At 42.8% G+C, this 144,179-nt stretch overlaps 2 protein-coding genes and 1 non-coding gene across 3 annotated transcripts; 1 reads left to right on the forward strand and 2 right to left on the reverse strand.

The window, feature by feature from the left end:
* The first annotated feature begins 1,096 nt into the window (after positions 1–1,096).
* SNX3 (sorting nexin 3) lies at positions 1,097–50,871 on the forward strand. Its single transcript, XM_047101883.1, has 4 exons — positions 1,097–1,531; positions 39,220–39,315; positions 48,588–48,712; positions 50,109–50,871. Exons 1-4 carry the CDS (start codon positions 1,370–1,372, stop codon positions 50,212–50,214), a joined length of 489 nt encoding a protein of 162 aa, XP_046957839.1. The 5' UTR covers positions 1,097–1,369; the 3' UTR covers positions 50,215–50,871.
* LOC124500716 (U6 spliceosomal RNA) lies at positions 6,277–6,383 on the reverse strand. Its single transcript, XR_006959647.1, has one exon. It is a non-coding gene; the product is annotated as a U6 spliceosomal RNA (small nuclear RNA).
* Positions 50,872–72,530: 21,659 nt separating the features above from the next.
* On the reverse strand, positions 72,531–92,904 carry NR2E1 (nuclear receptor subfamily 2 group E member 1). The gene is made up of 9 exons (XM_047102528.1): positions 92,880–92,904; positions 88,051–88,196; positions 84,510–84,597; positions 82,677–82,912; positions 81,202–81,348; positions 78,972–79,068; positions 78,435–78,584; positions 78,076–78,181; positions 72,531–74,190 (listed from the first exon to the last, which is right to left on the reverse strand). The coding sequence occupies exons 1-9, from the start codon at positions 92,902–92,904 to the stop codon at positions 74,028–74,030; spliced, it is 1,158 nt and encodes a 385-aa protein (XP_046958484.1). The 3' UTR covers positions 72,531–74,027.
* Positions 92,905–144,179: the final 51,275 nt, after the last annotated feature.

Here is a 144,179-nt window from a genome sequence, read left to right on the forward strand (position 1 = left end):
AAACTTGATGAATTCAGAGAATTTCCAGTCTTATTTGCCCTTAGCTCTCTAGCATGTACAACTGAAAAACACCTACTAGACCTTCAACAAACAAGTGTTGAATCAACAAATGTTGAGTTTTCTGGATAATAGTCTATATCATGTTAAAGTAATTTCTTTATTCCAACTGCTCCTAGTGTCATTAGGTTGCCAATGATCTGGGCAATTTTTCAACTTAAGGGACAGATCCAATTATTTAAAGTGAATGAGGTTTCTGAAACTCAACATACTTTTAAAAATGTAGATACAATTGCAGAGCTATGACATAAACAGAGACAACTCTCTAGGTAGATTTTTATCCTTCTACCTCAATGTTCCAAATCTGCATTTGCTAGAGATGAACTACCATCTACTTGTTTTAGCTTTTTTTTTTTTTCATTTCTTATAAAGGCTTATCTGAGTTTCATTTCAAATATTGTAAAAATACGTTTTTGTTTTGTCTTGAACTTACTGGAACTTTAGGGAAATGAGGGAAGAAAGTTGCAGGTCACCCAAAATAGGTCATGAAAGGCAGATTTCAGCCTACTTACTACGTTATTTTGTTTTAGACAGCCGACCAGTCCCCAAATGGTGTGACCTTAGTGCTGTGATCTGCCAAGGTCTTTTGTCTGTATTCCACTCTACTACTTTATCTCCCTCCGTTTATCAATCCATACACGTGTATGGTCAAACTGTCAAGTTGATATCAAAATCATGACGTGAGGCACTTGTTAATGGTTGCCTAGAAAGGCATTTTCAGTGGTTCACGGTGAGACGTTTGGTAGGCTGCGACAGTTTTGTTTCGAATGCGGGCACACCCTCCAAAACTCGCCGTTTAACTTTTGTCCCCGCAGCAAGGCCGCGAAGACCATTTCCGTTGTTCCTCCCAACGCTCCAAGCCCAAGCTGCTTGCAGAAAGACAGGAAGCGCCCACCCCCGAGCCCCTAGGTCTCGCAGCACCTCGGCCGCAGCCAGGCGGCGACGCGCCCTCCCGGTGCATTATGGGCGCTGTAGTCTGGCCGGAACCTGCTCGCGACCAGAAGTCCCGTGACTGTCGCCGCTCCCCCGCCGTCTAGCCTGCAGTCCCCCTCCGCGGCCTCAGCTGGGCTTTCCGAGCCCAGGTCGCGGCGTCCCGGAGAGTCAGCAGTTTTTCCCCTGGGCATAAGAGGCGGAAGCCGAAAGGACGCAGGGAGGGGCTTCGCGCGCTGGGTGAACGCCCGTCCTACGTGCTCGTTCGCTTCGCGACCGCTGTGCGCGAGCCCGGTGTCCCCGCGGCGGGCAGCAGCGGCGGCGTCGGTGGAACTCGGAGGGGGCGGAGGGAGTCCGCGGCGGCGGCGGCTGCAGCAGCGAAATGGCGGAGACCGTGGCGGACACCCGGCGGCTGATCACCAAGCCCCAGAACCTTAATGATGCCTACGGGCCGCCCAGCAACTTCCTCGAGATCGATGTGAGCAACCCGCAGACGGTGGGGGTCGGCCGGGGCCGCTTCACCACCTACGAAATCAGGGTCAAGGTGAGGCCGTCTTTTCCCCTTCCAGGGAGACCCCCTCCCGCCCTCCGTGGTCGTCCCCAGCCAACCCACTAGCGAACCCCCTCTGGTGGCTACAGCTGCCCCGGCCAGGAGCCCTGGGCTGACTCGGTCGGGCAGCCTTGTCCACGGGCGGGGTCTTGGGCCAGGGCCCTTTTTCATGTAGGGTTTGGAAGGGGGCTGCGGAGTGAGCTGAGCCCAGCACTGGCCCTGGGAGAAGGTGCTCGAAGAAGAGGGCGTGGGTTGAGCGCCGCTTGCCCCTCAAGCAGCTGATCTGGGAATGACATTTGAGTTGGAAAGGTGTAGATCTTTCGAGAACGCTGTACTTCATCCGGAGGGGAGCTACATGTGATTGAAAGGGGGTTTGCGCAAAGTTGAAGTTTTCCCAGTTTTCTTTTCCCGGAGACTTTTTCCAGAGGTGGCCAAGCTGGTTATTCCAGGCCCTTCCTGAGCTACCAAAGTAATCTAGGTTGTACACTTTTCTGAACAGAATCTAGTGGCAGCTCACAAAAGCCTGACGAATTTGGTAGGGCTGAGCCTGGCGAGAACGGAGAATTGACCTTAGCATTCTGGGCCACAGTCGTGCTAAAGGCTGAGGTGTGGCAAGTGTTGTCTACTTCCCAATCCAAAATTACAACTGCCTTAAGAAAGCCTATTCATTTAGGGATCTTGCTCTCTTAATTTCGAGATTTGCACTTCACTGAATGAAGGAATCAGCTGAAGTAGAAACACACTTATAATTTCATAGCTAGTATTTGATGGCAGTAAGTAATTCAGATGATTTGAAAGATGCTAATTGAGAATAGTGCTTCACTTTCACTGTAGTTCACAATTAAAGAACTTGCTCGTGTATGGAAGTATCTTTAAAAATTAATTACATAAAACGAATCTAGCTGTTAAAAACGACAACAAACTGTTTTACTAAAAATTAAGTATAATAAGAATTTCACTTCAGAGTAATTGAAATTTACATAACAAGTTACTATAAATAAATTGAGTAATTTCTCATTAACTTGTGCACTTTCGGCGTGTGTGGTTAAAAAAAAAAACCAAAACCTGTAATCTACCATCTTAACGCTCATTAAGTATACAGTTCAGTAGCGTTAAGTATATTCATATTGTGACACTTATGTACATAAAAATGATTTATCATGTATTGCTATGAAAATGTTAATGATCAAACTTTAAGATATGAAACTAATAGTTTAATGTTATAAGCCACCCTTGTGTCCCTTTGGATGTGTAAAATGTGGACCCTAAGCAGTCTTATTATAGTGAAATTGCAAACTCCAGGCTCCAGTATACTTAGCGAAGTACTTTACCACATAAGCCTAGTGAAAAAGGCCTTCCTTCCTTTCTTTTTTTTTTTTTTTTTTTAAACTTTGGGTATGATTTTGGATACATGACAGATTGTTCACTAAGAAGAACTTCCTCTTATATCCTTATTTACCACCATGTTTTCCTTTCCTGTGCTAAAACAGAACTTGGTATTCCTGTTTCTAAACTTCCATAGCTTGTACTTCCTGTCATGCAACTGAAGCAAAATCTCCTGCCTACACTTCCTCCATTTAATAACTTTGTGTTTATGTTGCTGAGTGCAGGGTATTAAATACACTCTAGTATAGCTTAATTATTTAAAAAAAATACATCTGATACTTTACTGAATAGCTGATGTGGCACTTAAAATATAGTGTTCATTTGTATTTTTGAGACTAATTTTTTTTAATATTGGTTAATGAGTTATGGAATTAATAAAGTATACACCCACATCGGTTTTTTGGGGTGGGGAATGATGTTTATAGTCATAAATGCAAGTATCCTCTAAAAAACTGTGGGTTTCTAATGCTTATGAAATGCCACTGGAGTTTTTCTTAATATATAATGTGTTAGCTTGAAACTTAGGATACCATATAGTAAAGACAATAGGTTTTAAGGAGCATGTGATTTTTGAGAGTAATTACAATCTTGTGTTAAGGGAGAATGGCCAGTGAGATGAATAGGTAAATCATTTTGTAATTTTATTTATTACTGCCTTTCTAAAATGTTGCTGCTGTCCCTAGCCCCTACTGCCTGCATTTTGCTGTTGAATTGCCATGTGGAGTTTGGGCCCTTAAACTATCTTCTAGTTACTCTCTAATTCTGGTCTTGAGAAAAATGTTCAATTTTATAGGCTCTGATTGAAATTACTCTAATTTACAGAGTAATTTTATCTAGATGGTGGCACTTTAGAATGCAAGTTTCCCAATCTCCATTTATCTTTTGGTTTAAGGGTAGTGTTTAAGACTATTAGGATCACTTGATTAGTATCTCTGGGCTTTTGAAAATAATTGGTACATTGTTAATGTTTTTAAAAATTGTTCTAATGGGTAGGTACAGCAGAGAGCACCATAAATGATGAAAGGTTTAGGAAAGCTCAGGGTCTAGAATTATTTTGTCATATTAAAGAGAAGTCTAAAGGGGAAATTCAGTCACTGTTTATGAAGTTTGTACTATAATGTAACCTTAATTTTCTGGGGATTTTGAATTAGTTAAGATCTTCTGTTGTAACTAGAGACAGTTGTCTCAAACAGGAATGAAGTTAAGGATCTTTCTTGAGCCCTGAGTTCAAAGAATAGATTTATCATTTATTAGCAGAATAAGGTACACAATCTAAGTTCCACTTCCCCTCTGTAAAATAGGTATGCTAACAATAGCACCTACATTGTAAGACTAAATGAGATAACGCACATAGAAGTCTCTTGAGCATTGACTGATAATACTAAGTGTTAAAAAGTTACCTTTTTCTAAATGTGGGTATCTTCTAATTTAAAAGGCAGTTATCAATTAACTACATTTTCTGTATTACTGTGCAGTTGAATTAACTAAAATTGTTAGATTTTCTTGGCATGGAAGTATACTTTCATTGAGGCAAGCGTGGCATAGAAGAAGCTGTCTTGTTTAGTATTTAACCAAGTAGCTTGTTTGTTTTAAATTTTTATTTTTTGTGTGATTCCATGTAGAAAGTTGTGATGCCATTTGGAAGGTGGTAAATTGCATATTAAGCCCAAAAATATTGAGTAGAGTATTTCATATTTTAAGGTACCACATTTCCTATGATGATACTAGTATTTTTTCCAGTTTTATTGAGGTATAATTGCTATGTAATGTTCATGTTTAAGGTGTTCAACAGAATGATTTGCTATATCTATATATTATGAAATAATTACTGCAGTAAGTTTAGCTAACATTTAACTCCTCATGTAATTCATATAGTTACAGAAGTAGCCTTTTAAAATTGAGGCTTATTAAAATAAAAAGCTGAATAGTAAAGTTTGATAAACATTTTGACAAGAAAGATGGTCAGTAAAAGTATCATCTTGATAGTGTTTGCCATTCTAAACCTGTATTGGTGATTTTTCTCTAGGTGAGTCCACTCTTTTTTTTTTTTTTTTTAAAGATTCTTTATTGATTTTTATTTGTTTTTTGAGAGAGAGAGACAGAGAACAAACCGGGGAGGGGCAGAGAGAGAGAGAGGGAGACATAGAATCTGAAGCAGGCTCCAGGCTCTGAGCTGTCAGCACAGAGCCTGACGCGGGGCTCAAACTCACAAACTGTGAGATCATGAACTGAGCCGAAGTCAGAGGCTTAACTGACTGAGCCACCCAGGCACCCTGAGTCCTCTCATTTTAAATTGGGAGTTATTAATATCCAGGTTGGAAGCTGAGAAATAAATTAATTCTTAGACTTGTTTTTAGGATTTATATGAATGTATCATTAAAGGGCCAAAGTAATATTTTAAAGAATCAAGGTATTTTAGTGCCAAAGGACATCTGCAGTATCTATGCAGCTTTCTCAGTTGGCCATGAGATGTCTTTGCTGCTGGCTAAGGTTGACATCCAGTATCTCCGTTAAGGAAGGGCATGTGGGGGCACCTGGGTGGCTCAGTCGGTTGAGCGTCCGACTTCAGCTCAGGTCATAATCTCACAGTCTGTGAGTTCAAGCCCTGCATTGGGCTCTGTGTTGCCAGCTCAGAGCCTGGAGCCTGCTTCGGATTCTGTGTCTCCTTCTCTGCCCCATCCCCCCTTTCAAAAATAAATAAACATTAAAAAATTAAAAAAAAAAAAAAGGAAGGGTATATAACTAGCTTTGAAGATTCTGTTCTTACTTAGTCCATCCCTTAAGTTGGGAAGAGGGAGTGGCCTTGCTATATTGGGTTATTAGGGACTGTTCTATCTGTATTGTTCATTTTAGTACATCAGGGGCCCAAGGCACAGAAGGTTATCTCTTACCCAAAGTAAATTATCTAACTAGTATTAGAGCCAGGGTTAGATTTGAAGTATTCTGGTTCTGGTTCAGAACTGCTTCACAGCCACAGTTCATTTAATTCAAAACAGTACATTAAAACCTTTGTTATCAACAGCCTACTGTTGGAGCATCCTCAGGTGTCTGAACCTTTTGAAGGAAATCCCATAGTTGGCACTATGCGGTAATCCACAGTAGGTCGGATGCACGCAGGAGAGAACAACTGCAAAGAGCTTGCTATTAAATTTTGTGCTCTGATGAGATGACCTGAAGAGAAAGTGTTGTTGACTGGCTAATGATGTTATAAAAGAGATTTTTTTTCCTGTGTGTGTTGAAGCTGAAGAAGAGATTTATAACTTGAGTACTTATTCTGTTCAAGGCATTGTGCATTTATATATACGTGCCATATATATATATGTATATATATGTATGTATATATATATATATATATAAATATGGAATGCTTCACGAATTTGCATGTCATCCTTGTGCAGGGGCTGTGCTAATCTTCTCTGTATCATTCCAATTTTAGTATGTGTGCTGCTGAAGCGAGCACTGTTAAATCTATATAATGTGATCTTTGAGGTAACTAAAGAGAACAAATAATAATCCTGTTTTGCAGATGTAAAAGCTGGGGTCCCTGTTGATCCTTTCTTGTCCCTCCCTCATTCTTACTTTTTGTTCCAGTCCTACTGAACTACTTGTATCTCCTGAAGAAGCTGAATTCTCTTTTATCTAGGCCTCTTGTATCTATACACTTCTTCTGCTGTTAAAAATAGTCTTTCTGGGGTGTCCAACTGGCTTGGTTGATGAAGCATGTGACTCTTGACCTTGGGGTTGTAGGTTTGAGCACCGCGTTAGGTGTGGAGATTACTTAAAAAAATAAAATCTTAAAAAAACAAAACAAAACAGTCTTTTCTTTAGTGGCCTCATTTGGCTACTATTACTTGTCCTGTAGGGCTTAGCCTTACTGTCACCTTTTAGAGATTTTGTTCATCCTTAGAATTTAGACTGGACTTCCTTCTTGTGTGCGCTTGTAGCCCTATTGGGATTACGTTGTTTGCTGGTCTGTGATTTCCTTTAGTTCCTGTATCTTCCAGTATAAGCTCCTAGAGGACAGGGACTGTCATTATCACCCTTACTCAACACCTGGCACTGCGCTTGGTGCATAGTGACATTATGAATAAGTGAAATTTAGGAAGGTTAAGTAACTTGCCCAAAGTCATGGGTATTAAATGGCAGAACTTGGATTTGAATCTAGATTCTTCTGACCTTCAGAGCCTGTAGTGAACATTCACCTGGAGCTTTGGACACTGTTGAGATTCTCATTTCATTAGGTAGGGGTGGGATATGGAAAGTGGGAGTTTAAAAAGCACCCCAGCAAGAGCACTTAACTGGTACACAGCAAGGCTTGTTCCTGGTTGCACCATGCTCTCTGTCTCTGAGAAGTATGAGAAAAATATATGGAACCACAGTGATTGGTAGCCATGATGGGATTTAAAAAGGCAAATTCTAAATAAATAGAAATAAACAAATCAACAACTAACCAAAACAAAACAGTGCATCCTGACAGAGATCCGAGAGCAGAGAGGAAAACCAATGACATTTGCCAAAGATAGAAAACTGTTTTTGGAGGGGAGGCAATTTAGATAGTAGCTGAAAGCATAGCAACTTGTACAGCTTAGCTTTTTGGGAAGAAGGGGAGGATTTTACTGTATTCGGCCAAGACAGATCTCTTCCCCCTTGCACCACCCTTGTCTATATCACTGTGTAATAATCATGGAGGTAAGCTGGGAGTTCAGAAAATGCAAAATATATATCCATATAAGAAATTACTATATTTTATTAGTATTGCCGTTCTGTCTTTAAAGTGGAACAATCTAAAAGCACTTAACCTTTAGCTATCTTGGTGATTCTTTGTTCATAGAGATTTTCCCTCTCTTCACCATCATAATCATGCTTACCAAAAAACAAAAAAGAAAAATGCTGAACTGTTGTTTTTAGATACTTTGATGTTGTACCATATTGTGTTGCTTTTATATAAGCAGACCCAGCAATTTTTTGAATATCAGATAAGAAAGATGGTGTCCAAGAAAAGCAATACTATAATCTTGGTACAGCTGTTTACTGATTTATTAGTTAGATGACTTGAGGCTTTCAACCAAAGTTTTACTTCCTTAAGGAAATACTTAATTTAGAGCCTAGGAATTTTGACATGATGGTAAAGTGGGACATTTGATGTAGCTTTTGCAAGAAAGGTTGTATCAGGATACAGTTTGGGCCGTTCTCATGGAGACTTCAACAGTAGTTTATTTTTTTACATGAGAGGTCTCAAGGGCAGTCCTGGGCTGGTACATGACTTGACTGTCTGCTTCCAGCATCACATCCATCTTCTAGCCAAGGGAAGGCATGTTCCTGCCCAATGCCCTTTCCCACAAAGGAAGCTGGGAAATTTAGTCTATCTGGGCAGCCTTGTGAAGATAGGGAGAACACTGTACTTTGCTTTGCCACAGTAGCAAATAAGTGATTGGGATTAGTTCCTGTAGGGTGTGGCTTTAGCAACATTCTGATCATCTTTCTTCGTTCTTTCCTTTTTTTTTTTTTTTTTTGTCTGTGCCTGATACTTCAGAGTTTAGAGAGAGTTCATTTGATTTGTAAGAAATAAAATTGATTTCTCATTAGTTTTGACAGTCTTCAATGTGAATGAGTTCTGATCTCTTCCTGAGAATTAATTTTGATGAGTTGAGAAAGGAGACAAACATGAAGATATGGCATATCTGATACAGGGGTGTACCACGGGATTGGGGTTGGATTAGAGATACTGAAAATAGATGATTAACCTTTTTTTTCTTTTCTTTAATGGCTGTATAAAACTATGTAGGCAGTTAGGACTAGCACTTTAACTGATGGTATTGAATGAGTATATAATTTGAGCCACAAATATAAATACGATCAGTATCTCTTATCAGAGAATCATAGGAAGACTTAAAATAATTTTTATAAAATTACTTTGTGTCTCATAATATCAGAATGGGCACTTTCTAATTCTTTGCTCTTTAGACTTTGATTTTATCACTGATAAAAGCATCTACGTTTGCTTGGCTTTCCTTAAATTATTCCCACACCTGCCACCTATAGATTGCTTGCTGTTTTTCCCCATTCCTGCCTTGTGGGATGTTTGTCTATTCCATAGTAAGAAACAACGTTTTGGGGCACCAGGGTGGCTTAGTCAGTTAAGTGTCCTACTTTGGCTCAGGTCATGGTCTCATGGTTCACAAGTTCAAGCCCCGCATTGGGCTCTATGCTGACAGTTCAGAGCCTGGAGCCTGCTTCGGATTCTGTGTCTCCCTCTCTCTCTCTGCCCTTCCCCTGCTTATGCTCTGTCTCTCTTTCTCTCAAAAATAAATAAACATTTTTAAAAACCCAATATTTTGACAAGTGCAGTCTACTTAAATTTACAAATGCAATGACTTAAGATATGTAAACTCATTATAAAGTCACAAATATTTCATAGTTTAACTAAAGAGGGGCACCTGGCTAGCTCAGTTGGTAGAGCATGCAACTCTTGATCTCAGGGTCGTGAGTTTGAGCCTTATGTTGGGCTTAGGATCTACTTAAAAAAAAAAAAAAGTTGGTTACCTTACTTAAATAGGCTGTAGAGAATTATTTTTCCAAACTGAATAGAAAATTACCAAAAGACGAAGTCACTTTAGCTGTTCAGGTATAGGTCAAGATTAATACCACTAAACGACCAGTGCAGTTTTGTTTTTTTTATTTTAAACTGAGTATAAGAGAAAGGAACCACATAGTCCACTATCCTTGTGATCTTACGCCTTCTCATATGAAGGCACTAACTTCTAAAACTAGACAAATGTAAAATTATGAGTACTATATGGTGAATACTGTAGGTTATTGGCTTTTGGTTACAATTTAACTCAGAAAAGGTGTCATGCTTATTGTTAGGCCTCTGACCCTCCATAATTCCAAGCAAGGTCTTGGAAGCAATAATATCTTCCATTTACTGCACACATTAGGAGAAAAATACTTTGACTTTAGCAACTTGTGATTCCAGGTCTCAAAGTCTAAAATATATTTAAGTATTTCGGGCGATAAATGTATAACTACACAATTTCTTCTGATGTTACATTTTTTTTGTTTTCTTCTGATGTTACATTTTTTTTGTTTGTTTGTTTCTTGGTTTCTATTTTGAAAAGAAACCTGCATGTTAACTTCAGGCATTTATTTATAATGAGCGGGAATAATTTGTTCTTTTAAAAAATCCAGATCCATTTGTGACAGGATAGATTTTAAAAATCCAACTTAGAAGACTATGAAGTAAGGGCAGCTGGCTGACTCAGTCAGTAAATCATGCAACTCTTGATCTCAGTGTTGTGAGTTCGAGCACCATGCTGGGTATAGATATTACTTAAAAAAAATTTTTTTAAATAAATAAAAGGCTATGAAGTAAAAAAATACATGTATCAAATATGTAAGGCACCCAGAGCTGCTATATGAAGAAAGTTCAAGAATGTCAAAGCTAAGGAAGCATTGTAGAAGAATTCTAATTATATAAAATCTGGTAAAACATTCATAAAAGTGAGAAAGGCTTTATAGGTTGGAGTAGGCCATCAGTTATGAATAAAAGTTCAGTGGATTATTTAGAAGGAATATGTTCTTCGATTTGCTTTTCACTAGAATTTTGGATATGCCTTTGTCTAAAACTGTTCTAACATAGTAGCCATTAGCCATGTAGGGCTGTTTAAATCAAAGTGTTAGATTCAAACTTCCAGACATCTATTTGTCCAGTTTCCCTGGAATGAAAGTTGACTTGTTGTTAGTTCATTATAAGTGATAATTGGCCTTGAATATACAGGATGGTTCATATATAAAGGAACCAGTATATATATAGGGCTGCTTCTCCTGAATTTCTTTAACCTTTTTGCCCCTTTTCACTGTGTTTGTAGTCATTGGTCCCTCCATAGTCTGTTCACTGTTCCCCTGTGCCAAACTCCAAGCATGCACTGATTTCAAACACCCTGTTCTCTGCTGATTAAGGTAGACAAAATTGGGGGCTCATCTGTCTCTTGGTTTTGGCTCAGGTCATGTCCCAGGGTCATGGGATCAAGCCTTGCATTTGGCTCCATGCTAACAGTGCAGAGCCTGCCTGGGATTCTGTCTCTTTCCCTATCTCTCTCCCCCTCCCCTTCTCGCTCACGTGTGCATGATGTTTTCTCTCTCTCAAAACAAACACATTTTTTAAAGATGTATGAAAAAAATCTCTAATGCTTTAAGAAAAAAAGGAGGAGGGCACCTGGGTGGCTTAGTTAAGTGTCTGACTTCAGCTCAGGTCATGATCTCATGGTTCATGAGATGCTAACTGACTGAGCCACACAGGTGCCCCAAAAGAGAAAATTTCTTAATCCAGCCAAAGGTTACAGACTTTTCTTTGTAGGATAATGGTTTTATATTAGGAAATTGAGCACACATCTATAAATTGTAGTTAGACTATAGCTTAATATAGCTTAACCGAAAGAACTGGGATGAGAGTAAATGGTGCCATTCAGAATGCATAGAATTTCCCTTTTCTTCAGTCCTGTACAGGTAGATGTAAAATCTGTGTGGTTCAGACAGATTTCAGTTGTATTTGCTTTCAGGTCTGTAGAGAGCCCCAAGGCCTTCCCAGGATATTTACATTAGGGCCCCTGAAGTAATTTCCTATTCTGCAATGAAGTTGGGTCTCTTACAGGCCTTGCTGTGGCCAGTGAAGAGGAAATGCTTCCCAAAATCCCTTCCTGCCCCACTTCCTCAAGGGTTTTTTATGAGGGCCTCAGAAAAAGTCTGTTAGATTAAAACATTTTGAAGTCTTTATGACTAAATTCTCATGTAGGCAAACTAAAAGCAACTCACCAGTGGATATTACGTCCAGATTTTAAAGCACTTTCGTAAATCAGTGTTGTTCCGCACTATACACTTTAATACCTTCTTTTCTTAAATACCTGAAGTTGGTGAGGAGTCCGCGTTGGCTGCAAAGGATTGAACAAGCTGTGAAACAAAAACAGCTTCAGATGTAGATTCATTGAAATGTCCTAGAGAACTTCCATTTTTATAACTTCCTAACTTAAATTCTTGGTTGTTGTTATAAAGATTGTTTGAATTGTTGCAACACTTTCTTTTAAATTAAAAAAACATTTTTTTTAACGTTTATTTTTGAGAGACAGAGCATGAACAGGGGAGAGGCAGAGAGAGAGAGAGAGGGAGACACAGATCCGAAGCAGGTTGCAGACTCTGAGCTGTCAGCACAGAGCCCAATGTGGGGCCTGAACTCACAGACTGCGAGAACATGACCTGAGCCGAAGTTGGATGCTCAACTGACTGAGATACCCAGGGACCCCTCTTTCGCAATTTTTTAAAAAATTTACATCCAAGTTAGTTAGCATATAGTGCAACAGTGATTTCAGGAGTAGATTCCTTAATGCCCCTTACCCATTTAGCCCACCCACCCCCACAACCCCTCCAGTAACCCTCTGTTTGTTCTCCATATTTAAGAGTCTCTTATGTTTTGTCCCCCTCCCTGTTTTTATATTATTTTTGCTTCCCTTCCCTTATGTTCATCTGTTTTGTATCTTAAAGTCCTCATATGAACGAAGTCATATGATATTTGTCTTTCTCTGACTAATTTCGCTTAACATCATACCCTCTAGTTCTATCCGCATAGTTGCAAATGGCAAGATTTCATTCTTTTTGATTGCCGAGTAATACTCCATTATATATATATATACCACATCTTCTTTATCCATTCATCCATCGATGGACATTTGGGCTCTTTCCATACTTTGGCTGTTGTTGATAGTGCTGCTATAAACATTGGGGTGCATGTGCGCCTTTCAAACAGCATACCTATATCCCTTGAATAAATACCTAGTAGTGCAATTGCTGGGTCGTAGGGTAGTTCTATTTTTAATTTTTTGAGGAACGTTCACACTGTTTTCCAGAGTGGCTGCACCAGCTTGCATTCCCACCAGCAGTGCAAAAGAGTTCCTCTTTCTCTGCATCGTTGCCAGCATCTGTTGTTGCCTGAGTTGTTAATGTTAGCCATTCTGACAGGTGTGAGGTGGTATCTTGTTGTGGTTTTGATTTGTATTTCCTGGATGATGAATGATGTTGAGCATTTTTTCATGTGTCGTTTGGCCATCTGAATATCTTCTTTGCCCATTTCTTCACTGGATTATCTGTTTTTTGGGTGTTGAGTTTGATAAGTTCTCTATAGATTTTGGATACTAACCCTTTATCTGATACGTCATTTGAAAATATCTTCTCCCATTCTGTCTGTTGCCTTTTAGTTTTGCTGATTGTTTCCTTCACTGTGCAGAAGCTTTTTATTTTGATGAGGTTCGAATAGTTCATTTTTGCTTTGGTTTCCCTTGTGTCCAGAGACGTGTTGAGTAAGAAGTTGCTGCAGCGAAGATCAAAGAGATTTTTGCCTGCTTTCTCCTCGAGTATTTTGATGGCTTCCTGTCTTACATTTAGGTCTTTCACCCGTTTTGAGTTTATTTTTGTGTGTGGTGTAAGAAAGTGGTCCAGGTTCATTCTTCTGCATGTCACTGTCCAGTTTTCCCAGCACCACTTGCCGAAAGACTGTCTTTATTCCATTGGATATTCTTTCCTGCTTTGTCAAAGATTCGTTGACCATATGTTTGTGGGTCCATTTCTGGGTTCTCTATTCTGTTCCATTGATCTGGATGTCTGCTTTTGTGCCACTCTTTGGCAATTTTTGATGGCTTGTGGTTCTCATTAGCATTTGTTCTGTATTCACCTGACTTGATTGAGAGAGCACAGTTTATCAGTATCGTGGTTTCAGAGACATCTTGGCAGTTTTTTGCTATCGGTATTGTCAGAAATTCTATATTCTGTGTCAGAATGTGCCGAGAAATTTTATTCTCTTAATTTATATATGCTGTTATTACTATTAATCCCTACACTTGCCCTGATACTACATTTTGTTGTTCTCATTCTCCATCAGTCCCTGTGTAGGGCTCCATACCCCTACCTCACTAACAGTCCTTATTTCTTGTTGGGTTTTGGCTGATTTCATTCTCAGGGAAGCTAGACTTCTCTCCCAGTTGGTCTAAGCATCTGAGGCTATCTTTCCCTACCCAGTGATGGTAGAAAAGAACTGGAAACAGACTTGAGTATTATATGTGTGGGGAGGAGGTCGGGCGGGGGAGGTTGTAGCAGAGGAGCAAAACTGTTGCATACCTGCATAGCATGGACTTCCTTTTTAAAAAAAAAATTTTTGTAAAGTTTATTTTTAGTTATTTTGAGAGGGAGAGGGAGGGGCAGAGAGAGAGGGAGACAGAATCCAAGCAGAATCCACCCTGTCAATGCAGAGCCTGATGCGGGGCTCAAACCCATGAACAGTGAGATCATGACTTGAGCTGAAACCAGGAGCTGGATGCTTAACTGACTGAGCTACCCAGATGCCCCAGCATTTTTTTTTTAAGTTTTTTTTTTTTTTTTTTTTTTTAAGTAATCCTAGTGCCCAGTGTGGGTCTTGAACTCATGATCCTGAGATCAAGAGTTGTGTGCATCTCCAACTGAGCCAGTCAGGCACCCCTATAGCATAGACTTCCATTTTTTTAGAATTGCCACTGTTTTTGTTCTTTGGGGGATAGTGTTTATCTAAGAACACTTAAATTATGAATGTGAATTCATATCCCAGTTTGCCCAGCCTGTTGAGTGCCCTTGGGCAATTAACCCCTCTGAACCTGTTTTCCATCCTAAAGATGACAGTGTTAGTATGTTCCTTAGAGTTACATGAGAATTAAATGATATGTGTTATGGACTTTAAACACTGTCTCATTAGGGTGCCTAGGTGGCTGGGTAGGTTGAGCATCCAACTCTTGATTTTGGCTCAGGTAAGATCCCAGGTCAGGCTTTGAGCTGGGTGTGAAGCCTGCTTAAGATTCTCTATCCCCTCCATCTCCCCACCCCCACCCCCCACCTCTTTCCCCAACTCGTGCACTTTCTCTTTCTCTCTCTCTCTCTCAGATAAAAAATAAATAAAAATACTGTCTTATTTAATATTAACTGTTATTATTATTACTATTATTATTACTATTATTATTGAGTTGGCTCTAGCTTTCTATTGCACTATCAGAAAAGAGAAGGGGGTATCTGGCTGGCTCAGTCAATAGAGCATGTGACTCATGATATCGGGGGTTGTTAGTTTGAGCCCCAGGTTAGGGCAGAGTTTACTTTAAAAAAAAAAAAAGTACCGATTTCAGTAAATGGTTTTCTGACATACAGCACCAAATCTGCATTTTCTCCCAAAACTCTTCAGAATCTCTTATATTATTATAGAGTATATTATTTTAAACATGGCAGTGGATAGGGGCACCTGGGTGACTCAGTCGGTTAAGCATCTGACTTTGGCTCAGGTCATGATCTTGTGGTTCGTGGGTTCGAGCCCCGTGTTGGGCTCTGTACTGACAGCTCAGAGCCTGGAGCCTGCTTCGGATTCTGTGTCTCCCTCTTTCTCTGCTCCTCCCCTGTTTATACTCTGTCTCTCTCTCTCTCGCTCAAAAATAAACATTAAAAAAAAAATTTGAAACATGGCAGTGGATGGTAGTGATGGTTGCACAACAATGTTAATGTACTTAATGCTTCAGAATTCTGAGGGGCACCTGGGTGGCTCAGTCGGTTAAGCAGCCGACTTTGGCTCAGGTCATGATCTCGCGGTCCGTGAGTTCAAGCCCCGCGTCGGGCTCTGTGCTGACAGCTCAGAGCCTGGAGCCTGTTTCGGATTCTGTGTCTCCCTCTGACCCTCCCCCGTTCATGCTCTGTCTCTCTCTGTCTCAAAAATAAATAAACGTTAAAAAAAAAAAAATTCTGTATACTTAAAAATGTATATTCTGTAACATAAAATGTGTGTTTTATCATTATAAAAAAACATGGAAACAGAAATAATGGAGGAGGGATAATTGTTTAAGTTTATATGGTAGTCTTTTCTTTCAGATTACCAAAGCAGGGGAGGAAAGCAGTTCTTCATGACCCTTTAACAAGAATCTTGGTCCTTATTCATTTATCTTACCTGTTATTAATTTAGTTATTTTACCTGTTATTAATATAGTCACTCCAGCTTTCTTACGATTTTTGTAGGCAATATTATTTTCCAACCTTTCACTTTTAACCCATTTCTGTTTTTGAATGTTAAATGTGTCTCTTGTAGACAGTTTATAATGGGATCTTAGTTTTTAAAACTTTTTTTTTTAATGTTTATTTCTGAGACAGAGAGAAACAGAGCATGAGAGGGGGAGGGGCAGAGAGAGAGGGAGACACAGAATCTGAAGCAGGCTCCAGGCTCTGAGCTGTCAGCACAGAGCCCAACGCGGGGCTCGAACTCACAAACCGTGAGATCATGACCTGAGCCGAAGTCAGACGCTTAACCAACTGAGCCACCCAGGCGCCCCGGGATCTTAGTTTTTAATCCAGGCTGAAAATATGTTTTTTGATTGAAGTGTTTAATCATTTTATGTTTAGTGAAATTACTGGTGTGATGGGTTTATTTCTGACATTTGATACTTTCTTCTTTTTTTCAGGTTTTTAGTTTAATTCCAGTTAGTTAACATACAACATTTATATTAGTTTCAGGTATGCAGTACTGTGATTCAGCAATCCCATATATCACCTGGTGCTCATCACAAGTGCACTCCTTAATACTTACTTTCTATGTCGCATTTTTGTTTTTCTATTCCTCCTTTATTGCTTTTTTGTTAAATAGATATTTTCTAGGTTTTAATTCCTAAGACCCTTTAAAATTCTTTTTAAAATTATTAGTGTTTGATCTAGGAATTACAGTGACTTAGCTTTTCACAGTGTAATTCAGATTAATGCTAACTTAATTCCAGTAAAATATAGTAACTTTGTTCCAATATACCTCTAGTTCATCCCCTTTCCTTTGTTCTATTATGTCATGTGTATTATATCTTTATATGTTATGGGGGCAACAATACAGGTTTATAATTGTTTCATGCAGTTTTCTTTTTAATCATCTAAGAGAAGAAACGAGAAAAGCACATTTATACATTTACCTGTGTAATTACCTTTACTGCTGCTCTTTATTTCTTCATGTGGACCCAAGTAACATCTGTTATCATTTCTTTTGAGCCTAAAGGGCTTTGTTCAGTATTTCTTGTAAGGCAGATCTACTTAACTTTCAATCCTTGTTCATCTGGGAATGTCTTATTTCATCTTTATTTTTGGAGGATAGTTTTGTTGGATGTATTAGTTTTCTATTACTGCATTAAAAATTATCATAAATGTAGCACCTCAGAATATTACCTTGCCTGTTTCTGTAAGTCAGAAATCTGGGCATGGCTTAGCTGGGCCCTTTGCTCAGATCTTAACAAGGCCTACAGTCAGAGTGTTGTTCAGGATTGTGGTCTCCTGTAAGGCCTGGGATTCCTTCTAGGCTCACATGGTTGTTGGGAGAATTCATTTTCTTGTAGCTGTAGAACTTACAGTGGCCTTCCTCTTCAAGGCCAACAGGAAAAATTTTCTTGATTTCAGGGGAACTGAAACCCTCTTTTAAGGGGCTCACCTGATTAAGTCAGGTGCACCCAAACATTTTTTGATGAACTCAAAGTCAAACTGGTTAGGGACTTTAATTTCATCTACAAAAGCCCTTCACCTTTGCCACAAAATGTAACCTAATCATGGAAGTGACCTCCATCATATTCATAGGCCTCACCTATACACATATGGGAGGTGTATACAGCAGGGGTTCCCATATCACATTTCTAACACTGAATATAGATTTCTTTGTTGTTTTTCTTTTAGCTTTCTGAATTGAATATTCCACTGCTTTTTGGTTTCCATTGTTTAAGGGGAGAAGTCATCTGTTAATCTTACTGTGTGTCTCCCTATATATGATGAGTTGTTCTTCTTTGCCATTTTCAAGATTTTCTGGTTTTTGGCTTTTAACAGTTTGACCATGATGGGTACGTGTGGATCTCTTTATGTTTCTCCTACTTGGAATTCATGGAACTGCACGGATGTGTAGATTAAAGATTTTAGTCACATTTGGGAAGTCTTTGGCCATTCTTTATTGTTTTTTCTCTTACTGTGAGACTCCCATTACATGTGTGTTGGTTCCTATGATGGCGTCTCACAGGTCTTTGAGGCTGTTTGTTCTGTTTTCTTCCTGTTTTTTAGAATGAACAATTTTTATTGATCTGTCATTTACTGATTTCTTTTGTCTGCCAGCTCAAATCTGTTGAGCTCATCCAGTGAATTTTTAATTTTAGTTACTACACTTTTCAACTCCATCAATTCCAATGTGAGTCTTCCTTATAATCTCTTTGTTGAGATGCTCTATTCATTGAATCACTGTCATCATTATTTCCTCGAATTCTATAAGCATAGTTTCTTTTAGTTGTTTGGACATATTTATTGTGTTAGCTGTTTTGAAATCCTTGTCAGCTAAGTCCATGAGCAGGGTAGGGGCAGAGAGGGAGAGAGGGAATCCCAAACAGGCTCCACACTGTCAGCACAGAGCCCAATGCAAGGCTCAGTCCCATGAACCGTGAGATCATGACCTGAGCCCAAATCAGGAGTCAGATGCTCAACCGACTGAGCCACACAGGTGTCCCAAGATAGTTTCTGTTGAAAACAATTCTGTTTTTTCCCTGTATATGGAATACACTTTCCTGTTTCTTGGCATGTTTCATAATATTTTTTTGTTAAGCTGATCATTTTAGATAATAGAGACTCATGAGTTATGTCACCTCTCGCCCCTCTCCAGTTGGGAGAGGGTCTGTTACTGTATCTTTATTTTTTTAAGGACCTGCCTGCATGAAGTCTGGAGTATGCTGTTGCTAATATCTCTGATTTTTTTCCCCACAATTTTTGTTTGTTTTTTAAGCCTGGTTTCCTAGAGGTCACCCTTGGATCAGTATAACCTAATGGTCAGCCAGTGACTTGGTCAGAGGTTGTGCATAAACACCTAGAGCCATGAAAGCTTCTGCCCTTTGACAGTGAATTTGTATGTAGGTTGGGGAATGAATTCGTATGTAGGTTGAGGAATGAATTCAAAGCATAGGCCGTTTACAAGTTCTAACTTTTAGTTTGTGCCAAGTCTTCTCATGTCCATGGCTCTTCTGTATCTGTGAAAGACCTCACAGCCAGAGATCTGTAGATAAGTAGGGTCCTTGCCATCTTTTCTGAGTCTGCATGCAGCTTTGTGCAAGGACACAGCCTTTCAGACCACCAGGGATAAGGGGGAACTTAATTAAGGCCCATCATGGTTGTGCCATTCTTAGGACATCTCTGCTAAGCTTCCATCAAGTCTGCTGATTTGTTTCTTGTCCTAGTCAACCTTGGAATTGTCCAAAGTCAATCTTTGGCTGCTGCAATATTGGCCTTCCCTTTGTTTGCCACCAAGATCCCTATTGTTCTCAACAATATGCCCTGCATCTGGAACTTTTCTGCATTCTTATTTTAATCAAGTCACTCCCCTCTGGCAGTGATGGTGCTGGTTTAACCCCACTGGTAAAACTACCACAGATGGAGCTGTTAAAACAGCACAGACTTCACTGTTCTTACCTGAGGTTCACTATTTTTTCTTGAATAAGTGTTTTTCAATTTGTTACAGGTCTTTAGTCAGTTTTCAGAATCCTGATAGGGTTGTCTTTGACATGTTTGTCTAGGTTTTTTGTTTTTTGTTTTTGTTTTTTCTTTTGAGAGAGAGCAGGGGGGAGAGGGCAGAGAGAGAGAATCCCAAGCAGGATCTGTGCTGTAGCACAGAGCCTTACATAGGGCTCAAACTCACAAACCGTGAGATCATGACCTGAGCTGAAACCCAAGAGTCAGGTGCTTAACCTACTGAGTCACCCAAGTGTCCCTAGGTTTTTTTGTTTTTTGTTTTGTATCTAATGTTTATTTGTTTATTTAGAGAGAGGGGGAGGGAGGGACGGAAGGAGAATCCCAAGCAGGCTGCACGCTGTCATTGCAGAGCCAACGTGGAGCTTGATCTCACAGACCATGAGATCATGACCTGAGCCTAAATCAAGAGTCGGATAGATGCTCAACTGACTGAGCCAGCCAGGCACCCCAACACGTTCATCTAGTTTTTATCACTGATTTTTTGTAGAGGGGGAGGCTTTGCTTATTAGCTTTTTACTCCACCATTCCAGCAGCTCTACCCTTACCTTTTTTTTTTAATTTTTTTTTTTTAACATTTATTTTTGAGAGGCAGAAGGAGACAGAGTATGAGTGGGGCAGGGGAAGAGAGAGAGAGAGAGAGAGACAGACAGACAGACAGACAGAATCCAAAGCAAGCTCCAGGCTCTGAGCTGTCAGCACAGAGCCCAATGTGGGGCTCAAACTCATGAACCATGAGGTCATGACCTGAGCCGAAGTTGGCGCTTAACTGACTGAACCACCCAGGTGACCCTACCCTTACCTTTTTAAAATTTTTTATTAAAAAAATTTTTTTAATGTTTACTTTTTTTTTAATTTTTGAGAGAGAGAGAGAGAGAGAGAGAGAGAGAGAGAGACATGGAGCATGAGTTGGGGAGGGGCAGAGAGAAAAGGAGACACAGAATTCAAAGCAGGCTCCATGTTGTCAGCACAAACCATGAAATCATGACCTGAGCTGAAGTCAGATGCTTAACCAACTGAGCCATCCAGGCACCCCCACCCTTACCTTTTTACATTATACTTTTCTTTGAGATTTCATATTTTTAAGAGATCTTACTAATATTATTATGCTTTTAATGTTAACTTATGTGTGCTCAGAAGCACTTTTTGTGCAGTGTTCAAGTGTTTTTAAAGGCTTCTTGATCAAGTATTACTTAGTTTCTTGCACATAGTAGTTGTTTAGGTACTTATTAGATGCTTAGTGGAGTTTTTAAAGTTTTATTTATTTAACATCTGGTTTGGGTTAGGTACTATAAGTGTGCCTTAAGAGCATGTACTTTGAACTTGAACATGAATTCCCTCTCTCTCTGCCTATTTGTATGCATGTGACCCTAAGCAAATTACCTCACTCCACATTTTGAGTTTCTTCAGCCATAAAATGAGACTTCAGAGGATTAAATGTGACATATGGCATGACATTTGCCCTACACTGGGTAGCCAATAAGTGATAATGTGTGAAGTAATAGTAGTTCCTCTTTAATTATTGAGGTAAATGGCAGTATCTTCATTTTAAAGATGATGCAACTCAGATTTAGAGAAGGAAAGTAACTTGACATGGTCATACTGTTTATGAGTTCCAGAGGAGAACTTGAGCCCAGGTCTGTTTGAGTAATTTATCTGTTTCTTACTGCTTCCAGAAATCAGAAATGGTATCACAAATTTATGATTAGCTCCTACTATGCTAAGTTTAGAAATGTACAAAGGAAACATTGAATGAATATATACACTCACATATATTTGATTGCATTCCCTCCCCCCCCCCATAATGTAGCATGTCAGAAACTTCCACTGAAAGTGGAATAACAATAGTTTAAACCTAAGATACAACCGTACTCACTAGAACCTTGAATATCCTGGTGAGTGGAAAAAGCAGGGACTTTAAACTCTTCATCTACAGAATTGAACATCTAAACTTGAAGTTTTTTCATACATAATGATGTACACATAAAAGTATACCTAGAAAATATTTTTATTAGCTTTGAAAGGTTGTGTATACATGTCTTTTCATAATAATGTACTCCCCAAACTGTGTACTGTCTTACAGAAGCTTGCCCCATGGTATCCTACTATTCTTAATTTCTCTGTCCTTACCCTTACCTGTCCTTGTCTGTATAAAGTCTGCTAAATCAGGGACCATGTCCATGTACTTAGTGTTCATGGTAGATTCTCAATTAATGCCTTTTATTCTGTATTGTTTTTAGCACTCCAGGTAACATTAGTGGCTTATGAGACTTCATAATTAATACTTATAGATGTTATGACTTAAAATGTATCATTTGCCATACTTCCAAGTAGGGTTTGGGAGCTAGAAGTGAAGGATCTGGAATGATTTCCTTTCCTTACAAACTTCACAATTCAGAGGAGACAGCAGGGAAAGGAAAGTATGAGGAGAAAAGAAGCTATACTGGGCCGCCTGGATGGCTCAGTCGGTTATACATCCAACTTTGGGCCAGGTCATGATCTCGCAGTCTGTGAATTCGAGCCCCACGTCAGGCTCTGTGCTGACAGCTCGGAGCCTGGAGCCTGCTTCAGATTCTGTCTCCCTCTCACTCTACCCTTCCCCTGCCATGCTCTGTCTCTCTCTCTCTCTCAAAAATAAATAAGCATTAAAAAAAATTTTTTTTTTTTAAAAGAGGCTAGACCAGGTACTCAGAAATGAACTTAAATTATGAGGGACAAAACCAGAATACCCTGCTCTCCAGCCCCCCACCCCGCTGCCAACACTGAGTATACCTAACAGTTAAAGAGAGTATGCTGACAAGAAAATTTTTTGAATTATACGGACTTAATAATGTATTGAAATCTTTGATGACAAGTTACAACTCCTCTTGTGACCTGTGCTCTTTCCAGTAGTTTATTATGAGGGTTCTTGAGAGAGTTATGTACTGTTTCTAATAAAAGGGTTTTGTGTTAGTGATTTGAGTACCTTCGGGTTATTAGAACAATAATCACTCTTTGTGGGGCTTTATGAAACGAATAAAGTATTGTAATGACACTGCTGTCAGTCTCTACATTTAAAGCATGCCATGTATATAGTATTTAATATCATTGTCTAGTTGCTCTTATTATAGCTAATCACTCTCCCAAGAAGAGAAAGGAGTCTATTAATATAGGTATCACTCATGTCTTAGAGAATTAAGACTCATTAAATATGCTTTTTCATGTTTTCATGTTACAGGTAATATTTCATTCTTTGAAGAAACACCTCAGCTTCTTTCTTTTATAATGTAGGTGGCAAATTATTTCATACTATCTATTCTTAGAAGTTTATCAGGTTAGTGCAGAGAAAGCAATTTAGTCTTAAATTACAACTTTTGTTTTGGGACCTTGCTTTTGTTTAGAGTAGGAAATCTTCAGTTCCATCAACTTCTTAAGTTACAGAGGAACACTTCCTTAACCGAATATTCCATAATCAATTAACTATTTTAGCTTTTCTGGGAACCTCAGCTGCTCAGAACATAGTTAAGAGCTAATAAGGAAGCAAAAAAGTTAGCAGCAAGGAGTTAATTAGGTACCGTATTTTTATAAGTGAAATACTGCCCTCTCAATATGCTTCTTCTTTAGCATAATTCTGCCAAAGTCAGATTACTGATTCAGTTATCTGTTACTGTGTAACAGACAACCCCAAAAGTTGGTGGCTTAAAACAACTAACATTCACTTTATCACATTTCTGCAGTTTGGTTAGGTCTTAGAAGGAACATCTTATCTCTGTTTTCCTTGATATCTGCTGGAGCAGCTTGACTGGGGCTGGAGGATTTATTTCCAAGATGATTCAGTCATATGGCTAGCTGGCAAGTTGGTGCTGGCTACCGACTGGGAGTTCAGCTGGGGCTATTGATCAGGTCCTGAGTTTCCTCCATGTGGATGACTAGACGTTTTTTTTTTTTTTTATGTTTCTTTGTTTTTGAGAGAGAAACAGAGTATGAGTGGGGGAGGGGCAGAGAGAGAGGGAGACACAGAATCCAAAGCAGGCTCCAGCTCTGAGCTGTCAGCACAGAGCCTGATGCAGAACTCGAACCCATGAACCATGAGATCATGACCTGATCCAAAGTTGGACACTTAACCGACTGAGCTACCCAGGCACCCCTGGATAACTAGACTTCTAACAGAATAGTGGTGTCTGGGTTCCAAGAGAGAATGTCTTTATGAACAGATGTTCCAAGAAGACAAGCCCCATTCACAAATACTTGCTAATATACCATTCATCAAAGGCGTTCACATGGCCAAGTCAATATAGGAGATGATACAGAAAGCTACTGGGAGGCATGATTTTTTGCAGGCAACGAAAGTAATAGCCTACTACAGTTATGTACCTCCTCAATCTACAGCATAGTATAACCTCTTTGGAGGATATTTTGAAGCCTTAACATTTACAGCCTTTGGCTCAGTAATTTCACCTTTAGGACTTTGTCCTAAGGAAAGTATATAAACTCCCTGGATCTGTATCAAGGCTTCATCTAGCTCTCATCCATAGCATTTTGCCAAGGGTGAGATAGCTGGTTAATGCAGGAGTTGGGATTAAAACCAGATTGTCTGGTTCCAGAGCTGCATACTTAATTACTGTATTATACCACCTCTTGTATAAGTAATGTATATATAATCATGTTAGTGATACCAATTGAGAAGCTCATAACATAGTTAATAAAAATAGAAGTTGTACACATAAAAGTCTGAAAGGATATATATCAAAATGAAATCTCTACAAAGGAATGTGTATTACTGTTCTAATTTTTTAATTGTATTGGAAAGTTTTTGTTTGTTTATTTTGAGAGAGAGAAAGAAAGAGCGTGTGCATGCAGGGGAGGGGCAGAGGGAGAAGGAGAGACAGCCTGCATATGGGGCTCAATCTCCGGAACTATGAGATTGTGACCTGAGCCAAAATCAACCTGAGCTTAATTGACTGAACCACTAAGGTGCCCCTAATTTTAAGGATACTTTTTATGAGCCTGCTATGCAAACTTAATGTGTTCTTCATATGTATGTGGTGGGTTTTTTTTTTTTAAGATTAAAAAATTTTTATTTATTTTATTTCATTATTTTTTTAGTGTTTGTTTGTTTATTTTGAGAGAGAGGGGAGAGTGAATTCCAAGCAGGCTCTGCACTGTCATCATGAGCCTGATACGGAGCTCAAACCCATGAACCATGAGATCATGTCCTGAGCCAAAACCAAGAGTGGGACATTTAACTGACTGAGCCACCCAGGCACCCCTTATTTTATTTTTTAAGTTTATTTATTTTGAGAAAGAAAGTGCAAGTGGGGGAGGGGCAGAGAAAGAGAGGGAGAGAGAATCCCAAGCAGGCTCTGCACTGTCAGTGCATGGCCCAATGTGGGGCTCAAACCCACCAACGATGAGATTGTGACCTGAGCTGAAGTCAGATACTTAACCAATTGAGCCACCCAGGCGCCCCAAAATTTTTTATTTTTAATCTCTACACCCAATTTGGGACTCAAACTCACAACCCCAAGATCAAGAGTTGTATGCTGCACTGACTGAGCCAGGCAGGCACCTCTTTATTTTATTTCTACTCTACCTCTTTAAATCCTCCCCACCCTCTGATTTCATGCTGTATCTCTTGAGATCTTTTTTTTTTTAAAGGTTTTTTTTTTTAATTGTTTTTTTTTTTTTATTAATGTTTATTTATTTTTGAGACAGAGAGAGACAGAGCATGAATGGGGGAGGGTCAGAGAGAGGGAGACACAGAATCCGAAGCAGACTCCAGGCTCTGAGCTGTCAGCACAGAGCCCGACTCGGGGCTCAAACTCACGGACTGTGAGATCATGACCTGAGCCGAAGTTGGACACTTAACCGACTGAGCCACCCAGGCGCCCCTCTTGAGATCTTTTTTAGATCCCTGTAGTCCATATGTGCCTGATAGTACATAAATAGAAGTTTAGAATACACTTAATGAATAGTTTCTTAACTAATATTCTTTCATTGGTTTCCACATTAAAGTTTTCTTAACAGTGACTTTGCATCCCATTTCCACTTACCCTCCTAAGGATTAGTTCCAAATCACTGTCCTTGAGGAGGTAAAATATTGTTGCCCATAATTGTCCTGGCTAAACTCACTTGGTGGTCTTACAGATTCCTTAGCTCCCCTACCCTGTTTCACAGTTAGTAGGTATAGGACAGTGGTTCTAGAGCAGTGATTCTCGACCCTGGCTGCACCTTAGAATTACCTAAAAATACTGATGTTTAGGTTCCACCTCAAACTAATTTGAATGAAATTCTGTAGGTGGTAGCACTGGGGATGTGTGTGGGGGGGTTGTGTGGGAGTGGGTGGGTGTTTAAAACTCCTGAGACAGTTCTAACCATGAAGCATGTTGGGAAGATACAGAAAATAATTTTGCACTTTTAAAATTGTTCAAAAAAGCTCGTAAGCTATTAATAGGCAGTTTTCTTTCAGGAGAAGCCTATATAAGCTTATGTAAATGTTCATAAACTATTACAAACAAATTTTTCTTTACAGTAGAATTATTACTGCTCGGTTTCCTTAAAGGTTGCTCATTGGAAACCTTGCATGAGCTCATAAAATGAGTCTTGTTGCCGATTCACAAATGAAGACTATGGACGAAGTAGGAAAAGTATATGGAATTACTTGATTTATGCATTAAAACAGTCTAGATAATTTCTTCTCTACTGTTTTGGAAATTATGCCGTAAAGGATACTTCTTTCGTGTTGTGCACCTGAAACTAATATCATATTGTATGTCAACTATACTTCAGTTTTTTTAAAAAAGGATACTGCTTTTAAAATAATGGGAAATTGTATCACTAGAAGGCCATGTCCTTATTTTTTTTATTTTTTTTAAAGAAAGAAACTAAACTAAATACCTTGGCTTAGTGACAATCTACATTTCAAAGGTTCTCTGGACTAAAAGCTTATTCTTCACTTAAATGACTTCTCCCCAGCCATATTTAGAGTTCATCTAGGTTATAAACCATATCTCCAGTTATTCATGCTGTTCCAGATTGGGTAAAACAAGTATCAAAAGTACTGAAGGGCGAGGTAATAGCTTAAGCACTTCTCAGCTTATCCTTTATCTCTAGATGTAGATATTTGGAGAAATGCAGCCGTTTAATGAGAACTCGAGTGAGGCATCCATTTACATCTCTTAGGATTGGTTAAATAGAGTATGGTCTATTGAGTATACTTTTGATGTTGTTGCCAGTCTCTTTTTTTCAAATGTACACGTGACACTATCTGAAGAAATACTAGAAACACCTAGTAAACATTTTTCTAATATCTATTGTTAAGCTATATTCAGGTGATCACATTTTGAGGCTCGGTTTTCTGTTTGGCTACCAGTGATAATCAGGTTACATATAGGATATCTATGAGCTGCTGACTTTAATAGGTCAGCCTATGTAAATGTGTAAGACCCAGCTTTTTGGAGACCAGTGTGACTGTTTCCTCTGCTTACATGTGAAGGGAGCACTTATTTTAGAGCTCTATACTGTGGTTTCAAAAATCTGTTCTTCAGTATATAATGTCTGTTTCGATTCCTGATGATTTTACTCTGTGTGATTAGTAATATCTTCTGGGAAATGGCTGGTTTCTCTTTTATACAAATGGCAGGGTTTTTAACTGTTTATATTTGTGTATAGTTGACACAGTGTTATATTAGTTTTGGGTGTACAGCACAGTGATTTAAAATGTCTACAGGTTGTCCTATGCTCACCACTAAATAGCAGTTTTAGAGTCCAGGCATACAGACATTTCATGACGTTTCATCCTTTTGGAGTTTTGTTTCTAGTATATTATTAGAACAAATAAAAACCAACTAAATAATACTGAATAGTTTTCTTTAAGCCTTTACTCATTCTTTTCAAGTTTTCTAAATATCCCAGGTATCTGATATAATTAGCCCATCACCTTTTCACATGCTCTGCAAAATATATTCTCTTGCAAATGAAAAGGCAAGATAGACAGAAGCTTGAGAATTGCCCTGAATTTCTCCTAAAACAAGTACAGATATCCATGGCTTCGTTTAGACTATAAATCCTCTTCTTAATCTATTTACTAAATCAAATTGTGAACATAATATACTTACAGATCTGTATGTTGACACTATATTTGGCAGAGAGTAGGACTTTCATGAAGTAAGCCAGCCTCCTCATCGTTAAAGTCAGGCAGATAACTTCACCTGAAAGTGTAAATTTCTCCAAGAAGCAGAATGCATTTTGTGCTCTGACGGTTCTGTAAGTTTAAGTTTAGGTGGATAAATTCCAAATGGCACTAAATTTTATTATGAGGGCCAAGTGCAAAAATAAGAAAAAACTTAGTATAAAAAGGAAAAAAGGTAATTTTACATTGGAGAAATCTGGCTGACTTAACCTTCATCAAGTGAGCCAATAATAGGACAAACTGACATCATGTCCCTTCTGATGTGATGATGCACTGAGAAACCTTCGACATTCCTGCCGTTAGGAACATTGCTGCCAGAAATGCAGGACATGAAACTGGTCATGAGGAAACAGACAAACTCAAATGTATAAAGTATCTCAAATATCTGGCCTGCACTGTGTAAAATTGTCAATGTCTTGAGTGACAAAAAAGTCAGGAAGGCTGTTCTAAGTTGAAAGACTAAAGAGATAACAAGACAGAACTTGATTCTTTTTTTTTCCCCCCTAAAATATTTATTCTTTGTATGGTTTCCCAAGTAGTAAAAAAATTATCTGGGCTAGTTTAACTTCTAAACCATCTATTTTGATATACTTTCACATTATTACCCCCAGTTTATATAGGTGAGCAAATTGAAAAACAGGTTAACTTGCCCAAGTCATACAGCTAAATGATAGTGCTGGAATTTGAACCTAGACAGAGCCTGAGCTCTTAACCACAGTTGTAATGTAGAATATTATAAAGTGTATGCTTTCATATTGAATGAATGAATCTCTGAGATTTGAAGGTAAGAATGACAAAGAGTAGGGTTAATGACTTTAATTTTCTTTGACTATAGAAGGAATAGTATGACTGCCTGTCAAAAGTTTTATAAAACAAGGTATTAAAAATAATCTTAAATTTCACTAAAATGTCATTTATTTGAAGCATTGAATGCTTTTCTTTTATATTTTCCCTTTTTCTGTTCTGTATTTCATTTGTTTCCACTTATTATTTCCTTCCTTGTTTTTTATTTAGTTTGTTCTTCTAGTTACCTAAGGTGGAAGTTTATTCATTTGAGATATTTCATCTTTTTTATTTTTTATTTTATTTTATTTTTTAAGGTTTATTTTTGAGACAGAGAGAGACAGAGCATGAATGGGGGAGGGTCAGAGAGAGGGAGACACAGAATCTGAAGTAGGCTCCAGGCTGTCAGCACAGAGCCGACGCGGGGCTGGAACTCAAACTGCGAGATCATGCCCTGAGCCAAAGTTGGTCACCCAATCAACTGAGCCACCCAGGCCCCCCTTGTCTTTTTTAATGTGGACATTTACAGCTGTAAATTCCATCTCAGCACTGTGTAGCTGCTTGTTGTATGATCTTTTGAACCAGTCACACGTGTTATAGTTTCTAAGCTTGTGTATTAATCATCTGGGGAACTTTTTTAAAGGCCTCTTTCCGCTAGAAACTGAAGAGGGGGAAGGCCTCTTTCCCCTAGAAACTGAAGAGGGGGAAGGCCTCTTTCCCCTAGAAACTGAAGAGGGGGAAGGCCTCTTTCCCCTAGAAACTGATATAATGGCTCTGAGGTAGTCCTCAAGACTGGTTGTTTGGTTTGGTTTGGTTTTTAGAGACTACCCAGATTACTACCATTTGAGAACGTATTGAGCTATACGTATACCTCAATGTTGTTTGTTCACTTTTCTCTACTTGTGTTATATTTCCATTTAAGAAATTGTTTTAAGCTGGGCACCTGGGTGGCTCAGTCGGTTAAGCATCTGACTTCAGCTCAGGTCATGATCTCACGGTTCATGAGTTTGAGCCCCGTGTCAGGCTCTGTGCTGACAGCTTAGTGCCTGGAGCCTGCTTCAGATTCTGCGTCTCCCCCTCTCTCTGCTCCTCTCCTGCTCATGGTCTGTGTCTCTCTTTCTCTCAAAAATGAATAAACGTTTAAAAAAAAATTTTTTTTTAAAGAAATTGTTTTAAGCTGCCTACGTAGTTCTGAAGCATAACTGGGTTGAAGAATCACTGATGTCTTTGATTTTGGTAGTAGTGGTAGGATATAGAGTAGAAATTTTGGATTTTTTTTCTCTTTTTAACATTGTGTCCCATTTTTAGATGTGTATTTTAAAGTTCCTTTCAGTGCCAGATGTGAACATTTCTTGTCGTCTCAGCTTTTGCCTCCCTTGATAATACAGGTAATTTATTTTATAGTTTTCCAAAGAAATGTTATTAAGTACTGGTGACAAATTTACTAGTATTTGGGTTATAATGATTAAAAAGGCATATTTTGGAATGGTGAATAAAATAGTTTTTATAGACTTTGTGAATTCCAGGCACCAACCTACTTATTTTCGAGAGGCAAATAAATGTAATTCTTTGCCTTTTAAATGTTAGTTTGGGCCATAGCCCTGACATAGCTTTAAGTGATTGTTGACATTGTGTTTCTTATATAGATCCTATGGGAATAGTTGATGGAAATGTTCGTAGGAGTCTGTGTCTTTCCTTCAGATGTATAGTGACACCTGATTTGTTCAGCTTTCATAATTCCATGAATGTAATTGAGAAGACCAGGCCTATTCAAACTTGCCTTCAGTTCTTACTAATGATACATACTTCCCAAATAGATGAAGACTATGACTTAGTTTATTGTTCTTGCCTGATAGTGGACTTAAGTTTTACTTGTCTCAATCTTGCCTGTCTCTGGTCACTGTTCCTACTAATAAAATACTGTTATTTTATACAAATGGCTGAGTTTGACACTTTTACTTATTAGGTAAAGTAACAGCTAGGCAGTAAATAGTGGCTTCTAGTTTATGCTCAGTGTGAGTTTAGATCACCTTCTAAAATTAGGGAGAAAATATGAATGTCAGGGTTACAGAATACTAAATGTTGCCTTTTAAAAGATTCAGAAGTTTTAGTCATCTTAAGTAAGTTAACCATATTTAAGTCTAATTTACATTTAATTTCAGAATTCATTTTATTTCTCTCGGGGTAAGTCTAAAGCATTTTAAATGAAATCCAAAGTAAAATTTATAAGGAACTTTTGCTATAATTTGCCTCCATAGTTTGGCTTTTGTCCATATTCTACAAGCAGATAAACCCTAGAAATAGCTAGAATCAACTTTTTTATTTTTAAGGTACAGTTGATGTATTATATTAGTTTCAGGTGTACAGCATAATGATTCCATATTTATGTACACTGTGAAGTGATCATAGGAAGCCTAGTTACCATCTCTCACCATACATAGTTAAAAATTTTCTTGTGATGAGAGAACCAGCTTTTCTTCATGCTGCCTCATGCACAACATGTAGCTAATCTGTCCAGTTCTGTGGCTTCAACTTTTGTGGTAACTTCTCTGTCCTATTTTTCTGTGTCAAAGTTATTTTCCTGTTGGGAGATGTTTATTAACTCCTGGTTCTAACAGATACATACTTCCGCCAGATACTCAGGGTACAGTTTAACCTTTTCAGTTTTCCCATGATCTGTGCACTTTAGACTACTCTGCATGTAGTTCACACTGTTTTCACCATTCTCCACAGTCTTCCTATAGTATGGCTTACTCCGTGTGTTAAAAGAAAACTGGCCAAATCAATTGTCAATTCCTTTATTATTATAGGAATATTATTATAATATTATTATATAGTATATATATACTTTACATATTTAATATATATAATATATATTATATATAAAAATACCATTATGATAAAAATGGTATCATACTGTATATACTGTTCTGAAAGTTCTTTTATAAGATTTTATTTTTTTATGTAATCTCTGCCCCCAACATGGGGGTTGAACTCCTGACACTGAGATCCAGAGTCGCATGCTCAAAAAAAAAAAAAAAAAAAAAAAGAGTAGTATACTCTACTGACCGAGCCAGCCAGTCTCCCCTGTTCTGAAACTTATACTTAATATGTCTCAGGCAGGCTTTCCCATCAGTCTGGCTAAATTGTAGTTTGTAAAAGCTGTATAATATTTCATTTTATGTTTGTAACAGTTTTACTAGGTTTTGTTTGTTTTACTGTTACATGAACATGCTTAAGTAAATTTCTATATGCCAATATCTTTTTGTATATGTGGAAATATTTGTAGGATTAATTCCTAGTGGGATTGTTGGCTTAAAACATATATGCATTTAAAAGAGTGATAGATGTCACCAAAATGCCTTTCTTAAAGATTGTACAGTTTTGGGGCGCCTGGGTGGCGCAGTCGGTTAAGCATCCGACTTCAGCCAGGTCACGATCTCGCGGTCCGGGAGTTCGAGCCCCGCGTCGGGCTCTGGGCTGATGGCTCAGAGCCTGGAGCCTGTTTCCGATTCTGTGTCTCCCTCTCTCTCTGCCCCTCCCCCGTTCATGCTCTGTCTCTCTCTGTCCCAAAAATAAATAAACGTTGAAAAAAAAAAATTAAAAAAAAAAAAAAAGATTGTACAGTTTTTACTACCATCAGCAGATTTTTCAAGTGTCTCTGTCTCTCCCCATACCTCCACTAGGTATTAAAATGTAATACCTGGCTGTCTGATGAGTGAAAATGGGATCTTACTGTTTTAACTAGCATTTCTTGTGTGAGTGAAGTTGAACATTATTGCCATGAGTCTTTCTGTGTTCTGCTGGTTTTATTCATCTTTATCCTTTACTGTCTCTAAGTTCTTTACATTTTAATAAAGCTATCCTTTTGTTTTATGTTGCAAATATTTCTTACAGTTTGTTCTTGGTCTTTCCGCTTTGTTTTTGTTTATGGTGTATGTTATTTTTAACCATGTAGATTTAAACTTTTTAACCTCCCTGTTATAGTATAAGCTTCATAAGGGCTGGGGCTCCATCTCAGTCATCTTTATATTCCCCACCTTACCTAGCACTAGCCCTATTATAGATGTTCCCAAACTGTAATTATAGCTTGAATCTTCCTAAACCTGTAGGGAAAAAAGTAATCATCCTAACCCTTCCCTGTTTAAAACACCAAACTGGAACATTTTATGAGTGTTAAATAAGTTGAAAGTGACCAATGAAGTGTTTGTAATTAACAGTGGCTTAAAGAAAACACCTCACTTTTTCATTTTTATTTTGATCAAATTGAGTTGAAAAATAGTGTTGATCAAGAGGAAGTTAACAAGCAAACTTGCCACTCCAAATGTAATGTGTAAATATTAAGAATTACATGATGCAGGGAGCCTGGGTGGCTCAGTTGGGTGTCCGGCTCTTGATTTCAGTTTGGCTCATGATCCCAGAGTCATGGGATCGAGCCCCACGTTGGGCTCCACACCTAGCGTGGAGACTGCTTAAAATTCTCTTTCTCCCTCAGCCCCTCTTCCCTGCCCACTGTGTGCGCTCTCACTCTCTCAAAATAAAAAATTAAATTTAAAATTAAAATTCCCTTAAAAAAAACCAAATTGCATAATGTGACTTGATCAAAACTCTAAAGCAGTTCTCATATAAAGAGAAATCCTACCCAGCTGAGGAAACTGAATAAAAGAATTTTAAAATATATAATCTATCAAACTATTAGCTAATCATAGAAAGGAATGGACTTTTTCTCCATTCTCCCACTCCTCTTCTATTAAAGTGAATCAGATATAGTCATGATTGTGTCAAAAGTTCAAAAGGGAAAATGGAAGGTAAAATGAGCTGAATTGGCACTCTTCCCTCAACATTGTACCTGTAAGCTTGATATGTTGTTTCAGAGATTAACTTTATGGACTTCCGTACCCAGAAGTATGAAAATTCTTAGGGAACTCTTTCACAAGCTTGATCTTAACATATTGAATAAAGAGAGCAGCTAATCCCTTTTGTAAAGTAATTTGAGAGGAGGGAATTCAAAATGTAAAATCTCACCTGCAGAAAACACTCAATTCTATAAAAGCCTTTCTATCTTTAGACACTTACAAAGACTTAATATTTTAATGCGGAAGGGTGAGCTTGGTTAAAAAGCCAATGGGTGAAATTAGAGAGAAATAATCCAGTGCTTTCTTTCTGGGAATTATCATCCTGCTCCCCAGGGGACCTAATTTTATTCCCTGTGGGGAATGAGAATACCCTTCTGTATAGCAAGCCAGCATCTCTAAATATAAGCTTGACTTTAGTATAATAAGAGTCTTGTTAGGTGCAATTTTGCTCTTAGTCATTAATACAATGAACAAATGTTGTGGTTACCTGGGAAAGAAAATTCAAGTGCTTTTAAACCTCCTGTGAGATTTGGTTTCATGCCTGAAACCTATCCAGTGTTCTGCCCAATAGCATCTGTAGAGGATTCCAAGCTATAAGGTATACAACATAGAGAAGCTAATACACTTTGGAAAAAATTGAGAATACTACAAAATGGGTTTAAGGTCCTGAATAAAAAGCTTTTCTTTTGCTGAATGACAATAACTTATCAGTGGCATTAAGCTTAACAGATGATTGAAATTTTCTTTTAAGAGTGAGTTTTACATAATGGATGATGTCCCTATATACAATGTATTTCTTCTGGTGACACTTTATTCTTTTCAACTGTAAAACATTTTGCTGTTCTATAAGTACAGAGACTGAATTAAAGACAAAATGTAATCTAAGAGTATATAGGGTTGTTTTTTTTTTTTTTATTTTGAGACACAGAAAGCACAGAAAGCACACGTGGGGGAGGGGCAGAGAGAGAGAATCCCAAACAGGCTCCACACTGCCAGCAGGGATCCTGGAGCGGGGCTTGAACCCACAAACTGTGAGTTCATGAGCTGAACCAAAGTCAGATGCTTAACCAACTGAGTCAACCAGGTGCCCCCTAAGAGTGTATAGTCTTAAATAGCATATTCAGTATGGTATGGCATTAATTGTTTTAGATCATTTTTGTCCCTTATAAACGTTGTGATATTATATGCATTTTAAGTTCTATTCTTGATAATAAAGTCATGGTGACATACTGCTTCTGCTAATAGTCCTTAATCATAAGCCATTCTAAATTGGGTTTGGTAGTATATTTTCTCTCTTTATAGGATCAGTATAAGATAATAGAAATCTTTCTTGTTACTTTAAGTTTAGAGGTTGTCATAAGTGGTCCTTGCTATCTTGTAAAGAACAGTCTCCATTCCGATATAACCGCAAAGTACTGGGTATTATATTTTCAATTCTTAAACTTGCTGTCAGCCTGTAAAGCTGTGGATCTATGAACCTGATCTAATGTATGTAACTCATAATTTCACACTAGTAGTAAGAGTGCAGACATTGCACTCTTTCCCTACTAGTTTCTGGCATTCTTTTTGAAGACCATTAAGAATAATCTTTTAGGGGCGCCTGGGTGGCGCAGTCGGTTAAGCGTCCGACTTCAGCCAGGTCACGATCTCGCGGTCCGGGAGTTCGAGCCCCGCGTCGGGCTCTGGGCTGATGGCTCAGAGCCTGGAGCCTGTTTCCGATTCTGTGTCTCCCTCTCTCTCTGCCCCTCCCCCGTTCATGCTCTGTCTCTCTCTGTCCCAAAAATAAATAAACGTTGAAAAAAAAAATTAAAAAAAAAAAAGAATAATCTTTTATTAGAGGTCACAACTAACACTGCAGAAATACAAACAATAATAAGGGAATATTATGAGCAGTTATAAGACAATAAATTGGGCAATCTGGAAGAAATGGACAAATTCCTAGAAACATATAAACTACCCACACTGAAACAGGAAGAAATAGAAAACTTGAACAGACCCATAACCAGTAAAGAAATCGAATTAGTAATCAAAAATCTCCCAAAACACAAGAGTCCAGGGCTAGATAGCTTTCCAGGGGAATTCTACCAAACATTTAAAGAAGAGTTGACACCTATTCTATTGAAGCTGTTCCAAAAAATAGAAATGGAAGGAAAACTTCCAGTCTCATTCTATGGGGCCAGCATTACCTTGATTCCAAAACCAAAGACCCCACTGAAAAGGAGAACTATAGACCAACTTCCCTGATGAACATGGATGCAAAAATTCACAAGATACTAGCCAACCAGATCCAACAATACATTAAAAGAATTATTTACCATGATCAAGTGGGATTTATGCCTGGGATGCAGGGCTGGTTCAATATTGACAAATCAATAAATGTGATACATCACATTAATAAAAGAAAAGACAGTGGGTGTCTGGTTGCTCAGTCAGTTAAGTGTCCGACTTCAGCTCAGGTCATGCATGATCTCACTGCTCACAATTTTGAGCCCTGCATTGGGCTCTGTGCTGACAGCTCAGAACCTGGAGCCTGGTTTGGATTCTGTGTCTGCCTCTCTGTCTCTCTCTCTCTGCCCCTCCCCTGCTTGCGCTCTGTCTCTGTCTCTCAAAAATAAAAACAACATTAAAAAAATGAACAAAACAAAGGACAAGAACCACATGATCCTCTCAATAGATGTAGAGAAAGCATTTGACAAAATACAGAATCCTTTCTTGATAAAAGCCCTAAAGAAAGTAGGGATAGAAGGATCATACCTCAAGACCATAAAAGCCATATACAAAAGACCCACTGTTAATGTCATCCTCAATGGGGAAAAACTGAGAGCTTTCCCCCTAAGATCAGGAACGGGGCAGAGATGTCCACTCTTCACCACTGTTATTCAACATAGTACTGGAAGTCCAGCCTCAGCAATCAGATAACACAAATAAAAGTCATCCATATCGGCAAGGAGGGTGTCAAACTTTCACTCTTTGTTGATGACATGATACTCTATATGGAAAACCCAAAAAATTTCACCAAAAACTGCTAGAACTGATCCATGAATTTAGCAAAGTCACAGGATATAAAAGCGCACAGAAATCAGTTGCATTTCTATATGCCAATAATGAAGCAGCAGAAAGAGAAATCAAGGAATTGATCCCATTTACAGTTGCACCAAAAATCATAAAATACCTAGGAATAAACCTAATCAAAGAGGTGAAAAATCTATACACTGGAAAACTACAGAAAGCTTATGAAAAAATTGAAGACATAAAAAAATGGAAAAATATTCCATGTTCATGGACTGGAGGAACAAATACTGTTCAAGTGTCAGTGCTACCCAAAGCAATCTACATATTCAGTACGATCCCTATCAAAATAACACCAGCATTCTTCACAGAGCTAGAACAAACAATCCTAAAATTTGTATGAAACCAGAAAAGACCTCAAATAATCAAAGCAATACCGAGAAAGAAAACCAAAGCTGGAGGCTTCATAATTCTGGACTTGAAGCTGTATTACAAAACTGCGATCCTCAAGACATTATGGTACTTGCACAAAAACAGACCCTTAGATCAGTGGGACAGAATAGAGAATCCAGAAATGGACCTGCAAACGTATGGCCAATGAATTTTTGACAAAGCAGGAAAGAATATCCAATGGAATAAAGAGTCTCTTTAGCAAATGGTGTTGGGGAAAGTGAACAGCGACATGCAGAAGAATGAATCTGGACCACTTTCTTACAGCATACACAAAAATAAATTCAAAATGGATGAAAGACTTAAACGTAAGACAGGAAGTCATCAAAATCCTGGAGGAGAAAGCAGGCAAATACCTCTGACCTCAGCCACAGCAACTTCTTACTCAACATGTCTCCAGAGGCAAGGGAAAAAAACAAAGCAAAAATGAACTGTTGGGACCTCGTCAAGATACAAACTTCTGCATGGCAAAGGAAACAATCAGCAAAACTAAAAGGCAACCTACAGAATGGGAGAAAATATTTGCAAATGACATATCACATTAAGGGTTAGTATCCAAAATCTGTAAAAAAAAACTTATCAAACTCAAACCCAAAATCCAATCCAGTGAAAAATGGGCAGAAGACATGAATAGACACTTTCCCAAAGAAGACATCCAGATGGCTAACAGACACATGAAAAAAATGGTCAACATCATTCGTCATCAGGGAAATACAAATGAAAACCACAATGAGAGACCACTTCACACCTGACAGAATGGCTAACATTAACAACTCAGGCAACAATAGATATTGGCAAAGATGTGGAAAAAGAGGAACATTTTTGCACTGTTGGTGGGAATGCAAACTGGTGCAGTCACTCTGGAAAACAGTATGGAGGTTCCTCAAAAAATTAGAACTACCCTATGACCCAGCAATTGCACTACTAGGTATTTATCCAAAGGATACAGGTATGTTGTTTTCAAGGGGCACATGCACCCCAATGTTTATATCAGTGCTATCGATAACGGCCAATGTATGGAAAGAGCCCAAATATCCATCAACAGATGAATAGATAAAGAAGATGTGGTATATATAAACACAATGGAGTATTACTTGGCCATCAAAAAGAATGACGTCTTGAGGCACCTAGTAGCTCAGTTGGCTAAGCATCCAACTTCAGTTCACGTCAGGATCTCACGGTTCATGGGTTTGGGCCCCACATTGGGCTCTGCACTGACAACTTGGAACCTGGAGCCTGCTTCAGATTCTCTCTGTCTCTTTCTTTATCAGAAATAAACATTAAAAAAAAAAATTAGTCTTGCCATTTGCAATAACATGGATGGAACTAGAGTGTATTATGTTAAGTGAAATTAGAGAAAGACAAATATATGACTTCACTCATGTAGAATTTAAGACACAAAACAGATGAACATAAGGGAAGGGAAGCAAAAATAATATAAAAACAGGGAGGGGGATAAAACATAAGAGACTCTTAAATATAGAGAACAAACAGAAGGTTGCTGGAGGGATTATGGGTGGAGGGATGGGCTAAATGGGCAAGGAGTATTAAGGAGGATACTTGTTGGGATGATAACTGGGTGTTACATGTAGGGGATGAATCACTGGATTCTACTCCTGAAATCATTATTGCACTATATGCTAACTGGGATGTAAATTTTTATATATATATATGTGTGTATATATATATATATATACATATATATACACATGTATGTATGTGTATATATATGTATATATACGTATGTGTGTATATATATGTAAATTCATATATATAATTATATATAATAAAGAATAATCCTTTATTTCTTTTATTGTGAAGCATCTAATCTAGTCATAATAACAAAATATTTTTTATTCCATTTCAAAGTAGTTAAGGTCTCTTTCCCCTGTGAGCATTGTATAGTAAGGTACTATCTAAACCAGCTCACAGCAGTCGGAGCTAGCTTTATTCTCACTCCTGTTCAGTTGACATTTGTACAGCTCACTGAAATAGAAAAAAAAATGGACTATATTTATGTAGCTGACCTCAGGCAGAATGATATCCTAAAGCATATGTACAGACATGCATTTTAAAGGTTGTACTCTAGGGGTGCCAGGGTGGCTTAGTTGGTTTGAGTGTCCCACTCTTGATTTCAGCTCAAGTCATGATTCCAGGGTCGTGGGATCAAGCCCCATATCGGGCTCCGTGCTGAGTGCTTGGAACCTGCTTGAGATTCTCTTTCCCTCTCTCTAAAAATTAAAAATAAATAAATTGTACTGTAGTGTAAATGATACACGTTTTTAACATTTAGTGAAGTTTTATTTTGTTAGAGGTAAAAATGTCATCTTGATAACTTCATGATTTTCTTAAGATAACCAGGCTTGCCATATTATCAATTTGACAAACAGATCCCCCAGCCTCCTTATTTTGAAGTCCCTGTCCCATGCTTCAACTTAGGAATGATTTTTTTTTTTAAATTTCAGACAAATCTGCCTATTTTCAAGCTGAAGGAATCTACTGTTAGAAGAAGATACAGTGACTTTGAGTGGCTGCGAAGTGAATTAGAAAGAGAGAGCAAGGTAAGAATTATCTGTAATAGGACTTTAAAGCAAAACACTCTGACTTTTAATGTTTAAGAACCTTTCAGAAAACTTACCTAGAATGAAGGAGGTAAAAGCATATATGATTTCTTCATTTCAAGGAGTTCTATTTTATCTTATGGGAGATAGAGGAAGTCTAATTTTTGCTCAGAACTCTTTCTTGTTTACTTAAAGGCCCAGTTGAGGTCTTTACTAAGTCATAGTTGAGTAACACTTACTTCTTAGAATTTTTTGCTATTACTTCCTTCCTTTCCCTCATCTTCCTATTCAGTCTTGCCCTCCCACACACTCCTTGCCAAGTTTGTCTTCCTTAATACATCTCATGTATCAGTGGATTTCCAGGGTTTTTTTACTGACTCATAATAAATATTTTATTTCATCATCACACATGTATATATAACAAAAATTTTCAAAAACCAGTACTTACCTTACTCTGTGATATGTCCTTTCTTCAGCTTAGCTTTTTAAATGATGGTCATGGTCTCATAGGTTGCTACATGCGGTTTTTTTTCAAGTTTATTTATTTATTTTGAGAGAGAGCAGGGGAGGGACAGAAAGAGAAGGAGAGAGAGAATCCTAAACAGGCTCTGCACTGTCACCGATGCAGGGCTCAAACTTATGAACTGTCAAATCATGACCTGAACTGAAATCAAGAGTCAGACGCTTAACTGACTGAGCCACTCAGGCGCCCAACTACATGCAATTTTAAAACTGTTATATACCTTGATAAGAATCATCTCCTCTTAAAAGAAAATTTGGTGACTCTTTGGCTGCAAAAAAAATCAGCAAGGCAAGGTCTCCTATTAGTCCCTTATTTCAGCCCTATGTCAGAAGAACATCAACAACATAGAGTTCTGGAAGGGCATGGTGTGCTCAGAATGATGAAAAGTTACTTTGTGACTAGAGTATAATAGGAAACAAGTTGATATGGTAGGAGCCCTGAAGTAGGGTCGCTTCTACTCATTTCTCAAGTGTGATAGGTTGAAGCGGAAGCAAAACTTCCTTAACCAGACCTGTGGCTGGATAGAGAACAATATACACAAATCATAGCATTCCATCAAAATTTAAAGGAAAAACAACTTTACTCAACAGACTATCAAAGTATAGGGGCACCTGGGTGGCTCGGTCGGTTGTCTGACTCTTAATTTCGGCTCAGGTCATGATCTCACAATTCATGGCTTTGAGCCCTGCATGGGGGCTCTGCGCTGACAGTGCGGAGCCTGCTTGGAATTCTCTCTCTCCACCTCCCCTGCTCATTCTTGCTCTCTCTCTTTCAAAATAAATAAATAAAATTAAAAAAAAAAAAGACTATCAAAGTATAAAATGTTTATAAGTAAAAAAGAAATGTAAGACCATGTAAAGAAAATTTCAAAACTTAGAAATACTACATTCTTGTTTTGGAATATTCACTTTTTTTTTTAACTTGTTTTATTTTTTATTTTTTTAACTTTACATCCAAATTAGCATATAGTGCAACAATGATTTCAGGAGTAGATTCCTTAGTGCCCCTTATCCATTTAGCCCATCCCCCCTCCCGTAACTCTCAGTTTGTTCTCCATATTTATGAGTCTCTTCTGTTTTGTCCCCCTCCCTGTTTTTATATTATTTTTGTTTCCCTTTCCTTATGTTCATCTGTTTTGTATCTTAAAGTCCTCATATGAGTGATGTCATATGATTTTTGTCTTTCTCTGACTAATTTTCACTTAGCATAATACCCTCCCGTTCCATCCATGTAAGTTGCAAATGGCAAGATTTCATTCTTTTTGATTGCCGAGTAATACTCCATTGTATATACATACCACATCTTCTTTATCCATTCATCCATCGATGGACATTTGGGCTCTTTCCATACTTTGGCTATTGTTGATAGTGCTGCTATAAACATGGGGGTGCATGTGTCCCTTCGAAACAGCACACTTGTATCCCTTGGATAAATGCCTAGTAGTGCAATTGCTGGGTCGTAGGGTAGTTCTATTTTTAGTTTCTTGAGGAACCTCCATCCTGTTTTCCAGAGTGGCTGCACCAGCTTGCATTTCCATGGAATATTCACTTTTTTTAAACTTGTTTTATTTTTACTCTGTAAACATTTACTCTGTAAACATTTGAGAGCTAATTCTTTATGTTCTATGAGTTATAGATCTGTGAGTAAATTAAGTTCCAACTTCTATGATGTTTACATTCAATTGGGAAAGTTGGGGTTGTGGTGAAGGAAAAGCAGAAAAAATAGTAAGATATATAGTATGTCTGATAGGAATATGTTCTAAAAAAACCAAAAACTATAGGAAGCAAGGAATTCCAGGAGAGTACTCTTTTATAGAGTAGTCAAAGGAAGCCCTCACTTAGAGGTGACATTTTAGCAGTAAACCTGATCAAAGTAAAGCATTACCTCCTAACTTACTTATGAATTCATAAAATTCTAACAGAAATCTTAATGTTTTTTTAATGAACTTGCAGATTTATATCTGAGCTTTACAATCCAAGAAAGCTCAAGAAGAGTCAGAAATTATTTTCAGCATTTACTAATAAGCATATGCAGACATCAGAGTTTATCTTAAGCTATAGTAATTAAAATAGTTTGCTATTGCTTTAGGAATAGGCAAATAGATTAGTTGAATGTAGTAGAACTTAGAATGAATGTATAGATCTTAGCAGCTGACTTACGTGTTTATTAGAAATTTAGTTCAGAACAAAAATAACATTGTCATTCAGTAGGGAAAAGAATTTATATTCAGTAAATGGAGTTGAAACATTTGGCTGTCTAGGAATAAAAATTTATAACTGTGTATAAATTACATGGTTTTAAGCTCTAAATGTACAAACCAAGTTAGAAAAGTTATGGGTAACAAAGAAGAAATGTTTTATGACCATAGGGAAGACGTGTCCTTTTTCCCCAGCTTTAAAATTGAGATATAATTGAGGTGCCTGGTGGCTCAGTCGGTTAAGCATCTGACTTGAGCGCAGGTCATGGTCTCACATCACAGTTCATGAATTCAAGCCCCACGCTGGGCTCTGTGCTGACAGCTCGGAGCTTGGAGCCTGGTTTGGATTCTGTGTCTCTCTGTCTCTCTCTGCCCCTCCCCTGCTCGCACCCTCTCTCTATCTCTCTCTCTCTCAAAAGTAAACACTAAAAAAAATTTTTTTTTAAATAATAAAATTAGGATATAATTGACAGATAACATTATGTAAGTTTAAGGCATACAGTATAATGATTTGTTATATGTATATATTGTGAAATGATGAACTCAATAAGCTTAGTTCCTATACCGTCACTTCACATAGTTACTTTTTTTTTCCGTGGTGGTGGTGGTAAGAACATTTCAGATATGCTTCTCTTGGCAATTTTTAAATATATGATACATTATTGTTAACTATACTCCCCATGCTCTACTTTAGATCCCCAGAACTTACTCATCCTATAACTGGAAGTTTGTACCTTTTGACCAGCATGTTACCATTTCTCCCACCTGCCAATCCCTGGCAACCACTAGTCTCTGCTACTCTCTGTTGCTATGAGTTTGATTTATTTTAGATTCCACCTATAAGTGAGATCATACAGTATTTGTCTTTCTCTGACTTACGGGAAGAAGTGTCTTGATGGGCTTTGGGCTTTGCTTAACATAGTGCATGGCATGTTGGAGTGTTTAATAAACATTTGGTGAATGTTTATAGCACTTTTTGAAAAAATAACAGCTTTATTGACATATAATTCACATGCCATACAATTCACCCATTTAAAGTGTAAAATTCAGGGGCCCCTGGGTGGCTCAGTTGGTTAAGAATCTGACTCTTGATTTCAGCTTAGGTCTTGATCTCATTGTTTGTGAGATCGAGCCCTAAGTCGGGCTCTGTGCTGACAGCACGGAGCCTGCTTGGGATTTCCTCTCTCCTCTCTCTCTGTGCCTCCCCCTGCTCACACACACATTCTCTCTCTCAAAATAAATAAATAAAAATAAACTTTGAAGAGTAAAATTCAGTGGTTCTTGATATATTCATAAAGTTGTGCAACAATCACTAGTCAGTTTTAGAACATCTTAATTACTCCATAAAAGAAATCCCATACCTATTAATAGTCGCTACCAATTTCTCCCCCAGCCCCTCCTCACCCAACCCTATACAGCCATTAATCTACTTTCTCTATGGATTTGCTTGTTCTGGACATTTCATATAAATAGCATAGAATATTTAGCCTTCTGTGTCTGGCTTCTTTCACTGAGTGTGTTTTCAACATTAAACACTACTTCTTTTTTTCTTTTTTTTTTTAATTTTTTTCTTAATGTTTTTATTTATTTTTGAGACAGAGAGAGACAGAGCATGAGCAGGGGAGGGGCAGAGAGAGAGGGAGACACAAAATCCGAAGCAGGCTCCAGGCTCTGAGCCATCAGCACAGAGCCCGATGCGGGGCTCGAACTCACAGACTGTGAGATCATGACCTGAGCCGAAGTCGGACGCTCAACCGACTGAGCCACCCAGGGGCCCCACTAGTTCTTTTTTTCTTAACTCATTTCTTTTCATTGCCCAATAATAGTATTCTGTTGTGTGGATATAACACATTTATTAATCAGTTTGCAGACATTCGGTTGTTTCTACTTTTTGACTATTATAGATAATGCTGCTGTGAACATTTGTTTACAGGTTTTTGTTTGGACATATATTTTCATTTATCTTGAGTATATACCTAGAAGTGGATTTACTGGGTCCTGTGACAACTCTCTTTAATTTTGAGGAACTCCCAGACTGTTTACCAAAGCAGCTGAACCATTTTACATTCCCACCAACAATGTGCGAGAGTTCCCGTGTACTCCACATCCTCACCAACACATAACTATTATGTCTTCTTTATTATAGCTGTCCTAGTATGTGTGAAGTTGGAATATCATTATGGTTTGAATTTTCATTTTCCCAGTGGCTGATGATGTTGATCATCTTTCCATGTATTTATCAGATATATATATATTTATTTATTTATATTTATATTTATATTTATTATCAGTTATATATATATTTTTTTCAGATCCTTTGCCCATTTAATCGAGTGTTTTGTCTTTATTATTGAGTTGTACCTAGAATATACAAAAAACTCTTAAAAGTCTTACAAGATAGTTGATTTGCCAAAATCTCTTTATCTGTGAATTGTTTCCACTTATTACTGTCCTTTGAAGCACAATACTTCAGTTTTAACAATAGACCAGTTAAATTTCTGAGGGATTTAACCTATGTGAAAGTTGTATTTTTATTATAGTATTGCTAAGAACAATTAATCAAGTTATTTTAAGTACCTTTTTTTTTTAATTTTTAAATTTTTTTTTAGTTTTTATTTTTGAGAGAGGGAGACAGAGTGTGAGTGGGGGAGGAGCAGAGAGAGATGCAGACACAGAATCCAAAGCAGGCTCCAGGCTCTGAGCTGTCAGCACAGAGCCCAACACGGGGCTTAAACTTACGAACTGTGAGACCATGGCCCAAGCCGAAGTCGGATGCTTAACTGAGTGAGCCACCCAGGAGCCCCTGTTTATAAGTATTTTTAATTAAATAAGATCTGTTATATGAGGCTAGGAAGTAGATGATATTTATTGTGTTTACTGGTCATTTATAGTGATATCTTTTTAGCTTTTATTTTAGTATGCTTTCACTATATTATGCTGGCCAAGTATTTTCCTGTCTACTTCTAACCCCACGTGTACACACGTATCTTTGGATTAATGATGATTAGATTGGTATAAGAATTCTATCAGACTTCAAGCTGTATTACAAATCTGTAATCATTAAGACAATATGGTACTGGCACAAACACAGACACTCAAATCAATGGGACAGAATAGAGAACCCAGAAATGAACCCACAAATATATGGCCAACTAATCTTTGACAGAGCAGGAAAGAATATCCAATGGAATAAAGACAGTCTCTTCAGCAAATGGTTTTGGGAAAACTGGACTGTGACATGCAGAAAAATGAACCCGGACCACTTTCTTACACCATACATAAAAATAAACTCAAAATGGTTGAAAGACCTAAATGTAAGACAGGAAGCCATCAAAATCCTCAAGGAGAAAGCAGGCAAAAACTTTTTTGACCTTGGCAGCAACAGCTTCTTACTCAACACGTCTCTGAAGGCAAGGGAGACCAAAGCAAAAATGAACTACTGGGACCTCATCAAAATAAAAAGCTTCTGCACAGCAAAGGAAATAATCAGCAAAACTAAAAGGCAACTGATGGAATGGGAGAAGTATCAGATAAAGGGTTAGTATCCAAAATCTGTAGAGAATGTATCAAACTCAACACCCAAAAAACAGATAATCTAGTGAAGAAATGGGCAAAAGACATGAATAGACACCTCTCCCAAGAAGACATCCAGATGGCCAACACATGAAAAAATGCTCAACATCACTCATCATCAGGGAAATACAAATCAAAACCACAATGAGATACCACCTCACACCTGTCAGAATGGCTAACATTAACAACTCAGGCAACAACAGATGTTGGCGAGGATGCGGAAAAAGAGGATCTCTTTTGCACTGCTGGTGGGAATGCAAACTGGTGCAGCCACTCTGGAAAACAGGATGGAGGTTCCTCAAAAAATTAAAAATAGAACTACCCTATGACCCAGCAATGGCACTACTAGGTATTTATCCAAGGGATACAGGTATGCTGTTTTGAAGGGGCACATGCACCCCAATGTTTATAGCAGCACTACTGACAATAGACAAGGTATGGGAAGAGCCCAAATGTCCATCAATGGATGAATGGATAAAGAAGAAGTGGTATATATACAATGGAGTATTACTCGGCAATCAAAAAGAATGCAATCTTGCCATCTGCAACTACATGGATGGAACTAGAGGGTATTGTGCTAAGCAAAATTAGAGAAAGACAAATATCATATGACTTTACTCATATGAGGACTTTAAGAACATAAGGGAAGGGAAACAAAAATAATAAAAAACAGGGAGGGGGACAAAACATAAGAGACTCTTAAATGTGGAGCATTGCTGGAGGGGATGGGGGGGTGGGCTAAATGGGTAAGGGGCATTAAGGAATCTACTCCTGAAATCATTGTTGCACCATATGCTGACTTGGATATAATTTTAAAAAGTAAATAAATTATTAATGAAAAATTAAAAAATAAAAAAAATTAAAAAATTCTAACTAGATCTTTCCAGACTTGTTCAGCAAAACTAATTTGATGTTGAAGAGGATCTTTGGACTCTTAGCTGGGCAAGCCACTCAAGATTTTTGTAGATCATTAAATCCTGTTACCTACAACCTCACCATCCATTTCAGTGACTGTTTTGAATATTAGGAAGAATATATCTCTGCAGATAATACATACTGATCTTAAATTTCATGCTGAATTATGTCCTGAATCAATGGTAGTCATTTGTTTAGTGCATTGGTTCTAGATTCTTTTTTTAATAGTAGTTTCATAGATACAGATGTTTTCCCCTGTCCTTCAGAAAAGCCATTCTGCTGGAGCTCTGTTAATGGTCATGATGTGTTTCTCAGTTGTAAGGTCTCTGCAGGTTTTAACACTCTACTTCACAAATATCAATGTAGGGAGAGAGATTCAAGAATACTGAGGCAGAGTTACAGAGACAAATCTCTAGATGTGTTAATCATTGGTCCTGGAGAGAAGACTACATTTAGGAAGGAATCATGAATTTTATGTTGGGTATTTGGTTTTGTGTTTCTTTTTTGCTGTCATTTTGTTCTTTGCTATTCTTTATGAAGTTGTGTTGCTCTTTCCCTTTTTTTACCCAGCTGGGTTATTGTTTTAGGATAGAAACTGCATCAGGGGTTTAAAATTTTTCCTCTTTTAGGGTATGTACAATTACTTCTGTTTACTATTTATATTTCTTCTTGTTTGATTTGTCACTTACACCTTCTCTCTGTTTTGGTGTAAGATATGGATCCCGCTAAGCGGTTAGTCATTTAACAGATATTTGAGTGTCTGTTGTGTTGTGTGCCCAACTTTTCTTTAAATAACCATAGGAAGCCTGAGACAGGATCCTTGATTTGAAGGCATTAGTAGGATAAGCCTGTTTTATCCCCCAGGAGACATTTGACAGGGTCTGGAGACTGTTTTTATTGTCACTACTGGGTGCTACCCAGTCTAGTGGGTAGAGGCCTGGGATGCTGTTAAACATTCTGCAGTGCACCAAGAAACTCCTTCCCCTACTCTCCCCCCCCCCCACAAAGAATAATGTGACTCAAAATGTTAATAGTGCCATGGGCGAGAAACCCTAACTAACCTGTGAAGTAAGTATCTAGGTGCTATTTAACTCGAATATTTGAGCTCTAGATAATTCCTAGAAGAGATCAGTATAAGTTGACCCTAGAGGATAGTTAGACTTTGAAGGGGAAAAATAGGATATTGCTATGTAGGAAGAAAGAAATGACAGGTCTTTGGGGAAAGATGGAGTAGTAGATTTGGGAGAATGTTGACATGTTTCTTAACATAGAAAAAGGAAGTGTGGGGCACCTGAGCAGCTTAGTCGGTTAAGCATCCAACTCTTGATTTCAGCTCAGGTAATGATCTCATGCTTCAGGAGATGGAGCCCTGCGTCAGGCTCTTTGCTGACAGTGTGGAGCCTGCTTGGGATTCTCTCTCTCTGTCCTGTCTTTCTCTCTGTCCCTCCCCCTGCTTGCATGTGTGCTGTCTCTCTCTCTCAAGTAAACATTAAAAAAAAAAAAAAATGGAAGCATGGTGACAGAATTGTCGACTTTTTTATCATCACCTCAAACACAAGTAGGAAAGACTGTATGAAGATGGTATGAGGTGGAGGAAATAGACCACAGCCCATGCTGGAGAGAATGTTGTTAATATTTTATTTCTTCATTAATTGAAAGTTGATTTTGATCTCTGTAGTTTTTCATTGTAATAAAGCATGGTCTTCCCTGAGTGGCATCAAAACCGGAGGCATCGTAGGCTTCATTTCAGCGTTGCTTGAATGCTCTTTTTGTATACTTATGCTTCAATAAGTTCAGGAAAACCTTAAGCTATGGGCCATGCCATTAAGGAGCATTGATCTAATGGGCTATTTATTGTCTACCTTTGGTTATCTTGCCTCCAAAACATTGACTGTTTTTTAGTGTGGTTTTTTTTTTCAATGTGTTCTTTACTGATTTTTTTATTTAAACTAGTTGAACAGTGGAATAGCTGTCACAGTGAACATATACTTTGTCTTCATGTTGTGCTCTATAAATTTTCACAACCCAGTCAACATCTTCAAGAACTTTCCTATGTTTTTTTAGGTTGTAGTTCCCCCGCTCCCTGGAAAAGCATTTTTGCGTCAGCTTCCTTTCAGAGGAGATGATGGAATATTTGATGATAATTTTATTGAAGAAAGGAAGCAAGGGCTGGAGCAGTTTATAAACAAGTAAGTACTTTCTGTACCTCAAGAGGTATAAGAGCGAATAGTGTTCTGAGACAACTTTAAGCAAATACTCAAAATTTAGATATTAAGCTAAACTGTAGTATTGCTTTTCTTTTTTGGCCATTTCCTAACTAACATTTTGTATCATTTAAATAAACTAAAAGTATATAACAAGTTGAATATCATGTGATAAATATTAACACACTTGAGTGATTAAAATGAGTATCTTTGTGTTGACCTAAGTTTTGTATTTGTTTTTCTTGGTTAATTTATGCAAATTACATTTAAAATTGCAGCATTTAGAAAATAGTTTTACTTATGATTCTTTCTCATTTAAGGTATGTTCTAGCATGAACAATAAAACTTGCGGTACACTTGCAATCATTTTGTTTGATTGCAAATGGAGGTATTATCAGCATGTCTTGTGTAAAGGTGCACATTCAAAATTTTCACAGCAAAATGTTTCTTTCCAAAATGTAAGAAGACTTTCAATTGTTTATCTTTTACTTTAGGAACTCTTAAACCAAAATTTCTAGCTTTTAATTTTATTCTTAATTTGAAATATAGCCATTTTTAAAAGCCAAAGTAACAGAGCTAATGTCAGGAAGGGGCTTGCTATAAATTGTGCATTGGCCTTAAATTTGATCAAATGAAGTCAAATGCTGAAGAATATAGTTGTACGAGGTTACATACTAACCAACAACTTCAATTGTTAGTAATTTGAAGATCTGTGAGTGGTAAACAGGAGGGAAAGTTGTACAAAGCCTTTAACTTTTAGTTTAGCACATAGCCTTCATTGTCTTTTATGAACATGCTTTCCTTTTGGAGAAGGTAGTGTTAGCTGAGGTACTTTTGAATTCAGAAATAGAAGTCTGGTTACCCATTTTGATCTTGTGTTTAGTCTGCAATGGGAACCTTTAAAGCAGGCCAAAAAAAGGAAAAAGAAGAAAAACCTGGACACACTTGTGCCTCTTTCTTAGTGTTTTGGGCTTTTATTGAACTTCAGTGTATTTTTTTTTTTCAAATTCAGTATATTTCTAATTTTGATCCTATATCTTTTCCTTCTTTAAAATGGGTTCTTAGAATTAATGACATGTTTCACTTTTAACATTAAAATTCATTTAGGTTTTTTGTGAATGTACAAACTGCTATATAAAGAAGTTTATTGGGTACATGTGCCAGAAGCAGTGCAAATACAGTGATTAAATGTTTTCTAAATGACCCTTGTGAACCAAAGGAAATTTCCCATTAGTTGATAGAGCATAGCCTAATGGGCAGTCCAGAATAACACTTATTATTGCTAAATCATACATGCTTTTTAACTATAGAATATGTGTGTGTGACTCCTGACCCCACTTTTATAAAGTATTGGGACTAAATTTGTAATTTTTATTCCTAGGGTCGCTGGTCATCCTCTGGCACAGAATGAACGTTGTCTTCACATGTTTTTACAGGACGAAATTATAGATAAAAGCTATACTCCATCTAAAATAAGACATGCCTGAAATTTGGTGAGAAGGGGCAAAAAAAAAAAAAAAAACCTCCTGTGACTATTAATGATTCGTATGCACCAGTGAAGACGTTCTATCTAACTTTTAGCATGCTGCACAGAAACTGGTATAACATGCCTTCAGTATACTAACATTCATATGCTCAGTTCTGTTTTGTTTTGTTTTGGCAGTTGACAAGAAGTTAATTTGCTTTAGTGAAAATCCCTTGTTCCAGCCTTTCTCGCTCTTCCTTGCTGTTTTAATGTGGTACACGCTATAACCCCACAAACCTGTTACTCCAGTATGATCTGCAGTGTCCTAACTAAAGTTACTGACTTGGTCTTATCTGCACAGTTTTTGTGTCCTGTTTGCTTCTTGAATCTGATTAACTAGAATATTTCTCTTACCCCTTTTTAATATGTGATGTCACTTGTCCTAATTTATGTGTAGAAGCACTACACATTGGTTTCCAGTCCCCTACGTGTGAGATACACACTTGTGTGCAGAAAGTATCTCCCTTCAGGCTTGTAATACCCTTCACATGGAAGATCAATGAGGGAAATCTTTATATTCTGTATAAAAACAAAATCCAATTTATATACTAAAATCATTTGTCTAAAAATTTAAGTTGTTTTCAAATAAAAATAAAAATGCATTTCTGATATGCACTGATTGTGTTGCCTCCAGCTTCTTTTTTTCCCCCTTTACGGCTGTCCTACTTAACTCACTTGTTGAGAGGGATTATTTACTAATTATATACTTCTCATTCCTGTAACTCCATTCCTCTTAAACAGGGGTGATATCAAATATGCTACCACCCTTTGAATTGGGGTATTTTCTTTTATACAACAAAAAAAGTGATGTACTAAAAGAAGCATTCCTTAAAGCTTACTGAGTTGTTATGAAGCACTTTGTGTATTTGAAAAATGCTTTGTAATCTCAAGTCATTCTTAAAAGGCCTTTTAAGATAAGTCAACACTGTGCCTCCTGTTCTTCAGAGGAATTTTTTTCCTAGTTCATCTAAGTGACTTGTTTAAACAAACTTAGCAAGGGTATAATAACGCTTTTCTTGATCAGCAGATTCACGCTTTCTCTTTAATTTGGCTTGGGATGGTGGCACACTTTATCCTCTTTAATCAAGGGAAAAGGGCACAGCGTTCTAGCCCGACTTGTGTAAGTGATAAGAAACCAGAAAATGCATGACTCCTTGCTGTCTAACTTGTGTTGTAGCCAGACCTTTGCAGCCAGAATGTGGTCTCTGATTTGAATTTGAACATCTGGTGGTTTGGGAGGGTCCCATTGTGACCTAGAGTTAAACCACGAGGTAAGGAAGGTTCGCCTTCCCACTCCAGTGGTGTCTCCTCTAGAGACAGGTCAGTTCATTTGAGAGGACCAGCTTTGGTCTTAGCCAGACTAGGATGTCCACCTAGCAGACTGGAAGTCCTAGGAATTAGAGCAGCCCTGTTAGACCTTTTGTTGCTTAAATAATATTTCACAATTCCATAAACTGGACATTTCTGTTACTATAAATTAAGAAGGTACAAAGCTAAACAACATGTGAACTTTATTTCAGGGAGCTAGAGAAGTAAACTCAAAAGGCTGTCGGTTTTTGGTATGCAGAACAGAGTCATGGTAGCTCTGAATCAGTTCCTCTCAAGCAGTGTTTCTCAAGGAGAGATGAGTTTGCCCCCAGGGCAATTTGGCAATATCTCGAGACATTTTTGGTTGTCAGAACTGGGGAATGCTATTGGAATCTAGTGGGCAGAAGTTAGACATGCTGTTAAACCTCCCACAGCGCACAGGACTGCCTCCTACAACAGAAAAACCTCAGTAGTGTGGACGTTTCTGCTCACTGGAATTCTTTTGATTTTGATCGTTTATAGACAAAGGAATAATGTGGCTTAGGATGGGTTGTACTGGCCTGCTTTTTTTTTTTTTATGTTTATTTGTTTTTGAGAGAGAGAGTGCAAGTGGGGGAGGGGCATAGAGAGGGGGAGACACAGAATCCAGAGCAGGCTCCAGGCTCCAAGCTGTCGGCACAGAGCCTGATGCGGGACTTGAACTCACAAATGGTGAGATCCTGACTTGAGCCGAAATTGGACACTTAACTGACTGAGCCACCCAGGTGCCCCTGGCCTGCTTACTTTTAACCTCTACAATTGCATTAGGGTAGGTATAATCCTTAGAAATTTGAAGATTTGGGGGCGCTCTATAGCTCAGTCAGTTAAGCGTCTGACTTTGGCTCAGGTTATGATCTCAAGGTTCATGAATTCAAGCTCCACGTCGGGCTCTGTGCTGACAGCTTGGAGCCTGGAGCCTGCTTAGTATTCTGTCTCCCTCTCTATCTGCCCCTCCCCCACTCACACTCACTCTCTCTTTCTCAAAAATAAACATTAATTAAAGTTTTTTGTTTTTGTTTTTTAAAGAAAGTTGAAGGTTTTGGGGCACCTGGGTGGCTCAATCAGCTAAGCATCCAACTTTGGCTCAAGACATGTTTTCACAGTTTGTGAATTTGAGCCCCACTTCGAACTTGCTGTTGTCAGCACATGGCCTGCTTCAGATCCTCTGATCCCCTTTCTCTCTGCCCCTCTCCCACTCTCCCTCAAAAACAAACAAACAAAAAAAAAGTTGAAAGTTTCAAGTTAGGTGAAATGTTGCTTATTTCAGGTGATATGTTTTTGCCTAATGTGGGCAGGCACTTCTCACTGTTGTTTCTTAGAGAATTAAAACCATGGTCCATTTTAAAAGGACACCTTTAATCCTGTGAAGTAAAATGTAGTTGCAATTAACTCTAACCATATAGGAGGTTCTGGAAGCCCATAAGGGTCTCCTAAAAGTAGAAGTTAATTTGGCAGTAAGTTCTGTTACAAGAGCCTCAGGCTGTGTCCTCTCAGTAAGTCATTGCCTTATCTTGGCTGTTAGTTGTAAAAGGTGAGCATCAGTGGTACCTTTAGTAACTTAGAGTTTTTGAGGACTAAGTGTAAACTCCACAGAACAACAGTATCTGGGACATATAAAGACTTAATTATTTGATGGCAGTGATAGTGATCAATACATTAGTAGTAGCAGCAAATGGCACCATTAAATCCATGGCAGTTCATAGATAGGTTTATCTGGTATTTGGCTTCCTTGGAGGTTCTGCCATCATGACCCTTGGTTGTGATGATGACCTCTGAAGGGAGGATGTGGGGTGGGGGGTGGTGAGGGGCACATCTTTTTATTACATCCTGTGGCTTTCAAGCTCAGCCCTCTTGTTATGGTCACCTCTAGATTAAAAGTCCTTGTCCTGGGGCACCTGGCTGACTCAGTCGGTAGAGCATGTGACTCTAGATATCAGGGTTAGGAGTTTGAGCCCCATGTTGGGGGTAGAGGTTACTTAAAAATAAAATCTTTAAAAAAAAAAAAAGTCCTCGTCCTGTTGTTTCAGCTTGCTTTGTCTATTTTGGTTAGTGGAGTGAGGATAAGTACAGCCAATCAAGGAGGAGGCTGCTGGCCTCCAGGCCTTCACAGTTAAAATTTGACATGTGGCTGGACTGATAGCATAACACTGCCTGGCATACAGGTTAACTGCTCAGTGAGTACCAGCTGTGATTATTTCAGTGTGCAAGTGTTTGGACTGGAAATGAGCTAGAAACTGCTTTAGGAGGATGGAGTGTAAGTCTTCGTCAACACTTTGTGATCTCTGTCACAGAACCCTATGAAGTAAGTGATATTCTCCCTTATAGATGAGAAGACTGAGGCCCTGCAAGCTTAAGTGACATGCTCACAGTTACCCAGGATGTGATGGCTCTGGATGTAGGTTGTACGGATGTCTGACTCTCAAAGCCATGCATGAGCACAGTTCCTTCTTTTGGACAGGGCCTGTGACTTGGTAACCAGCCCTTACCTGGTGCGCAATAAATTTAGCGAATGAAGAGTGAATTTTTGATAACATTTCCTGTGTCCTCTAGGCTGAACATGAATGAATGAATGGATCAGTTTTGTTTGTTTTTTTTAGTTAGAGTAAGTGTGGGTAAAAAAAGCACTTTTGGACATGAATAGCTCACTGATCAGAGGTATCTTATTTTTCTACACTTAGCTGTATACCACAATTACTCCCTAAGACTGAGTCCAAGAATTTTTTTTAAAGCTTCCTAGATAATTCTGCAACAGCTAGGTTTGGACATTTAGCCAGAAGGCCCTTTTCCTAGGATTTGGTCAGATTTGATCTTAACCTAGCTACTTAAGTCATTACAAAACGAAGTCAGGAAATCAAGAGAAAGACAAATATATGATTTCACTCATGTGGAGTGTAAAAAGCAAAACAAGCAAAGGGGGAAAAAGAAAGGCAAACCAAGAAACAGACTCTTAACTGTAGAGAACAAACTGATAGTTACCAGAGGGGAGGTGGGTGGGGGAATGGGTTAAATAGGTGATGGGGATTAAGGAGGGAATTTGTGATGAGCAGTGGGTGTTTTTTGGAACTGTGGGATGACTGTATTGTATACCTAAAACTAGTGTTACACTGTATGTTAGCTAACTGGAATTTATCTTTTTTTTTTTTTTAATTTTAATGTTTATATTTCAGAAAGAAACAGTGGTGGGGGGAGGGGCAGAGAGAGAGGGAGACACAGAATCTGAAGCAGGCTCCAGTCTCTGAGATGTCAGGACAGAACCCAAAGGCGGCTCAAACTTGTAAGCAGTGAGATCCATGACCTGAGCCAAAGTCCTACACTTAACCGACTGAGCCACCCAGGTGGCCCCTCTTTATTTTTTAATGTGGGGCTCCACACCCAACCTGGGGCTTGAATTCACAACCCTGAAATTCAGAGTCACAAGCTCTACTGACTAAGCCAACCAGGAGCCCCTAACTAACTGGAATTTAAATAAAAACTTAAAAAAAATGAAAAGGAAAAAAGAGTAAGGACTTCTCAGATCTTGAGAAGTTACTTTTGCAAATCTCGATTTACAATAAGTGAAATTTGCATTATTCCAACCTTGCTAAGAAAAGAAGACCTTGATTCAGAGATGACAATGATTCATTTAAAAGCACAAAAGGGGGGCACCTGGGTTGCTCAGTCGGTTGAGCATCCAACTTCGGCTCAGGTCATGATCCCACAGTTCGTGAGTTCGAGGGCTCTGTGCTAACAGCTGGGGGCCTGGAGCCTGCTTCAGATTCTGTGTCTCCCTCTCCCTCTGCTCCTCCCCTGCTCACACGCTGTCTCTCTCTCAAAAATAAATAAAAATTAAAAGCACAAAAGGAAGTTTAGAGGACACTGGGTAACATCTCACCAGATGATTTGTACTGTTAGAATGTTAGAATGAAGGCCATAAATGGAAGGGATCCAATAAAGTCAAACAGCAGCACTAGACGTTTCACATGTACAAAATATGAACATAGGCAAGAGGTTAACCATGGCCTCTTTTCTCAAGAAACTCAGTCTTGTTTCGACATCATCATGAAAAGACTCAGCTAGCATAGCCAGAGAAAGGTACAGCAAGAAGGGACACGGGAGTTCAAATGGAGGGAAGGGAATGGCTGTTCAGAATAAAGGGGACTTCCAGTTTTGGCTCTGACATGTACAGAGCTTAAAAGTTGGCACTCTTGTCCTTAACAACAAATAAAAGCTGGACAAACTGAAAATCCGTGTCTTTTCCTGGACCCACCCATCAGAGAATTGAGATTGCAGGGCAAACAAACCATCACCCCAAAGTCTGGAGAGAGGGGCTCATCGAGAATTGATAGTCAAAATCTTTTCCTGCAACAGAAAGTGCTGGAGCCATAAACTGGTAGGAACGCTTACACAGTAATAATGGATTGCCAGAGGTTGAGTGTGGTCTAGCCTGAGAGTAAGAAATTCCTGGAGACTGCAGTGTTAGAGGAACTGCGTATGTTCTTGGGCTTTTTACCCCCAGATACCCACAGTGAAGATCAAGGGAGATCCCCATATGGCTCTGGCAGGGAGAGATGAGTAATCATTGTGAAATACACCCAGAACCTTCTTTATTACAAAGGCCCACTCTCCAGGGTAAAAGACTTTGCCAGAGCCCTATCCCAGTTGGGGGAAGGGCATTCTTCTCACACCAGCCCCTTCAGCCTTGCTTTCTCACCTAAGAGGAAAAATATATACAGTCAACAAGGGTCAAGACCTCAAGGAAACAGACTGGGAATGCTGTAGCCAGAGAAGGGAGGAAGGGGCAGAGGGGCAAGGCTATACCACTGCAGAAATACTTGTAGAGGTCACAGGCCCACCAAAACACAGAGATTTGATCTGGACATAATAGAATGCACACAAACCCCCTTCTTTACCCCCATACCCGCAGGGCCCCAGTAGAGTCACAGTGGATTCCAGCTGAAAGATGCAAGACAGGGGCACATGGGTGGCTCAGGCGGTTACGCGTCTGACTCTTGGTTTCGGCCTAGGTCATGATCTCACGGTTCATGAGTTTGAGCCCTATGTCAGGCTCTGGGCAGACAGCACAGATCCTGCTTGGGATTCTCTCTCTCTTCCTCTCTCTCTGCCCCTCCCCTTCTCTTTCTCCCTCTCTAAGTAAACTTCAAAAAAATTTTTTTAAAAAAGATTCAAGACAGACTGCAGAGGAGTAATGAGGGGAACCCAAAGTTAAGAGACAAAAGCAGACACTAGAGGAATTTGAATCCTGTGGCACTGTAACTACAGCAAACACTGAACACATTCACTCCCTAGCCAGATTACCATAAATCTTCATAGACGCCTATTTACCTCACTTTCTGTTACCCAATACAAAATGGTCTGGCTTTCAACAAAAAATTACAAGGCATGCCAAAAGGCAAGAAGAAGTCTGAAGAGAGAAAGCAGTCGTCACAACCAGAGTCAGGAAGGACACAGATTTTGGAGTTATCAAGCAAGGAATTTAAAATCACCGTGATTAATGTTAAAGGTTTTAATAGGAAAAGACAACATGTAAGAACACAAGGGTAATATAATCAGAGAAATGGAAATTAAGAATCAAAAGGAACTGCTAGAAATCGAAGTCACTGTAATAGAAATGAAGAACACCTTCCATGAGCTCCTTAGTAGGTTTAACAGTTTAGGAGGCATCCGCGAATCTGACAATAGAAAGTTCTCAAATTGGGGCATCTGGGTAGCTCAGTCAGTTGAGCATCCAACTCTTTTGACTAAGGTCATGATCTCACAGTTGGGGGATTGAGCCCCTCATTGGGCTCCATGCTGAGTGTGGAGCCTGCTTGAGATTCTCTCTCTCACCCTCTCCCTCTCCCCTGCTTGTGTGCACTCTCTCTAAAATTAAAAAGAAAAGAAACCTCTCAAACAAATGCAAAGAAAAAACTAAAAAACCACCAGCAGAACTTGCAAAAACCGTGGGATACTTTCATAAGGTGTAACTGGAATGCCAGAAGGGAAAGAGAATGGAGCAAAAGAAATGCCGAAATAATCATGGCTGAGAATCTTCCAAAAATTAGAGACACTGAACCACAGGTCCGGGAAGCTGAGAGGATAGATATCATGTGGGACAAATTCAAAACAAAACAACATGTAGGCATATCATTTTCTAACTGCAGAAAATGAAAGACCAACAGAATATCTTGAGAGAAGCCAGAGTGAAAGAGTAAAGGGATCAAGAATCTCAGGCTCTTCCGACTGAACCAGCAAGGAGCCCCTGACTTGACAGTTTTTAAATGCTTTTTATCAGTAATCTTGAGGCCAGAGGTGGTGATATTGTTTAATCTAGAGTCTGAATCTGGATGGGGAAAAAAGTTGCATCTTTATACTTCATATTCTCTCACTGGAATTTAGGATTTCTTCCATTATGAAAGTAAGAGCAAACCATAGTAGTGGTATAAGCAGAACTTGTGATTGTCACCAATTTTAAAATGCAAGTATGGGGGCGCCTGGGTGGCTCAGTTGGTTAAGCATCTGACTCTTGATCTCTGCTCAGGTCATGATTTCGCAGTTCATGGGTTCAACAACCCCACATTGGGCTCTGTGTTCATGGTGTGGAGCCTGCTTGGGATTCTGTCTTTCCTTCTCTCTGCCCCTCACCTGCTTGTGCTTTCTCTCTCAAAATAAATAAACTTTAAAAAGATGCAAGTATGAATGTCATATTTGTTGTTGCAGATCTTGAAGTACACTGATCACTACTTTATTATTTTTTTTAATGTTTATTTATTTTTGAGAGAGACAGAGAAACAGAGCATGAGTGGGGGAGGGGCAGAGGGAAAGGGAGCCACAGAATCCAAAGCAGGCTCCAGGCTCTGAGCTGTCAGCACAGAACCCGACACGGGGCTCAAACTCACAAGCCACGAGATCGTGACCTGAGCCAAAGTCGGACGCTCAACTGGCTGAGCCACCCAGGCGCCCCACTGATCACTACTTTAAAATGATTGTCAGGGGCGCCTGGGTGGCGCAGTCGGTTGAGCGTCCGACTTCGGCCAGGTCACGATCTCGCGGTCCGTGAGTTCGAGCCCCGCGTCAGGCTCTGGGCTGATGGCTCAGAGCCTGGAGCCTGTTTCCGATTCTGTGTCTCCCTCTCTCTCTGCCCCTCCCCCGTTCATGCTCTGTCTCTCTCTGTCCCACAAATAAATAAACGTTGAAAAAAAAAATTTTTTTTAAAAATAAAATGATTGTCGTTATTAGACCTACCGTGGACTCTTATTTAACGTGTTAAAGAAAGGCCTGTGTATTATTTTAACACAAGTTTTAAAAAACACTTTAAGTGTATTCAACAAACTGGCTTTCTTTGGAGTCATGTGTGTTTCATCTTATACTTTTATAAACATCTGAGTCAGGATCTTTGGTACAAAAAGGGTTAGGAGCCCATGATATAACAGATTCTGAAGCCTCCTGTCACAGAGTAAGATCTGAACGTGGCCCAACACTGGAAGACAACCAGCCTCCTATCTGTTGGGTTCTTCAGTTTCAGCCTGGGCTTTTCCCATGTATTATCTCATTTAATTCTCAAAACAGCCTATTGGGTGGGTATTCTCATTTTACTAAGAGAAGAACTGAGACAGTATAAGTTGTTTGCCTAAGGTCACACAGTCAGTAAAAAGTGAAACTGGGATACAAACCCAGGTCTTTCTAATTATGGAACCTGTGCCTGTGCGATGCTGACCCCAATGTGCACTGTACGGGCTGCTGGCAGGCCAGGCCCACGCTGAACATCTGCCATGATAGCCTATGCCTCCAGACTCTGGTGTGCCAGGGCCTGTGGCCTCCTGGGCATCGATGCTCCTAGCGCTCATACAGTTGCCTTGATACCCGTGTTGTTATCAGAGAGGCCTATGCAAACAGAGACTCATCTGGATCTAAAGGAAAGTTAAACATTTAGGAAAACTTGGTTATAAAACTGGAATGTCCATCCATGCTTGGTACATATAAACACTGCAGCTTTGTCCTTACTTAGTGTTCTGGGTACATTTCCTTTCCTTTCTAGCTAGATTATACTTTAATCCAGTTGTTTTCATGTTCAGTAAATCCAAACCATGTTTAACCGGTTTATTCACTGGAGAATCTCTGAGGTGAAGAAAGTTTTGTCCTTTCAAGTGAACTGGGGATTTGCTGTCTTCTTTCTGTAAAGGGATTTTCCTGAACCTGTAATCTGAACATTTTGACCTGTGGGGTTTTTCTTCCCCCCGCTATGAGCAAATTTGTGAGGCTTGACCCTTTGTGTGCTGTGGAGCCGAGACAATGCCCTTCTGTGAACGTCTTCTCCTGAGGACAGTGGTAATTGACGTCAGGAATGTTAATCATTGGGCTGCCCCTCTTCACAGTCTGGCTGCGCCCGGCTGGCCACTGCGGCCACCCCCCACTTGCCTGGGCTGCGTGCCTCAGAATGGACCCACCGTTCCGTGACAGCATTCTGCAGACGTTTGCTCATGAGCATTTCGGGAGCTGGCAGTCAGATAAGACTGAGGTGAACTGGTCTCGCAGACAAGTCTGTGAGGGTGAAACGGCAGGTGCTCATACATATACCTTGCCCGCTGGGAGGAGGAACTGTTGGCACAACTTCCAGGGAAGGCAATTTGGCAATAACAAAACTAGAAGCCCAACAATTCGCTTTGAGGACTGTATCTCACAGACACACTTTTGGTTTTGAGAAAGGATATTTATACGATATGGATACTTTCTCTGATTATTAGTTGAGTATCTCTGAAAGATTATGTAAGAAACAGGTAACACTGGTCCCCTGGCTGGGGAGGAACCCAGTCCCCTGACTGGGTGGCCCAAGGACAGAGGTGAGAGGACAACATGTCACTGTGTGCTCCAAAACAAAACACTTTTTATTTTGAAATAATTGAGAGGCGCCTGGGTGGCTCAGTCAGTTGAGCATCCAACTCTCGATTCAGCTCAGGTCATGATCTCAGGGTTGTGGGACTGAGCCCCTCGTGGGGCTCCGCGCTGAGCATGGAGCCTGCTTAAGATTCTCTCTGTCCCTCTGCCCCTCTTCCCCAGTTCATGCACTCCCTCTCTCCCTCCCTACATCCCTCTCTTAAGTTAATTAATTAATTAATTAATTCTACAGAAAAGCTATAAAAATAATACAAGAGTTCCCATGTGGGGCGCCTGGGTGGCTCAGTCGGTTAAGTGTCCGACTTCAGCTCAGGTCACGATCTCACATTCCGTGAGTTCGAGCCCCGCGTCGGGCTCTGGGCTGATGGCTCAGAGCCTGGAGCCTGCTTCCGGTTCTGTGTCTCCCTCTATCTCTGCCCCTCCCCCGTTCATGCTCTGTCTCTCTCTGTCTCAAAATAAATAAACGTTAAAAAAAAAAGAGTTCCCATGTACCCCCTCACCCAGTTGACATCTCATATGACCAGGGTATTTTTCGCAACACTAAGAAACCAGCACTGGGGGGCACCTGGGTGGCTCAGTCGGTTGCGCGTCTGGCTTTGACTCAGGTCATGATTTCCCAGTTCATGAATTTGAGCACCACATCGGGCTCTCCACTCTCAGCACAGAGCCCTTCGGATCCTCTAGCCCCCTCTCTCTCTGCCCCTCCCCTGCTCATATTCTCTCTCCCTCAGACATAAATAAACATAAAAAATAAATAAATTAAATAAATAGACTTATAGAGTCTAGGATGTTAGAGCTGTAAGGAATCTCAGAAGCAATCCAACCCAAGCCTCTTATTTTTCAGACACGGAGAGGGACTTGTCCAGAGCCCTCCCCTAACAGCAGCCCAGAGTCCAGACCAAAAGCCAAAAGGTGGGGGCCAAGGAATAGGAGAAAGAGGATAAGCTTCAAAGTCAACCAGACTTGGGTTCAAATCTCAGCTCTGTGTCCTCGGGCTAGGTGGTAAATTTTTTGTCTGGATTCTTTCACTCAACATGTTTTAAGATTCAGCTATGTTGTTGCATGTATCAGTAATTTGTTTTAAAGACCAAACAAACAATAGTTCTTTGAGGAAGTAGTCATGATTTCTAAGAATTTGTTGAGAAAAGAAAGTGTTCTTTCATCCCTGATCTCTACTTGTACAGAAATGTGACACCACTGACCAAACTCTCTTCCCTTCCTGGAAACACGCACATGGAATCGCCAGGCCCCTGTACCGCCCAAGGGGAAGCAGTGGGAAGGGAAACTGAGAGATGAAAGCCTTCATTCCCCTGGGAGAGGGAGTGAGAAGAAAAGTAATTTCCCAACAGAGGCACTGAGTAGATACATTCCGCAGTAAGCAGCAGGGAATTGGTCTTTTGTATGGACTGCAAAATTCAGTTTGGGAAGCTGGGGAGAGTCTGAGCTCTGGGTCAGCGCCACTGCCTGACCTTGAACATGTCACTGACCTGCCTGGGCCTCCGTGTGAAGTGACGGGGTGCACAGCCCATCTCTAAATCCTGTTGGGTTCTTGCTGTCATTTCTCTTTGCCACTCACTCACACCTCTCACAGATCTGCCTCTTCGGCTTCCACGCCCTTGTTTTCCCTGTAGGCATTAATGAGACACCATGGATGGGTAGATTTTCCCTGAACTTGCTTAGCAATTCCCAAGAAGGCAGGTACCTCCTTATACCTGCCAGAGTGCACGTACCTACCTCCACAGACCCTCCAGGACCCTAGGGGACCCCACAGCCAGAACTAAGGCAGACTGTGCTCCAGCCTTGGAAATTTTATTTTTTTAATGTGTATTTATTTACTTTGAAAGAGAGGGATGGAGAGAGAGAGAGAATCCCAAGGAGGCTCCGTGCTGCCAGCACAGAGCCCAAGGCAGGGCTCGATCCCCAAACCATGAGATCATGACCTGGGCAGAAATCAAGAGTCAGATGCTCAACCAACTGAGCCACCCAGGTGCCCCCCAGCTTTGGAAATTTTAAATAAATTTGTTAACTGTAAAAACAAATATAAATAATGAAAAAACTACCAACACAGATATAAATACAAGAAATATGTCAAGCTATTAAAAATAATAAAACCACCTCGTGGCGCCTGGGTGGCTCAGTTGGTTGAGTGTCCGACTTCAGCTCAAGTCATGATCGCAAGCTTGTGGGTTCGAGCCCAACACCAGGCTCTGTGGAGACAGCTTGGAGCCTGGACCCTGTTCTGAGTTCTGTGTCTCCCTCTCTCTCTGCCCCTTCCCTGATCCCACTCTGTCTCTCTCTCTCGAAAATAAATAAACATTAAAATAATAACAAAACCACCTGATCAATTGTTTAGGAAGTAGATAAAAAATAACTTACCCAAATCCCACTATTTTTGCCTATGCAAATTTTCATACACTAATACCTCCATACAATTTTGCAGATACAACAATTAATGTGGAGGGTATACTAAATGTATTTGTGTTACCTTCTAATATTGGAGATTTTTATTATTTCCATTATTATAAATAATAGTATGGTAAGCACCTCTGTGCATAAAACTCTTGCTATGTGGGGCACCTCAGTGGCTTAGTCAGTTAAGCATCCAACTTTAGCTCGGGTCATGATCTCACAGTTTGTGGGTTCAAGCCTCGCATTGGGTTCTGTGCTGACATCTCAGAGCCTGAAGCCTGCTTCGGATTCTGTGTCTCCCTCTCTCTCTGCCCCTCCCCTGCACATGCTGTCTCTCAAAAATAAACGTTAAAAAAAATTTTTATTTTTAACTCTTGCTATGTTTTAGGGGGTTTTTTGAGCTAGAGCTCCAGAAATACATCTTAAGATATGAATGAATATCTTTGGCTTGTGATACAAGTTGCTAGGTTGTTTTCACAAGAGTTATGTACTAATTCACTGATATAAGCCTTTTGTAAAAATGCCTAATTCACTGTGGCAACTTTTCCTTTGGGGAAGGGGCCTCGTTGTCGGTGTATTCTTTCAGCAGGCAGGAAGCTGGCGTTCTAACTCCTCTGCTGGCTTGCTCTCTGGAAGAGAATACTATTCCCAGGCCTTAGCCAGCTATTTGGGCAATACAGCCTGCTGACCTTATCCTGTCTGGTGTTGACTGCTGACGTTCCTCAACTGTCATTGAGGCAGTGGTACAGAGTAGGCTGGACTGCTACCATTTTCTTTCTTCAGCAGTGTCTGAGTTTTACTTGCAGGTGAGGTGAATTAAAAAATAATAATAAGGTGAAGTGCTTTGGGACAGTGCAATATAAAGGAATCCATGAACAGACATCACAGACATCACAGCATCATTATGCTGAAGAGTTTGGTGGAAAACACAGGAGTCAATAATTCCTAAAGGGATTCAAGGTGACCACAGAGGTGTACTGACTGCTATTAGAGAAAGTCCCTAAGCCCCTCATGTTTTGGTCTTGACACCTGTCAAATGGATCAATGGAACCTATCTCCTCAGTATAATTAATTGACTCCATACACTCTACAGTAACACATCTCTTTATATTCAACAAATGCTGACTGCTTTCAAAGTACATCGGGGACCTGGGTGTCACAGTCTAGCAGGGACTGAAGGTGTGTCGGTACATAACAATTCAAGGCTGAAATCAGTGCCTAAAGATATCTACACCCTCCAGAATCAGATTCCAATCTTGTTTCAAACATACCTACCATCAGCCGCTACCAACATATCCTCAACCTCTGAAGCTTCAACCTAAATATGACACTCAAACAGGCATTTGCACATGCTGTTCCAGCTAAACTGCTGAACCCAACTGGTCAGAACCTGGTTCACCCCTGCTCATCATTCAAAAGTCAGCATAACTGCCACCAGCTCGGCGAAGGCTTACTGCGTGTCCCAGGGTAGAGGTAAGATTCTTCTGCTCTCATGTCCCCTTAGCAAAGTGTCCCTGTCTCCATTTATGATGGCCCTCATCACTGCACTGTAATTTGTGTAACAGTCTCCCTTGCTAAACTGTGAATGAGCTTCTTGAAGGCTTTATCATTCCTCTCTGTGTCCTGACCGTGGAGCTCAGTCCCAGTACACAGAGGGCCTTTGGTGAGCCTTACCAGGTGAAGAAATGAGTGAATTATGAATATCGTAACCCATGGCGTTATGGCATCTCATTCCCTTACCCCAGTCAAAATTCTTATTTTGGATTATGGTGCTGGAAAGCCAGAATTGGACAAGAGTTTGCATATCTCTCTATTTTCACCCATTTCACAGTTCAAATGATTCACCAGCTCCTTAGAGTTGATGGAGGAGGATTCAAATGAAACTCTCACTATAATTTGGGGCACCTGGGTGGTTCAGTAGGTTCAGCATCCAACTCTTGATTTCGGCTCAGGTCATGATCTCATGGTTCGGGAGTTTGAGCCCTGAGTCAGGTTCAAACTAAACATGGAGCCTGCTTAAGATTCTCTCTCCCTCTCCCTCTCCCTCTGCCCCTCCCCTGCGCTCTCTCTCTCTCTCTCTCAATAAATAAAATAACTCCCCTACAATTCAAATTGCAGAAATATGCAATTTCTTTAGTTTTTCTACAATTCAACTGGTCTTCACAAATACACATCTACTGTTTAGAGATAAACATTAACGTTGCATCTTATCCTGTGAGGGTGATTTAAATAGCCCTTTACGTAGTTTTCAGTCTCCCAGAGAGTGACCCCTTGTCCGTGCTTTTCTCCCCAAAAAAGTGCCCCCATATAATGGGGACTAGTGGCACAGAAGTGTGCTCCTAGCTGTAGGAAGAGCTGAGGTCCTCAGGCACAGCGCTCCCGGCCCACTGGACTCTGGAAACGTCTCTGCTGAGGGGCTGTCCACCAGTAGGTATTTGCACTGAGTATTGCAGCAGCTGTTAAGTTGTGGTCTGGGCTCCAGGTTTGGTCCGAGCCTGTGGCAGTCCCTGGGCAACAGGGCTCCACTTTAGCTCTTGTGACTCCTAGACCTCTGCCAAATTCTCCAGACAGTTGTCGACTGTCTGTTGGAATCCAGGAATCCACACCTACCCTCTGCTGACCAGTCTGTCACATTGCCCGTCGGTGGCCAGCCCCTAGTTCTTGAGTCAGCTTCCACATAACAAGAGAATGGAGAGAAACGGAAACCTTAGGACCTCACTTTTCTTTCCCCATGTTGTAGCCACGTTGCTATGGCTCACCCCAAGAGTATTGTGGAAGCAGCCTCAGAGTACTGTGGGTCACCAGAATCCAGGTTTAGAAGCAGAAAGCTCCTTCCCTGGAAGTTATCCTAACTTCCCCATGCCCCTCCCCCACACCGGGGGAAAGGTCCGGAAGTTGGGGAGCGCCTGGGTAGCTCAGTCCCTTGAGGGTCCAACTTCAGCTCAGGTCATTACCTTATGGTTCACGAATTCCAGCTCCGCATCAAGTTCGCTGCTGTCAGCGTCAAGCCCAGCCGGTTCAGGATCCTCTGTCCCCGTGTCTGCCTCGCCCCCGCGTTTGTGAGCAAGCTCGGGGCACACGCATGCGCATACTTGCTCTCGCGCGCGCACCCGCACGCGCTCTCTCGCGCGCTCAAAAATAAAGATTTTTTTAAAAAAAAAGTTTGAGGCCCCTGAGTGCCTCAGTCGGACTGAAGTTTGGACTTCAGCTCAGGTCGTCATCTCCGTGTTCATGAGTCCGAGCCCCGCATCGGGCTCTGTGCTGACAGCTCAGAGCCTGGAGCCTGCTTCGGATTCTTTGTCTCCCTCTCCCTCTGCCCCTCCCTGGTTCATGCTGTCTCTCTCTGTCTCTCAAAAATAAGTAAGTGTAAAAAAAAAAAAAAAAAGTCTGGAAGTTGGGACACAGACATGAGCCTTGTTTCCTCCACTTGACCCTGTTTTTCCTTCTTCCCATCATACTCAAGAAGTAGGAAGGAAGGAGCTTTTCTTTTACTTCCTCCCTTTACTTCGACCATCAAGCAGCACACTTCTTGGCTGCACTGTCATAGGCCAAAGCAGAATTTTCTCTTCACTACAGAACTCTGTGAACTCTAGGCTCCCACTTTGAAAAGGCAGAGAATGAAGTATTTGGAAAACTCAAAATAATAGCCTGGCTTGTAATGTTACGTTATTGTTTAAACCTATTTTTCAGATCAGAGGCAGGATCTTCATCCTCCTCCCCTTTCATTCCCTTTTATAGCAAATCCCAGTATTTCTCGCAGCCAAATGGATGGACATTTCAGCCACACAAAGGCAAGGGCAAAATGTTCAGAAAGGGATGCAAACAATATATTAAATCATTTTCAAAATGCTTCAAATATACAGGTACATGCATAAGAACCAGAAAAAATAGGCAAACATGGAAATAGTTGTGTTAAGGAGGTGGAATTATAGATGATTTTTCCCCTCCAGATTTTCCCATTTTTATCTAATAAAAGAAAGTCACTTTTAATGTTGTAATAATGTTTTATTTAAAATAAAAATAACTCCCCTATCACCTCTGGTCCACGAGTCACCCACCATGTATATATGAGATAATCCATTAGGCACTGTGTGTTCTAGAAACTGAATGAGCTAAGTCAACCCTCCCAGGAGGGGGAACTCAGCTACTGTCCCAAGGCCATTGTGTTCGCAAGCTCCCTGCACACAGGAGGAAGCCTGGAGGTACTCTGGGCTGGGGAAGGAAGCACAGGGTGTGCACTGCTCCAGGCTTAGCTGTTGTTTATGGGTTTCTGAAGTATCTCTGAACAACGGGATTGGGGAGGAGTGTTACTCCCTTAGGACTGACAGCCTGGACCCCCCTTCTGAACTGCAGATAATCTGGACCCACTGCCCCTTCCTGACAAGACTCTGAGTTGCCCAGTGTCTAAAGAATCCGTTGCTCTTTCCTATTCCCAAGTTCTGCAGAGTTTGGGGTGGGCAAGGGGTGGCCTGAAGTGCAGTTGCCAAGAACTGGTTTCCTCCTTTTGACATTTAGGGCTGCTGAAGCTGGGAGCTCGCTGGCCCCTGAGGAAGGAGGCCACAAAGGGCTTGCGGACTAAGTACAAGGGGGCACAGCCCCTCCCTGCGCACCAGGCCCTCCCCTCCTTCAGCCTCCCCACAGCCCCTGGATGCTCTGCTCCGAATCACAGGCCGCTGCCAATTACAAAAGGACTCTTAACTCTGTTTCGCAGCCCCTTGATTGATAGCACTGGTGAGTGAAATTATAAGCCTTAATGATCACATTAATTTCTGGGGAAAGGGAAGCGGTCAGAAGAGGTTCTCAATCACAAGCGCCACAATCAGCTGGGTGAGTTCAATGACAGGCCAGAGCAGAGAAAGAGGGGAAAGAATTAACTTTTTTAAAGGTCATCAGTGAGTAGTGGGAGAGTAACCAGACATGAGAGATGAGGGGCACAGAGGATCCTGGAGCCAGAACGTGAGCCCCCTTCCCAGGGCTCCTGACCAAAGGCTGGCATCAGTGCTTCTCATCCTTGGCCTTACACTGGAATCCTCGGGAAGCCTTCAAAGGCTGATGCCTGGGCCTGCCTCAGAGATTCTGCTACAGTTGCACTTGGAATGCAGCTTGGGCACTGACAGCTGTGAGAGCTGCCCATGTGATTCTAGGAGCAGCCAAGGTTGAGAACGACTTGTCTAAATGAAAGGGTTTGGGGGCAAGTAGTCAGGATTGAGCACATTTGGAAATCCACTTAATCTGATCGGTTCTTGCCACCAAGGAGAATTTCTTCTGCTGCTCTCTTGGCCCCACGTGAAGACAAGAGTGAGAGTAAGAAGGGAAATTAGGCATCACTGCACCCAGTGCTCCTTTGTTCAGATGAAAACACTGAGGTACACTGAGGTTATCTGACTCGCCCAAGATCACATTGTCCATCCTGGAACCCCAGCCTCTTCATCCTAGCCAGTGCCCCTTCCACAAGGCTCATCGCTGGGCCAGTGCAAAGAAGATGCCCTAGGAGGGCGTCTGAGTGGCTCAGTTGGTAAAGTGGTGGACTCTTGGTTTCAGCTCAGGTCATGATCTCATGGATTGTGGGATCCGGCCCCACGTCAGGCTCTGCACTGACAGCGTGGAACCTGCTTGGGATTCTCTCTCCCCTTCTCTCTCTGCCCCTCCCCTGCTCATGCGTGCACATACTCTTTCTCTCTCAAAATCAATAAATAAACTTAAAAACAAGAAAAAGAAGATGCTCTGAATAACACTCGATGGGGCAGGAGCTGGGGGCTGTTCTCCAGCCTTCACGGTGGAGAAGCCGAGGCCTCTGCAGGCCCTTGCTCAGTGGCCGGGACATACTAATTGACGGATACTATAGATTACAGGGCCAAGACGGATAAGGACACCTGGCTCCCCCGAGGATGAAACCTAGGACCTTGGCTTCCTCAAAGCACTCACCCTACTCACAGTTTCCCAACAGAGCACTGCAACATTGGGGTATGTCAGGAAGCTCCCTGGGCTATGTGGCAACATCCTGGTTACCCCATTGGAGAGTCTGCCCTCTGCACATTGCTGAGGAACCCCACTCAGAGGCGGCCGAAAGCTCTGATGACCCTCCCTAATGGTCTCTATACAGGTCAGGGATAATCAGAGCAAAAAGCCACTTCACATTCCAAAAGAGGATTCACAAATTTAAAAAGATGATTTTAAAATACAGATGACATAAAATAAACCATTAGTCATTCATGGTAAAGGCACTGGAGTTAATCAAACTGAGTTATTGTTCAATTTCCCCAAGTGATTATAAAAAATGTTCTTGTAAAATGAGTGGCTTGAGATTCTTAGAACAGCATTTCAGCAGCAGAAAGTGTTTGCCAAGCTGCTTCTACATAATCATATATCAAAAAACAAAAACAAAAACGTTGTCATTTATCTACTTTCTCTCAACCTTCCTCGTGACATGGGTGTGCTCAGAAGTCTGCAGAAGGGGCCCAGACTGGAAAAACTGGGGGAGTCAAGCTCTACCATGGGTACAGGGTGAGATCTACTTCACGAGCCCAGTAAGCAGAGGCATATTCATAATAGAAACACAGGCATTCTCTGTATTTTTCTAACAGCTTCTGAAGTGTTCATCAAGCCTGTGTCTGATTAAGTACTTTTAAATTCTGAGCAATGAAATGGGCCCTCTCAGACCCTCTTGGCAGAAGTGCAAATTGATACGACCCTTTTGGAGAGCCATTTGGTTGTATGTATCAAAATTAAAAATGCATATAATCTTTGACTCAGAAATGCCACTTCTAAGAATTTATCCTACAGAAATACCCCCACATTCATGGAAGTGTACATAGAAAGATGGTTCTTTGCAGTCTAATTTATTACAGTGAAAAACTGTGAGTAACTCAAAGTCCACCAGTAAGGAATTAGTTGAATAAACTGTAGTTAATCCATAAAATGGAATACTAGGCAGATGTTTAAAAAAAAAAATGAAGTAGAGCCATATGTACCACCGGAAGGGACAGCCATACACACAAAAATAATCTACAGAAAAAATAGAGGGTTTCCATTTTTATTTAATTTTTTTAATGTTTATTTTTGAGAGACAGAGAGAGAGAGAGAGAGAGAGAGACAAGAGTGTGAGCAGTAGAGGGTAAGAGAGAGAGAGACACACACACAGAATCTGAAGCAGGCTCCAGGCTCTGCGCTGTCAGCCCAGAGCCTAATGTGGGGCTTGAACTCATGAACCGTGAGATCATGACATGAGTCGAAGTCAGACACTCAACTGACTGAGCCACCCAGGTGCCCCTCGGGTTTCCATTTTTATTTAATTTTTTTAATGTTTATTTTTGAGAGAGAGAGAGAGAGAGAGACAAGAGTGTGAGCAGTGAGACACAGAATCTGAAGCAGGCTCCAGGCTCTGAGCTGTCAGCCCAGAGCCCGATGTGGGGCTTGAACTCATGAACCGTGAGATCATGACATGAGTCGAAGTCAGACACTCAACTGACTGAGCCACCCAGGTGCCCCTAGGGTTTCCATTTTTATAAGGATTAAGGACAGCAACCACAGTGCCCACCTCTGGTCAAGGGGTTCAGTTCTTGGGCTCCTAAATTGGACTAAAAATCCCTAAACTATAAGTGAAATATTTTGGGGTCCTTAATTCAGTTGGTAAGTTAACCTCCTGTTCTTTCTCTTCCCCAGTATCAAAGGACAACTACAAATGATTCAAACACAAATGTAAGACCCCCTCACCTAATTGTCACAACATGTAAATAATACTTTTGAAAAGCAGCCCTCCCCGATTGAGAAAAACCATTTGTTAAAGGAGCACGGAGGATTGGTTTTGGGCTGCAGTAATCACTTGCCTAGGTCCATCTTCTCTTGTTTGTATATTCAAATTGCATATATTGGAATGGTAGGACTTAAATCTGTATATTCAGAGACTACCGTGTCACATCCCCCACAACTCTGCCGCCAACACCAGCCATGGAGGATATCTGCCTTAAAATCCATGCAAGCACTGAGGTTCTTAAAGTACCCAAACTGCATCCAGTAGAGATCCTAAAGTCCCCGAAGAGAGCGCTCTGAGGTTTTTAATTCTGGGCTTTTTCAAATCTTGAAAGCCAGCTTTGATTCTTGCCTATAATGGTGGAGATGCCCAAAACAAAGGCGGTGGGAATCCCAGTGGGAATCTATTCTGTGGCATGTCCCAGGAAACTTACTCCTTTTTAACTTCACTAAGAATGTTTTCAGTGGATTAAGATAGATTATATGATTGTGACAGATTTTATTGTAGGTCAGCGATACCCTTCCGTCCCCCTCCTCCACAAGAGGAGTATACATCCCTGCCCACAGGAAGTTGGGTTTGGCCACATGTGTCTGGCTTGGGCCAGTGGAAAGCGAAAGAATGTGACATGAGCAGCAGCTTCAGACGCGTCTGCGTGGTTTGATTCCGCATCTTGCACTTCTGCACTCTGCCATGCGAAGAAGCTGCTTCGGGCAAGCAGCTAGTCCAGAATGAGGAAACACTGGAGCACACTTGAACCCAAACTCCAGCCTAGAACCAGGCCCGGCCGAGCCCCCAGGGACAGGCAGCCTCCCGTGAGCAAGAAATACAAGTCTGCTATCATAAGGCTATTTGCTATTTAGTATTATTGAAGCAAAACTTGACTAATACATGGATGGATAGCCTCAGAGCCATTGCTCAGCTTTACCAGATCTTGTTATTGATCTCAGATTTGTTTCTGATTCGCTTTTGTCTTATGAAACAAGCCACTTCAGAAACATTTTCGAATCTTTTTGGTGCCTTTCACTAATCTCATACATTCCCAAAGGTAACCACTATTGTGCAGTTCGTGTGTATCCTACTCGTGTTTGTTTTAAATATTTGTGATATATTTATATACCCATAAACATAATCTGGTATTGTTCTGTAGGTTGTAAAACTTTACATAAACACTCAGCTGTATGTATGTTTTGTGATTCACTTTCCACCCACCCCCACACTGCATTTCACAACACGTACCCATGTCGAATACATTGGCTCTAGTCTATTCACTTTAACGAGGGTAATACTGTATACACCCGTGGACATTTTCATTGTCAAACATGAACAGTGTTGCAAGGAACATTCCTGCACTCATCTTTGAGTACCTTGCTTTTCTTTAATGCAACTTCTCCTCTCTGTGGACTCAGCAGAGGAGTGCATGCCTGACTGAACTTCCACACGTGCAATCCCTAAGGTCGACTTAGCCAAGATTTGCTAGTACCTCTCCTCCAGACTGTTGCTGGAGCTGCTGCCTAGAAGGAACCCAAAGTGCCCATGGCCTTGGGCACCTGGGATTTCCACCCCTGGCCTCTGGTGGTGCGGCCAGTGCCCTGAGATTTGCTGGGAACATCTGAACGCACTTTCTACTGCTCCTTCCACATCTTACTCACCAATGTAGATCGTCACACTTTATCTTTTTGATCACTAAATGATTTCAAGCTCCTGGTCAGGACTGAAATGTTGGCAAGAGAGAGGAGCGAGTGAATGAAGACTCTGCTAATCGGCCTCTTTCTTCTTCACACAGCAATTTTCCTAACAGATGCAATTACATTTGAGAGCTTCAGAGAACAGAATCTTATGTTTTATTTCTTTATTCATCATTTTACAAATGGGATTCACTGTAAAAAGGAAATTGCCTTTGTGGTTCGGTTCTTCAGGCTGGAGTGCTCTGAGCTTCAGTTTTTACACCAGCTGCTGCTGCCACCTTTTCTCTGGTGGGTGAGAACCAGCCAGGGAGGGAGGCTAAGAAATCAGGTAGAGTTCCTTTAAATCCAATATATTTTTATTCTTTGTAAATACAATGAGTACAACCTTTTAACTTCACAAATCAGTTAATTCACTTTGTACAAGAAAAGTTTTACTCATCCTATGATAGTCCAAGTGCTGAATATTTTTCCTCAGTGCTAGTACCTAATAAATCAAAATGTGAAAAGTACAGCAGCTATTTTAAAATGTTTGTTTCTACATTTCCATAAGTATAGACTCATACCAAAGGAGCAGCTTATAGTGTAGGACGGTGTGTGTGTGTGTGTGTGTGTGTGTGTGTGTGCATGTATGCGTGCATGCGCATTCAAGGCTTTACTAGAAACCGGTTTTCTGAAAGGCATTGAAGAGTCTCAGGCTGTTAGCAACGGATCGATCAAGAAAGCTTTTAGCCTCCATCTCCTTGGGGTTCCTTCTGGCATCATGTCTCTGTTCATTTACTCTCTGGTGCGACTGACTGAAACACGAGTTCGGACCCCCATTGCCTTTGGTCGCAGCACTTTGTTAACGGGACAGCAATCTGCCTCATCATCCATCTCCACTTTATTTGGTTTGGCTGTTTTAATTCATCCTCCCTCAATTTGCATTCTTTTAGTAAAGCTCTTCTATTTTTGAGATGTTATCCAACCTGAAGTCTTGGTGAGAGTCTCCTTTTCGTCCACCAATTCCTTTGACAAGGTTGCCTGGCCTATGGTATCAAAGAGAAGTGGGGGGGTGGGGGGGAGAGGGGAAGAAGGGGAAGGAGGGGAAGCAGAAGGAGAAAAACAAAAGAAAGACAAAGGAAAGAAAAAAGATAGAGAAAAGCAAGTCTCACGGCATAAGCTACCTTTCATTCACTAACTCGGTTCTGAAGGCCACTTCATGATGTATTACGATAGAAGAAAAACTTTTGATAAAACTTTTGATTTAAGACCTAACCATTATTTTTAAAATAATTTCTCCAACATAAAATAGTTCTGAAGGCTGCTGTCTGATGTTATATACAGAACTATATTTGGTTACCCAACATTATCTGCTAAAAAGGAAAAGAAAGTTCTACCGATGTTTCAGCTTTTGAGAGTTCAGCCTGATCTTCCAGGTAAGAAGCAGAATGGCATGGCCTGTGGCAACCTCCCTACTATAGCCCCCCTTCCCAGGGAGCGGCTCTGCTCAGGTGGTCCTGTGACAACCCCTTTCCTTCCCAGGCTGCCCTACCCTGGCCGAGGCAGCAGGTCAAAGCGACTGGAACTGTTTTGTGTCAATTGGCATTTTTTTTTTCCTGAAGGCTACACATTCCCAGGTTTATGCTTCCTGAAGGGTTTGTTAGTTGAGGCTTATTCTCCGTGGGTAGAAGTTCATCAGATACTGTCCCATCCTGAAAAGTGGGGACTCAGAGCTTAGATGTCACTGGATTTGTACATATCTGAAAGCAGTCTTGTAATTGGCACGTTGCCGATGGTTTTTTTGAAAAACACTTCTTCTATCGTTGACGGACTAATAGAACGTAAAGCTGGCAAAAGCAACAGGAGTTTCCCAAAGCGACAGGGTTGAGTGGGATATCTGGAATAGGAGAAGCCATGACAGCAAGGTAAGAGCAACGACTCATGGGAATTCGCATCTCATACGTGAACGCACACCATCTTCAGCATAATTTCCTGATTGGGCCTCTTTAATACCACACTCTCCCTGCGACAGAGACCTACGCAGGTGCTACTGGCCCTGTTGTGTGGGTTGAATACTTGAGGCATGAAGAACATAAATGATGCTGCCAAAATCACTGTCTTTACATTAGCAAAGGGGTTGCATTTCATTTGGAGAACAGGTAACTTTAAGAAATACAGTTACTGGGGTGCCCAGGTGGCTCAATCGGTTAAGCCTCCGACTTTGGCTCAGGTCACGATCTCACTGTTCGTGAGTTCGAGCCCCGCGTCGGGCTCTGTGCTGACAGCTCGGAGCTCGGAGCCTGGAGCCTGCTTCAGATTCTGTGTCTCCCTCTCCCCCTGCCCCTCCCCCACTCGGCTCTGTCTTTCTCTCAAAAATAAATAAACATTTAAAAAAATGTTTTAAAGAAATATAGTGCTAAGTGTAGGTCAAATAATACACTAAAGGTTGCCAGTGTCGAAAATAACCATGGTGTTGATGATAAAAGTAGTGATAACACTCACATTTTCTGATTCTCAAGACTCCCTCATCAGGCTAGTTCCCTCAAATAAAATGGTTTCCTTCTCGAAGCAATTCTCCAAATTATTATTCAGGCATTATACTTAGTCACTCTCAGGAATAATTCCATCCTTATTACACTGCAAATTAAAGACTAAGTTCTGTTGGGTGGCAGTGCCACCCAACTTTCATGTCAATGAAATTGGCATATAATTAAAGATGTGAGAAATTGCTTAACAATTTCCTCTCTTGATGTCCAACATGCGTCTGTGCTCAGATGTGCAAGTTCGATTTTCTGCTGCCTTTAGATGCCTGTAAGCCACTTCCTCACTGTAGCCCTGATATTTCTTCAGTCAATTGTTTGGAATCAGGCATCCACATACTTTACAGGGAGGTCTCCCTCCACTACAACAAATCACCTGGAGGACTGAGCTCCAGGGACACCTGTCTGTACCCAAGCTGGGTCTAACCCCTGGCCACAAGGTGCTAGAAACTGACAGATATCAAAATTCCTTTATAGGAGCTAGGTAGCTGAACACTGCATTTAACTGACCAATCACTCCAACCTGCAAATAGAATCCAGGGGAGAAATTGTCATGGCTGTCTGTTAGCTTTGGGTACCCAGGAGTCCCTCTCTTCCACCTGATTCGAGGCTGATCATTCTTTCTGAGCCTCTGAGGACCCCAATTGGCTCCTTCACTGCCCACCTTCATAATCACCCAGGGACAAGGACCACCAGACCACATTTAATAATGTGGTATGGAAATGGTGGAGCTTAGCTACATTTTTTAAAATACCCTAATCCCATCACTTATTCTCCTTGCTCAAAATATCTTCTATGTTTCCTGGAAAGTAATCCCCAAGACCCCCATCTCCCTTCCCCCTTGGTCATTTACTCTCTTCAACAGCTCCCAGGGTCAGGCCGAGCAGCAAGAACCCTGCATTGCGTACGCAGGGGCTGCCTAGACAAGCCTCCGCCATGTCTGCAGCACTCACCCAACATGCTGGAAGTTTCCTACAGTGAGGAACCACTGTGGGAAATAGTAACTTTCAGAAAGGATAGATTTGGGGGAATCCATAGACCATTAACTCTTGATTTTCTGCAAGTAGAAAATCCACTCACCTACTTACCCACTCCTTTCATTTCCTACTTAGGAAAGGACTGGATAGTCAACAAGAATTAATTGTCTGTTAGATGTCGAGTACTGTACTACCTAGAAACAATAACAATGTGTGTGTTTGTGTGTGTGTGTGAGAGAGAGAGAGAGAGAGAGACAGACAGACAGACAGACAGGCAGAGACATTGAGAGAGTCTGACTAATCAACATTAATTTTTAGAATATAGGGGCACCTGCGTGGCTCAGTCAGTTAAGTGTTTGACTCTTGATTTCGGCTCAGGTCATGATCTCATGGTTTGTGAGATCGAGCCCCACGTTGGGCTCTGTGCTGACAGCACAGAGCCTGCTTGGGATTCTCTGTCTCTCTCTCTCTGTCTCTCTCTCTGTCTCTCTCTCTCTCTCTCTGTCCCTCCCCACTCTCAAAATAAATAAACATTTAATGAACAAAATTCCATGTCAAAGCAGTTGTGTTCTTTCAATCAATAATTTCCTTGTTTTGAGGCTGGGGTAGAAGTAATATACTTGTCATTTTCCTAAAATAGACTTCTGTTAATTTGTGGTTTAGCTCTCTCAGGTCACCCTAGGAGAAGCTTCTGGTGCACCAGGCCCTCTCAGGCTCCCCTTCCTCTTTGCTGGCACCTCCCATGGCACCTCTACCAGTCCCTCTACTGGCTGTCCCTGCAGCCCTTCTCCCCTGCTGAAGTCCTGCCATTCAAGGACCAGCTCACATGTCATCTCCTCCATCACCCAGCCTTTCCAGACTTTCCTCAGCAACTAGAACTCATCCCTCCCACTCCACACTTTGCTTTTTCTCTCTTCTCTGTCCTCAATTGAATGAATACTTCTGCCTACTTCACGCAATGATAAGGGAAAGTGTCTTTTTCTTTCTAGTGTCCCACAATACTCACCAGGAGCCCCTCACGTAGCAGAGTACTCAGCAAATGCTTGACTGAATCAGTAAGTGGATATCACATTCTTTTCAGTGTAATGTTCTTTATGCCTCAATGACTATAGATGTCAGAGGTCAGATATGACATACAAGTTTGTTTTTAGTGGGGCGGGGGGGTAGTGCCCAAATTATGTACTGTTCCATTTTATAATTTTGAACAAATATTAAGTGCTTACTATACATTCTGAAATTTAACATGGATTTAAATGTTTAAAACCATGGCACTTTAATTTGAAAGACATATACACATGTACTATCACTCAGCACAGGTTCACTGATATTCCATGGACAAGGAATGGTTTTATTCATTAGTTTTCAAAAGAGGATTTATAATAGAAATAAGCAGATCACAGCAGAAGTGGTATCACCCCCAGTGAATACAGGTAACTTGGTATTTCGCCAACCCCTTAGGTGAGAGAGACATTAACTGCCTCTACCCTCTCAATGTAGTTACTCCTAACAGAGAGTCTATGGGTGATGTTGAGATGATCAAGACAGGTTTGCATGGGCTTCCTTTCAAGGTCAATTGAAGAATAAACAACAGTAGCAACTCTTTTCTAACCTTAGATCTACCACAGTCCTAACTTAAGAAGCTAGCAGGATTCCACCAACTCTTTAAAAGCCTTTTTTTTTTTCATCTTAAAATGGAATCAGAAAGTCTATAACTCTTGGTGGACTTGTCCATTGGTGCCAGGAGGAGTACTGCTGGAGCTCCAGTGGCTGAGAGGTCCTACAACTAGCCAAGAATATTCTCTGCCAGTGGGCCCTGCTTGGCCAGAAGTTGCTATGACTCAACAGAACTCAGTGGATACCAGTCATCAAAGCCAAACAGCAATCATGATGGGGCTAAAGATGGCCTCTCAAGGATGATGTGACCACTCTCTAATATATCAACTAATATACCACTTTGGCCTTCATTTTTGACCTTTCCCATATCAGGGTCCATTCACACAAATGTGTTCAAATGTTTTGATGGATCAACTTGTTCAGCCAGGACAGCCATAAGGGGTCTGGCAATGCTTTCATCTGGATGACCTAATCTTATCTGCTTCTCTCACCCATCCTGTGCAATAGGTGAGGACACAGATTCTAGCTAAATTAACTGGCTGGCAACAGGATAATTAGTCACAGGGTCTGTACTGGCTTATTACTGCCTGCTCACACATTCACAATGGAAGCAATTTTCTTAAGTGCACGTTCAAGGCAAACAAGAGTCACCTGGTATGGATGTAGCTGTTGAGGGTTAGCTGAGCCTCATCTTGAAGGGCTGCGATGGCAGCAGCATTCCGGAAACTTCTCAGTTCAGAACCACTGTGTGTAGGAACTAGAAATGAAGACCAGGAAACTGTGATAAGCGACACAGGAAATGCAGACGGGAAAGCAGCTCTCTGGACATGGATGGCTAGCAGGAGAACAGTAGGGTCCCCACTGTCGAGAATGGGGCCAGCCTAAAAGTATCAGCTCCCTTAAAAACCATCACCTCTTTTTGCAATGATCAGTCTGGACTTTGAGATGGCAGAATTAGGGAGGTGGCAAAACTGTGGAAGGAGAAGAGACAGGGGTTGGGGTCTGCCTACCAGCTTTGAAAGTGACGATGCATTTTAGACAGGCAAATTCGGTAGCATCTAACCGGAGTTGTCTAAACCGAGCCACCACCTCTTGTAAAGCTTGTATTTCAGATATGATCTTGTTCAGCTTCTGGGAATCTGTGTTGTCACCATTCATGCCTAGAATAGAAATATGGAATAAATGCTCTAATATGAAGGCATTTTCATGATTTAATATTGATTTTTGACAGAATTCTGCATATCAATATCTATTCAATTGTCACTCTAAGATATCTGATTCCGTGTAAACTGGCTATATTGTATGAAAGTTAATATAAAATCTTCTCTTGGATGATAACAAACACAGTAATTTGCATTTAAATAACAATGCAAGCAGTCATGAATACAACAAAACAACATTATTTGCATTTAAATATAGATTTATAAATGACAGGTATACTCTATTGTTCAGCAGGAATTTGTTATTCTTTACATGTTGTTCTTTTTTCAGTAATGTATTTTTATGGTAATTTCTACAACAAAGTCATTAAATTGTGCAATTCTTACCAGATACAGCCAGTAGAGTGTTAGCATCAACCGGAATGGCCCATTGTGCTATTCCTAGAACAAACAGTTCTCTCCAAGCATCTTCCAAAAGCATCAGCTGTCATACAATAGATGTATAATATAATATAGTGTGTAATTTATAAATTTATAAACAATTTCAATATGTAAATTTCCATTATTTTAAAAAGTGTTTTAAATGCCTGTCTTGGTAATTTTTCCCCTGAATATTCTAGCTTTCTTTTCTTTTCCATATTTTCTTTTTTGAAAAGGTGCCTATAGATAAGCACATGCATCTGAGAGTCAGCCATTCCAATTCCCCAAACTTTGCTTCCTCTGGAAAGGGGTTTACCCTTCATTTCCTTGCATCCATTCATTCCTGACCACCTAGAAACTTCTCCAGAGACCCAGGCTCTATGAAATGCCACCAGCAGCTCAGCAGGTGATCCCTTTCATATAAAATACTGATATTATCAGGGTCGAGGATTACAGACGAAGCGTGCAGATCTGGGCCCCCATCTTCCTACAAGGTTGGGGGGCTGGGCAGGGAGCAAGGAGAAATCACTAATTCCCAAGAGGCATGCAGGGAAATCAGGGTGTAATTATGTTAATCGGGTTTTGCTGAGTTTACCTCATCTCACTGCCTGATTTTTCTGAGACTCATAAGTGGACAGCATCAAGGTGCTTGTCATTTTCATTCTAAGAAAATGTGCTACTGAATATTTAAAATGAAAATCTGGCTCCTTTTCCAAATTAATATACTGGATTCCACTCCATTGCAGTTTGCTTGTTGTTGAAGGGTTTCCACTGAAGGGCTAAGTGGCAGACAGTAAGTAAATTTTGTTTGTATTAAAGAGTATACAGATACCTGTTTTGAGAAAAAATAGCCAGTGTGCACACATGCACGTGCACACACACGTGCACACACACACACACACACACACACACACACAAACACACATACACACACACAGCAAATGGTTAGAGTCAGCCAGTAAACCTGGTCAAAGATAGAACCTAACCATTTTGAAAAAATCTGTTTTTGAAAAATCTCTCAAAAACCAGCCAATTCTGGATGATTTATGTGAAGGGATTTCCTTTTGAGAGCTAAGAGCTGAATTGTGAAGGCTTGTAACCAAAATCACAATAAGACCAAAGGTTTAATTTTGAAAATGCTTTATTTTTAGTTTTATTGCATTAAGTACAGAAAATAATACTTTAAAAATGCAAGGTAAACAATATCTAATTCTGACCATGTCTGAAAGTCCAGGCTATGGAAAAAAAGAACATCCCATGCTAGAAGATTAAATGTTTTGAGCACATTGCTAGGTCTGTCTGTAGGAAGGATGCTTCATATTAAAGGGCACTATCATGATTTAATTAGGTATAAAATGAATTAAATAAATAAACCATTTGCTTTTAAAACTACTTATTAGCTTTTGGGAAGTTTGTCATTAATTTCCATGAATGTCTGGGTAACAGCCAATGGTTATTATGAACACTTCATTTTCTTTTTTCCCCTCAAGATTAGAAAAATTCCAGCAGAAGCTATTTCTGATATTCTTAACAACAAAATTTCTGGCTTTTGTTACAATGTAATTTTTAGCAGCACATACTCTTTCTCCCTCTGAATGTCATTTACAACTGCAGAATTATGCACAATGCCCATGTGTTTACAAAACCTCTAAAAGTACTTAAAGAATCAAGGGAGATCCTAGCCTAGAGTATGCAGTGTACCCTTTAACTGTACATGCTGATAAATTAGTGGTCAAGGCTGTATCACAATGGAAAATATAAAGCTCTGGGACATAAAATACTAAGACTAGCCCTGAAAATATTACAGGGGAATACTCTCATCATCTATTTCTCTCAGGTCCAATATTCTTAAGAAACATCGTTTTATTAGCAGTTTTAAATATCATTAAGATTTCAAAAATTTGTGATTCAATTAAACAGAGAGAGAGGGAGAGAGATGTTCTTCTATATTTGTTTTTCATAGCCCAGATCTAACTTTCCTGAAATAACATAATTGCATCTCTTAGTAAGGGTTCCATAGCTAGATATTTTGAACCCACAGTAGGAAGCTAGTAAAAATCATTTTCCCATTGCTGCTAGGAAAGGATGGCTGGCCTTCGTGATTTATCCAGATAACCTCCAGTTTCATAAGGCTGATGACTGTTGTTTTTTACCCACCCCCCCCTTCCCCGAGAGCTCAGTACCCTCTTGGTCATACCTGGTCCTGCAAAGATAGCGTGGAGAAAGCTGGTACACTCTTAGCCCACTTGATGCTCATAAACAGAAGCCTGGCAGCTGATTCACACACTGACTCTGTGGCCACTTCATACAGATACATTGGGGTCCCATTCACTTCATGGGGGTACTAAGCAGGGAAGAAAGAGAAACACCAGGGAGTGAGGAAACCACAGCTTTGCAAGAAGAGCCAATCTTTTAATTTTCTAATTAGAACAGGGAAGGAGACAGGAATTTGGGTGTTCTGCTGAAACATGCAGTTGCCATTGGTAGATAAAAAACAAACATCTGTATCTATAGACTTTGAGAAATAACCACTGGGAAAGGCCCATTTCCAGTCTTTGGGGGCCCATTCCTTCCAGAGGGGCATCTGGTTTTTCTGTCCCCTGTGGCAAGTTTTCCTCAGGCTGAGCAAAGTGCCGGGCCTGTCTCCCAATTTAGACAAGAGCTGCTTGCATTTGTGTAAATAAAAATAGATGTGAAAAAAGTATAAATTAATAGGCATCCCAAACACAAATATGCATATGAGTATTTTTAGAAAGGATTAGTATATTATGGAAATATTTCAATTAGACATCTTAATCATTTACAGAGCATTCCCATTCATAACTGACAACATATTCATAACACTACTTTCCCAAGCTTATTATACACATCAAGGGTAAGAAAGCAATATTAAATATTGTGCTTGTGTGTGTGCCCAGGTGTTTGGCTTCCTTGCAGAGTGGGGCTGCAGCTGGCCCTCCCCTTCTCGGCCTGGAGTGGGTGCTTTGGGTAGGTACCAGCTGGAAGCCTGGAAGGCAGTCCCTAGGTGGCAGCCTTTTGAAATGGTTCAGGCTGTGGCCCTGCTAAGTAGAGACTCAGTCGTGATATAAATACATGCATCTCAGAAAAGAGGGAAGGGAGAGTGGAAACTGAAGCCAGATTCCTCAAACTGTCCTAACAGGGTGAGCTCCACACATTGTTGTTGCATTAGGGACCCACAGCTTTGCCCAAGGAAACAGATCCCTGAGATCTGCAACTCAGGGACTCTTTTCTACCAGCTGTAGCCAACTCCTTTTTGCTAGAAACAGAAGTGCTCTTCTGGTCTCCAGAAATACCTAGGTTGTTCAGCCAGGGCTCCACACCAAGGGCTTTTTTTTTTTTTTTTTAACAGGTGCAGGTTCCTGGGCCCCACCACAAATTTGCAGAAACAGACTCTATGGGGAATGGGCCAGGGAGTCCACATTTGCAGCCATCTCAGAGAGTGACTTTACTGCCCACTAAAATTTGAGCACTCCTGGCTGAACAGGGAAAAGTAGGGAGGGGGCCTACAGCTCCCTGCAGAGCCTGACTCGGCACCCGCACCGTGGCCAGGTCTGTCTTTTGCTTGACCCCTCCCCGCTCAGAAGAGATGGGCAGGCCCTTCTCCTCCCTCAGCTAGGCACCAGACTTCCCGAGTCCAGCAGGGACACGAACCTTGGGCGTGGGCTGAGCCAGACTCACGAGAGTCTGCCGCTCCGGGGTGGCGGACACGGCGGCCAGCTCCAAGCCATGCGGCTCCAGCTGCGTGACTGCGGTGAAGAAGGCTGGCGCGGGCAGCGCTGCGGAGGGGAAGTGCGCAGCCGCCCCGTTCTCTTCCTTATGTCCACGGAAGTAGAGAGCCACCTGCTTGCGAATGGTGGACGTCCGAGGCCCCCGCTCGTGCTGCACCGCTGCAGAGACAGACAGATGGACGAATGCCCAGGGATCAAAGACTGGACAACACTTAGCCGCTGCCGCTCTCCCGGGCCAAATGCCCCATCTGGGCAGGCAAGGTCACTAGAGAGGTGAAGAGAGGGAGGGAGAGGGAATGTGTGCGCGGAGGACGCTCTGACAATGTCTTACACTGGAGGCATTAGAGAGCTGAGGCTGAGAAGAAGAGCCGGGCCCCAAGTGTCTGATAAAGGCCACGCCTCAAGCAAGACTAGGTGTGCTCTCTGTGGGTTCAGGACTCTTTCCCACCCAGGGTGGTCGCAGGGAAACCAGAAACCTTCTGGGCAGGAGTAGTTAGATACCCTTGTATGCGACAAAAGGGAGAGGGAGCATTGCACCCAGCCAGGCACAGCGTCCCTGCACACTTTTCCTGCTCCCCCACCTCCACCCCCGCCGAAATGGCTTTTGGCCTCCTAGGGCGTCAGGAGAAAAAGACCCGAGCCCGGGGCACACTGTGGGATGGAAAGAGGGAGCGCCCGTCTTGGAGTGTGCTGGAGGAAGGCAAGGGAGATGTGACAATTACCGCCAACAGTTTAAACAAACAAATTAATTCAGGGCAATCTTCCGTTCGCAGAGCTTGACAACTTGTCAATACACAAGTTCAACAGGTTGGACGCTCCCTCCTGCTTCCTGTGCCGCGGAGGAAGGATCACTCCCCAGTGGGCGCTGTGCCTCCTGGTGCTGCCACCCAGCCCGGCCTGTCGCCAAGGCAAAGTCCTCTCAGCATCCTATCCTGAGACCCCATTCCTCCCTTTCGGCCAGGAACCCCCCCCCCCCCGCCCCCGCAACCCAGGCCAGGCCTGGGGCGCCCTCGCCAGGACACCACCGGACACGCACTTGGACTAAGCTCTGCGCAAGAAGCATCTTACTGCCTAGTTCTTGCTGCACGCGTTTAAGAGCCTTCTGGGAGTTGGGTGTCAGAGGCACCCCCAGGCATCACCCTGCCTCTCCAGCCTCTCTTTGTAAAACCGAGAAAAGGCCCAGAAAAAGCCCAGATCGCCACAATGGCCATCCTGATTTTGGAATCTTGAATTAGCAAACAAGGGCTTGAAATTCCGAGTGCTTACGTCTCTGCCCTCCCTCCTCCGACACAGTGCCCCAGTCCCCACGATCTCCACCCTCGAAGGCTATCCAGACTGCGAGATTCTGCGGGAGACTAACAGGCTTAGAAGTGGCCACAAAAGAGCTGCAAAGAGAGGCTAGAAGAGGTATTAGGATGTGAAGCAGGAAATACCGCGCGTGTGTGCCCAGCAGACTGGGGCTCCCGGCATCGCGGTCTCCGTGGGGGTGGTTATGGGGCACAAGTTTCCAATGTGGCCATGGGCCATACTTGGAGAGTTCCATAGGATAGGGACTGGGGGGAGAGTTCCATAGGGGGTGGGGGGCTCATGCAGAGAGACGGAAGGATATGACTGGAAGTCCGAGGCCAATTCTCAGCATCTGGAAAGATGTGCTGGGGAGATGATTTACATTCATTGGAGTGCCACGTATTTTCTGTACATATAATTTGCTTACTAGTCAACCAACATTAGAGCGATAAAAAGCGGTACTGATTACCATCTTTGTTCATGTTGACTTCCAAACACTTCTTCAGCCGACACGCCCTGCACTGGTTTCTGTGCGTCTTGTCCACCGGGCAGCCTCCCTGGAACAGAGTGCAGGAGGTCAGCGGCCCCAGGGCCTTTAGACTGGAGACGCGAAGCCGGCGCCAGGTGGAGGGAAACGTGGAGGCGGGAACGGACCCCGCCACGGACCTAGGAGATGCAAGCCTGGGTCCGCCAGACTTAAAGGTCTTGGGCATGAGCAGGGCCAGGCAGAGAGAGGGCTGGGATTCCAGGGGCTACTTCAAAAGGAATAGCCCCTGACCCTACGAAAGTGGACAAGGAGGAAAAGTCCTTCTCAAAGCAGGTGAAGGGTCCCAGCGCCTGGTTGCCCGACTGCTGTGCTGGAAGGAGCTCTAGAGGGGAACTTCTTCCAGGCGCGGAGGTGGTGCAGCAGGAGCGACACTTTTCAGTACCGAAGACAGCGACCTGGCCCAGAGGCGGAGGCGTCAGAGCTGGGCTGGGAGCAGGCATGCTGGTCGGGATCGCCGCTATGTCCAGAGTCTACCTCTTTCTGTTACTTTCTGTCAGGTAACTCTCTCCCACTTATTCTTCACTATGCTGTTTCCTTACTCTTGCCTTTGTGCCTGAAGCCATTCTTATAACCAGCATGTGAAACTTGTCTTAAAGACTTGCCTCAGCACAGATTCATGGAAACAAAGCCATTCCTGGAAAGTGAGGCAGAAGCCAGAGTGATTAGGAGGGCAAGACCTACAGAGGTGAGGATGGGAAAGGAAGAGTCCAAGGCCTAGGCAAAATCTACAGATGCCTACTATGTAAATATGACCAGAAAGATAATGTGATGGACTGTCTGACAAAACGATAATATGGACTGAGAAAATTGGCATTATAACTGGGGGGAAAAAAGAGCTAATTACTGACTTACAAATATTTATTTGAGATGCACGAGAAAATAAATGCTTTAACTAATGACACTTTCTGGGAAACTATTGGCTATTAGAAGAGGAAATTTACAGGGGCGCCTGGGTGGCTCAGTCAGTTAAGCGACCAACTTCAGCTCAGGTCATGATCTCACGGTTTGTGAGTTCGAATGCCATCGGGCTCTGTGCTGACAGCTTGGAGCCTGAAGCCTGCTTAGGATTCTGTGTCTCCCTCTTTCTGTTCCTCCCCCGCTTGCACTCTCTCTCTCTCTCTCTCTCAAAAATAAATAAAGATTAAAAAATTTTTTTAAAGAAGAGGAAATTTACAGAGAAAGTTTCTAATGGAACTTCAGTGTTCATTCAGTGTTAGGTGTTATTACTGAGGGAACTTATACATAGATACATATAGTCACAGCTACATATGCATTTTATACACCAAAAATACAGAATAAGTTTGGTGCTCTCCTGTGTTTATATGACTTGCTACTGTTACATGTACACTGGGAAGAAAGAGAATATAATAAATGCATTTTATTTTGCTTCATAACCTAAAAAATTCATATATTCTGAATTTGGAGTATGCACACTTTCTGAAATAGCCCTTAGGAAAAAATAACACACTTGAATATACTTTTTTATGAGATCCCACCCTTCTGATTTAAAATATGTTGAGGTAATATTTACAATAAAGGTGGGGCAGAGGTTCATAATAATTTCCATATGTTTTAATTACTGTTAACAATAAATTAGAATATTATTTATCTAATCTTAGAATAAAAGAGATAAAGGAAATAATCTTTGCTTTCTAAGTGAATTCTTTAGGGCATCTTTGAGGGCCAGTGTAATAGCTCAATGTAAAGAGGTTTAGAGAACTTGTTATTAAATGCAGTCGTATATCTATCCTCAAATGTCATCTTCCTAGTATTCTGATAAACAAGCTAATGCAAAATCGAAGCCTTCATTTGTTCTTAAGAGTGTCTTGAAATCAGATCATATGTATATAAATATCTGAAGCTTGAGAGAAAGATGAGTGCTTGAGCTCAGCCCATTTATTCTCTCTGTAAGGAGAGGACACCAAGCCTGATGAGTCTATTATCAGTCCTTTACAAGGACTTGGACTGACATCAATATGTTTGAATTGATAGCCAACCCCTTTGAAAATATCAAGCATAACATCTGAGATTTTGATTCCCCAATTCTGTGCATTGCATAAAATTAAAAGGTAATTTAAGTAGAAGCCTGCTCAAATCTGAGGACCCACAGTAATCTCATATTCCTGCGGGGCTACAGGGATACAGCCCTGCATGTGTGTAATGTGATGTGTCCATATGGTGAGCTAGAAACTGATACAGAGCTGTGTACCCAATTAAGCAGGTAACAGGGCTGGAGTTCAAAATAACTTATCCAAATGTAAATATCATCATGTTTTTGTTGATAATCCAAATCTATTGGAAATTAATATGAGCAGACATAGCTTTAGAAATAGAATAATTCACTAGCAGCAGACAATATTTGTGTATGTATACACATATATAAATATTAATTAGTGAAGATGTTTTACCATTTTGGTTACCAAAGGATGACTTCTGACTAATACTTTCTCCAGGATCTTCTTGGGAGTCAAAGTGGTGGCTCTGTGCTGAGGGTCTGTGTGCCTGGCTGAGGAGAACGCAAAGTGTGGGGCCAAAAGGCTGATCTCCTTGAAATGAGCCTATTGCTGAGCTGGGAACTGAGTCAGGGGGTCCAACTTGCTCTTTCTGGAAGCTTTGGCTCCCTCTCAGCCCATGCTCTAACCCCCTTGTCTCTCTGAGACAGTTCTGCTTGCTCAAGACCAAAACACAACCAACCAGGCACATCTTCTAAGCAGAGAAAGAGAAGACATGGGAGTCTTGGAGAGGATCCAATTTACCTCTTCCTTGAGAGTCTTCTTTTCCTGTGCACTCTGCCTTTCCTGTGACTCTGCCTAGCTAAAGTCACATGCGTGCTGAAGCCCCACTGACCACTACCAGAGCAGTCCTGCTACTCTGAAGTTGAAAGGACACAGCCCTTCACAGGGCAAGCTCTCCATGTTCCAAATGATCATGCTCACTTTGGGTGGCAACCTTGACTGAGATGCCTTGTGCCTTTTCCTTCTATCATGGCAGGCAGTGGTCAGGTCACTGAGCTTGGGTGCTGCTAGGAATGTGGGTGGGTGCAGGCAACAGAACATAGCCTTTCTCCAGATTGCCCTTGTGGTTTAGATTCTGAAGTTCCTTAGGTCCCCTTCTCTGGCTTCAAAGCCACTGGGTGTGGGCCATACCCTGTGTCAAAGTGTGTCAAAGGATTGCAAAAAGTGGGACGTGTGTGTGTGTGTGTGTGTGTGTGTGTGTCTGTGTGTGTAGGGAGGAGCCGGGATTTCAGATTTTCCCCTGCAAACTCTGTATCTTCCCTTAGCTCTTCCCGCCTTTCCCACGCGGAAGGGCCTCTGAGCGTTGAGGCGGGAAGGAGGGAGAGGAAGGGAGAGGTCAGAGCTTGGTCTCTCCCCAGCAGCCTGGAAACTCGGAGGAGGCCTTGGCACAAACAAAGAAAGGGGAGGCAGCAGACGGAAGCCGGGCGGTGCAGCCCTGGCCGAGGTACCTGGTTTCCAGACTTGCAGACATACGTCCTATTCCTTCGGATACTCCGTTTGAAAAACCCCGAGCAGCCGTCGCAGGCGTAGACCCCGTAGTGTTTCCCCGAGCTGCGGTCGCCGCACACTTTACAGGGGATATCTAAAATACGGCCTGAAATCGCAGGAAAGACAGGGAAGGGGGGAAGGGGCGAGAGGGAGAGGAGGGCGGAGAAGAGGGAGGAAAGGGGAGCGGGAGAGAGAGATGCTAAGCAATCTGACCTCTGAAGGGATTAGCACCGAAGCTGCGGTAAAAGCAAATAATGAAGTGATTTTATAGCCAAACTTTTTTTCCTTGAGCAAGTGTCAGTTTCCTACAATGAGCATTATTCATGCACCGCTACATGTATTTGGGTCTCTTCTAATCGCTGAGACCCATTTTGGAATAAAAGATTACAGCAGGCCGGGGCGGCAGCACGGCCGCCGCTGCCTTTCTGCTCCGCGGAAAGTTTGGCCGCGTCCCTCCCCCGCTCTCGCATTAAACAGAGAAAGTTGTTAGCGCGCGAGGAGACAAACTTGAAATGTAAAAGGGGAAAGAAGAAAAACAAACACGGCTGGAACCGGGGATGGCAGCTGGAAGGCAATCGAGTTTTCTCTGAGCTGCCGGGCGGTTGTTATTATTAGGATTATTATTGTAATGCTAATACTAGGATTATTAATGATAATAAGGGTAGTGGTAATTGCCCAACTTTCGCTTTACCTATTTTAAAAAATGCTCAGTGGATCGCTTTTGAGAAATTATTTCTTTTAGGAAAAGAACATTTTCCCCCCAAAGTAACTAGGACCGGGCTGGGCAAACGAGAGTGACGCGTGTGCGATCCCTTAGCAGGTTAGCGCGGGACAGCCACCCCCTTCTCCCTCCACTCCCCAAGTTCTTCTTCCTCAAAGACCTGTCTCCTCACACTAGATCTCGGTTGGGTCCCTTCCTGCCTGTTTTCCACCACTGTGGGAGGCTGATATTTTAAAGGATGTCGCTGGTTTCTCTAGACTGTTCTCCACCCTTATTGGCCTCGACAGTCGCCTGGTTTAAGAGAACTTTCCTTGGAATCTCCTCAAGCCTGGGGTGGCCATGGACCTTGGAGGAATGTTAGGGAGAGGGTTGTATCCCAAAATTCAGAAGAGAAGGAACTATTTTCTCTAAGGTTCAAGAGTCCAACAAGCCTGAAGAGATTTATAGGGACTTAGAAATCTTTCCTCCCACAAAGTATTAAAGTGTTAACATTTTGGTACTAACAACAATGATAGTAATAATTAACTTCTTTACATTAAATTTTCAAGTCGCTACTCGACCAAAGGCCTCCAGTCTGGGGCCGAGATGCCTCCGCCTCGATGAAACTCGACAGTTGCTCCCTGGGGCGCTCAGGTTCGGGAACGCTATCAGGCTGGGGTGCAGAGAAGCGAGTCAGAACAACCCCGCAAGGGGAATAGAGAAGGCGTGGGCCCCACGTCGGGAAGGGCCGCTGAGGTCTCAGAAGTGGAAACTTGCTCGTGGATTTTGAGGCGTCCTGGTAGGCGCGAACCCCTGACCAAGGCCTAGGAGGAGCTGCTGGGGGCCGGGAAGGAGGGACTTAGGGAAAGCGCCGGCGGCCAGGGTGGGGGTGGGGGTTCGGGAACGACCAAGCTCGGCCTGGGTAATTACAACCCCGCCATAGCACCTGCCTATACAGCCACCAGTGACCCGTCAAAAAGAGTAGCATGGGAATTCAGACGGCGACAAAGGCCGGTGGGGGAGGCGCGCGGCGAGGCGACCACCGCCTCGACGCCCCCTTTCCAGTACGGTGGGAGGAGAGGTTGTGCTGGGGGGAGGAAGGGGCTGGAGAGCGCCAGGCGAGGCCACAGCGGGTCTTGTCCCTCACCCCCTTGGGCCTGTCAGTGCGCCCAAAGGAACTCACAGCCGCCCAGCAACCGGGGACGCGAGCTCTGCTGCGTCGCACTCACGCTAGAAACAGTAAACTTGGTTTCCATATTTTGCAACCATCGTTCCCAGCATGACACACGCCCTCTGGCTGAGCGGGGGTCCATGTTTGGGGTTCAGCAATCTTGTCGCCCCAGCTGTCTTCTTCCCGGTAGCAGTTTTGATGATGCCAAGATGAGCGCGCAGGAGGAGCAGTAGTGGGCTTTCTTTTCCCCCCGCTTCCCATCCAGACAGAGGACAGGGACGCACATCTCTGGAGAAACCCATGGGACGCAGGGAGGACCAGTGCAGGGTGGGTGACTCTCCTCCAGCTGGGGCGGGGTGCGGGGCTCCTCGACAGTCGCCCCTCGGGGCCTCCACAGCTGCGGGTCGGCCCTGCCACGGAGCAGACCTCCGAGTCACGGCTCCTGGGGCAGATTAGAGGCAGGCGTACTCGCCCGGGGCGGGGCACAGGAGGGAGGGACGCGAAAATTCCGGGGCATAGCGGGTCTGCGCCTCAGACTCCGCCACCCAGCCACGTAAAGGTGACTTGGGGTCACGAGACAAGCTGGTTGACCCCGTTGCAAAGCTCCTCTCATTTAGCAAACCGAGCGAGCTCCGACGTGAGGCAGGCGGGAGTTTCCTGAGGCTGGAAAACCGTTCTTAACTTCCCTCGCCAGGGGGTCCCCTCGGGGCTTTTTGTGTGTCATAATTGCCTAAAGATATATGGCAGCTTCGATTACTGTAATTACCATCAGAGGCTGTTGAAAGAAGTTAGTCTGGGCTGCAGGGGTGACTGGCCGGGGTCTTGTTACCACCCAGGCGGGGCTCCCGGGTGACATCGCTCTGCCCTCCAGCTGTGCGAAACCGAGCGAGGCGGGGGCCGCAGACCTCGCGGCCCGGCTCGGTCCTGACCTCGCCCGCTGCGCGCCGACCTCCTTGCCGCCCGGGGCCCGAGGGCCGCAGGTCTCGGGCCCGGCTGCCGCCACCTGTCTGGAGAAGACCGGGATGCAGCGGCGCCGCGGGCGGGGGCAGCCTTCCTGCGGGCCTGAGAAACTATAACAGCTGCGGCCGAACCAGCGCCGGGTCTCAGGCTTCCGAGGCCGAACTCGGGCCCTTGGGAAGTTGGAAAGCTCCCAAGTTTCCCCAGCGTGTCACTCAGCCTTTCTTTCTGAGTCCGGGCGGTTCACCTAGGTGCCAGTCCACCGCGCGCGGGTGCGGGCCCCCAGCGAACCGAGCTTGGCGCCTGCCCCTTCCCCCTGTTCCGAGGCCTCGCTTTTCAGGCGCCCCCCGCCACCCCAACACGCATCAACCCCGCCGACTCCTCACCCCAAGTGGGCGAAGGAGTCCGAGGCTCCTTACTTCTAGGGAAGAAGGCGAGGGCCTGTCTCAGGGCGAAGTAGCCAGGAGGCCTGCCGAAGCCCGCAGGCTTCTGTTTTTGCATTAGAGGCTCGGAATGCTGCAGAAAAGGTTTCCTTCTGCCCCTCCAGGGAAGGACCTCACACTCCAGAACCTGGGCCACAAAAAGCCAGGCCGCCTCGCCTCCCAGAAATTGGAGCAGCAAGGGCCAGCGTAGGCCGGAGGCTAACTGGAAACGCCAGGCCTCCGCAAGGGTCGGCTCTGATTTGTGCGGCGGCAAAGTTTCCTGCTCTCTTCCCTCTGCCCTGGTTCTAAACATCTCTCCGTTTCTCTTTATTGTTCACGTTCACTTCACTTGAATTTTTAAAACGGTAACACCCAAACCAAAGCGAACGGATAAAGTGAATTGCTTGCCACTTAAGTGGGACTTCATCATCAGTTCTCAGAAGTATCTTGGATTCTCCCAACTTTCAAAGACTCAAGACAATGAGGGCGTGAGGGGAGGGGGTGTTTGAGGAAAGCAAGGAGCCGCAAAAATGCTATAGGCAAAGAAAACAAGGGCGGCGGGAGATCTCCGGGACGTAGGGACTGCGGCGGGGGGCTACCTCCAGTCTTGGGCCCCGGAAAAGGCAGCCCTGGGCCACCGGAAGGCGGGAACTGAAATGCCCCCGGGAGATCCGAGCCTTGCGACAACGCCCGCCCAGCGCCGGCTCGGGCCTCCACATTCTCGGGTTCCGCAGGCACCGGGAGAGCAGATGCCCTCACACACACAGACACGGAGCCCCCCACTCTGGCGTCTGGGGTTGGTTAGAGATAAGCCACGGCTCGACATTCTGACGGGGAGCTACCAGCTAGGCAAGTTTGAGGGAGGAGAGAAGCGCGCGAAGGGAACAGGCCGCACACTCCTGCCTCTGCCGAGCTCCCGCTCGAAAAATCCTTGGGATTAGGGATTTGGTCCCCTCTTTGCTAGAGCGGTTCGCCATACTTTAAATTCCCCAGTTATGACCTACGCGGATTTAGGATTAAGGAAAATGTGACTTTTAAATTGTTTCTGCTTCCCAGTTTGCAGGATTATTTGAAATAACTAGAAACGGGGTGCAAAGCATTCCTTTCAAATCCGCTTTGCGCAGAGTTGCTTTTGCGCGCTGGAGCTCGGAGTTTTGAGCGAGCGTGTTATTGTGCTGCAGCCTGGAGCTGCGGCCTAGTTCCCGCCCCCCGTCGACACTCCCCCCTCCCCTTTCCCCGCACCTGGTCTCTAAGCGGATGCGACTCGCGGGACTGGCGGGCTGCATGGGTCTCAACCTTTCCACCAAACCGGGGGGGGGGGGGTGAGAAATCAAGCAATCCAGAGGTAACGAAATTCTTCCCTCACCACGAAACATCCCGACTCACGGGCTACAAGGAGCTGGGCCAAAGCGCACACGCCGCTGGAGTCCCTTTCCCGGGCTCGGAGCCGCAGCGTTCCGGGCAGGATCTCCCCGGACTCCTTTCCCGCCCACCCCAGGCTGCGCGCCTGAGCCCCGCGGCGGCCCGAAAGGTACCCACTTGTTGATCCGGCCGGCTTGCTCATGCTGGCTGTCCCGGGGCGGAGCGGTTGGTGGGCGCTGCCCGAGTCCCGGCCGGCAGCGCCCGCCTCGCCGCCGGGCGCCGCAGCTCTCCAGCCGCCCTCCAGCCTGCAGGCTCCCGGGCCGGACAGGTGGGTGTCGGTTACGCGCTGCGCTGCTCCCTGGGCGCTCAGAATTCGTTCCACAGTGGGAATTTAAGCATCCTCAAGTTTCTTCCCGGCTCTTGCAAAACCGCAGCTGCTGGGAATGTTGCTTGGTATGGACACACGCATGGACAGACAAACGGAGAGACGGACGGGCAGATCGAGGAAGAAGGGAGGAGGACAGCGAGAGAGGAATAGTGAAGGACAGAGACGGAGACACGAAAATGGTCTTCCTACGGAGCAAAAAGGACAAGATCCCACTCTTTCCCCATCCCTGTCTCTCAGTCTTCAATTTCTCCTTCTACATTAGGCATGCAGAGTGTGGCCAGATCGCTACAGACCGCTGCTCTTTTAAGGAAAGAAGGAAAACACAACCGCAGTCTCAGGCAGATGGGCTCGGCGCTGCCCAAACCAGAGAGCGGAGTGGGAAACTAGATTGCTGGGAAGTCTTCCGAGGGAACAGGCAGCCGGGTCCCAGTTTCCGGGGAGAGCCGCGCACTGAGCGGCAAAGGGTCCCCGAAGTTCATTACCCCGTGACTTTGTGCTTGTCGCTGCGGGCTGGGTCCCCTGTAATATCTCCAGAAGCGCTCTGACAGGCAGCCGCGGGGAGGGGAATAGGGCGTCCCTGGCCCACTTAGCTTTTCCCCCAACTCCTGGCGGGGTCTGACGTCAGCCATGTGCGGGGAGGGGATGGGAAGAGGGAGGGGGTTAAATGCTAATGATATTAATGAACCTCCAAGCGGCTCCCAAAGAAAATGCAGGCGCTGTCGGAGCTGCCGAGTTAGAGTGTGAATATGGGAGTGTGGCTCTGTGCGTGCGTGATGGTGAGGACGGTGCTGCTCTTGTAATAAAAATGAATTATATTTCATGGCAAGGGGAAGGGGAGGGGAAATGGAGCATTCTCAAAACGCTTTCCCCCTTCTCTCCAGAGCGCCAGACAGATTCGTGGAAGAAACTGGGTGGCTGTGTGTTTGTGTGATTGTGCGCACCGGATATGGCCATGTGAGTTGGTTCATTCTTGGTCCCGTGCCCTTTCTGTTGGGTAAAACTTGGATCTGGTCCGAGGTGAGTAATTATTCATTTTGCAACTATCTACAGAAAGTTGTAGCTGAGGACGCTGTGTGCGGACTTGGGGCCTGGGATGGAGTCTCCTGAAGGCTCGGCGTTCCTGCGGCCTTCGCGGGGTCCGCTTGGGCACCAGCCTTGGGGAGGGTGCGCCCGCTTCCCAAAGCAAAGCCCATCCGGAGCACACCGAGGCTCCTGTCGCCTCCATTATCTGCACTGGAGCGGCTGCAGGACAGAACTTACCCTAGCAGGCTTCGCTGCCCCCCCCCCCTTGCCGAGTAGCTTCCAGGGATTCTGGGGAGCTTCTTCCGCCTTACACCCCCAGTCCTCCCGCCTGCCTCCCCCCCCCCCCCCCGACTCCAGTGCTCTCTCACGCCCTGGTCCCTGCGCCGCTCTGGGAGAGCGCACGCCTAGGGAGCGGTGATCCCCAATCTCCAAGAGATTAATTCTTATTTAAGCTCTCCCAGCAGCTTGAACTTGTCGAACAAGAGCTTGCCCGCCGGTCCTGCGGGCGTGGGCCGGCTAGGGGTCAGGGGTCACACCTCCTGCTCTCCCGCCCTCCGCGGCGCTTTTGGTGGTGGGGGGTGGGGTGGGGGAGGAGAACTGAGACCCGCTCTCCGAAATTCTGCCTGCCTTCCCCCAACTGCACTTTCTTCAGACTCAGGGTCAACCCGGGCTTTCGATCAGAGTTTGTGTGTGTGAATGCTTGCGTCCCCCGAGCCCTCGGAGGGCGCAGCAGCTCCTCCGCCCGGCGTCTCCCGGGCACAGGCTGTGCGCTCCTGCAGGAAGCCGCAGCACGTGACTGCAACTTTCCGCAGCAGCCTTTGCGGGGCCTGGACCCCCGGCCTGCGCACCCCACACGCACGAGAGCCCGCGTCCTTGCCAGGGTCGTACAGCCTCCGGGGCTCGGGAGCTGGGGACACCCGGAAAAAGCAAGACGGGGGACGACTATTTCCCAAATTAACCCTCCTTGGGTTTTTTTTTTTTTTTTTTTTGTATTGGGACGAGATTAGGGAATCGTGGGACTAAACCATAAACCTGAGGGTATTTTTGAGGAGAATGGAAAAGAAATTAAAATTTTTGACAGCCAAATTGGGCAGCGTACTGGCCGCGCACGCGAAATGGTACAAACTTTAACTCCGCGCCCAGAAAGGGAAGTGATTTCCAGGCGTCGTTTGAGAAACAGTTATTGTCCGATGCTCGGTTTTGGAGCCTGGGGTTCTGGCTCCCGCCAGGGACCCACTTGTCCCGCCGCCGCTGCCTCTGCAGCCGCCGCCACCACCGTCACTATCATGTGGACGCAGAGTGGGGCGCTTCGTTAAGGACAAAGAACAAGATCCAAGTACAGTACTGTATCTCAGGCGAAGATGAAGTCCAATGTCAAAGACTAGACCTGGGCCTGTCCCTGGGGCAAAGCCTTAGGATTCTGTGGCAAGAAGGCGACCTAGAAACTGCTTTTTGGGAGGGGTCGCTTGGAGGTAGGAGGACTATGGCTCTCGAAGGGTCCAAACTACCTCTTCCTCTATTCCCCGACATTCTTGCCCTGCTGGCTCATTTGTAGGCATAAAAACTTCTGGAAAATACTCCCGAGGCTCATCAAATTGTCTCAAAATCAAAATGGGAATGCCTCCCTCTTTTTCCTGTCACCAGTCCCTAATCAAGCAGGGTATCCAGCAGTCCAGTGAATAGAAACGTGGGCGCGCGCGCGCGCGCGCACACACACACACACACACACACACACACACAACACCACCACCACCACCACCACCATCATCCAGTCCTGGCAAAAGGCACAACACGCGCGCACACACCCGCAGCATGTTCGTCCTGTGTTCTGTGCGCCCGGCTGTAATTATCGGCGCGCTTTGCATAAATCACAATGCAGTTCTGAAATCATCATGATGACTTTCTGGCATGATTGGTTCAGTGGCAACAGCAGCTACAAGATCCAGAGTAGGCGGGAGGGGCTGGGGCGCTTGACGCCCACCAGGTCCAAGGGGAGCCTAAAGCCGAAGTGCCTGCAGGCTTCTGCTCATTCAAAGGTGTTGCAGGCCACAGGGCCCTCGGATCTAAGGTGTAGAAACTTGGGACTCTCCTGGGTGCAGCTCATAGAAGAAAGTCTCCGCAAGACAGACTGTTACTTTCCATCTTCCTATCAATGCGCTGCAGCTTGAATCACAGTAGGTGCAGCCTGAATCACAGCAGGTGCTACATAAATGTTAGGTGAATAAAGGAGGAAAGTCTGCAGATTTCCCAAGAAGCCCCAAGAGGCACAAGAAGGCTAACTTCTGGTAGCCAGGATGTGGGGGTTCAGCCTCTGTCCCAACTAGCTGTGTAACCTTGGGCAAGAGACTAGACCTCTCTGGGCTCCACTTGCCTGTAAATGATTATACCCTGTTCAACCTTAACTTTCAGAGATTTTTCCTGTGACTCCAGGAGGGGAAATGATTGCTAAGGGGCAAATGCCACCTATCTCAGAAATGCATTTTAACAGAGACACGTTCAAGGATGAGTTTATAAGCAGTTGTCTTGGGGAGGGAGTGGAGCCACACCCCCAGAGATTCTGAAGCCCTTCTGACCAGGTCTAAAGATAGCCCCTAACTTCCTCTTTAGCCTCTTGTGAGTGTGGGGCTCTCCACCAAAATCAAAGTCAAAAACACAACAAAGGCATCTTTTATCACAGAACATTTTTACTTTGGCCCAGGAGGTAAGAAATAAGATCACGAGAAGGACCATGGAATCTAGGGTCTCTCTGTCCATCCATCAATCATCACTCCATTCATCACATACTGAGCACCCACTATGTGTCGGAGATTAAGGACCTGATCTCTTTCTCAAGGAGGCTACAGGGAGAGCAGACACATAAAAGGTGCTAAATGCATTGGCTTGGACTAAAACACAGAACATTCTGGAAAAATATACAAGGGACCCTAAACCAGCATGGAGTGAAATAGCCTGTGAGGGGATGCCTGGAAAGCTGGTCTTGTGTTACGGGAATCTACTGCCTCTGAAAACTGTCTTATAGCTCACTCTCCCTACTAATGCCCCTTCCCATCCACTTAAAAAGGAAAGTAGAGTCAGGTCAACTAAATGGTATGAGAGAGAGAGTCAGGGGTGCAAGGCACCCTTCCAGCATCAGATTATCTGGGTCTGACTCCTAGCTCTCCATTACACTAGCGTTCCTAAAAATGGTGCCATTTTCTCCAGTTCCCTTATCCATTCTTCTAAATTAAAACAGCAAAGGAGAAAGAAAAAACTTTTCTATCAGCAAACAGAGCTGAAGTTGGTGTGGAACAGAGACACCTCTTCCCCAACCAATGATCAATGCCCTCTCAGAGGTCATTCTACCTGTGGAGATTCATTGCTTTAAAATGCCCTTCACTTCACTGACTAGCAGAGTTGAGAAATACACAGAGCCAGGAAATGTCCGGGAAAATCTACCCGTTAAGCTTGGCTGAGGTTTGACGTTCTTTCTCCAAAAGATGGTCCAACACACGTTTTATTTATGTGTTTGTTTGTTTACATGAGGAAAAAGTTGATTTTCAAATCATAATTCAACCTATGGTTGGTTGTTGCTTCCCCAGTGGATGGGGCATGAGAGAGAAAACGGGTCATGGAGCAGATTGTCCAGCGCAAAATAGGTGCTCAGTGAGGGCTTGCTAAGTGAGAGAATGAAAGAAACCATCTCGTCAAGCTTGCTCCTGATTCTGCTGTGGGCCTCTCTACAAGTTGCTTGCATCTTGTCTAATTCTACTCAGAAAAGACACTGAGAACAATCCAGAATACAGACAGGTGCTCTAGAACCCAACTGGTGCTGAGTTGTGGAGTTTTTTGCTCACACTTTCCAGGACTGTGTTCACTATGAGTTGTCTCTTTGCTCCCTACCAGTTAGGAAGATGAACACTGTTAACAGTAACAGGATTAAGAAAATGCGCTGTGTGACAGGCTTCTCTTTTTTTCCCCCTTAGCAAATAACATTGTCTCTACATTCATTCACACCCTCCCTCCCCTGGAACCACAGCAGCCAAAGAAATTCAGGCTGAGGATTAGAGTAAGATATTCTTCTTGTCCCAGGAATAATCAAATAGAAACATCTTTCTTTCCCTTATCCCTTACTTTATTTCCTACATAAAATTATTTATTCACTTATATCCTGTCTTGGTGCCAGAAGAATTTATCATAGCTCTCATGTCAAATTGCTTTATTTGGGACCTGGGCTCCCTCCCTCAAAGAAAACTCATTAGAGATGTATTTAAAACAAAAACAACCAAAGATGTTACCAGAAACATAGGAGCAGGAAAATAATGTGGTCTCCTTCTCTCCCCCCAGGAAGATGGGTCAACAGAGACAAAGCTGCCAGTTTCTTATTTCCTAATAGCAAGAATAAAAAGTTTATGGGAGACATGAGAGATGTCCAGCTCTCCAAAGGCCAGGGAGCTTCTTGAGACAGAGACTATCTGATTCATCTTCGGATTGTCAGTCCTAGCGCCTTGGCACATAGTGGTTCTTATAAAGTGGAATGCGTGAGTGACCCTGCCTCATGAAAGATGAGGTGTGAAGCGAGAGGCTTGCCTTTGCTCTGCCCCAGCAATTGGGAGAGTAGGGAGTAGGTAGAGACAGACAGGTCCTCTAGACCTCCAAACCTTGGGAAGGAATAAAGGTAATCTTTCAGCTTACTAACACAAAAGAATGACTAGCTAGAGAGACGAGAAAGCAGACTACATCCAGGGAGAGATTAACCACCAAGCCTTCTTCAACCTCTTAATTTCCTGTAAATTACATAGTCTGACTCGGTTTCCATTTAACCCAGAATGACAGAGCACATAAATCAGAAGGGACCCTTGAGATTAGTATTCATCTAATTCCATCATTTCATAGATAAGAAAACTGAGATCCTTAGAGACAAAGCTTGTCCTAGGTCACTCACCTAGAGGCAGAGGCCATCACCAGAACCCAGAACACTTGAAGCTGAGTCTAGCAACAGTTAATGGAGAAAACGGCACCATTTTTAGGGAAGCTAGTGAATGGAGAGCTAGGAGTCAGACCCAGATAATCTGATACTCTTTGAAATATTAATTCCACTGCATTAAGCTACCTCCTATTTCCCAGAAGGGTTTCTAGAATCCCCAATTAAGGCAATTTCGCTTCACTTACAAGTGAAGTAATCAGAATTAAGAGAAGAGTTTTGTGCATCTTGAAGCAATAGTTCAGTGTTTCTAGAACTTCAAACTCCTCCACTTCATAAGTTTTTCTTCAAATTCTTTCCCTGCCAGTACTTAAAATTTGCTGTGTCCCAAGGGAGAGAAAATTTGTCAGGTCTTTTTCTGTTTTGTAGAGAATGATGTGGGCTACAAGAGGAACTACTTAGAGATACTAATTGTAGCTGCTGAGAAAAAGTCAATGATTAGAATGAACGATTAATTACTAAATTTGATCAGAGTAGATTGCTAATCTGGGCCTTTCAGATTTTAAAAACATCCCTCTATTCCCTCCACAGCAGGGACCTGCTTTATCCAGATTACTGTTTCAACACTAGTAGAAACAATTGTTATGTAAAACGGGGTAGCCCGTTTAAATGTGGCTAACATATTTGAGAATACGCTACGATTTTTTATTCCATGAATACGTATATCAGGATCACATATTTGATCTCTGCCAATGCAGTGAGAAGCATACATTCTAGTATGCTTTGTTTCCAAATGATCTAGTTCACACAGTACCCTGTTGTCCTCCTATTCTTGTAAGTAATTTCAGAATTCACATCACTTACAAAGATGCCGAGTGGCTATTTAGGGAAGTCTGATTCAAAAAAAAAAAAAAAACCCTCCAAAACAAAACAAACCTCCCCCTCTCTTCTCCCTCCCCCAAACCCCACGTGCTTTGTGCAAGACAGAGTCAACCAGTGGGATTCACAGGAGGTCCCCAAGTCAAATGCTGCAGCTGCGTTTTTAAAAAGGGTTGGATAAACTACAGCCGTTAATAACATCTGTATCTATGCAAGCTAAGATGATGATAGGGGTAATCAGATCTCATGCTTCAGGGCATAAGATGATTGCCTGCTGGGAGGGGGAGGATTTGGCCTTTCAGGTAAAGCAGTTCACAACTCAGGAGGTAGGTTGCAGACATTTCTCCCAGTTTCTAAAATTTCAGGTATAATTGACATGATTTTGGAGTGGATGAAACAGTGATTTGAAATCTAGTGTTTCTATCAGACTGAATAATGAGATATTTCAAATACTTACATACGTCACATACAACATATACGTATCTCGCTATAGACAAGACACAAATATTTGGATGCCTTTTTTTTTTTTGAAGGCTGAGGTTCCTAGATATGTTTTGACCATCTTTTAGTGCAAAGTGGATGCTTCATAAATATTAACAGCAATGAAAACAGTGGAAGTAAATTCAACTTTAGTCCATGCATTAATGATTAGCTAAGATAATATGTAATTACCCAAGTGTTCATAACCGCACATACTTGGATCCCTAAATATATCAATTTCCAGTTGCATTAGCTAAATCATGCTTGAGTTGCATGTTTGGAGTATACAAGGAATGCATTCATTTTAAAGTCCTGGTCACTAAAGTATTTTTAAAAACTTAATATTTGTCTGGAAGTGAGAAAGGAATTATGCAAGCTAAATCTTACCTTCTCTTTTGATTTCTTTCACATTCTCAAACCCCAGGAGGGGGACACGTTAGTACAGTTGCACAATTTAATCAATTTTGAAAACACTTCTGCAAGTGTGAGCAGGGTAAAAGAACTCCCTTTATTTAGACACGTCAACCCATACCGCAGGGCATACAACATCAGACAGCTGTCCACATTTCAGAGAGGTGTAGAAGCTTTTGAACGAGTAGGTTTCTAGCAGAATGGTTAGAGTCCTTTTGGCATGAAAGACATTCTTGCTACTGGCTTCATCATTCTTACTAAGCCATTCACTTCTATTCCACACAGAGGGACTGTTCTGAGGGATATGGCTGTTAAATGCAATTTTTAAAATGATGCACATAAACAGTTTTAAAGGGGGAAAACCCTGCAGCTGTTTTGGCTGCAGACAGGCATGGGAAATTAGTCAGAAGCCCAAAGCATCATAGTTAATAACCATTATTCTGTTGTCTGGGATGTTTGTTTAAATACTATTGACACTGTGTATGTATTGTCATCTTCTCTAAATTGTAGCTCTTAGCCACTGAAATCTTGTTAAAGACCACCTAGGGTTTCCTCTGTATGATGCTGAATTGTGTATTCACCTGATGGATAAACAAAAACCAGATTTTTTTTTTGTTTCAATTTTTCTCTCATGTGCAACTAGCAGGAAATTTTCTGGACTAAAGAAAGAGATTGCCTGAGTACAGAAGAAATAGCCGCCGTGGGGTCCCAACCTTCGTTATTTCTCCTCTAGTGATAGAAAATGAACAAACCCATCAACTGATTAATACAATTCAGTCTGCTTAAAATTCACAGATCTGTTTGCTATGAGGCTGTATTTTAAAAGACTCATACTTGCCATTAAGTGTGAAGAAATCAGTAACTATTCTTTTCATCAACAGCATGTTGGGTTCCCCCCTCCCCCCATTTCGATTTTGCTTAATAAGTGAGGTCATTTGGGAGAAGAGCGGCTCTGGTGGGTGGGAAAAAAAAAAATCTAACAGCCCGACTCCCAAGTTGAGAGCTCCAGATCACGGGCCATTCAGTACAAAGCGTTTTATATCTTGACTTATGAGGGGACAATAGCCGGTTTTACAAAGGCACCACCTGTGATTTAGCACGGATGACATCTTTGTTAAGGAGGAGCCGGAGGGCAGAAGAGAAAACAGCACGTGCACCATCCGTAACGTGTTACCCTGACCCACCTTCAAGGCCCTTTCGCAATGTCGCCGAGGCCTCGTCAGGTATTTTGCTTTAGAGTTTTACAAAAGGAAGTGAAGAGAGAGAAAGGAAATGAATGTTGTCCACGCGAATTGACCCAGAGCTCTGGACTTACGGCTTGCCAGCGCCAAGCTGTCCCATTTTACAGATGGGTAAACGGAGGTCGGGTCCGCGGAGTGTCTGGCTCAGCAGGTGCACTGGGCTGGGGTCCCCCGCGAGGCTTCGGGGCCGCCCGGGCCGGGGGCGCGGAGGGCGGCGAGTCCCCGTCTCCGGCCCAACCTTCAGGCCGGTGGCTTTTTGCTTCCTTCCCGAAGGTCGTTTCTGACAAATCTATCTATTTGGGGCAAATTGTCAGTGAGAAACTTCCGCTCGAACTGCCCTGGACAAAACCGGCTGTTTGAAAAGGGTAAATCCCGCGGCCCGGCGAGGCGAACAATGGGCCGCTGGTGCTGCTGCGGCGGGGGCGGCCGGGCGGGCCGCACAAAGGGCGGATTAATTGGGGCCGCGGCTGAGCGGTTCGCGCTAGCTCCACTCAGCCAGCGCTGCGGGGCGCCCCATTGACTGGGCCCCGAGCCCCACTTTTCACAAACTCCAAACAAAAGTCAATTTCTTTTTTATAAGGCGGGGGAGGGGGCCGCAGCCAAAGATTCTCCACTCGCTCCTGCGCCACATTCTTGCAGCATAGGGGTGAGGGGGGTGCTGGAGGGAGAGGGATATGGGGGAGCGGAGGGGACCCGAAAGGGACCGGGTGCTGCTACCGCATCCCTGTCCCCGCCTCCGCTGCACCCCCACCCGTCTGGACACCCGTCGCGCCCTCCTGACGCCCCTACCTTCCACCAGGTGGGAGCTTAGATCCCTGCGGGAGGCCTGGAAGCGGCCGAGGAAAGCGGCTGGGGTGACGGGGACCCGGACCCAGGTGAGGGTTGGCACCACCCAGTGGGGAAAAGTGTAGGAGAAGAGGAAAGAGAAGCCCGCTAAGGATTCTAGACCTCTGGAGGTGGGCCCATTCATCAGATATTTATTGAGCAACTACTTTGTTCCTAGCAAGGCTGAGACAAAAGAGAGTTTGCTCTCAATTTGCACACAATTGGGAAGGCTGACTCCTGAATCAATTAGCAGGTCGGGGAGGGGCATGCCACGATAGGGGCCCCAAAGAAAGGCATCGCCACCTTCTGTAAGGTTATGCGACGGACTTGCCTGTGTAACATATGGAAAAAGATATCTAATTACTTTGTAGACACACCCTATCAGAAGTTGCGGTAATTAAAAGTTGTAGGATTAATATGGTCACGGTCTGAAGACCAAGTATGGAGAGACCAGCAGTTCATCTCCTCTTGTTTCTCTCCTTTCAAGATGGGAGAATGAGTGCAGAGGACTCTTTAAGTGACACTGAGAGGGGCAGGAAATTCCATTAACAATAAAATGCGATACATTCTCCAGCCCACAAGCCTCTGTTGTAAGCTGGGTAGGCAATGGTTGCATACAAGACACCCCAGTCCTTGTGGTGAGTGCAAAGGCCGCATTCTTCTTGGAGGACCGGCTTGCCAAGTGAATCAACGGGGAGGAGGGACCAAGTGCAGGTGGAAGGGGAGCCATTTGTTCCATGGAGGGCTTGGAGCATGTGCTCACAGATTATATTACAAGGTTTTTATTTTATGCGAAATACTTCTGCTCTTGGATCACAGGCACTTGTGTTCTCTAAGGCTGGCAAATTGAAGTCTTCAACAGCTAGGCTTTACTATAGAGACCCTCCAAAGGCATCAGGCCATGGTATTGGCACTCCTCTAGACGGGCACAGTAGAAGGGAGCTCTGATGGCAGGTACTCAATTTGTGGCAGGCTAATGACAGGGGTGAAGAAAGCCTTCAAGGATGGGCTGACACATGGCTGGAGGCAGAGAGACCTAAACACTGGCATCAGGAAGCAACAGCAGCAGAGGGACCAGCTAGTAGAATCCAACCTGGGCTCCTTTCTAACCACGGTGTGAAGCTGCAGTGTTAAAATGATCCATTCTGGGCCGGACTGTGAACCCTTCCAGATTTCTGTTGAATCAGAGGCTGTGCAAATATTTATCTAAAGATGTCACAACTTTGAATTTCAATAATAATTTGTCTGCTAATCTCTGGTGGAAATCTAGAACAGCTGTTACTCCATTGTGTATTTTGAATTTCCAAAAGATAAATTGGGGGATCAACATTTTTCTTCCACCAATTCTCAGTATGCTTTCTTTTAGTTTTTTGATGCCTTGGCAAGTTCACATCAAGTAAATGATAGGACCTTTTGCTTATTATGAAAGTTATTAAAGCCTACCCAAATATATATGGTATTTAACTTTTATTGGCAAGTGTGACAATGAGGCATGTGTCCATGCCAGCAAAGGTTGAGCGAGGGTGGAAAGATTGAGATGTTGCATTCTTAGGAAGAAAAAAGAAAATAGGAGTATGAATCAGAGTGATAAAACTTCCAACATCAATATGTAGGTTTAGACAGAACTGATGACAGGCTCTACTATCTATTAATGGAAAGCTTACGACCACAGCTTCTAAGAACACCCAGCATGATTGTTTATAATTTCTACTTTACAGAAGAAGTTCTTTAGAGAGGGAGACACAAGGTGATTTTAATAAGGTCCACCCACGAAAGGGGTGATGTACTGGCATTAGGCCTTTTCCATTACTCACTCTGGTTAGCTTTGAAGGCCTTGAATTACTCTCTGTCTTTCAGAAGGAATTATTTTAGTATCATTTGATGTGAACATCATTAGAGGAAAAGAGCTCCTGGAGATCTGATTATAATTAAACTTCATTTTTTTCTCTTATACTTGCTGGCTGAGGAAACACTGCTGGAAGGGAAGGATGCTGATCTTGGTACCCTCAGTCTTAGGATGCCAGAAAAATACAGAAATCTGCCTTCTGATAATGGCAGAGCAGGGGCCAGTACAGCACTGGACCTAGAATACGGTAGTCATGAGCCAAAATGAAGGAGCCCTCTATCTAGGAGTAGACTAGCTTTAAATAAACAAAAGAATAGCATTTTCTAATGGCTTTTTCTTGAAGAGGGAAAACCAGGGTCCAACAAGGTTAAGCTTTGCTATGTTAGCCAAGATTCTAGAAATAAAATGGCCGTCATTTGATTGTGAAGTGTATCATACATATAAAATAGTATATGAATGTATCTGTACAATTTAAAGAATGGAATGAAATAAATGCTCATATCCTAGCAGCTGTATTTAGAAATAGAATCTCAGTAGTATCTGTAAGTAGACTCCTTTGTGCCCTCTTTGTGATTGCATGTCTTCCCCCACCAACACATACCAGAAGTCATTGCCACCTTGAATTGTGTTTTGCTCAATTGTTTACTTTCTTTATAAGTTTACTACTCATGTATGTATCCCTAAATAATATAGTGTGAAGTTTTGCTTTTGAAAAACTGTATATAAACAGGGGCACCTGAATGGCTCAGTTGGTTAAGCATCTGACTTCGGCTCAGGCCATGATCTCATGGATAGGTTTGTGAGTTTGAGCCCCTCATTGGGGGGCGGGGGGGGGGGGTGGTCTGCTCTCAGCAGAGAGCCTGCATCAGATCCTCTGTCCGGCTCACTCTTTGCCCCTGCTCCACTCGCATGCGCTCTCTCTCAAAAATAAATAACCATTAAAAAAATTAAAACAAACTTTATATAAACAGAAGCATACATTATACAGTCTGCGGTGATGTGTTTTTTTCTCCCGATGCTGTTTGTTTGTTTAGTTAGTTAATTAATTAATTGTGGTACATTCGTACAATGTGGTTTCTTCACTCTCTTTGTTGTATAGTACTCCACTGTGTGAGCATGCCACAAGCCATTGGTCCTCACTGCTATGAACAGACAACAGACATTCAGGTCCTTCATTTACTTACCCTCTCTATCTCTCTCTCTATCCTTTCTTTCTTTTTTAATTATAGTAAATGCTGCTATATGTATCTCTTGTGCATGCTTCCTGGTACGCATATGCCAGAGTTTATCTAGTATCTAAAACCAGGTATAGAATTGCTTTCTTATTTAATTTTACTAGATACTATCAAACTGTTTCCCTTAACAGCTGTATTAATAATTTACACTCCTACCAGGAGGTGATAAGAATTATCATTTGTCAATATTTATTATTGACTTATTTTACAATTTTTGTTATGCCTATGGAAGAAATATCTGTTTGTAGTTTTAATTTGCATTTCTCTGATTACTAATAGGGTTGAGTATTTTTGAGGTGTCTGTGGGCCATTTATATTTTCTCTTTTATGAAATATGTTTGTGACTTTTGCTATTTTCCCATTGGGTTGTTTTTCTCTTCATTCATAGGAGCTTTAAAAAATCTTTTGGATAATAATCCTTTGTCTTGATTAAATGTATGACAAATATTTTCTCACCTTTAGTTACTGTCTTTTCACTCTCCTAATGTCTTTGATGAACTAAAATTTTAATTTTATGTGGTAGAATTTATCAGTATTTTCCTTTATAAGTAGATAATTTTGTGTCTTGTTTTAGAAAGCTTTCCCTGAGGTTATAATGGCATTCTCCTAAGTTGTTTTCTAAAAGTTTTATAATTTTTCCTTCCACATCTATGTCTTTAATCCAACTGGAATTGATTTTTGCATATGGTGTGAGATAGGGTTCCAATTTTGTTTTTTCAAAGTTGTTTAATATGTTTTGCTAGTAGCATTGACTGAATCTTCTATTTATCTCTAGTGCCCACTATATTATAAAAGCAAATCTCTATATGTTCATTGATTTGTTTCCATGTTCTCTATCATATTCCTTTGGAGTCTTTGTCTGGCACTCTCCTGGTATCCCACTTTCTTGCTATAGCTTACATAGTAAGTCTTGATATCTGGGAAGGCAATTCTCCTGACCTTAAACTTTTTTTCTTAGGGAGTCTTGACAATTTTGGATCCTTTCCTCTTTCATTTCAATTTTAGAATTAGCTTGTCAGGTTCCATAAACAATATTGTTGGGGTTTTTCATTGGAATTAGATTTAGTCAACATGGGAGAACTGACATCTTCATGCTACTGAAGCTTCCTACTAACAACTTGGTGTTTCTCCATTTATATAAGTCTTCTTTAATGTTTTTTCGAAAGGTATAATTTTTCTCTCTCAATGAGGTACACAGCTTTAGTTAGATTTGTACCTAGATTTATTATATATTTTTGCTCTTATAATGGCATTCTTTTAAAATCATATTGATTGTTTTTGCTCTACATAAATGTATAGTGATTGAAAACACTCTCTTATGAATTCTAATAATTTACCTACAGTTTCTTTTTTTTAATTTTTAATTTTTTTTATTTGAGAGAGAGAGTGGCAGGGGAAAGTGGCAGAGGGAGAGAGAGAATCTTAAGCAGGCTCCACACTCAGTCCAAAGCCTGACATGGGGCTCCTTGCAGGGTTTGACATGGGGCTCCATCCCACGATCCTGGGATCATGACCTGAGCTGAAATCACAGGTCAGAGGGTCAACTGACCGAACTACCCAGATGTCCCTAATTTACCTATAGTTTCTTTCGAGTTTTCTATGTGGCCAATAATATCATGTGCAAATATTATATCTTCCTTTTTTATCTTTCTTTTTAGATCCTTAAATCTATGATTTATTTTCTGTTTTTGTCATACTTATATGGTTTAGGATTTCAAATGCAATATTGAATAAGAGTGGTGATAGCAATAACTTTGCATTTTTCCTGATATTAAAGAAAAGTATATGATTGTTGGTGCATGTGAGATATGAGTGTAGAATTGGCATATCTTGTGGTGAATTCAGCAGCAGCTAATTTTATTTCTAGTAATGCTTTGGCTGTGGTTTATTTCCTCTGATATTAATTTAGGCATACTAGCTTGCTTCTGTTAATATTTCATTTTCCATGCTTTGACTTTCAAACTATCTTGTATTTATGTTTTAAAAATCTCTTGTAAACAGTATATAACTGGTTTTTTAAAAAATTCATTCTGACAATCTTTGCCATTTAACTGGAGTCGTTAGTACATTTATATTATTGTACATACTAATATACTTGGATTTATTACTACCATATTTTTGGTGCTTTATATTTCTATTTCTGCTCCTTTCATTTTTACTTCTTTTGTATCAATTGAGGATGTTCCTCCTTAGTACAGTTTCCCCCTTGTTCCTGTTTGGAAGTTATATTTTTTGAATATCTATCTTTTTAGTGGTTTTAATATTTTCACTTAACACAGTTAATCAAGACCTTTCCTCCTTGTGAACAATATGAGAACCTTAGAACTTAGAAATCTTTTCATGTTATCCCTGTCTAGTTCTGGAGTCCAGTTCTAGCGTAACCCTCCCCACCCCCCCGGCTAGATATTATTGTTAATACAATCAAATTTATTTAGATTTACCCACAGATTTACCTATATATTTGCTGTCTATTTCCTTCCTTCTGAAGCACATCCTTTATCATTTTCTTTAGTGCAGGTCTGTTGGTGTTAAAATCTCTGGATTTTTGGTTGACTGAAAATATTTACTTCTTATACTCATTCTTAGGTATTTCACTGGGGATAAAATTCTTGATTTGAAGTTATTTTCTCTCAGCACATTGATGATATGATTCCACTATCTTTGGTTTTTGTTCATTTTTGCTGCTGTTAAAAAACACATTTGCACATAACTTGTGTTTCTTCTCTATTTTTAAAGTTACCTCTTGCCTTTGGAGCTTTGCATTTTTACAGTCATAGCTCTACATGTTGATTTATTTATCCTGCTTGGGAAACATTTGGCTTCTGTATCTGAATTCCGGCATCTTTAACAAAATTCCCAGCTATTATCTCTTTGGAAGTTGTCCTCTCTTTGCTCTATTATTTCCTTCATGAACTCTCATAAGGAATTATAGAACTCTTAACATATCTTTCATAACTTTTGTCTCTTTCTGGTTTGTATTTTGGAAAATGTGTTAAAAATTTTTTTAATGTTTATTTATTTTTGAGAGACATAGAGTGTGAGTGGGAGAGGGACAGAGAGAGAGAGGGAGGCACAGAATCTAAAGCAGGCTACAGGGTCTGAGCTGTCAGCTTAGAGCCAGATGTGGGGCTTGAACTCCTGAAACAGGGGATAATGACCTTAGCTAAAGTCCAGCACTCAACCAACTGAGCCAGAAAGCACCCCTGGAATATGTATTTTTTCCAGGGGCACTTGAGTGGCTCAGTCAGTTAAGCATCTGACTGTTGATCTTGGCTCAGGTCATGACCTCACAGTTTGTGAGTTTGAGTCCCAGGTCAGGCTCTGTGCTGACAGCCTACTTGGGATTCATTCTCTCTCTCTCCCTCTCTCTCTGCTCCACCCCATCTCGGGGCACACTCATATGCACTTGCTCTCTCTCTCTCAAAATTAAATAAATAAACTTAAAAAAATACATTTTCCAGTCCAGCAATTATCTTTTCTACTGGGGGTAAGTGGCTATTTAAGCCCCTCATTTTAAAAAGTAATCATTTTTCATTTCTTGAAGTACTGTTTGGTTCCATTTCAGATGTGCTTGGATGTTCCTTACCATCTCTTGTTCCTTGCTAATATTTACAAGCTCCTTTTTTATTTCATTAACTATATACAATTTATATTTGGTCACTAATAATGTCAATATTTGATGTCTGTGAGGGACTGCTTCTGGTGTCCCCTGCTTGCTTCTTCTGGTTTTTCCTTCATGTTTCTTCCTAGGCTTTGGGATGTTTCCGTACTTTGAGCTTCTCATTGTCGTGGTGCTTTCTGTCTGGGGGCTCTTAGAGGCCAAACTTGAAGGTGAATTTGTGCAGGGAAGATTTGCATTTGCTCTTTCTAGTCAAGTCACCTGGTTGTACTACCAACTTGGGATCCTTTTATTTTGAAATATTTCATTATTAGACTAGCTGTGCTTCCTAATTCTTAGAAAAGTTTCCTTTCTTTCTTTCTTTCTCTTTCTTTTCTTTCTTTCTTTCTTTCTTTCTTTCTTTCTTTCTTTCTTTCTTTCTTTCTTTCTTTCTTTCTTTCATCTGTCTTCTCAGCATCAAGTATAAGATAGCAAATGTCCTTGCTGTGGCACCCCTCTTTGAGTAAATTTCTAAATTTATCTTTATGCTGAGGATATAGCCCCTTATGTTTTCAGTCTAATGCAAGGATTCTTCTAACAGGTTCCCTAGCTTGGTCATTCCCTGAGCATTATCTCAAGAGTTGAGATTCAGGTCTCCAGAATCTGACAGAAACTCTCAGGGTGAAACCTGGCTTTGGAACTTGCTTACCTACCAGGATTCCTGTTTTCATTTACTTTTTGGGATCTGAAAATCCCTCCCATTTGTGCTGGTTTGTTGATGCATTTTAAAAGATTTTTTTTTATTGTTGTTTTTGTTATTTAAAAAAAATTTTTTAAGTAATCTTTATGCTCTGCGTGGGGCTTAAACTCACAACTCTGAGATCAAGAGTTGCAGGTTCCACGGACTGAGCAAGCCAGGCACCCTTAAAAGTATGTTTTAAAAATATTTTAGGGGTGCCTTGGTGGATCAGTTGGTTAAGTGTCCTACTCAATCTCAGCTCAGGTCATGATCTCACAGTTCATGGGTTTGAGCTCCGCATCTGGCTCTGTGCTGACAGTGTGGAGCCTGTTTGGGATTCTCTCTCCCTCTCTCTCTGCCCCTTCCCTGTTAGCTCTCTCTCTCAAAAATAAACAGAGAACATTAAAAATAAAAAAAAAATATTTTAATCAAGGGGCGTCTGGCTGGCACAGTCTGTAGAGCATGTGACTCTTGATCTCTGAGTCATGGGTTCAAACCCCACAATGGGCATAGAGATTGCCTAAGGAAATAAAAGAAAGGAAGAAACTTCAAAAGAATTTTTGTTGGGATTGTCATCCAGGGTATCTGTATTAGTCAGGGTTCTTCATCTAAAGAGATTGTGTAAAAGAGATACAGTAAGAGAGAAAGATTTTAAGATTGTGGGGGCTGCAAGTCCAAAATCCACGGGGCAGGCCGGCAGCCTGGAAATTCCAGCAAGAGTCGATGTTGCAGTATGGAGTCCGAAGGCAGGTCTGAAGGCAAAATTCCTTCCTCTTCAGGGACTTTTCTCTTTTCTCTTAAGGCCTTCAACCAAGTGGATGAGGCCCACCCATATTATGGAGGGTAATCTGCTTTACTCAAAATCTGCTTTAACCACTTATAAGAAATTCCTTCATAGCAACATCTAGACTGGTGTTTGACCAAATGCTGGGCACCATAGCCTAGCCAAGCTGCCACATAAAATTAACCATTACAGCATCTAATCCACCAAAATGCTGGAAACAGAAGCCAGAGGGATAATTTCTCATGATGAAATGATAGCACAATCAAGGGACACAATAATGTCATGCTCCAATGCAAATAGGTCTAAGGTGACACTGGGCACTTTCTTAGGAAGCTGACAGACTTCCATTTTCTCAGTCTAGTGCTTACTATAGGCTTATAATGCTTACTATAGGTGGTACAGGTTGTGGCAAAAGTGCTCTTCCATGTAAAATTACAGGAAAAGGAGGTCATACTTAATTGCCTCAAGTTGTAGGCCATAATGATGCAAACTATCTTGGAAAAGTATATTATTTACTCAAATTTGCCAAAATTCAGTAAGTATCTTATAAAAATATAAAGAAACCCAAACTGACAAGAGAACAACATTGTAGGGTGATCAGAATAATGATCGTCCCTGTGTTAGAATCTAGAGGGTATTTTCAGGTGATTAAAAAGATTCTTTTTCTCCTCCTCCTGGTTCTTCTGGACATTCATGGTTTCTTAGAAGTCTAGAAACAGATGACAATCAAAAATTTTAAATCCACGAATTACCTAGCTATCCACATATAGAATGTTGATACTTTCTTCACAGTGAATAACAGTAAGCTAGTTTATAATGCTTTTCAGGTTTGGAAAAGCTTTTTTTGTCCTATCTGATTTTGGGGAATGCCTCTGGGGAGGAAGGAGTAGGGGAATGGTGTCAGCCATCAGGAGGAAAGGAAGCAAGAGAATCTTGCAGCCTCTCTGTTCTTCTTTCTTGGTTTCTCTCTCTTGTTTTCCCTTTCTATCATGAAAAATTGGACTCTGCCCCAGCATGAAGCATTATTGCAGAAAACGAAACAATGAAAGTTTAAAAAAAGGATTTCAAGAGGGACGCCTAGGTGGTTCAGTCAGTTGAGCACCTGACTTTGGCCCAGGTCCTGATCTCACGGTTCAGTTCATGAGTTTGAGCGCCGTGTCTGGGCTCTGTGCTGACAGCTCAGAGCCTGGAGCCTACTTCAGATTCTGTGTCTCCCTGTCTCTCTGCCCCTCCCCTACTCATGCTCTCTCTCTCTCTCTCTCTCTCAAAAAGTAAACATTAAAAAAAATTTTTTTAAAGGAATTTCAAGATAGATGTGCAGTCAAGAGACTGGAAGAAAATATGAATAGTGGTTATCTGGAGGGTGGAATTATCAATTATTGTCTTCTTTATATTCTTCTGTCTTCTTTCAAAGTCTCTACAACAAACACAACTTTATACTAGGAGCAAAATTATCCTTAAAATTATTTTACAGAACAAGAACCTAAAATACCTTGAGGATTTTGTGTGTGTGTGTGTGTGTGTGTGTGTGTGTGTGTGTGCGCGCGCACACAAAAGGTGATTTTATTAAAGCACAGGGACAGGACCTGTGGGTAGGAAGAGCTGCCGAGGATTTTTTTAAAACACAAATGGGTTTTCCCGACACACAGGGTTTAAGACTAAGATTTTAAACACTATAACACCATTTCCAAATAGGATATTTCGGTGTCAAAAAACTTATTTTTACGCTAGCAAAACTGAAATTTGCCAACTGGTAACACATTAAGATAATTTGATAAATTTGTGTGGAAATTTTTAATATTTGAGCTCAATCCTCCAGAACTTATGAACTTTTCATTGTATTATCACATTTTAAAACTGTTTTGCTACAACCAACATTTTTTTCCAGATTTTAATTTAAGCTGGTATTTTGTTTTTGAGATATATAGTGGCCTCTAACATTTGTTACCTCTTTCAAATCCCTACAGTCTACATGTAGGCTACCTGTAGTAAGAACTCTTAGAATCCCAAATCAAGAGGCAAGTTCATTTGTAAAAGCTATGACTCTTTGAACTGCATAAATATGGAAAGCCCAGGAAGATCAGTTTAGAAGCAGAGGGGCTCAAGGTAGTTCCTTCTGGGGAGTAATCACATAAAACAGGAAATCTGTGAACACAGATACATTCTTAAGTTTCTCTGCAGAGGGTAACTACTGGCTGAGCTAGAGAGGAATTAGTATTATTGGTAAGACCTCCTAGGACTTGACTGGCTTTTCTTGAAAGGGGAAAAAGAATACTAAAAGGTTAGGCAATAAAAAAAAAAAAAAAAAAAGTTCTGCACTGGCATTCCATTGTTCTTCCCTGGAAAGTTATAAGGATGGTGCTCAGTGACCTCTCTGAAATATCACAAAGAGCAGTGGCATCTATCTGGATTAGTAGAGAAATTAACATGCAGAAGAGACTTCAAAGGCCCCTGCACAGATCCAGAAAATTCTTTAATGTATCCGTATACATAAATTGCATGTATACTAAATTAAGCTGTGTAAAATATCTCTAGATAGACCTACAGCCTCCTTGTTTGTCGGGTGGCTATTAAGAAGGGATGCTGGACCACCTGTAGTTCTTAACAGTAAACAGATCGACCTTTCACTCGGCAAAGCAAAATTCAGAATGAAGACTTTAGAATTTCAGAATCAAGACTTTGTCACTTTGCCGAAAAACATTAAATATACTACTACAGACTGATGTGCTAAAAGAGAAGGGGAGGAGAGTTGAGAGAAATAAAATGGAGGTGCAAAACAGGAAGACAGAAGGGAAGAGAAGAATAAGACAGGGTGAAGGGGGACAGGAAAAGAAAACGTGGATTGAATGAGGGGATTAAATTGGGGGGAATGGGGAATAATGCATCTCTGCAGGGCCCCTCTTCCCAGGAACTTTTAAAATAGAGAACCCAACCCATAAACAAGATGTAACCTTTCAGCAGAGAAAACATCCAACTTTCTTAGTTGTTAGGAAGTCTCTTCACACTGGGAGGAAATCTTCCCCCTTGTGGGTGGGTCTCACTCATGTTGAGAACAAAGAAAAAGGAATTGATACTAGGGGTGGTGTACAACGGTGAGGTTGCCATCCATTATTTCTGGCCCAGTTTGGTGATATCTAATCCTATTAATGCTTGGTATTAGAAGACTCTTTTATTTCCATCCTTCTCTCTGTTCTTTCTGTTTTTGTGGGGTGAGGTGAGGGATGGTTAGAGAGTTGGTGTGAATACATAGAACTGATCCTAACAAGATTTTCTAATCTCTCTAGCAAATCACAGACTTGCTCATCTCTTCTCGACTTTTCCCTGGCCCTTGTATTTTTCTCACAAGAGCAAACAGGAAGACTAATGAAGCGTATTGATCTAATGGAAACTTGTGACCAGATAAATGATCGAAACCTGGATTGAAACCTGGAAGAATGCACTTGAAAACTGTGCCCTACTCATTTTCTCCATGCTTGTCCTTTCTCATAACGTTTGATATCTTGGCCAGTGGGAGATATTTTGCCGTTTGTCCATCGTTTGTCATGTGTTATGTGATGGAGGGGTCTCGTAGCAGCAGAAAAAAAGAGCAGCTTGTCCTGGGCTTTCCTTTCAAAGTCCCATTAACAGGTTGTGTGATGCTGTGTAAATCACTTAACTAAGCTTTCCCCAGAAAGATGGGAGATGGGAGGACAGAAGTTTGGCCCTAGCAAACCCCTACCTACCCCCAAACAATCGTTAGCTCAGTTTGTAGCCTATCAGTGTCAGTATATGTTAAACTGTAGGCAAAGTGAAAAATACTGCACTCAAATAAGGTGTGTGTTATAAATTGATAAGTGGAAAGAGGAGGTAAAGGAGACAATTAAAACACTTGTAACATAGGCTGAAAGTTGACCAGTTAACTAAAAGGCCTTTGGTTCCATAAACTTAATGGAGCAGCTGAAAAAGTAGATGTTTCAGTCATTTTTAGGACTGCAAATCTACTATATTTTAGATTTTTTTTCATGTACTTCTAGACCTGTAAAATCTTATGATTGCTGAATCTGAATTTCTAATTATTTTTTATTTCTGAATATGAAACTCACTAATGTCTTATTTAATTTTGTAACAAGAACAAATACATATTTGAAAAATAATAATGCGGGTCACCTGGTTGGCTCGGTCGGTGGAGTGTGCAACTCTTGATCTTGGGGTTGTGGGTTTAAGCCCCATGTTGGGTGTACAGATTACTTGAAAATAAAATCTTAAAAAAAGAAAAGAAAAGAAAAGAAAAATGATTACTCAAGATTTGCTCATGCCAACTGGTAAGAAATTTCTATCTCTTGTGATGAGTGGATATAGCGTCCCAAGATACAATAACAGTAATAACAAAACAGCAAAAACTACCTCTTATTTTCTTAATCTTTTTTTAAATGTTTATTTATATTTGAGAGAGAGAGACAGAGGGCAAGTGGGGCAGGAGCAGAGAGAGAGGGAGACACAGAATCTGAAGCAGGTTCCAGGCTCTGAGCTGTCAGCACAGAGCCCAATGTGGAACTCGAACTCAGGAGCTGTGAGAGCATGACCTGAGCTGAAGTTGGATGCTCAACCAACTGAGCCACCCAGGTACCCCAATAAGTACCTCTTATTGACTCTTATTATGTCCCAGGACTTTGCAAAATTTTAGTTCTCTTATCTCATTTAATCCTCACATACATCCATAAGATAGTTACTGCTTTAGCCTCATTTTGTAGGTAAGTAAACAGAGGCCTATATTAGGGACTGAACCCAGAATTGCTCATGAGAAAATGCATCAAGATCCATTCACTCACTTTTTCTATAACATGTGTAGTCCATCTGGACATGTTGACACGGAGACACAGATGAGGATCCTGCCCTCGTGAAGTTCATAGTCTCCTGGAGGATAGAATCTCCACTCATTTTTGCTTAATAACTGCAAAAATGCAGATTTAGATTTAAAATCATCTTTCTTTTCAAGAATTGGCCATATGTACTTTTGAAAGTTGGCTCTCAGTTGTACGGTAATTCTAGAATTTTTTAAAACAATTATAATTATAAGACGCGTTTAGTTTTTTAATTTTTCATAATATTGAGATATAATGGACATACCATTCAGTTCACCTTTTAAAGGTGTATAATTGGTATAGTCACAGAGTTGTGCACCAACCTTCTCAAGTTCCAGAACACTTTTATCACCCCCCAAAAGAAAGTGTATTTCCATTAGCAATCATTTCCCATTTTCCCTTCCCACTAGCCCCCAGAAACCACTAGTTTACTTTCTGTCTCTGTTCTGGACATTTCATGTGAGTGAAATCATACACTATGTAGCCTTTAATGTCTGGCTTCTTTCACTTAGCATAATGTTTTCAAGGTTCATCCTGCTGTAGCATGAATCAGTACTTCATTTACTCTTATTGCCAAATAATATTCCATTGTATGGATATGCCATATTTTATTTATCCATTTATCAGTTGATAGACATCTGTGTTGCTTCTCCTTTTTGGCTATTATGAATAATACTGCTATGAACATTCTTGTGTGTTTTGTGTGGATGAACATTTTCAATTTCCTTGTATACATGTCTAGAAGTAGAATTGCCAGATTATATGGTAACTCTATGATGAACTTTTTGAGGAACTGCCAGTTTTCCAAAGTGGCCACAAAATTTTACATTTTCATCAGCAATGCATGAGGGTTCCAGTTTTTTCACATCATCTCCAACACTTGTCATTGTCCATCTGTTTGACTATAGCCATTCTAGTGTGTGTGAAGTGGTAGGTATCTCATTGTGATTTTCATTTGCATTTCTCTAATGACTAAAGACATTGAGGAGACATTTATTTTTATGATTTAGAATAATCCTGGGGCACCTGAGTGGCTCAGTCGGTTAAGCATCTGACCTCGGCTCAGGTCATGATCTCATGGTTCATGAGTTTGAGCCCCATGCTGAGCTTTCAGCTTAGAGCCTGGAGCCTGCTTCAGATTCTGTGTCTCCCCCACTCTCTCTCTACACCGTCCCCCACACTTGTGCTCTCTCAAAAATAAATAAGTAAAATTTAAAAATAAATAAATAAAATAAAATAATCTTGACTAGAGGAGCACAACAGAACTACTTGAGGAGCTTTTACAAGACAAGACACTACATGGGCTTCACATCACTTAAAGTGGTAAAAATATTTGCCAGGATGGCCTATTGATGTTTAGAATGTAATAGAAAACCAACTCAAAATGGCTTAAGCAATGAGGAGAATTATCATTTCATGTAACAAGAAGGACAAGGTCAAAGCTGTTTAACACAACCACTCAGTACTATCATGGAGATCCAGCTTCCCTCCGTTTTTCTACTCTGGGCCCACCTGCATGCTTGCTGCCTTGGTGGTAGCAAAATGGTTGCTGGAATTCTGGGCAGTCTATCTGGACCTGAAAATGAAAATGTCCAGTGGGAGAGAAATCTAGCTGTCTTTTCTTACATCTTATTGGCCTAGAACTGTATCACAGGCCTAAATCTAAACCAATCACAGGTAAGAGAAATGGGAATTCCATGTGTATGATTTAGTTGAGGTGAGATTTACTACCTTCCTGAATGGGAACTATATAGGAATTCTGCTAACAGGGAAGAAAGGAGAAATGGATGTCAGATGAGCAACTTACAATGTCTCTGTTATGTAGCCGTCGGCTGCAACATCATGATGAAAAATATTAGGTTAAATCTTGAAATTGCTGCCATTGGATCATTGACAACACTAATTTCATATGGTTCAACTTAATCACTTCCCATGCCATTTTGACAAATTGGGCTGAGGAGTGGGGAGAGGGTAATATTGGCTCCAGGTTTTAGTTCAATCACTTAGAATAGCTCATAAAGCATGAATCACTTAAATTGATTGATACAAGTAAATCAGACTCTTGTGGGCAAAAGATTTTGGGTAATACAAGATCTTATTTGATTTCTTTATCTCTTTCTTGGCACATCTCAAATGTTAGGAAATATTTCCACAATCCTGAGCCCCAAAGCATTTGTCCTGATGCACGTGCTGATGAAGCTTGTGAATGTTTTATTTATACAGACTTCATAGTTTGTTGAATTTTAATTTTGAACAATTAAATCACAGAATGCAGTATTCTGTTTTCATTAAAAAAGCATTTGAATATTTCAAAGAGAAAGTGACTGTGTACCTTCCATTTTAGGGGTCTTTTAAACTAGGCAGACTTTGAGAAGTCTAAAATAAGCTATTTAGTTTGTGGAAGTGAACAGGAAGCTTTTAAGACTGGGCTACCCCTGGGGTGCATGGTTGTCTCAGTTGGTGGAATATGAATGTCTTGATCTCAGGGCTGTGAGTTCAAGCCCCACGTTGTGTGCAGAGATTATTTAAAAATAAAATCTTAAAAAAAAATCCGTGGAAGTATAATGGCAGAGATGAAAGGGAAGGCATTAAAAAAAAAAAAAAAGACTGGGCTACCCTTGAATTGCACAAAGATGTGCACAGAGCAGACTGGAAAATGGCAATCTTACCCTTTTTAAATTTTAAAACTTATGTATTTATTTTTTTTGAACAGGCAATATATTCACACAGTATAAATTCAAAAGTTATGGTGATGTCTCTTTCCCACAATTGCTCCTCACCCACTCAGTTCTCTTTTCCGAAGACAACTACTACTAGAAGAAAATCTTTAGGAGTATTCCAACCATGCCTTTCCCTAAAAATAGCAGCATACTGTATACACTATTCTGCTCCTTTTTGTCATTGTTTGTATTTTACCCATTAGGCTACTTTGGAGACCATTCCAATTTGTGCAATGAGCGTCCTCATCTTTTTTATGGCTGTGTAATATTCCGCTGAACCAGTCCCCCAACTGATGGACATTTAGATTGCTTTCAACCTATTACAAGCAGTGCTGCAAAGAATAACTGTATACATATGTCATTTTGCACATGTGCAAGTGTACCTTAGGGAAAAGTCCTACAGAGGAATTGCTGTATACAAGGACATATGTCTTTGTAATTTTGATAATGATGTCAAACTGCCCTCTCTTCCAGAGGGATTGCAGCAACTTACACTTCCACAGCAATGCATCAGAGCACTGGTTGTCCCACGAGTGGCGAGTCTCTTCCAGAAGAGAGGGCATAAAGGTGCTCCCTGCACCTTCTGTCTAGGTGTGTGGGCAGGACTCCAAAAGGATCTTGTTCCCATTTTTAATAACACAGAAAAATGCTCATTATATGGTACTAAAAGAACAAAACAGGATACAAATCTCAACCGTGTAAAAATTTGAGTGTGTGTAGAAAAAGAATGGAAAGATAGGATTAAAATATTGACAGTATTTATGGGTGCCTGGGTGGCTCAGTCGGTTAAGCGTCGGACTTCAGCTCAGGTCATGATCTCACAGTTCATGAGTTCGAGCCCCCCCCACCTTGGGCTCTGTGGTGACAGCTCAGAGCCTGGAGCCTGCTGCAGCTTCTATGTCTCTATCTCTCTGCGTCTCCCTCACTCATGCTCTGTCTCTCAAAAATAAAATAAACATTAAAACATTTAAAATATTGACAGTATTTAAAGTCTTTGTACTTTTCTATAATTAGCTCTGGTTCTGTTTATAATCAGAAACAATGCTAAAGTCACTGCTGCTATTGTCCTTGGGTTAGGAATCTCATTCCCTTGTAAGATATCTCAGCAGAGTCCCCTTTCAGTAAAGCTCTTCTTTCTTTTCTTTTTCTTTTTTTTAATTAAAAACATTTTTAATTTACATCCAAATTAGTTAGCATATAGTATAACAGTGATTTCAGGAGTAGATTCCTTAGTGCCCCTTACCCATTTAGCCCATCCCCCCCACAACCTCTCCAGTAACCCTCTGTTTGTTCTCCATATTTAAAAGTCTCTTCTGTTTTGTCCCCCTCCCTGTTTTTATATTATTTTTGTTTCCTTTCCCTTATGTTCATCTGTTTTGTCTCTTAAAGTCCTCATATGAGTGAAGTCATATGATATTTGTCTTTCTCTGACTGACTAATTTGGCTTAGCATAAAACCCTCCAGTTCCATCCACATAGTTGCAAATGGCAAGATTTCATTCTTTTTGATTGCCAAGTAATACTCCATTGTATATGTATACCACATCTTCTTTATTCATTCATCCATTGATGGACATTGGGTTCTTTCCATACTTTGGCTATTGTTGATAGTGCTGCTATAAACATTGGGGTGCATGTGTCCCTTTGAAACAGGACACCTGTATCCCTTGGATAAATGCCTAGTAGTGCAATTGCTGGGTCGTTCCTAGGGTAGTTCTATTTTTAGTTTTTTGAGGAACCTCCATCCTGTTTTCCAGAGTGGCTGTACCAACTTGCATTCCCAAATAAAGTTCTCCTTTAAAGGAGCTTCCAACTTAGTTCCATTTTAGGCTGAACACCTACCTCCTCTTCCCTCAGTGTCTCCTCTGCTTGGCCAGAGATGCCAGGGAACCAGAGCAGCAGATACAACTCATCTGCATAGTGTGGCAAATCCACCAATGCTAAAATTCCAACAGGTATATGTCTTACTTAAAAAAAAATTGTTCTGATTTGTCAATTTCGCTGATCACAGTGGGGTTTCATCTTGCTTTTCGGCTTTTCCACCAACTTGGTTTCCGTTTTTCACGAAGATCATTAACATATCTCTGAAGACCCAAAGATCCTTCCTATCCAGAAAAAGATCTGCCCTTTTGCCCACAGGCTTTGGGTCTCCCTCTCCGGCCCCCCCTCCCCCCAGCCTGGGCAGGAGCATTTCCTGAGGGAGGTGACTCAGAGGTATCAGAGAGCCCCTGGCCCTGTCCTGCACTTGCCCTGCATAAAGGCTGGTAGCTGTTGCAATTTTCTCTCTAAACCCCACTCCTTTTGTTGACTTGCAGAGGCTTGCATTCCAAAAAAGGTAATTTGAAAGTGCTGCTGAATTTAGATGCATTTTGCTAATTTGTTTTTATTATGCATAGAAATATTGGTATAAAAGGTGTTTCAATTATTTTCTGAGGGAGGGACCTATGCATTCTCTGCAGCCACAAAGCTTTTAAATGGAGTTATTTTTCTCGGCTTATAATCGTTCTCCCTTTTAAGTACCCCAGCAGAAAAAGTAAGTTTACTGCTCCTCGCACAATGGGCCTCTTCACTTTTTAGGTTTGGGAGACCTGGGTGACCTACGAAAGTTAATTAGAAGGGTAACAAAGACGAAGACGGAGTCGAATCCATCGCCTCTCCTTCAGCCAAAGATGTCATCCATTAATTAGGGAAATCGTTAAGGTGGCCTTTATAGAATCCATAGAAAATCTGCCGTTGGCGGTCGACAGTTTTGATCAGATTTTCCTCTCCCCAATAATACTATGCTTAATAGTACGAAAAGCAGAGGGCTGGGGTGGGGAGAGGGGAGAGAGGAGGGGGTGGGAAGGATGTGTTTCAGCAACATTACAGTTAACCAGCCTCTGATTGTGACGGCTTTGATTCTCAGGCTGCCCCGCATACTTGCTCCATGATGTAATCCTTATTGAACCTGGAAGCCGGGCGAGCGGGAGGGAGGCGGGCGAAGCAGCCGCAGGAGGCCCTGGGAGTTCGGAGCGCGGCCCCGGGTGGCCCGCGCGGGCCGGACGCTCTCTCTGCAGCGCGGGCTCTGCGGCGACCCCGCAGGCCGAGGGCGAGGACAGGCAGGGGAGCTGGGTGGCAGCTCCCGGAGGGGGCGGCTGTCCGACCCTGGTGGGCGGCCCGGCCTCTTCTCGTTGGCTGCAGGAGGAAGATTTCTCCCTGTCTTCCTCCCTTCCCGGGCGTTGCTTCTCTGCCACCAGAACCCCAGCTCAACTAAGCAAAACCTTCACTAGGTCTTTGCCATCTTGAGAACCACGGGGCTTTTCGGAAGCGTGGGTACTGGTTGGCGGTTGGCGGTTGCCTAGACCTGATCTCTCTGCCATCCCGTTTCCTGCCTCCTGTAATGTAGGTGAACCCGGAACTTCTGATTAAGACAGTAAAACCTTCAGGGGTTTTGTTTTGGTATTACATATTTAAAGATGGTGTGAGTTCTCAATGTGGGATGCCTTTGTTTTTTAATGTGGAACTTTTTTTTTTTACACCATTTAAACCATGTTGAAGTGTAGAGTTCCGTGGCATTCAGTACATTCACATTGTTGTACGACTATCACTACCTTCCATCTTCCCAAACTGAGACTCTGTTTGCATCGAGGGGGGCTTGGCAAGGTTGGTTCCACGGTTTTTCAAGTTATCAGTAATTCTCTTGAAGAGATTAGCATCTTTTAAGGAGTGGAGAGTTTTTGCATAGTTCTCCTTCATGACAAAAGCCGGAGCAAGATAACGTAGCCCTTGTTTCCCGTTCAAAACACTTCTGTGTACTTTTACTCTTTCTGGATTGACATTGAGTAAATACTGTATGAAATCTCACCCAGACAGTGAATTGCCATTTTGGTTTGCCTTATTTACCCCATGGCAGAGTGAGGAAGAATTTCTGTCCCTCAGAGAAGAGCAAAGTGTCACTCCTCGCTCTTAGCATTAGGAGGAAAGGACCAGAACTACTATCTAAATATACAGAATCCTATCTGGTGACTCCACCCGCACCTAGGCCTTAGTCTCTTCTTCAGCTAGGGTGGAGAGGAGTGTTTCTCCCCCATCATTCTCCCAGCCTCTTCCTCCTCCCCACGCCACAGGAAGCCAATCTCCAGGACCCAGACCGGGCGGGCGGGGCACAGGGACAGCAGTGGTCGCCAGAGGTCCTCCCAGCAGGTCCTTTGGCCAAGTCACCCCTCCTTTTCTGACTGTGGGCACAGCCCTGGGGAAAATGAAGGGTGGTGTGCCCCCCAACCCAGACGAAAAAGTAGTAATTATGAAAAATCAGCTAAATGATAAAAAGTGCACGGAATCAAAAGCACATAAATTACAAACCATAAGCCATATCAGTTTTACCATGTGTGTACTTAACACCTATATTGTCAGATTGCTTTGCTATTACAGCTAGCCGTGAAAAAAGGGCCCTCAACTAACTGGATGAAGAGACTCTTAGTTGATAGTTGGTAGTAGCTGTGGGGTGAGTCACAGAAAGCACTCCCGAGTGGCTTCTCTGCCCCACTAAGTTTGCTTGCAGAAGTCCCTCATCTGGCCACCTTGACTGCATGTTAGAGTGCCCCAGGAGCTTTTAAAACTCCCAAGAGCTGCACCTCAGACCAGCTACATAAGAATTTGAGGTGGGACCAGAGTATGGGATGTTTTTAAAGTTCCCCAGGGCATTTCAATGTGTACTTACAAATCTAGGGTGATTTATGAGGTTGAGAACTGTGATGCTTTATTATATGTGTCAACTTGACTGGGTCACAGCGTGCCCAGACATTTGGTCAAACATTATTCTGGATGTGTCTGTGAGGTGAACATTTGAACTGGTAGACTGAGTAAAGCAGATTGCCCTCCCTAATGTGGAGCTCATAATTCAATAAAATTTAAAAAGCTGAGGAAGAGGGAACTCCTCTCGCCTGGTTGCCTCTGAGCTGAGGACATCAGTTTTTTCCTGCCTTTGGACTTAATCTGAAACATTGGGCTTAATCTGAAACATCGATTCTTCTTGGATCTTGAGTGCACCAGTAGTTGAACCAGAACTACAGCACTGACTCTTCTGTATCCAGCTTGCTGACTGAACCTCTTGGGACTTGTCAGCCTCCATGATCGTTTGAACCAATTCCTTATAATAAATCTCTGTATAGGTACATGTCTTATGGGTTCTGATTGCTTGGAGGACCCTGACAGATACAGATTTTGGTACCATGAAGTGGGGTGCTGCTGTAATAAATACTTAAAAATGGGGAAGCAGCTGTGGAACTAGGGAATGAGTGGAGGCTGGAGGAGTTTGAGGTGCATGCTATAAAGATGGATGTTAAAGGCAGTGAAGGCTCAGAAAGAAAGAGAACTGGAGAGAAAACTTCCATCTTCTTAGGGAACACAACAATGATCATGAACAGAATGTTGGTAGAGATATGGATGTCAAAGGCCATTCTGGTGAAGTCTCAAGTAGAAATGAGGAATGGATTGTAGGAAACTGGAGGAAGATGATCCTTTACATCTTTACAAAGTGGCAAAGAACTTGGCTCAACTGTGTTAAATAGTGTTAAATACTGTTCTGTGGAAGGTTGAACTTGTGAGTGATGAAATCAGATATTTAGCAGAGGGTATTTCTGAGCAAAGTACTAAAAGGTGAAAGGAGAGAAATTTGTTGAAGAAGGAATCCTTAAGCGAAAATAAAACCAGAACTTAAAGATTTGGAAAATTCTCAGCCTACCCACACTGCAAAAATGAAGGTGTTCTGAAAAGAACCCAAAGGGAATGGCTAAGCAACCCTTTGATAAGGAGATTAATGTGGTGTGAACCATGGATCTAATCAGCCATCTCAGCAGAAGCCAGAAACAGAGATGGGATTATGCCATCAGAAACACTGACAGCTTCTAGAAACTGAGAATGAAGGAAGGCTGCTAATATGGGTTATCCTTCAAGAAAAGGGAAGAATAATCCTGAAGGTGATTTATAGATCACTAGGGCTACTACTCCCACCCCAGACCCAGGAGCAAGGCTATTTCCTCTTTGGTTTCAGAGGGCAGAGTCCTTGAAAAGAGCCATGATGGGGGCCCTCAGCAGAGAGCTGATGGGGTGGGGCTGCCTGCAGAGTCTTGAGGGTGACACTGTCACCCCAGTGACCCTGGAGGGCAGTGCATCAAGCCAAAGAGGATTATTCTTAAACCTTAAGAGCTAATGGAATTTGTCTTGCTAGGTTTTAGACTTACTTGGGATTCATCACCCTTTCCTTCTTTCCCGGTTCTTTCTTTTGGAATGAGAATGTCTGTTCTATGCCTGTCCCACCGGCCATTGTATTTTGGGATCACATAACTTGTCTGGTTTCACAGGTTTACATCTGGAGAGGAATTCTGCCTCAGGATGAATCAAACCTTCTCAAGTGTCACTCATATCTGATTTAGATGCTATTTGGATGACACTTTGGACTTTAGACTTTAGAGTTGATGCTGGAATGAGTTAAGACTTGGGGGGGGGGAGTGCTGTTGGAATGGAGGGCATGTATTTGCATGTGAGAAGGACATGAATTTTGGGGGGCCAAGGGTGGAATGTTATGGACTAAATGTTTGTGTTCTCCCCCCTCTAATTCATATGTTGATGCCCTAACCCCTAATGTGACTATATTTGGAGATAGAGCCTGTGAAGGGGTAATAAAATTTAAATGAGTTCATGAAGGTAGATCCCTAGTCCAGTGGGGGTGGTGCCCTTATAAAAAGAGGAGGACAGACAGAGCTTTCTCTTCCTCATGTGAGGACACAGAGAGAAGGCAGTCATTTGTAAGCCAAGAAGAGAGCTCTCACCAGAAACTAAACTGACCAGCACTTTTAACTTGGGCTTCCCAACTTCCACAACTATGAGAAAACTAATTTCTATTATTTAAGCTACACAGTCTATGGCATTTTGTTATGGCAGCTGGAGCAGATTAACACAAGAACCATATAAAAGAGATAGCAATTATTGCAACAGCTCATATCCCCTTCTAAAATTGTCTGCTGTGGGATGCCTGGCTGGTTCAGCAGGTAGAGTATGCAACTCTTGATCTTGGGGTCATGAGTTGAGTCCCACATTGGATGTAGAGATTACTTTAAAAATAAAATAAAATGGGGCACCTGGGTGGCTCAGTCGGTTAAGCGTCCGACTTCGGCTCAGGTCAAGATCTCGAGGTCCATGAGTTTGAGCCCCGCGTCGGGCTCTGTGCTGACCGCTCAGAGCCTGGAGCCTGTTTCGGATTCTGTGTCTCCCTCTCTCTCTGACCCTCCCCCATTCATGCTCTGTCTCTCTCTGTCTCAAAAATAAATAAACGTTAAAAAAAATTAAAAATAAATAAAAAATAAAACTGTCCACCTTGGCCTGCCCTGTGGGCCCCATGCTCCTGTGTCCTCTGCTTACTGACCAGGGGTGAGCACATGACCCAGGACACTCCATTCTTGGGCTCCTGAAACATTTCTGGCATAAAACTCACAAACCAGGGCACCTGGGTGCCTCAGTCAGTTAAACATCTGACTTCAGTTCAGATCATGATCTCATGGTTCATGAGTTTGAGTCCTGCCTTGGGCTCTGTGTCGACAGCTCAGAGCCAGGAGCCTGCTTCAGATTCTGTGTCTCCCTCTCTCTCTGCCCTTGCCCTGCTCGTGCTCTCTCTCTCTCTCTGTCTCTCAAAAAATAAATAATTATTAAAAAATATTTTAAAAACCCACAAACCAGAGCTTTTTTTTTGGTTCATAAGATCTTTTGAATTCTCTGGGTATAACTTTTTTTTTTAATGTTTATTCATTTTTGAGAGAGAGAGACAAACAGAGCATGCATGGGGGAGGGGTAGAGAGAGAGGGAGACACAGAATCTGAAGCAGGCTCCAGGCCCTGAGCTGTCAGCACAGAGCTCCACGTGGGGGCTTGAACCCACAAACCGTGAGGTCATGAACTGAGCTGAAGTCCGAGCTTAACTGACTGAGACATCTCTGGGTATAACTTTTAATTCTCTGGGGATTACTCAAGTTAGGATGAGTTAGCTTGGTCAGATAATCTTAATACCTACCCAAGAAACTTGTAACAGTAATTTTGAAGCTTGGAGAATGTTCCAAAAAGGAACCTAAGAAGAATATGGCAGTTAGGACCTTTCAGAAGCAAAGGTCACTGTGGGAGTGTAGGCCACCCGTGAGGGTGAGTGGCTAAGAAGTAGGTGAGCTTGGGGAGATTAAAGGATGCTAGACAAACTTGGCTGGTGTGGCAGTTTCCCCCAGGACTTGTGACCAGACAGATTCTCCATCCTTTCCCATCCAATTCATCTTGAGGGCAGCCTTTGTCACAACTGTCCTAAGCTAAGTAAATTTGATTTTAAGGACAAAAGACCCATTCAAACTTATGTGTAGGGGAGAGCTGGTGGTTATTGGATGGATACAGGAAAAGTATAGCTGGACTTCTTGGGGAAACTGCTGCTACTCCTTACTCATTCTGTCTCTGTCTCTGTTTCTCTCTGAGGCCCTGTGGCTTCTTGTGCTAGGACCAAGGAAGGTTGGCCAACCACCAAGAAAGCCAAGGGGCCTTCCAACCCCAGGAAGGTTGGCCTACAACCCTCTCTGTCACCACAAGGTGGGATGTGCCTGGCAGGCAGTGTAAATCATCAGCTGCGGAAATGCATGCTGAACGTTTCTATTCGGATTGTTAGAAATATCCAAAAGTGCCTTATTTTTTTCTGTTTTAAATCTTAGATAATTACATTTAAATTTGGGCTAATGGGTAGATTGGGGAGTGAAGTATTCTTGACTCATTTTCTGATAAAACCTTTGTGTTAACCAGAAAATGCTTGTATTAAAAAAAAAAAAAACATTTCACTGGAAGGGGTTTCTTTTTCTTTTTTTTTAAATTTTTTTATTTGATAGAGAGAGAGAGAGAGCGAAAGAGAGTGAGCAGGGGGTAGGGGCAGAGGGAGAGAGAGAAGAGAATCCTGAGCAGGTTCCATGTGCTTAGCCCGGAGCTGGATGTGGGGCTCCATCCCACAACCCTGGGATCATGACCTGAGCTGAAATCAATGGTCAGACTCTCAACTGACTGAGCCACCCAGGTACCGCCTCCCCCCATCTTAACCATTTTTAAGTGTACAGTTCAATACACTTTGATGTGCAACCAATCTCCAGAACTTTTTCTTCGTGTAACCCCGAAACTCTATACCCATTAAATGACAACCTTAAAAAAAAAGCTGCTCTTGGGGTACCTGGATGGATCAGTTAAATGTCCGACTCCTGATTTCAGCTCAGGTCATAATCTCACCATTAGTGAGAATCACGCTGTTAGCATGGAGCCTGCCTGGGATTCTCTCTCTGTTCCTCCCTGGCTTGTGCATGCTCTCTCTCTCTCAAAATAAGTAAATAAACTTAAAAAAAATGTTTACTTTCCTTGTAAGATAGTGACAATATTTGTTCTCTTGGTGACATGTGAGTCATGAGTTTAAATAGCAGTTCCCAAAGAAGAGATCCTAGGGAGAAGTGGACACAGTACTGTGTTTAAAGGGTCAGAACACCCCGCTGCATCCCAGCTATATCATCAAGGAACCTCAGGAACATCACCAAGTTTCTCTGAGCCCTACTTTCCACGTATGAGAAAGAGAAAATGAAGGTGGTAATACTTGTCTTTTCTTTTTATCTCAGGGGGAATTACTTTGAGTTTATACATGAAATTAATTAGTAATTAAAGGCATAAGTTATTATTTCAGTCTTTGCTATATAGGATTTGCTCTATAAATGTTGGTTGAATGACTTCTATGATGTGAACAGTCCCCATGTGTGAGGTATAGAAACTGGGCTGAATCTGGACAAATCCTGAGCACATTCTGAAAAAATATGACTAGTTTTTTTTTAATATACTAACTTCCTCATAGGAGCTAGTTCTATTAGCTTCCTCTTGCACAAAGTGAAATGTAGGGCACTTCACATCTATTAGAATGGCCAGAATCACAAAGAAATAATGAGTGTTGGTGAGGATGTGGAGAAAAATGAACCCTGGTGTACTGCTACATTTCACCGTTGATGTAATGTAAATTGGTATGGCCACTGTGGAAAACAGTATGGAAGTTCCTCAAAAGATTGAAAACAGAAATGCCGTATGATCCAGTAATTCCACTACTGGATTTTTACCTAAAGAAAAAGAAAATACTAATTTGAAAAGATATATGCAGCTTTATGTTTATTGCAGCATTATTTACAATAGCCAGGATATGGAAGCAACCCAAGTGTCCCTCGATAGATGAATGGATAGAGAAGATACACACACATACACATACATACCATGGAACACACACACACACACACACACACACACACACACACACACACATATACATATGGTGGAATATTATGCAGCCATAAAAGAGGATGAGATCTTGCCATTTGTGACCATATGGATGGACCTCAGGGGTATTATGCTAAGTGAAATAACTCAGAGAAAGACAAATACCATGTGATTTCACTTATGTATAGAATGTAAAAAACAAAAGAAATGAATAAACAAACAAAAAGCAGAATCAGACCAATAAATACAGAGAACAAACTGATGGTTGCCAGAGGGGAGAGGGTAGAGATGGGCAAAATGGGTAAAGGGGAGTGGGAGATACAGGCTTCCCATTATGCAATGAGAAAGTCACAGGAATAAAAGGCACAGCATTGGAATATAGTCAGTGATATTGTAATAGAGTTGTATGGTGACAGATGGTAGCTACACTTGTGGTGAGCACAGCATAATGTACAGAGATGTTGAACCACTGTGTTGTACACCTGAAACTAACGTGACATTGTGTGTCAACTGTATTCAAATTAAAAAAAGGTGAGATGTAAAAAAAAAAAATGAGGTAAATTGAGAGTTCCATTCACTGAGTTCAGGTTTACTGTATAAGAAAGGCATTAATAATATATTTTTTAAGACTTACTCAACAAATATTAACTAAAGACCCTGGGAATATAATGTTGAGCAGAAACAGACATAGAGCTGCCCCTATGGAGCTGATGATCTGGTACTCAGAACACCATCACACGTACAAAATGCACTGGGACAATCTCCACCTCCCCTGACCAGTTTTCTCAGTTTCTGCAAACGTTACTTTTGACCAGGACCTAGGAGGAGGTGGAGGAAGCAGATCAAACACCAAGGTCCCGAGGTCCAGAAGAGGACTAGGGTCTGAACATCAACCTCACCTAAAGATTTTTAGATCACTGCCCTTAGCTGGGGGATTGGGGAGGGGGAAGATTTTTCTCACCCTCAGTGACTCTGGAGATAATAGTATCCAAATGCCATGTCTTGGCTTAATTTCAATTTGACAATAGCTAACACTTCTGGAGAGCCTCTTAAAGGTCAGGCACTGTGCTGGACCTTTTCCAGGTTTTGTCTTTAATCCTCATACCAATCTTGCAAGGTAGATACTATTATCATCCTCAATTTGCTTATGAGGAAACTACAGCTGTAGAGGACACAGCCAAGGTCAAAACAGGTGGTTACTGGACCTGTTCTATCTACCTGAGTGCCTTTCCTCTTCCTGCCAAACCATGCAAGAACTTTACTTTTTTTCTAAACAGAATAATGGGAAACTTGTGTTTCTATCCTTTGCCACAATAGAGGAAAAGTACATGTTTTTCAACATATAAAAGGATAACTGTAACATATTATTTGAGCAATTACAATGTGCCAGACATGATTCTAAGGTTTTTACGTGTATTAATTCATTTAATCCTCATGAACCCATGATGTGGTTACTCTTGTTATGTAGTATTGTTTATCTATTATTTATAGATGAGGAATTGAGACACAGAGAGGTTAAGGAATCCATCCAAGGAGACTCAGCTTGTGTATGGCAGAGGCAGAGGCAGAGTTTAGGCCCAAGTTGCCTGGGTCCAAAAATATTTTGTCATTTTATCCAAAAGCAACACACTATTTTCAACATCTTTTGCAGTTATCTTAAGTTGGTGAAATAAAGATCACAAGCAAGAGAGGGAATCCTCTCTTTTTACCCCCATCCCCAAGAGCAGAAGACCCAATTCCATCCATGATCTGTTGAATGTTTCCCTCTATCACTCTGTCCCTCTATCATTGTACAGTGTGTAGCCTGTGTAACTGTCTGCACCAGCCCTGAATTCCATCGACCATGAAATGTCACATGACACCAAAAAAAAAAAATGCACCATGTATTCTAAATTTGAGCTTTCTGTCTAGTTTATGTTCCCAAATGTGTAACATTTCCCATAGATATGAGAGTTCTCTCAAAGGGTTAGCAACACTCCTTGAGAAGAGGAACTGAAGAATCCTAGGAGCATCCTCTTTACCAGATCAGGCAAGTGACTGAAAAGTCAAAAATAAATTTTACAAAAAATGTTGGGTTTTGGATCCCAGTCCCACTGACTGCCCATCTGAATAAACTGGGCAGTGGTATCACTGATTGGGCACCAACCTCACTGGCTCAGCTCAGGTCAAGGCAGAGGCAGAAGGCAGCAGGAAATGTTGGGGCATCCTGGCTAATTCTAACCTCATTCTACTAAGAACAGTCTCCCTCTTTCTGCATCACAGAGACACACATGAGAGATTTCTGAAGCAAGCTGCTATCCTCATATATAAACCTAGTTTGTGGCTAGGAACCATTAAGGATGCACGATAACTGCTAATTAAACGAATTAGGTACGTAATATATAATTACCAGTGTTCTACATTCCCCCGTCTTTGCTACACCACAGGAAAAAGTTTCCCTGGCACTTGGTTTGTAGAAGCAAAAACCAAAATTAAATTAAGAGGTCACACACCAGTAGCAAAGACAGAATCAGGAAAACATTTTTCTAATCAGAAACTGCAAAGAAATTGGGGCTTCTATATAATAGCAAAATTAGGGTTTGGATGGTGGTATTCTTATTCTTTCAACCAACTTTTCACAAATATTTTCTGGAACAGGCCCAAGGACCGAATCCTAATTTAGCCCATTCTTTTTCAGATGTAATTGAATTCTCTTGTTTAGGTTTCTGCCTCCCCCACCTTCCATCCCATGGCAAGGAGAGCACTGCTCAGCTCGCATGCAGCACCGGTACCCTCTGTAGACCGCCTCTGGATGGATGTGTCTTCTCCAGGGATCGGAGGCTCCTCCTCCCTTCGCCACAGCTACTATCTTCCCCCACCCCAGGGAAATTCTTCTCTACCCTTCGCTTCCTTGGTGCTGCTTACCAATTTCCCCATTCACCGCTCTGCACCTCCCAGCTGCCAAAGTGACTCTCCTCTGAGAACACACAACTCTATCTGAGCAGGAGCTCATCTGAAAAATATCCTCTGGGAGGAGTCCAGTGCAAAAAAATATTCAGGCCTAGAATCCTTGACTGAAATCACTTATGGTTGCAAGAGCTAACAATGAGCCCAAGCAACATGCATTCCTTGTAGCTGAGGGATTCATGCATCAGAAGAGGAAAGATAGCTTTTGTTGTTATCTGGGGCCCGGGGAGAGAGGATTTAGCAGTACACTTATCGGGTTGGCGTGAAAAGTCTCTAAGGACAAATTTGTTCCCACGTTAGCTCTGATGACGGCAGGCCCCTCATTTGGCATATACTTAGCCTGCAGATACGAAAGCCATCTCCACGGGGAGGATGTGAGTTGCCAAACGATTCCCACCACCCGCCTGGACTACCCCTCGTGTTCCTGGAGTTCTCCCTGGCAGGTTGGCTGGCTGGCTTGCTTCAGAGCTTTACAGATATTAGCTTCTATGCCTGCTTCTTGAGGTTAAAAAATGTTCAGATGAAAGCACAACAGGGAAAGATAAGACGCCCAAGTTTCTCTCCTTTCTGTTCTTAAATGGACTTAAGAGGCAGTTTGGTTCTTTATTTTATTTGGATGTAGAAACTTAAAAAGACTTCCCCTTTCTCTTAGGAGATTCTTTCCCCACTATGTTTGGCAGAGGCTAACTACGATGGTTTGGAACACAAACACAGACATACACTCACACGCAAGCAGACACCCACCCCCCAGCATGCTGGCAGTCTCTGCTCTAGTACTCACATTTCATCTCCAACGCCATGCGGGCCTTCAGGACCAGAACTCCATGGCAACCGGGCAGCAGAGTTTGGTGAGTACCCATGGGGCTGGTGGGCCCTGTCTGCTCTTGCCACGAGTGGGTCTTTGCCTGGGTTAGCAGGAATCAAAGTCTGCATGACTTCTACCACCGCACCCCGGGGTCCAGCTGCCTCATCTCCAAGTGCAGCCTTCTACAGGCAACAAGGGAATTGGGGCTTCTGCGAAACAGGCTTCTTAGAGCAGGAGCATATAGGGAGCCAAGCGTGAAGGGTGTCAGCAGCGGAGACACGCCCTGGGGGAAGATGTGGAACCAGCTGGGCTCTGAGCCAACTGCTGCCGAGACAAGGAGTTCTTCCAAGACCCCGCTTGCTCCAGGACCTTCTTTTGTCATTTTAAAGCGGTGCCTACACCACTGGTCTTGCCCTGACCCCAGGGCACACACTAAATTTCATCCATTAACGTATTCCCTTACAATCAAGTTATTCTGATACAAATGGTATTGGTTGGTCCTCACAGCCCAAGAAATGAGTAGCATTGTTCCCATTTTATTGACGAAGAATTTATTATTGATGAAGATTGTATTGATGAAGGCTTAAGAGTGATTTAAGTAAGGTGTTCCCCAAGGTAAGGCTATTAGTATTAGCAACGAGAAGTCAGGCCTCCTGACTTGACTTTCTTGCCTTTCCACACCTTAGTCAATGGACAAGCATGTACTGTATTCCTAGCATGGAAATAGCATCGACTAGGTTCTGTTGAGAATTCAGAGACACCGTGACTTGGTCCCTACCATATTGGCGCTTGTAAGCTGGTTAACTAGAATTAAGAGATGAGGAAGGGCTTGGGGCAACTGGGTGGCTCAGTGGGTTAAGCCTCTGACTTCAGCTCAGGTCATGATTTCCCAGTTTGTGGGTTCAAGTCCCACATCGGGCTCTGTGCTGACAGCTCAGAGCCTGGAGCCTGCTTTGGATTCTGTGTCTCCCTCTCTCTCTGCCCTCCCCTGCTTTCTCTCTCTCTCTCTCAAAAATAAATATTTAAATTTTTTTTAAAAAGAGATAAGGAAGGGCTGGATGGTATGTATTTAATGAATTATTAGTTCGTTTATGCACTCAGCAAATAGTTCTCAGGCACTATGTGCCAGACACTGGGATAGGAATAGAGGGACACAGAGAGCAAAAGGACACCATCCCTATTCTCAAGAAGTTCAATCTAGACAAGAGACCCTCAAAACCATTCAGTGGCTTCCCATTGCTTCTGGGGTACCACCCAAAATCCTGCATGTGGCCCACAAGGCTTTAGGAGATGTGACCTTTGCGCCTCTCTCTAGCCCCACGCTAGGCTTCAAAGAGTTCCTTCATCACGCTATGCCTCCTTCCTTCCTTGGGGTCTTTGCGTCCTGGGATGGCTTCACAGAAGTGTCATTTGAGCAGGGTCTTGAGGAATGCCTAGAAGATTTCCAGGCAGAAAGTGATGTAGGCTGGTAGGATTCCAGGTGGAGGAATTTGAGTGAGGAGGGGACTTAGTGAAGAAGAGTGGCCGGGGAAAGTTTCATAGAAAATGCAAGGTGTTCTTTGTATGTAACTAATAATAACTATCTGTTGAATGGAGCTGGGCTGGGAAGGCTGGGGATGGACAGAGTGTGGCAGGATGGAGAGGAGGGCAGTGAGAGAAGGAACATATAGACAAAGCCTCAGGAGCTAGGGTTGCCTGAGTATGAGGAAGGGTGGAGAAGCTGTCTCAGAGGTAGGCTGGTGGTGGTGGGGGGTGGTGATGTATGGGAGGATGGGTGTTTGATGGGATGGGATGGGATGAAAGATCTGAACTCCAGTTGCAGCTCAGCTATATGCTTTCTGAGCTTGGACAAGTCACTTCTCTGGGCCTCAGAACTTGTGAGGAAGATGGAGCAGGTAATTTGGAAACCTATGCTTTCCAGGTGAAATGTGCTCTTTAACTGTCTGGTGATGACAGTGCTGGCCTGGCGGGGGAGGGGGGGGGACTCCACAGCTCCAGCTTGCAGGGTTGTGGAGAAAGAGGAGGGGCTGAGCACCCTGCCAGGGGAGAGACGAGGGGGTGGCTGCAGCCTGGGACTCATCACTGTCCCCCTAGGACCAGATCAAACTCCAGTGGGATTTTCTAAGACAACCTGACTTTTCCTCACTGCTACCCTGATCTCAAGTCTAATGGGGGGGGGGGTACTTGGTCCACCCTCAAGGGAGAAGGCTACTGTGGCCAATAAAACTAAGGACCAGGTTCAAAGAAGTAAGGAAGGAGGGGAAAGAACTGGAGGGGCTTTTTGGACAGTCCAAATGACAAGACAAGCAACTCACCGTTTTTGTTTTGTTTTTGTTTTTTTCTATAGTGACCCCATTCTGCCCCATGGATGTCACTTTTTCTCTTTCTCTCTCTCTCACTTTCTCTCTCCCTCCTTTTTTGGAGGTTTTGGGGAAGGGAAGCAAGCTGAGGGAGGTGGGAAGAGACTTTTTTTCACATGAGTCCTCAGAATTACAGTTCACAAACTATTCAGTAAACTGACCGGCCTCAACCTCCCCTTCAACGGCCTAATCTAAGGGGTGGATCGATGTGTTTTGTTGCTTGTCAGAAACAATCGCTGAGCGGCCCATTACATTTACAGCACGTCGCCCTTTAATTGGTGTAACACGCTGAGGCCTGAAAGGAGGAGAGGCCCACAAAAGCGCCCGTGAATGAGCCTTGACTCACACAAAAACACTCTGCAGAAGTTCAGAGCTGGCCACTAACAAGGAGGTAGGGAGTTAGTTTGAAAAGGGGGTGAAGTTCAGAAATGTGTCACCTTGAGGAGCCTCCCATCAAAGCAATGGTCGCATTGACAAGCTGCAAAGAAAAAAAGTTAAACCTTCAGGGCTGTGGAGTTGCCTGCTGGATTTATTCTTTTTAAACTTGAGGAGGGGGGTAGGAGAGGGGAGAGCCTTTCTTTTTCTTCTTCTCTTCCCCACCCTTGTCTCTCTACTCCCTTATTTACTTCAGAGAGCCTTAAAGAAGTCGGTTTGAAAAAACATACCCCCCACCCCCCTGCTAAGATACACTATTAAAAAAAATAAATGTATAAAAAGTCAGGCTGAATGCGGCTGCCTTAGACCGCTGCAGCTGATTTCAACCTCTGTGAGAATAGCGTTTTGTCTCTGCGCTCTCGTTCCCTCCCCCCATTTTCTAAGGCGACTCCCCGAGTCCTGGGGCTGGGAGGCTGCGGCCTAGGCCGGGGCTCAGGGCGGGCCTGGAGGCCGTGCCCGCCGACTCTGGGAGAGCTGGGGCGTGCGCTCGGGTTCCACGGGGCGGAGGGGACTGGTGCGGGCCAGACCAAAGCGTGTGGGCGGCAGGCGGCGCGCCCTCGCGCCTCCAGCTCAGCCAGGTTCGGCTCTAGGCCATCCTGCCCCCACCCGGGGAGGAGACCCCACTTTCCCTCCTGCCCAGGACACCTGGGGAATATCCCACCCGTACCTGACGGGTCCCCACGCTTTCGGTTCCCGTCTGCAAAATCGGGCGTCCCTAAAAGAAGAAACTAGCGTGCTCAGTTCCGGGGTGGAGGTGGAGGAGCCAACCGTCCCACCGTCACCTGCTCGGTGTTTCTCACGCACCTTTCTCGCTTCTGATGCCCGGATCTACCCAGTGGCCGCGATGGGGTCCACCTCTCTAGACACTTTGCTCAGGCCCCTGCCCCTCGGTGTGTGTAGGGGGGAGGGGGAAGGCTCTCTCTGCCACACCTGCGCCCGGGTTGATGATTGGTTCCCGGGTGCGCGCCGGAGCGCCCGAAGACACCCTACGCGGCTTGCCCCCTCCAGCCTTTGTCTGGTGACTGGGACCCCCGCCCTCGCGCTGCTCCTGTGAACCGGCTGCCCCGTGCGAAGGCGGGGGCGCTTTTCAATGCAGCGCCGCAGCTCCCTCCAGATTTGTAATCCGCCAAAAAGCCGCTGATTGCTGCAATCGTTACTTTTCATTAAAAAAACTTAGAAGCAATTTGGGAGAACCCTTCTCAATGAATACATTTACCCCCGAACGGTCTTTATTCTCCGCCTCCACTTGATGAGTTTCTCTGGCACGAATCCGTTCTTACAGGCACAGAATGGGCAATCCCTTGATCCCCGTCAATTGTCATCCCGAGTCGGGGCCACTTTGACCGCCAATAGTGGGGAAGTCAGAGCTAATCCTCAGAAGGAATCACGGGAAAAGAAAAGCAACAATAACCAAGTCAAGCGTAAAAAATGAAAGAGAAATCTCTATTATCACTCACTACATTTCCCAGCTATGTACTGAAAAAATCAGCTCGCTTGTCATTCGAGTCAGACACCCGCACAAGAATATGGGGTCGTGGTGGGTTGGTAGACTCACACGACGTAAGGAGCGATATTTGAGAGCGAAAGGCCTCTCTTCTGCCTCTGCCAAATCCCCCTCACATCCGCCATAACCATTAAATACAGACTGACTTTATTCTGTATGGGGAGGCCCAGGGGTGGGTGGTGAGGGAGCCCCCAGCTGTGCTCAGATACAAAAAAAATCCCTGGAGAGAGGGATGGGGGCGGGGTGTCGATGCTAAAGCAACGCGCCCTTCGCGGGCACCTCCGGCCCCGGGCCCTGGAGGGCGCGCGGCCTCGACGACTCCGCGCTCGCGCGGGCGCAGGTGCTCGGCGCACGCGCGCATGGGGTCCGTGGGCTGTCGGCCCAGGAAGCTGCCGCCTCCACGCCGTGGGCGGGGGGGTGGGGCGTGAGAGGCCCGCGAAGCTTCGGGAGCAGACACAGCGAGACCTGTGAGAGTGTGCAAACACTGCCACTTTCCACGCTGACACCTACAATTATCTGACATAGGCCTTGATTCTTTTATGCCGCAGCCAAGTGAGGGGCAAAGTTAGTTCTAAAGAGGCCGATGTAAAAAGCGGGATGCCGGGCGGGATTCCAGGCGCGGCCGCGGCCTCTCCGGGAGGGGTTGCCCCAGCAGCCGCGCGCTTTTCTTTCCCTCCTTGGGAAGGAACTTTGAGAGCTCCCAGCTCCCCAGCGCCCGTGGATGCGGGATCTCCCCCAGCAGCGGACTGGGAGGGCCGCAAAGGACATGAATCCCAAACCACCTTGAGCAGAAAAAGGGCTGGGGCCTAGGTGTGAACGCGCAGTCCTTGCTCGTCCAGCGGCTACTCTGCGTCCACTTCTCTCATTACGTTAAAGCTTATCTTGGGGTGCCTTTTTGTCCACTTTCACTTCCCCGGGGTGGGTTGAGGGAATCTCCAGCGGCCGAGAGATGAAGCTGCTTTTCCTTATGGTTCGCCCGGCGGAGTGGGAGGCCAAGTGCTGCAAGAAGGGTGTTCTCCCCTCGCCTCGCCTCTTACGGCCCCCCCCCCAGGCACCCCTGCCGCGGGCGATTCCCGCTCCCGCCAACACCTCGCGCCCATTTCCCGCAGCGTCCAATTCACACCTCACCCCTGGGCGCCCAAACCCTGGACGCCTGTAGCACTTTTCCCTCTGGGGAACCTCTGCAGGCTGTCACTCCCCCCCCCACCCTTCGCGCCACAAGCACATCACACAGTACATACACAATATCACATGTGTACCCATGAACATGCACTGCAAATCATTTACACGAACGTTATCACTTGTGTACGCACATGCAGTAAAAACGTTCACGCCGCAGCAAGCTTCTGAAACATATTCAGATTTACACAAGACCTGGACTCACTTGCATACACATATAGTTACACAGGTATGCACACATTCCTGTACATTGAGGCACACAGTATACATGCACGCACTCCCAACTGCTCTCGCAGTGCGCAAGCACGCGCTCTTGGGCGCCCATGGACTGGCTCTGTCGCGTATGTTAGGTCAAGCAGGGAGACAGAGGAAGCCATCCGAGTGGGGGGCGGGGGGTCATCGACTTCGGCCCTGACACCTGGGCCTCCTTTGGGGATCCTTACCGGGGGGGAAATGCCCCGAGCTTCCCGTGGGGCCTGGGCAGGTGCAACGCTCCACCCCTCACCCCACGGGCGCTGCACCAAAGCTGGGGCTTCCTCAGGCCGCCCATACGGACCAGGCCAGAACTCGTGGCGAAGACTGGACACCAGGACTAGTTCACTGAGGCACCAGACACGCGCCCGTGAGCCTCCGTAAAGGAGTGGGCGAGCTGAGCTCTGGCGGCCTCGGGGTTGGGGAGTGGGATGGGCAGGGAAGGAGAGGATCTGTCTGGACTGACCCTCATCCCCACCCTAGTCCGGCAGCCGGGCCAGCAGGATGGTGTAGAGAACGGGGGATGATAACCACCATCTATAAGGAGAGAGAGTGGTCTGCCCAGCCCTAGATTTACATAAACGTGGATCTCCACTTCGTCCGCGATCTGGAAAGGGGGCTTGCAGAGAGGGCGACATTCTGCAATCCTAATTAGTGATTTTTGTCCCCTTGTTACTGGGCTCAGCATCTCATGCAAATGAACTCTTCATTTCAGCCACATTACCCTAGCTCCAGAATTAACTGACTCTTATCTTTAATGATATGCTGCTGAAGTTCTCCGAGCCCGGCTAGCTTTTTATCTTGATTACGCTAATCAATAAGAAATGATAGAGTAGAATTATAAACTCTATTGGCTTTTAAATGTTGCCGACAAGCCCTCTAGATGCCATTCCAGTTCATTGTTATTTATTAAAATGATCCTCAGCCTAACAGCGATTGCAAATAGAGAGGCGAACAAGAATTAGCCTTGGGACTCATCCCAGTCCGTGGCTGACACCTTCACCCTCCATTCCCCAGGGAAGATTCATCAGTTTTTGGGCTTGAGACGGTGGAAACATTTTTAGAAAGGCGCTAAAAGAAAATTGCTTTTTCGGAGGCGCAAAAGAACCAAAACAAACGCCCCCAAACAAAACAACCACCTCCACCAGCTTGCGAAACACCAGATTACCCACACCAACCAGATAGTGTGTCTTAAAGTTAGAAGCTTTGAAAAATGCACCTTGAGCAACAAAGCTTCCTGCTCTAGGAATGAATCAGATCTGTTTAACACATGCGCACAGCACTCACCTCACTGAACCCCCACGCCCAGCTCACATACTTTTGCATGGCAATCTCTGTAGACTTCTATAGGTATCTATATATAATTCCAGACAGCTAGAATTCAGGAAATGCAATTTCCCCTACTTAGTTCTCTTGGGAGAAAAATGGAGCTTGAATCCCTTCCTGTCTCTAGCTGGATGGCAGATGGTTGTTGGCCCAGGTGTCAAAGCACCTGGAATGGTCAGTTTTGGGTTCCCTAGATCTCCAGCACCAGGTGAGCTGAAACCAGCGGGAGTCCATCACTTCCGCCTCAGGCAGCCCATCGCCCACACCTATTCAAAGTCCAGGACCCCACGACTCTCTCGGTAACACTTCCCTCACAGGCCCAATCTGCGCAGCACTGTTCCCCAGGAAGCCAACAGCAACGACAACAAAACGGCATAGGGCGCATTTGGGACATTTCCTCTTTCCCTCGGCTCACTGAGAATTTAAAGTGTTTATGTTGTAGGTGAAAAGCATCCCTCCTTATCCTCGATCCACGTATAACCCTCCTTTCACTCCCATCCTCTGCTCTAAGTTTGGTCTTGGGTAGGGTGGGAGCCCCAAGAGGGTCAGGGGCTGCCGAAAACACCGACCGTCGTCACTCATCAGAATCATGCACAGATATACTAGCTTTCTTTTAGATCCAATAAAAATCTATTAAGAGCCTACTCTGCATTAGGCACTTTTGTCAGGAGCCCGACCCTGGCTCTAAGGCGTGGGCAACTTTTCCCTAGCTCGCTTGACCCTCCACCCCCTCAGTGCTTGGGATGGGTTCTCAGGATTCGTGGCATTCAAAGCTCCGAAAGCGCACTAGCAGGAAGGACACACACACAGACACTCGTGCCACAACTCAGCCTGCCTTGCCCAGCAACCCTGCGTGGCGCACCACGACTGTCTGGACATGTTTACGCACAGTCTTACTCGCCAGCCTCTTGGCGACCGGTCCCAAAACGGCCTCGAGGCCCCTCCAGCCCCAGTAGCTGCGAATTCCGTCCTTCCCCACGCCCCCCAGTACAGTCCCTGGCAAGGCGCTCTGACCCCGCCAGGAGGGGAAGCTGCGCAGACCGTCTGGAAAAGGCGCACCCGGCCACTGAGCCGGGAACCAGCAACCGGCAACTCGCGGACGCAACGGTGTGGAGCTGCGCGTGGGGAGCGAAAGGGACTGGAATACAAACCCCAGTCTAAGGCCGCGGTGGAAGAAGTTAGAAATCTCAGGCAGGCTAAGCCTTTTTTTTTTTTTTTTAAATGACACATGGGGGGAAGGGCTGCATGTATCAAAATCATGTAAAATTTCTGTTCTTAGCAACATCCTTGTTATTAGGAATGATGACTAAACCGCCAGGATTATTCTGGACTGTAAGTTATCAAGAGCCCACTAATTTCACATTAAAGCCCATTGACTGCAACGTCGTGATTGAAGGGTTTTTAACAATTAACATAATCAGAAAATGAGCTGAGATAATTTTTATTCAACTCATTACTTTTTAATCATGTATTTCTTTTAATTAATATCTTCTCCGTGAACATAACACAAAGCAGAGCCCCAGTGCTGGCCCAAGCCAGCCTTCGGGACTGAATTTGACACAGCCAAACATTTCACCAGCCGCCTTCATTGCATCTCTATTGTGGTGTGGGTGAAACAGAAAAATTTTGTCAAAAAGTCACTATGTTGTTTTGAAACACAATTTAAGGGGTGCTGGGGGGGGAGCTGGAGCAAACAGCCATTCACTTTTAATTCTAATTGACTTATATTTGGGTGCCTCTCTTGGTTTGCAGCCAGAGGGATACAAATGGGAAGGGAGAAACAGGAGGAAGAACAAGAAGAAAAGGTTTTTGGAGATGAATGTCCCATCCTGGTTCGAAAGAGAGATGGGCTTTGGCGGCTCGTGCCTACCGCCCAGGCCAGCTGGGGAGACGTTCGAAGGCACAGAGCTTGCCGGCAGCATGCCTGTCCTGGGCGGACAGCTCACATGCCTACACAGGGGCGTTCAGCCCCTACTCCCCAATGTCCCCGCCCCCCACACTGGGCTCAGACCCACGCAGGACTGACTTTCTGTGCTCCCTTGGCCCAATGGGAAGTGGGAGGTGACCTCCCGGGGCCCTTCTTTGGCCGGGATCCCACCGCAGCAGCCGTAGGGCCTACTGGTTCAGGCATTTACATTGAGGACTTGGGTGTCCGACCCCACCTGTCCCCCTATACTTCTGGGTCGTCCCAACCCTAGAGATTTGATCCAACTCAAGTGCCTCAAACGGGGAGGAGAAAGGGCATTTTTGATGGTAGAGAGGACCACGGCCTCCCCCTTGGCGAGCTCACTCCCTACAAGAGTAACTGCGACGCAGGGGCACATCTTGTAGACTGACCATGACGCCTCCGATACCTCCAAGAAAAAAAGGGAGTCTGTTTTTGGATTAGGATCTCGCGCGCAGTGGGAGCTGTATCAGCCTTCGAAAAAAAGAAACAAAGCCGACCCCTGGTGGAAGAAAATGAAAATTTAAGGATAAATATAAGGAAGGTTTGGGAGAGCCTGCGACGTCAGTTGGTAACCGGGAGTGGGAGAGAATTGGAAGAGGCAGAAAACAGGAGAGCTCACATAGCCGCAGGTGAAACTTAGTGGAGAGAGCTGGGAAGAATGAGACTCAGGGCAGATTCTTTCAGGCTCTTGGGTCAAGTGTGCATCCTCAGTGCTTGTGCCTTGGGCAGTGTGACAGGGCATGCAGGGGGGAAGGAGTCTGACTTCTCTCTCTCTCTCTCTTTTAAAATACTTATTTTTGAGACAGCAAAGGTGGGGGAGGGGCAGAGAAAGGGGGACAGGATGCAAAGGGCTCTGTGCGATGGCAGCTGCCAGTCGCATGTGGGGCCTGAATTCAGGAACCTCAAGATCATGACCTGAGCTGAAGTTGGGCTCAACCTACCGAGCCACCCAGGATGGGATCATAACCTGAGCCACCCAGGTGCCTCCCCCCTCTTTTCAAAGTTAGCTTTAGGCCTAAAGTGGGGCTTGAACTCATAACCTCAGGCTCAAGAGTCCCATGTGCTATCAACTGAGCCAGTTAGGTGCCCTACTTCTCTTTCTCTTTAGTGGAAGTTTGGATGTTATGTGGCTACAGAGGGCAGATGGAGGTTTCTGCTGGACACTGGAAGCCTCTGCCTGCCTGCCCCAGAGAGCATTCAGGTTCCAGAGTCTTCCTTCTCTTTCCTCTAAACAAACCTCTGCCTCCCACCATGCTAACTTCTTGGTCCTAGCAAGGTGTTAGTAACTAAGGCAAAAATTCAACTTACCAAAGGGGAAAGCAGTTTAGAATGAAAGCACCATTCCTCTCTGGTATTTATTTGTTCTTGAATTTTAATGGGGAACATCTGGGGCACAAGGTTTTTGCCCAAGGAATGGTGGTATTTCAGTCACTACAGCAAAATGAAGGAGAACCACTGTCCTGAAGCCTCTGCTAATGTCCAGGGCCAAACAGTTAAAAATAAAAGAAGAAGGAAAAGGTGACATCAAAGGCAAAGATCTCCTTGATGAGCAAGTCACTGTTTACTTGGAGTGAGCACTTCAGGTTAATCAAGGCAGTGCAAAGTGTGGCATTTGTGTCTTTGAGCTCTTTTTAAAAGCTTTTCTTGAATCCACTAGCAAGATGTGCCTCTGTGTTGCTCCCTCCTCATCTTTCTACCTTATCCTCAATGCTCTTCTACATGTCCTGATATTATACAGGGATTTCTTTCACACACCTCATCTCTCCTGCACCTAGGACACACCAGAAGCATTTTCTTCTCCCTTAAGCTCCACAACCATTCACTTATCCAGAACTTTGCCCTGGGTGAGTTCTCAGGAAATTTGTTGAATTGTGGACTATCCTCTGAGATTCAAAGTTTGGGCTTGTAAACCATGCCTAGAAGGAGAGTAGTTCTAGGTTAGTCTTTCTGGAATCTAATGTGAACCACAGCCACTCCTTGGCAGCTGAGAACAACCCTTGCTGAGAAGTGTGAGGAGGATATTGTTGGAGGCTGAGTTTGAGTATATAGTAGGAAGGGAAACTCCTATGCTGTGTTTGTGACTCTCCAATGCAAGTGCCAAACACTGGAAGAGGGAGATGGAGGGGGGGGGGCAGACATGCAGAGAACACAGTTGTTCTGAAATCTGCTTTGAGAGAAGCAGGTTAGGAGGATCAGTCTGGTGTCCTGGATAGAGGGTAAATAGTTTCTCCTGACAGCAATTAATGAAATAGTTGTAGCACACCTACAGGAAATACTAATAAGAGGTGAGTGCATGTTCCAGTGAGAGTAGACAGCACTATGTTCCACAACTCTTGCCGGTGACAGTATATGCTTCTTTCAGAGCTTTTCCATGTTGTCCCCCTGGTAGAGCCATTACTGGCTCCAGTAGAGCCTTGACCCCAATCTGACCCAAATGATGACTTAGGTTTGAAATGAGGGATGCCAAGTCAACAAAGGGAGCCTTGGCAAATGAATCATAATTCCTGTAGCCACTGTCAGA

Source organism: Lynx rufus, unplaced genomic scaffold, assembly GCF_022079265.1.
Source record: "Lynx rufus isolate CCGP_SWC_20201006 ecotype Redwood Valley unplaced genomic scaffold, mLynRuf1.p SCAF_6, whole genome shotgun sequence".
Taxonomy (NCBI): Eukaryota; Metazoa; Chordata; class Mammalia; order Carnivora; family Felidae; genus Lynx; species Lynx rufus.

Excerpts from the sequence above, each read along its gene's own strand:
- SNX3 (XM_047101883.1), top strand. The coding sequence starts at position 1,370 with ATGGCGGAGACCGTGGCGGACACCCGGCGGCTGATCACCAAGCCCCAG. Across the intron at positions 1,532-39,219 it reads CCTACGAAATCAGGGTCAAG|ACAAATCTGCCTATTTTCAA; the intron begins GTGAGGCCGTCT and ends TTTAAATTTCAG. Across the intron at positions 48,713-50,108 it reads CTGGAGCAGTTTATAAACAA|GGTCGCTGGTCATCCTCTGG; the intron begins GTAAGTACTTTC and ends TTTTATTCCTAG.
- NR2E1 (XM_047102528.1), bottom strand. The coding sequence starts at position 92,904 with ATGAGCAAGCCGGCCGGATCAACAA. Across the intron at positions 82,913-84,509 it reads AGTCAACATGAACAAAGATG|CGGTGCAGCACGAGCGGGGG; the intron begins GTAATCAGTACC and ends CTGTCTCTGCAG. Across the intron at positions 78,182-78,434 it reads CATCGTCACTTTCAAAGCTG|TTCCTACACACAGTGGTTCT; the intron begins GTAGGCAGACCC and ends CTTCATTTCTAG.